Source organism: Perognathus longimembris, chromosome 2 (genome assembly GCF_023159225.1).
Source record: "Perognathus longimembris pacificus isolate PPM17 chromosome 2, ASM2315922v1, whole genome shotgun sequence".
Classification (NCBI taxonomy): Eukaryota; Metazoa; Chordata; class Mammalia; order Rodentia; family Heteromyidae; genus Perognathus; species Perognathus longimembris.
The window spans coordinates 40,781,472-40,925,650 of NC_063162.1; the positions used below are offsets into that span (position 1 = coordinate 40,781,472).

At 40.2% G+C, this 144,179-nt stretch overlaps 1 protein-coding gene and 1 long non-coding RNA gene across 2 annotated transcripts; one reads left to right on the top strand and one right to left on the bottom strand.

Moving 5' to 3' along the window:
* Positions 1 to 4,379: 4,379 nt before the first annotated feature.
* On the bottom strand, positions 4,380 to 16,115 carry LOC125346370. Its single transcript, XR_007209917.1, has 3 exons — positions 15,859 to 16,115; positions 4,655 to 5,023; positions 4,380 to 4,428 (listed from the first exon to the last, which is right to left on the bottom strand). It is a non-coding gene; the product is annotated as an uncharacterized LOC125346370 (long non-coding RNA).
* A 31-nt stretch (positions 16,116 to 16,146) lies between these two features.
* Reep3 (receptor accessory protein 3) lies at positions 16,147 to 88,647 on the top strand. Its single transcript, XM_048338864.1, has 8 exons — positions 16,147 to 16,389; positions 49,617 to 49,689; positions 63,973 to 64,049; positions 67,317 to 67,437; positions 67,639 to 67,752; positions 76,617 to 76,764; positions 85,973 to 86,118; positions 86,847 to 88,647. Exons 1-8 carry the CDS (start codon positions 16,358 to 16,360, stop codon positions 86,901 to 86,903), a joined length of 768 nt encoding a protein of 255 aa, XP_048194821.1. The 5' UTR covers positions 16,147 to 16,357; the 3' UTR covers positions 86,904 to 88,647.
* The last annotated feature ends 55,532 nt before the right edge of the window (positions 88,648 to 144,179 follow it).

Here is a 144,179-nt window from a genome sequence, read left to right on the forward strand (position 1 = left end):
ATTCCACTTTCACATATTTAACCAAGTAAAATTAGAACCCATAATCACACAGAAACCTATACTCAAATATGTATTATAGCTCTGTTTATAATTTCTAAAAGCTGGAGAAAGCAAAAAATGTCTTTCGGCTAGAGAATAAAAATGTTACAGAGGACTGGGAATGTGGCTTAGTGGTAAATGCTTTGCCTAGCATGCATGGAGCCCTGGGTTTGATTCCTCCAGTACCACATAAACAGAAAAGGCCAGAAATGGCACTATGGTTCAAATGGTAGAGTGCTAGTCTGGAGCAAAAAGAAGCCAGGGACAGTATTCAGGCCCTGAGTTCAAGCCCCAGGACTGGCCAAAAAAAAAATTATGGAACACTACTCAACAATAACAAAGAATTGACTATTAAATATGGTTAAGCAAAGCAGTTCAAACTCATAAAGCCATCTTGAGGTCTAATGACTCACTAGAAGGACATATAAAACTCAAGAGTATTGCATTCACACTCAAAGTCACAGTTTATTACACCAAAACGATACAAATCAAAATCAGCAAATACAAAGGGGCATAGGAGAGAGAGCAGGAAACATCAGGCACAAGCTTCTAGTTGACCTCTTCCCATAAAATTAAGCAGAATGCTTAGCTCTTCAGCAACAAGTGACAACAAACTAGGAGTAATGGCATCCAAAATGAAGCTTAGAATATTTTGGAATTCTGAATACAGATAGGATTATGCGCATGGCTTACTCATAATCTTTAGCCCCTACAGAGGTCAATACCCCCAACATAAATATAACATTGACAAAACAGACTCCAAGGTCCCAAAGCAAATAAACACTAATCAAGCAAGATAATCTAAGGGCTTACAGGTTACCTCCCAAAGTGGAGCAAGTTTTAAGTTTAAATGTGCCTTAGTGGTAGAGTGCTTGCCTAGCATGTATGAAGCCCTGAGTTCAATTCTTCAACACCACATAAACAGAAAAGGCCGGAAGTGGCACTCTGGCTCAAGTGGTAGTGGTAGAGTGCTAGCCTTGAGCAAAAGGAAGACAGTGCTCAGGCCCTGAGTCCAAGCCTCATGACTGGCAAAAAAAAAAAAAAAAAAAAGTTCTTCTGGGGGCTTGGAAAATGACCTACTGGTAAAGTGCTCGCCTTGCATACATGAAGCCCTGGGTTGGATTCCTCAACACCACATATACAGAAAAAGCCAGAAATAGCACTGTGGCTCAAGTGGTACAGTACTAGCCTTGAGCAAAAGGACACCAGGGACAGTGCTCAGGCCCTGAGTTTAAGTACCAGAACTAGCAAAAAAAAAAAAGTTCTTCTGTAGCCATGAATAAGGCACACATCTATAACTCCAACACTCAAGAGGCTGAGGCAAGGAGGATGGTGAACTCAATGACAGTCTGGGTTACTTGGTGGGTTCAGAGAAGCTTGGAATACATCCTAACACTCAATTTATCTGTTTGTTAATTCACTAGCTATCAGTCAAGTCAATTCTATCACAAATACCATACTTGTTTTTTTTAAGTTATACTGTATAGTTTTATTATAGTGGTTGTACAGTCTGATAACATTGCTCTAGGGCCAATATTAAAGATTCTGCCCATTTAAGAAATATTTCTATTAAATCAAGAAGCAATTGTCCATCTTTCATAGCAATCTCAGACCCAAAGTGCACCTCCTGAATACACTCAATGGGGGCAGTAATGAACCTTCAAAAATAACCAACACAAATACAAAAACCAAAATAGGTGGTAACTTAAAAGGATCGCCTCGACTGTAGCACCACTTCAAATAGCGGGCACTATGGCTCTTTGCTCTATTCTCAATAACACCAATCAGTAAAAAATGGATGTAAGCTCAGATCTTAGCTACTAGTATATGAAATTATTTTTATGATTAAATAATAGTCTGTATCTTACTTTCATTCTACACCACAAACTATTAATGGGAGATGTTAAGTAGCTTTATTGTCTAGCACATAATTTATATTTACATATTAGGATAAATGCTTAATATAACTACATTGTGGATTCATCTCATGTCTACAAATTTTACAAATGCCATTCTATATACACTACAAAAGTATTCTAAATAGTATCATGTACCAACTCCTCAAATGTTTTGCTGTTACAACTTTTATTTGTTGAGAAATAAACTGTTTTCCTTAAAGTCAGATTATATAAGATTATAAAGCTGAGGCATAACTTACTTTGCATAGAAAATTAGAGGTAGATGGTCTAGCCCAAGTTAATCCTCCTAACCATTACATTATATTGACTGTTAACTAATATCTAAATATTTTAATTAACTACACTTCTCTAAAATAAATTAGTATATAATAAAAAATAAAGTGGAAGGCATACAATTTAGCATATGTTTGCAGCCCTGGAATACATGTACTATACAAGAGGGCAGAGAAGTCAATTGAAAAGAGATTTTCATTGGACAATATAAAAATTAATAAGGGAATAATATACTGAAATATTAAATACTTAAACATATTTTAAAATACTAAAACTCAGTTTTCTCATTTGTAAAGTAGAATAATAGTTTTTATATGAAGAAGCTGCTGTGAAGATAAGTTAATGTATTTTATGTAGTAGAACAGGATTTGTACCAATAAACAAAAAACATTTAAATAATGCCAAGAAAGGTCAGTAACAGCTCATTTGGTATTTTTATGTGTGTATATGCAGGTCTTACGGTTTGAATTCTGAACCTGGGTGCTGTCCTTGAGCTTTAATGCTCAAGGCTTTCATACTATCACTTGCGCCACAGCTCCACTTCTAGCTTTTTTAAAGATGGTCACAGACTTTCCTGCCAGGGCTGGCTTCTAACTTTGATCTTCAGGTCTCAACCTCCTAAGTTGAGCCACTGGTGCCTGGCTCATTTGTTTAATTTTTTAAATCAATTAAATACCTTAAATTTAAATTATTTAAAATAAAATTCTTGACTGGTGCATATGGTTTATGTAATATAATCATTTTGTAATGTCTCAATATTTCTTTTTTTTTTTTTTTTTTTGGCCAGTCCTGGGGCTTGGACTCAGGGCCTGAGCACTGTCCCTGGCTTCCTTTTTGCTCAAGGCTAGCACTCTGCCACATGAGCCACAGCGCCGCTTCTGGCCGTTTTCTGTATATGTGGTGCTGGGGAATCGAACCTAGGGCCTCGTGTATCCGAGGTAGGCACTCTTGCCACTAGGCTATATCCCCAGCCCCGTAATGTCTCAATATTTCTAATCAAAATAATTATCTTCATAAAATTATAAATCAAATTATATATTCAAATGTAAAAACTTTATGTCATCAATTAATATAGCCTTCATGGTGAGTTATCTGATTTTCCTTCTTATTCTTTAAGAAGACAACAAAGTAATTATGGAAGCAATTTATTTGAATTATCTTATGAAATAACAATTTCAAGAGAAAATATTTAAAAAAACAAAAAGATTAAAAAAAACAAAAGATTAAAATAATGCAATCATTTTTTATAAAGTATTCATGCCTGAACCAAAGAAGTTTCAACTTTGGCACTACTGATATTTCGGGACAAGCAGAAGTCTTTGCTCTATTAGGGACTGCGCTCTACATTTCAGGAAATTCAACAGTATCCCTACATCTGCCCACTAGATTCCAGCAGCACCTGACTCTAATCAAGGCAGATTAATCACCAGGACACACACACACACACACACACACACACACACACACACACACTTTGTTTGGTTTTTGACCATTCCTTTGTAAACTTAATAAGAAAAATGGACCACCTTCCCACAATGTACTTCGATATCTTGATTATACTTGCAAGTAAGATTGTAGCCAACACCTAGTTATACTTTATGATTCTCTGTTAGACCAAAGGATGTAACTGCATTGTTTTAAAAGTGTCTTGTGTTTAAAGATTCAAATTTGTAATCACATCTTCTCTTTAAGCAGACACACTATATTGCCAATAATGAATGTAGTCCTTCAACAAGAACATATTAAGCCAAGTGCCAAAAGCTCATGCCTGTAATCCTTGCTACTCAGGGAGGCTGAGATCTGAGGATCAAGGTTCAAAGCCAACGCAAGCATAAAGTCTGTGAAACTCGACTCTCCAATAAACTATTCAGAAAAAGTGCAAGTAGTATTGTGGAGCTCAGTGATAGAGCACTAGCCTTGAGCACAGAAAAGGTCAGGGACAGGGGGCAGGCCCTGATTCCAAGCCCTAGGATTGTCCAACAAAAACAAAGGACATATTAATAATTAATATGTGAGATGTTTTAGGCCTGGGATAAACATGTAACATGAATGATCTCATTTGGTCCTAACAATGATCTTAATCTTACAGTATGTGCCACTACTGGAGCTTGAACTCAGAACCTTGCATTCTAGCTTAGCTTTTTCGTTGATTTAATTTCCCAAAGATCTAAGATCCTAAGAACTATCATTTCAAAAACTCAATGAGGGGCTGGGGATATAGCCTAGTGGCAAGAGTGCTTGCCTCCCATACATAAAACCCTGGGTTCAATTCCCCAGCACCATATATACAGAAAATGGCCCCAAGTGGAACTGTGGCCCAAGTGGCAGAGTGCTAGCCTTGAGCAAAAAGAAACCAAGGAGAGTGCTCAAACCCCAGGAATGGCAAAAAAAAGAGTCCAAACCCCAGGAAGGCAAAAAAAAACCTCAATGAATGACCTCTTACCTTTTGAGATAATACTACTTTGCTCAAGTAATTTTTGAATTTACAACTTTCAGTGTAACTTTTCCTAATAAACAGTAGCAGTGTGTAATCCCCTCTTTCCCCAAAACAATCAAAACACTTATTTGAACTTCCATAGTGACCTTTGTGATAGAACTCAGAGTTGAAGGCTTGATTTTTTTAAAATACAGGGATGAAAATGTAAGAACTTACCAAACAGGGCTGGGAATGTGGCTTAGTGGTAGAGTACTTACTTGCCTTGTATTCATGAAGCCCTGGGTTCAATTCCTTGGCACCACATAAACACAGAAAAAGCCAGAAGTGGTTGTGGCTCAAGTGGTAGAGTGATAGCCTTGAACAAAAAAAGAAACCAAGGACAGTGCTCAGGCCCTGAGTCCCATGCCCCAGGACTGACAAAAAAGAAAAAAAGAACTTACAAACCAATGAATGAGTTTTATATTTTCTTAAATTAAAAAAGCAATAGAAAATAACACCTATGTCATCAATTAAAACATCTAAGATTGATTCTAATGAGACTATATACTCAATTTCTACAGACCTTTAATTCAGAGATAATAAAGACATTTCTGACAAGGGGTGGCTCAGAGAGAAAACAGAAGGGAGGAAATCTCTGAGTTTCCCCAGCCCTACTTCTATAAGGCCAGTGGGACAAGTCAGGCAGGGTTCATGCTGTTCTCCTCTCTCCTCATTCCAAGTATGAATGAGTAAAAGTTTGGCATAATTATCTTATTTTTAAGTCCAGGGGTGCACTAAGAGGACGGTAACACTAGCCTCATGATATAAATGAAAAACTCCAGGTACAACAACCAGAACAGTACCAAGCATGTAGTAATAAGGTAAATGTTACAGGGTTGTTGCTTCTGAAAACTTTTAATTTTTTTTAATAATTTTATTTTCATTGTTTTAATCACAGAAATATCTGTAGCTCTTCCTGAAATACTTTTCTATAATTGTTCTTTCAAATCCCCTAGCTATTAGATTGTCCTCTAACTAAAACCTTTCTTACACTTTCTATTTCTTCTTTGTAAAAGAAAGTCAGGTAAAGAAATCCTCTCCCTCAATACCTTGCTTCCTTTTCTGAGAAGGTTGACAGAAGTAGAATACTGAGGAATGACACTTTATTCCACTTTATTCTAGAAGTAAAATTACCATAATTGACAAATCTACTCAGTTTGCAAGTTAAGAGAATTTGTTTGTTTTAAACTATCACTTTTTTCTTTTACTTTTTTTTTACTAAGTCTTGACTGGGCCAGATGCAAGTTTGATTTAAAAAAAGAAAGGCAAGAGACTTTCCCACAAGGCCTAGCAAACAGCTCCTTCAGTAAAATGCTATATGACTGACATATTTTTCCCAATGAGCCATTAAATATATTCTCATGTTTAACAAATATTTGCCAAGAAGAAAGATCCATAAGGAAATCAGAAAGAAAAGGCCTCTCCTCCCACAAACTTCAGAACACAGTAGGAATATAGACAAGACCTTTACAATTCAGTATTAAGTAATGAGAAATTCAAGTGAATATTAAATTAACAGATGGCAGCACATGGAAGAGATCAATAATCCAGGTTTGGAGTCAGAGGAGTGATCAAGGAATAAGTGATAGGTTTAAGGAAGACTGAAGAAAGAATGCAAGCTGGTCAGTTGGCCACAGAAGGGAGAAAGAGAGGGTAAAGAGTTCTAGGCAAATATGAAAGTTAGAAAGTTTGACATATGTCATATTTGAGAAGGTAAGACAAATTCAGTGCAGTATGACTGAAGCTTGGGACAGTGGAGACAAGGAGCATTTGAGGATAAAGGGAATAAGGGTAGAAAGACAGAATACTTAAAGCTATAGGGTCATGTTGGCAGGGATCAACCAAATGAGCTAGTAAAAAGTACCTTAGAAAGCTTGAATTTTTAGGTTAACGGCAAATGAGAGCATTAAAAGACAAACCAGAAAAAAGCAAAGAAATCAGATTTACAACAGAATGCTAGAACTGTCTGTAACATGGAATATGGATAAAGACAAGAGATGGTTAAAATACATTAATCTCTTCTTGTAATTTCAATTCTATCCTCTTTAACGGCAGTTAAAATGTGTCTCCCATTTAAAAGCAACAAATCCATGTACTCTCCTTACCTGCATATGGCCCTGCAATTACCATTCTACTTAACTTAGTCACAGTTCTTCAAAGACCATTTTCAAACACCTCTGCATGATGCCTTCCTTTTCTTGGCCTGATGCTACAGACAATGCACTACAGCAAATGCATTACATGACTTCGGTTTTGACAGCCATGATAGATAGATTAAAAAAAATGAGGGCTGGGGATATGGCCTAGTGGCAAGAGTGCCTGCCTCATATACATGAGGCCCTAGGTTCGATTCCCCAGCACCACATATACAGAAAATGGCCAGAAGTGGCACTGTGGCTCAAGTGGCAGAGTGCTAGCCTTGAGCAAAAAGAAGCCAGGGACAGTGCTCAGGCCCTGAGTTCATGGCCTAGGACTGGCAAAAAAAAAAAAAAAGAGAGAGAGACTTAAAGGTTAAATTGCTAAAGGTCAGAAAATTTGCTGGGACCATAATTCAAATTCAGGTAAGTTCACAGCTGATACAACAAGGCTTACTGAGGACAAATATAATAGCTTCTATTTTCTTTTCTCTGAAAACAAGGTCCTCTGCTAAGAATATAAGGTTAAAAATATGGGAAATTTGAGAATAAAGTTGGAAATAATACCATGAAAAACAGAAGAGCTAAGAAGAGGTAACTGTCAGGAAAATTAAGGACCTATTAAAATTAAAAATATATGAATTTATAATGACAATGAACTGCGAATTTTTTTTTTCCCATCAGGAACACAGATGAAGGAGCAAAAGGAATTCAGTTAGACTAGCAGTTCTGAATAAAGAGGATAGGGTAGGCAACTCTGTCCCATTAGGACATTTGTTAACATCTGGAGACAGCTTGGGTTGCCAAAAATGGCAACAATGGATAGATGCTGGAATGCTGCTCACCATCCTATGATGTCAAGAACAGCTCCTTCAACAAAGAAGGTTCTGGTTTGTCAGGATGGTGGCACATGCCTGTAATCCTATCTACTCAGGAGATGGGGCAGAAGGATCTCAAGTTCAGCCTAAGCAAAGTCAGCAAGACCCTATATTAAAAACAAAACATGAAATACAAACAAAGGGGCTGAAGGTTTGGTGGATGGCTGCCCAGCATGTGACAGGCCCTGGGTTCAGTCACCAAGTACTACCAAAATATTATCTGGTCCACAATTGTAGTGCTGAGGAAACCCTTGATAAGCCCTGTCAGAATTCAAGATTTCCTAAGCAAATTAAGGAAAGACAAAGGGATGAGTGAGCTAAAGCAAAAGGAATGAAAGGGCTGGAGACACTGATCAAAGTTAAGGTGATAAATAAAGCATGACAGTAGATATTACCAAAAAATCAGTATATGGGGGCCCAAGAGATCCATGGGAAAAGCAAAATGGTTTCTGTTTGAATTGCCATAATCATTGACATCTGCAGGCATTCCCACTGGGTGAGTATAGACTGAAAACACTATTTAAAAAAAAAAAAGAAAACACTATAAAGTTCATCAAGGAGATAGATAACTGGGAAATTTAGAAATACTGTTGGGCCAGAAGCTCATTTAGCTATCTGTAAAATTCTCTTATTAGGCTTTATCTAACATGCTAAGGACATTTTTTTGTTTTATTATTTTATTTGCAATGCTTAAGATAAAACTGAGGAACTTTCTTATTTAAATTTTTTCACAGCATTTAGCACAATTTATAATTATTTACTTCCTAGTTCACAAAAATTGGAAGCTTCTTTAGGGTACAGATTTCTAATATGAATGTTCAATAAACAACTGTTGAATATATGAAGATTTACAGAAGACATTATTAACAGTAGCGATGGTAAAAATAATATTTAATGTGTACTTCTCACTAAGAACTTTAACACTACATCATTTATAGTAATGTATGTAATCTGCACAACTATTTCGCAAATACTATACTATTTACTAACGCTGGGAGTGAGGAAACTTGGACAGTGTGATTTGTCTCCCTAGGCTGGCTTAGAACCTCATTTCTCAGATCTCAGCCTCCTGAGTAGTTAAAATTATAGATAGGTGTGAGCCACCAGCACCTAGCTTATAGTTTTTTTTTGGCCAGTCCTGGGCCTTTGGACTCAGGGCCTGAGCACTGTCCCTGGCTTCTTCCCGCTCAAGGCTAGCACTCTGCCACTTGAGCCACAGCGCCGCTTCTGGCCGTTTTCTGTATATGTGGTGCTGGGGAATCGAACCCAGGGCCTCGTGTATCCGAGGCAGGCACTCTTGCCACTAGGCTATATCCCCAGCCCCTATAGTTTTATTTTTAATGAGGAGTCTGCAACAGTAACTCTTAAATTTGTTCCTCTTCTTGCAAAACAGTCACTATCATAAAGCTGTCAGCTTGATTATTTAGAATAAACAGAAAAAAAAACTTTCCTTCTCTTTCTTCAACTACTACATAAGTGTATATGAATATACTTTCCAAACCTATCTTTTATTTTCTTTTGAAATGACACCCATTTTATTTATTTATTTATTTTCCTTATATGGTGATACAAAATGAATTCAATTCAATATGACTATCTTGTTTTTTTCTTAAAACTTGAGGCTTCTTTTTTAAAACTCAGAGTCTCAAGCTGGCTTCGCTTTCTAGCTTACAGCTGGCTTTTTTAGTGCCACATCTCCAAAGTCCAGCATTTTGCTGGTTAACTGGAGATGGAGTCATGCAAATTCTTGTGCCCTGATAGCTTCAAACCTTTATGTCTATCTGGAAGATCCTGAGTAGTTAAGATTATAGGCATGAGCCACCAACACATAATTTCTTTTCCTGTTTTTCTGAGATAGTAACCCAAGCTGGCCTCAAACTCCCCATCCTCCTGTCTAAGCCTCTTTGATGGTAAAATTTATGGAATGAGTGTATCACCACAGCAGGTGCCTCAAGTTTGTCCTTACTATCCCCTCTTCAATATGTGGGGGGGGGGGGAGATATACACACATATATGTACATATATAATTAGGTAGCATATTGTATAATATATATGACATACTATATATTACACATATATATGCTACTATATATTACACATATATCACATACTATAAAATACATACTATATCATATATTATATGTTCACATTTTTTATCATACTATATACTCATTATGTTTATTTTATGTATTATTTGTACATTTCCATTATATTTACACTATATATTAATTATATTGTTATACTACATAGTATACATATTTTATTATATTACACCATACATTATATACTATATACCCCGTATACATATGAAATTTTTCCTTAGAGTCAAAATTTTAATTTATATGTTTGGTATTGCTTTATTTCACACGATTAACACAGAATCTTCATAGTTGGTCACATACCAGCTCAGAACCAAAATCATCCTTGAGACAAAAAGTTTAAGCTCTTCACTCTTCCCAAACAAGGCAACTTTGAGAGCTTTCTAAGGAGTTAAATCAAATAGCTGTCGTAACACTTCTGGGAAAGTCCAAAAGGAAGTTTTCTTGCCAACTTCAGAAAGAGCTATTTATCATCCCAAAAAGAGAATTCATTCTAAACTGTGAAAGAATGAGCAGAAATTCTCTGTGCTTATAGAGAGACTACATATAGAGTAGCACTTTTTTTTTTTTTTTAAGGCAAGCTGGGTCTCCAAATAAAGGAGTTCCCTCTGGTATGAACTGTTTGGCAAAAATCAATAATGGAAAAAAAATGCTAATCTATATTAAAGATTTAAAAATCATAATGAACTGAGAGAGTGTAAGGAAAGGGGTGACAATGTCCAAAAAGAAATGTACTCATTACCTGATTTATGTAACTGTAACCAGTCCAGGAAAGTCTCCCATGAGACTCTTATCTCCAATAAACAGGCAAAAAGCTGAAAGCACAACAGCTCACGTGGAAAGAACTAACCTTGGGCTAAGAGGCTCAGAGACAACAAACATCCAAGCCCTGAGTTCAAGCCCCAGGACCAGCACCAAAAAATAATTTCGAATGAGATCAAGATCTTATGAATCATTTGGTTCATGTTAATGCAGCTTAAACTTGCATTAGCTTGCCAAAAATGACAAAGTACCAAGATATTCTGGAAGACCCATTGCATCACTTCATCAGGAATTATTACTCTTGCTTATCTGATTTCTATTACCCAAAGAATTAAAGTACTATTGTTACTCAAGTTTGTTTTCTTCTTTGATAATGGAAGAATATGTTTTATTTCAGGTAAAGGTTAGTAAAAGAATACATGATCTTTTTCTTTTTAATCCTGCACATTAATGGAACCCCTGAGAGCTATCCAGGGCTTCCTGATTTGGGGCAACAAGATTTAAGAAGTGAATTAACAATATTATCTACCTTAAGTAAAGTTATGCAATGCAAGGTGTGTTGTATGAGACATATTCAGATGTCAAGAAGCTTAAACTCCACTAGGATGAATGCTGGTTAGTTTACAGGGAGTCCCAAAAGTGAGGAAGGCTTGGGCTCCAGTAGGCACTAGTAGGAGGTGGTGGACTGTGAGGAGGTGGAAATAGAGGAAGGAGGTCACTGCAGTGCATGCCTGTGTAGGATACATATCCTGAGAATCTGGACTTTTCTCTCCTGCTTCTCAGCTACATACTCCCTGACATGATGTTTTGCCTCACTTCACAACCAAAAACAATGGAGCTAAATGACCATGAATTAAAACCCTGAAACTGTGAGCAAAAATAAAACTTTCTTTCTTTGAGATGATTCTTTCATCTACAGTGTCACAGTATCTGATGGAAAGCTAACAGCCATTAAAAACATCCACAAAGCCAATAATCTCAGCTACTCAAAAGGCTGAGATCTCAGCACTGTCATAATGAAGCCAGCCCAAGTAGTAAAGTCTGTGAAAGCCTCCAAATAATCACCAAAAAGCAGGAAGTGGAGGGGTGGCTCAAGTGGTAGAATGTTAGCCGTAAAGCTAAAGGGCGAGCCCAGACTGTGAGTTCAAGACCCAGACCCAGTTCTCTCTCTCATACACACAAACACTCCAAATCCACAATTTATCATCACTTTTTTTTTTTTTTTTTTTTTGCCAGTCTTGGGCCTTGGACTCAGGGCCTGAGCACTGTCCCTGGCTTCTTTTTGCTCAAGGTTAGCACTCTGCCACTTGAGCCTCGGGCCACAGCGCCACTTCTGGCTGTTTTCTATATATGTGGTGCTGGGGAATCGAACCCAGGGCTTCACGTATGCGAGGCAAGCACTCTTGCCACTAGGCCATATTTCCAGCCCTTATCATCACTTTTTATATTTTTGTTAAGATGTCATAAGAATAATTTCTGTTGTGAACATAATACCATAAGCAGACAGAATAAGACAGAAGTAACAGATGAAAATACAGTAGGTTTCTTCTTTTACATCAGTTTTTTTATTAAGACTCATCCTAGTACTACTTTCTAAGTTACTATTAAAGATAAATTGGCCTAGTACAGCGGGCTGGGGATATGGCCTAGTGGCAAGAGTGCTTGCCTTGTATACATGAAGCCCTGGGTTCAATTTCCCCAGCACCACATATACAAAAAATGGCCAGAAGTGGCGCTGTGTCTCAAGAGGTAGAGTACTAGCCTTGAGCAAAAAGAAGCCAGGGACAGTACTCAGGCCCTGAGTACAAGCCCAAGGGCTGGCAAAAAATAAAATTTAAATTTAAAAAAATAAATGAGAAAGTGACCAAGTATTTGGTCTCATTAGCACACTCATTAATTATTACATGATTAGATACTATCTCAGTACTCTAATTCCACTATCCTAACTACACTTCTCACTTTGTTGATTTGCTAATCAATGAACTCTGAACATGCAGCAAGTGAACATTCCACATATCTTGTAGGACAAGTAAGTGAAAAGGTGGAAGAAAGCAATTCTTTTAATTGAGTCTAATTACCCTTAATTCTTAAGGCCTTTTACATTTGATCTACCATTATTATACCACCCATTTAACAGCAAGCATACTGTGACTTGCCAAACATCACATTACCGGTAGCAGGAACTGTCTCCTGAGGAAAACGGTCTCTACCTTAAATATACTGCTTCCCATCATGATTAAATTCAATACACAGGAAAGAAAATGTCTTTGCGGATTTGCAGAACAAAAGGAAGGAAGCACACGGCAGTACAATGCACCAGTACAGTACAAGAATACTAGGGACAATATGTGATAACAAAATAATTATGTTCAGTACATTAAAGAAAATTCTATTTTTTAAATCAAAAGGTCACAAGTATTCTAAAACCACACTAAAAGATCCTTAACAGAAGGTACTGGTTTTCCTTTTCTCCCATTGTCCCAAGAGCCCTTCCTTATACAGTAAAGCACTTATCTAATGGCCACCTATTAGCAGATCAACTATCGCAGGCAGTCCAATAACAGAAACTACAGCCAACATTAACAGGCAGACACTTGTCATACAGGTACTCTTCAGACCAAGTTACTTTTACTCAGTCTAATAATTTCTCAACCATATCAGCTTGAACCTCTCCTATAAAGTATTTTTCCAATTTCTGCTTTACCACCTTGAAATAAAATGAATAGCAATCTTCCTATAGACAATGATTTCAACTCCTAACAAAATATAAGTGAAAAAGAAAAGTTACAATAAGCATGGATATGTATGAATGTCAGGACAAAACAGCTAGTAGCTCTAAATTGAAACAATTTTGCAAAACTGTTCACAATTCTTGGTCACATAGTAACCAACACAAAGCCTTCTTGAACTGACACTACAGTTGTATTATGTAAAGGCAAGAAAATCATGACTTTACATGTATAGTGGGTTTAGGCTCAGATAATTACAAGAATTACATGTCAAGCAAGATAGTCCTAAATCATGAAGGACATGGGAACATTCTTTGTCTAGGACTGTCTCGCATAAAGTTTTTTTTTAAAGGAACATTCCTGGCTAAGTTCATTACAACAACCCCAAAAAAAACCCGCTTCCTAATATCCCCCTAGAGAGCTATCTCCACTGGGAATCGTGGCCTTAGACACAATTCAGCTATTTATCACAGAATGTAAAGAAGCTCAGCAAATGTGGATTAGAGTCTTGTCTGTTACAAATGAGAATGTGTTCCCTGGCCAGTGAGTTCACTTCTCAGAACCTCAGTTTCTATAGTATTAAAGAGAAAAAATACACCTGGCTTTTTGAAATGTCAGAATGACTCAACATTTGGTAGGTGATTTCCAACCCATGGCCTACTGAGATGAGAAGAGGGGGGCTGCTTCAGGTCAACAGAAAACCAGCAAAAGGAAGCATAAATTGGAAAAGACAGAAGCTATAAACATATACAACATATAAAATGAAGCTTAAGACACAGCGTTCCAGGGACTGATGAAAGGGGTCAGCAATGCCTGAAAGCATTAATATATTCACAACTCACCAAAACGATACTCCTGACACCCCTTCCAAAGTAAGAAAGCAAAACCAGATATACATTCCTAAGAGACTTCTCACTGATATCTAAAATAAACATGACTGAAATATTTTAAAGTTTGATACTTAAGAGTATCAGATACTTAATGATACTTTTTTTATTGGGTCTTTACCCTACCATGGCCTACATACTTGGACACATCCCTGTTTATCAAACATCCTATCATCTATCTATCTATTAGCCAGTAAGTGTAAGAAAAATAAAATAGGCATGGAAATTGAAGCAGTAAATCATAAGGGCCTTGAGAAAAATCAAGGACATTTTGAATGCCACAGAGGTTCAGGGATGACTGCAGCAAAAATTAAGGATGTAAAAATAATCTGAAAGACAATGAAATGCACTGAAGTCATATACTGGATAAGAAAATTCCCCCTGAAAACTGATGCCATGTGGCACATGTGAGCTGCAAACAATGCTGAATATTGCAAAAACTAAGAGACTCAGACAAATGTAAATCAGTATCATGATTTGTGAAATAAAAATATATCCTTAATATGAACAAGCAAAAAGAACTGAAGCCAAGAGAAAGCGCTTTTAATTTCATTTCTGTGTCTCTGTGCTTGTGTGTGTGTGCGTGTGTGTGGTATGTAGTGTGGGGAATGAAACCCAGAGCAAAACACATGGTGAGCAAGTGCTATATACTACTAAACCACCCTCAACCCTGATCTCTTTTCTTACATAATCAAAATATTACTTAATTGGTTGACCCTGGGAACTAAATACTCAAGATAATCTTTAGCTAACCCTTGATTTTACTCCAAGCAAGTCAGACCACTTCTTAAACATATTATTTAGCAATGCTTCCTATCATTTCTGAAAGTAAGAGGAAGGGTACAGTATTATTAGCCTCTTTTTATTATGAGGAAACAGGGATAAATAAAAGTAACAATATGTCATGAACCAAGGGATCCCATTTCTCAAGTACTTTAAAGGCTTCAGGCCCATGTTTCATCCTTTCTTCTATTTGAAGAGAGTAGAACAATCGACATTACTGTTTTAACTGAAAACAAAAAGTAAATAAATAAGACAGTAACTTTAAGGTCGTTTTCCCAATCTGGTACTGTCAACAACAACAGGAAGTAACAGAAGTTTTAATCTTCTTTTAAATGGTATTTGCAAGAACTGGAAGGTGTAAGTAGTAATCTAACCTCTGCAAAACAGACACTCGTAATCAAGATCCTAGGTCCAGCTTTTGCTCTCAGTATCCGGCAGGCTCACGGAAATACTGGAAATCCGTGTCTGTAAAACAACCTTTGCACAGGCTCGGATGCAAAGGTGCCCTTAAAGAGGCCCGGAACAGCAATCCCATTACACCCACTACCGCAAACAAGAAATCCAATGCCCTCCCCGGCCCCTCCCAGCACTGCACCAAGAGCCGCGAGGCACACAATCGAGGCCTGTGTAAGAGCTCCCGACATTATTCGGATCCCCTCGAAATGCGGTACCCCGTAAGGATGCCCTTGGTGCCCGGGCCTCGTCCAACGTGTGGGGACCGGATGTAGACAGGCACTTCACAAAATCTTGGCTCCCAGAATTTAAAGCCCGATCCAAACGATTCCACCGGACACGGCTCCAGCTTAACTTCCTTTCTCCCACACACACACATGCAGTAAACGACCCCTACCCCCCAGTCCGGGTCGTCGGCCTCCCACCTCCGCTCACCACCAGACGGGCGTCCCAAGGCCCCGGGGAAGCGGGGAAGGGAGGTCAGAGCGCCAGGGCAGGGACCAGGCCGCGGCTGCGAGGCCGTGAGGCTTCCGCAAGGGTCCCGCCAATCCAGATGCCCCGCACCCGCCGCTTGGCCCTGACCGGGCCCACGCTCCGCCGCCGCCGCCGCCTCCGCCGCCGCCGTCGTCGCCACCGCCGCCGCCTCCGCCGCCACCGCCGCCGCCTATCAGCGGAGCGCAGGGGCGGGGCCGACCGACTCGGCCGCGGTTCGGCTGACGGGCGGGGGCGGGAGGGGACGGGCGGGGGACCGACCGCCTCGTAGGTCGGGCGGCGGCGCGCAGACACCGGGCCCGGCTCCTGAGGGCGCCAGCGCGGCCCCGGGAAGCGCGAGCAGCCGGTGAGCGCGCGGCCTACCGTTGGCGGCCTAGTCCGCCGCGCTCAACACCCACCCGGCCCGAAGTTGAGGCCCTGGTCCCCGGGAAGATGGTGTCCTGGATGATCTCCAGAGCCGTGGTGTAAGTGCTGCTCACGGCGCCCCGCAGCTCGCGCCGAGGTCCCCGGGGGAGGCGCCGCAGCCCAGAGGAAAAGGGAAGGCCCGAGCGGGCCCGGGGGGATGGGGCGGCCCGACCGGGCCTGCTCGGTGGCCCGGAGCTCTCGGCCTTCTCACCCAGGTCCAAGGCGCTGCGAAGCTCCTGGCGGCGGGTGTCGGCCCGGCGACGAAGGCTGCTGCGGCGCGGCGTGCGACTGGACGCCCCTGCTCCCGGCGGCGCTGGGTGAGCAGGCGCGCTGGGCCGGCGGCGCGCGCTCCCCGCTCGCGCTCCCACTCCCTGCGCTGCGCGGCACCGCCCTGCGGGCCCGGGAACGGCGCGTCTCGCGGCGGCGCCCTACGCAAGCTCCGCAGACGCCGAGCGCGGGAGGCTGGCCCCGCGGTCCACCCGCGGACGCGGCGACGGCGGTGAGCCTTTGTATCCCGCGGCTGGTGCGCGGCGGTGTCTCTCTCAGCGGCTGTTTGCCATTCGGTCACGTGTGGTGTGGTAGGAGGAGAGATTTGTCTGAAAAGCCGAGACCACTCTGGGCTCTGCAGCCCGGGAAGGGGTCCCAGTTGTCCCTGGCTTTATGGCGTCTGTTGAAAGGAACTTGTAGGCTTTGAAAGGTGACCCCCTGCCCTGCTCCACCACATCACCGAATTTGGCCCCGCTTTGGTGGAAATATTTGCAAAGTGATTGAGAGCTTGCAGGTGCCTGTTGCCTTTGTTCCAATTATTGGTTTATTTCCTTGTACCCAACATGAGCTACAGGTCAATGGGGCAGGGGGGGGGGAACGGGGGGAGTCGTCATGTTATTTGTTCTATAGATATAGATATTTGTTTAAATATAAACTGATTTTCTCCCATTCCCATCTTTGCCCTGTGTCCCTCTTTAAAAAAAAAAAAAACAACAACAACGGTGACGTGGTACACAGGATTCCCTGACTAGCTCTATAAATTGTGGCTCTTCTCAAATTAATATCACCAGCTTTATCTTTTTTATTTTTTTCCCTTGGAAGGAAGAGCTAAATTTTGAGTCAGGGTCTTACTTTGTTGGGGAGTCTATTGCTTAGTAGCTTTTTCTAATTTGTAATATGTTATTCAAAATTTGTCATCTACTCAAACCTTTCTAATTTGAAAGTCTGAAATTTAGTACTTATCCAAACAGAACTAAAGTCAAGGAATAAATAGAATTATACCACAAAGCACAGATGCCTTTAAATTGTTTGTTTTAGCCCTTTATAGGCTTGACTTAAATCCTCTCTCGTTTGTGTAATTCTGGATATTTTTCTTGACCTAGCTGATATCTTTCATCATTGTGCACGTAGAAAATTAAGTGACCCAATTAATGAATCAGACCTTTAAAATAATAAATACACTCTCTAGGTTCCTTTGACCAGTTCTTACACTGATAGAATTCTCTGTATATGGAACACTTTCACGGAGTACTTTGACTTACTTTACATTGCGAAAATCCAATTTTTGTTTTTAATCAACGTCTGCAAATATGAATGTCTTTTCTAGTGCTACTTATAATAAATACAAAGGTCAGTGACACATAGTTAATAGAACTGACAGTTCAGATACACATTATCTTCAGTACAGGTCAGAATGTCAAGTCTTGTAAGAGTTATACCAAGTATAATACCCAGTGTTAGACACAGAAGGGATTATATCCCTTTGGAGAATCATCAAAGAAGACAAGAGAGATTACATTTGAAATGAGCCCTAAAGACATAACCTAACTGAGGGTCATGCTTGTAATCCTAGCTACTCTGGAGGTTAAGGTCTGAGAATTGAGGTTCAAAGCCAACCCTGGGCTGGAAAGTCCATGAGATTCAAACCTCTAATAAAGCACCAAAACTGCAAGAAATGGAGCTGTGGCTCAAGTGGTAGAGTGGTAGAGAGTCTTGAGGAAATAAAAAGGAAGAAAAAGCTCAGAGACAAGGTCCAGGTCATGAGTTCATACCCCAAGACCTTCTTGAAAATCAACCTACTCTAGACAGCCAAAGATGAATAGAGATCCTGCTACATGGGATCAGGGAGAGCCAGAGCCTGAGTAGAAAGATCCCAGATTAGTTGAGTGGATTTGGGGGTCTAGGGAGAGAGAAGGTGGGAAAGGAAAATTGGGGCCTTCCCTTTAAAGAAGAGGAGATCGATTAAAGGCACTAACAACTTAGTCTTGGAGGATTCTCTGCTGGTGGCAATTGAGAGACCTCTTAGGAGGCACAGAAGTGAAGAGGAGATTGAATTTATAGTGCTAGAACCTACAGAGCATAAGGCTTGAGGCAAAGGAAAGGGAGCGGAAAAATCTGAAGAAAAAAATATAAAGCAACTTTATCTTCTTAAGCGCATTAAAAAGCACACTTGTCACAAAACATGAGCATCTTTTATACTTATTCCTCAGTTTCTCTGAGGAACAAAGTGAAAAGCAATTCCAGCATGTACACAGACATAGATATCTATCTATCTCTCCCACACCAGAAGATAGAATTTACTTACATTCTTTCTACTTTGTTGAAACAGCCAACTCATCATGAACAAGATCAGATAGTTCTCTCGACATGAACCCTTTGGTGGCATAAGCAAGGAACAAAGGAAACTCTATAACCAGAACTCCCATTATGCATGAACATATTCTCTCCAGACCTTGCACTGTAACACTGGGAGCAAGTGTACTGGAAACATACCTAGATCCTACTGGTATGGTCTAGGCAGCATACTAAACCCATCTGAACTATAGTCTCCTCATCATAAAATGACTATAATAAAATCAACTGAACACAGACAAGACAGACAAGTTAGCAGTTTTTCTTGTATGTGCGAAACCAGAGCTTGAACTCGGGGCCTCATGCTCTCAATAGGATTTCTTGTTCATAGTTGTCACTTTACCACTTGAGCCATACCTTCAGTACAGCCTTTTGCTTTCTTGATACCCTGGCAGAGCTCTGGCTTCAAACCAAGATCTTCCAGGTCTCAACTCCTGGGCATCTAGGATGACAGGTATGTGCCACCTGCACCCAGTTCAAGTTAGAATTTTTTTTTTTTTTTTTTTTTTTTTTTTTTTTTTTTTTTTTTGCCAGTCCTGGCCCTTGGACTCGGCCACTTGAGCCATAGCGTCACTTCTGGCAGTTTTCTATATATGTGGTGCTGGGGAATCGAACCCAGGGCTTCATGTATACGAGGCAAGCACTCTTGCCACTAGGCCATATTCCCAGCCCTCAAGTTAGAAATTTTAAAAAGATGATAATCTGAGTTTGTGAAATGATACTGCATTCATATATGATATCCATACTTCTTGAAACATGATCACAAATTAAAGGAAATTCCATTTTCCCATAACTTTTCTTAATTTATTTATATGGTAGAGCATTGTAGTTAAAGTCAGGCCAAAAGCCAGATTACTGGGATTCTAATAGCATCTCTGCCATGTACTAACCATAACTGGGTATCAAACCCAGTACTTCTTACATAATGAACACATACTCTGGCTACTACATTCCCATAATTTCTTAGGGCATGTTAACTATATTCATCTCCATAAATCCTTATAGTGCTTTAACTAAAATAGCTTGCCTAAAAAAAGATGAGGAAAAAAGTATCAGGTAGTAAACCATTTTAGAAGTGACGATCGCAAAAAAAGACAGTGACAGAGACCTTGAGTATCTTGAATAACTAAGGAAGGGAAGGAAATGCTGATAGAACTATAGCTCTAAAAGTAGCATTTCCTAGATGCACTTTTTTTTTTTGGGGGGGGGGCCAGTCCTAGGGTTTGAACTCAGGGTCCAGGCACTGTCCCTGAGCTTCCTTGTTCAAGGCTAGCACTCTATCACTTGAGCCACAGTGCCAATTCTGGCTTTTTCTGTTTATGTGGTACTGAGGAATCAAACCCAGGGCTTCATGCTAGGCAAGCATTCTACCACTAGGCCACATTCCCAGCCCCTAGATGCACTTTTGAATGTGCATGGATGACAGAAATTGTTGAGAAGAGAAAGAGGTCCTTTTGTTCCTTCAAGCACCTGAGTTCCTCTCCCCCATTTCAAAGTAAGTCCTCACTGATGCTTGTTCTCTGTTTTATCCTTTCTTCACCTTTTCTCCTAGTGTTCTGTTTGCTTTAATTTGTTGTACAACTGAGAACAAAATGATGTATGTTTAGAGAAATGATCATTTTAAGAGCTTAGAAGAGTAATCTTTAAACACAAGACAAAGGAAGTTAGAGATACATAGAAGGCCAAAATTAAGGATTCAGGCAGTGGTAAGGAGAGAGAAAAAAGGAAAGATGATGGAATTTAATTTAAATACATCAATAATTGCAATAAATACCAGTATATTATAGTATCTTAGCCAAAAGACAGATGAAGAATCATAAAGAGTTGTAAAACATGATTAAAAGATTAAAAAAAAGTATCTGAATAAATATATAGTCCATGTTAATGGATCAACATTGATTGATAATTCCATTCTTCTCAAATCGATTAATTCAGTGGCAGAAATAACAGAAATTATACTATTTTCATGTTACTTCTGTTATTAGTGTTTCCTTTCTTACTCTATGAGAACAGGAAGATATGAACTTATAACAGCAGGATGTTTTGGCTCATAGTCTTGTAGGTTTCAATATGTGGTTGTATAGCCCTGGTTCAGAACTCTTGTTCACCTCATGGCAACTAGGAAAGGATTCAGGGTTGCAGTGCAAATCCTTTTCTAAGACATACCCCTAATGACTTAACCTCCTTCTGTTAAGCCCTTCTCTTAAAGTTTTCCAACCCTTCATTGGAACACAGGCTGAGAGCCAGTCATCAACACATGGGCCTTTAGGGGACATTGACAATGCAAACTATAACAAACCTAATAGGATAATCATTTGACGTTTATAAGGACAAGTGCATAATCAGGTAACACATCTGTGAAGTACAGAAAATGAAGACTTTCCTGATGATATGTAAAGATCATGATGTGAAGACAGTAGTATTCTTGAAATAATTGATGGTGCTAAAGTTAATGAAACAGTTAAAAAAAATCTAGTAGCTAACCCAGGCTTATATGAGAATCTAATATGAAATAGAATTCAAAATCAGCAGAAAGGCTGGGACCTGACTCGAGCATCTAATAGAGGGCTTACCTGACAAACATGAGGCCCCAAGTTCAAATTCCAGTGAACTTCAGAAACAAATCAGTGGGAAATCCAGATAGACAAAGTGGTACATGCCTATATCCCTAGCTACTTGGGAGGCCGAGAAAAGGAGCACTTGAGCCCAAGTATTCAATTCCAGCTTGGGCAACATAAAATAAAACTAAAACAATAAGAAAATGGGAAAGTATTTAACTAATAGTGTGGTAGCAACTTGGTTATCTCTCAGAGAAAATAGAAGTGAAGTATCTGCCTATGTGTGAAAAGTTAAACATTTAAACTTTCAGAAGAAAAGAGAAAATCATGACATGGCAATGAAGAATTTTTCAGATCCTACAATAAATCATTCAGGAAGTAATTGATAATTTTTAATAGCCTAACATGTGATGCTCATTCTGCATCTGGCTTGTTCTAAATATTTTCAAGTTCCTTTTTGTTCTTCACAATAATGCTAATGACTATATGTATTGTTGTTGTCTCCATTTCACCAGAGAAAGTACCACCTAAGAGATGGGAGATAAGTGGCCCAAGGTAATCCACCACTCATGAGCTACTAAGTAGCACAGCTAAGTGGCAGACTATCTGTACTCTTCAGACCTTAACCAAGATGCCATTCCATCTTTCTGTGTTATTATCACTACTAGTGTGTTTTACAATTTAAATCAGCCTTATTGAAATTGGATTTATATATAGTAGCTTCTAAGGACTTCTTCCAATACGTATACTCATACATCAACTCCCTCCCTGTCAAGATTCCATTTCTACTACATTCCTGAGAATATTTTATCCTCTGCCAATCTATGTGGAAAGCATCCAATTATTTTAAATAACCTTTTTTTTAGTTGTAAAGGGTGATGTACAGAGGGGTTACAGCTGTATACATAAGGAAATAAGTACAATTCTTGTTGAACATTTTTTTAAGGATTTATAATTGTGTGTGTGTGTATGCACAGACACGTGTGCCAATTCTGGTACTTGAACTCTAGGCCTGGGCATACTGTCCCTTAGCTTTTTTGCTCAAGGCTAGCACTCTACCACTTGAGCTATAGTTCCACTTCCAGCTTTTATTTTCTTGTACTTAACTGGAAATAAGAGTCTCACAAACTTTCCTTCCCAAGGCTAGCTTTGAACTGTGATCCTTAGATCTCAGCCTCCTGAATAGCTAGGATTACAGGTGTGAGTCACTGACACCTGGCCAGGATTTATGGTTTTTTGTTTTGTTTTGTTTTTTGGCCAGTCCTAGGCTGTGAACTCAGGGCCTGAGCACTGTCCCTGGCTTCTTTTTTGCTCAAGGCTAGCACTCTGCCACTTGAGCCACAGTGTCACTTCTGGCCATTTTCTGTATATGTGGTGCAGAGGAATCAAACCCAGGGCCTCATGTACACAAGGCAAGCACTCTTGCCACTAGGCCATATTCCCAGCCCGGGATTTATGGTTTTTAAACTCCGTAGAAACTGTTCTTTTCTAACTTAAGGGCAGGGAAGATAGACTGTTATAGAAGCTAGCAATAGAATCGTGGCTTCATTACATTAAGAAAATTGGAGATAGTTTAGTACCTTATAACAATGTATAATGATCAGAAGAATGGCAACTAGACATATAAGAAGACAAAAGTCACTAGTTTTCAAAAAAATCTAAATCAAGAACATACTGAAATCTTGTTTTGTACCTACAAGATTGCAAAAGTTGGGGGCTGGGGATATGGCCTAGTGGCAAGAGTGCTTGCCTCCTATACATGAGGCCCTGGGTTCAATTCCCCAGCACCACATATACAGAAAGCGGCCAGAAGTGGCGCTGTGGCTCAAGTGGCAGAGTGCTAGCCTTGAGTAAAAAGAAGCCAGGGACAGTGCTCAGGCCCTGAGTCCAAGCCCCAGGACTGGCAAAAAAAAAAAAAAAAAAAAGCCAGGGACAGTGCTCAGGCCCTGAGTTCAAGCTCCAGGACTGGCAAAAAAAAAAAAAGATTGCAAAAGTTAAGAAGTCTGAAAATACCAAGTGTTGACAAGGAAGTATAGAGCAACCAGATACTCTTTCTTTATATTGCCAATAAGAATAAGATGCTGGAACTACTTTGAAAAAGACTTTGGCCCTAACTTACAGAGTGAATCATTTACATACCCTGTAACCCAGTGGTTGCATAACTAGCAATGTGCCATAAAAGAAATTTGGCATATGTACCAGGAGATATTTACAAAGGTATTTAAAAGAAAATTCTACCAAAAATACTATTTTATGTGAACAAGAATATTAGACTACAGTAAAACTGAATGCATAACTTACAAGCACCAACATATACAAATGTTAAAAGCAAAGTTAGTGTTTTTTAAAAAGCAAACCAAGGTCCAGACATAGTGACTTATGCCTTTAAACTCAGCTACTGGGGAGTTTGAGATCAGGAGGTTATTACAGTTCAAGGCCAGTCCCAGCAAAAAGTTAGTGAGACTCCCATTTTAATCACTAAAGCCATACGTGTTGGTACTTGTCTGTGATCCTTACTATGAGGGAGGTACAGGTAGCACCTACTTAGCAAGCACAGCCCTGAGTTAAAATCCCAGTACTACCAAAAAAAAAAAAATCCTGATATGATTGCATATGACATGATACCATTTTAAAGGCCTAAGCATAGGCAAAAGTAAACAATATACAGTTAAATCACATATATGTATGTTTGTATATTTGAATGCATAAATGTATAAGGCAAACCTATTTTTCAGAAAGGGGTAATAAATTTTAGGAGCTGTTAGGGGCTAGAAAGGTTTCTGGAGCAATATTAATGAATGATATTTTGCTCATTAGGTGACAGATTTATGCTGTTCAGTTTTTGTCCTTCATGACTTAGAAGAATGCATCATGTATGTGTCAGAATTAGGTTGTTTTCTTTTTTGCCAGTCCTAGGGCTTGAACTCAGGACCTGAACACTGTCCCTGGCTTCTTTTTGCTCAAGACTAGCACTGTACCACTTGAGCCACAGTGCCACTTCCGGCTTTTTCTATATATGTGGTGCTGAGGAATCGAGCCCAGGGCTTCATGCATGCTAGGCAAGCACTCTACCACTAGGCCATATTCCCAGCCCAGGTTGTTTTCTTTATATCAACTATTACAGTAAAAACATGTTTGATACTTGGAATAAGTCAGGACCATGAGATATATTGTCACTAGAAGGACAAGCTAAGGCAAGCAGGAAGCGGATAGCAACAGAAAGGAAGTGCTCATTCTGTCCCAGCCCATATGCTTCTTGCTGGTGGAGTGGCCAGTTTGAGTGCTGGGCCAGGTCACAGATGGAGGCAGCAAAGGGGCTGCACCTGTCACTCTCAGTGTGTGAACAGAAAGCCAGAACCTCTGAAATCACCAAGCAGGTTCTCTCTTGTCTTTTCTTTTTCTCAAAGCTGATATGAGTTCAGTGAAGAATGTCCAACTTCTTATTTATGTAAGAGTTTTTTGAGTTTCTAGAAGCGGAAACATAGCTACTTAAATGTTTTCTTTTTTGTTTTTTTTTGTTGTTGTTGTTGTTGTTGTTTTGGCCAGTCCTGGGCCTTGGACTCAGGGCCTGAGCACTGTCCCTGGCTTCCTTTTGCTCAAGGCTAGCACTCTGCCACTTGAGCCACAGTGCCACTTCTGGCCGTTTTCTATATATGTGGTGCTGGGGAATTGAACCCAGGGCTTTTTATGTATACGAGGCATACTAGGCCATATCCCCATCCCTGTTTTCTTTTTTTATTTCCACTTTTTTCAGGTGAACATTGTCCGCTTGATCCATGTGGAATATTACTATGTGAAGTAATTCAATGTATAAAGGCTGTAAATTAATATGGCTTCACTATAGCACTTTACAGATTGTTGCTTATAAGAGATAGTGTGGACACTGAAGCATAGCATAATATAATTTTACTCAACAACTTTTGCTTTATATTATTAGTGATATTGCTGGTTGGTTTTGATAGTTTAGCTTATCAAAATTGTCACATGTGTTCCTAATGCTTACCCAAGAGTAATTTAACTTGATCTGTAAAATATAGACAAATACAGAAAATAGAACTCAGTGAAAGAGAACTTGCCTAGCATGCACAGAACTCTGGGTTCATAGGCTGAGATGTAGCTCAGTAGCAAAGTGCTTGCCTAGCAAGTACAATGTTCTGGGTTTGATCCCCTGTACCAAAAAAGAAAAGACAAAGAAAAAAAAAAAAAAACTGGGTTCAATCTCTAGTTCCACTAAAAGGGAAAAAAATGTAAGTTAGCGTATCTGTTTTATTTAGAGTAATTAATTCCCCAGGACAGAGGTAACTTTAGCCCTAGAATCTGGACTGGCTTATAACTATCAGTGGGAGATAACAGCTGATTCTAGCACATAAAGACTGATAGGTAGTTGAGATCCTTCAACACACTGAGCATTATTTATACAAAAGAAGAAAACTGGAAAATACTAAATGGAGAGCTAGGATTTTCTATGTGATCAGTCAGCATTGCTATGTAGGGGCATCTGGCTAAGACACTGGTCACCCACTGGTAGCCAGGATTTATTGGACCGTTTAGGCTGCCTCCTTGCTCCCTTGCCTTTCCATGTGCTGTGCTCACTTGGTCAGGAAACAACATGCAGAACCTCACAGCACCTCAGGAATGTTACTGTGAGACATTAGCTGGTCCATGTACAAATCTATCTGTCAAGATTTCTAACTTAATGGAAAGTAAATAACTTGGCTAGGTGTGATTTTTTTCTAACTTTTTGTTTATCTTATTTTTCTTTTTCTTTTTTTTTTTTTTTTGGCCAGTCCTGGGCCTTGGACTCAGGGCCTGAGCACTGTCCCTGGCTTCTTCCCGCTCAAGGCTAGCACTCTGCCACTTGAGCCACAGCACCGCTTCTGGCCGTTTTCTGTATATGTGGTGCTGGGGAATCGAACCTAGAGCCTCGTGTATCCGAGGCAGGCACTCTTGCTACTAGGCTATATCCCCAGCCCCTATCTTATTTTTCATTTATGTGATACTAAGGAATTGAACCTCGGACCTCATGCATGTTAGGCAAGTTTCCATCTAAGACACATTTCCATCCCCTAGATGTGATTTTTTTTTTTTTTTTAATGCCAGTCCTGGGGCTTGAACTCCGGGCCTGAGCAATGTCCCTCGCTTCTTTTTGCTCAGGGCTAGCTAGCACGCTACCACTTGAGCCATAGTGCTACTTCCAGCTTTTTCTGTTTGTGTGTTGCTGAGAAATAGAACCCAGGGTTTAATGCATGCTAGGCAAGCACTCTACCACTCGGCCACATTACCCACCCTAAATGTGATTTTTAAAGTCATCTATATTCCTATACTCCAGCAATTACTCACCAATACATTATCAACATAAATTTTACTTTAAAAATATTAGCATGAGGGCTGGGGATATGGCCTAGTGGCGAGAGAGCTTGCCTCGTATACATGAGGCCCTGGGTTCGATTCCCCAGCACCACATATACAGAAAATGGCCAGAAGTGGCGCTGTGGTTCAAGTGGCAGAGTGCTAGAGCCTTGAGCAAGAAGAAGCCAGGGACAGTGCTCAGGCCCTGAGTCCAAGGCCCAGGACTGGCCAAAAAAAAAAAAAAATATTAGCATGAAGAATGATAACCTACAAATAGGCCCTGAAAATAATGGCCATTTATTTTTACTTCTGGCCAGATTCTTGTTTTGCTCTGGATTCATCAGTTTTTTTTTTCTTGTCAATATTTAATCATTCCAAACAATCCTAAAACCTTCCATAAACAGTCAAGATTTTTCAACCTTATTCACCTTCTAAAAAGGAAATTTGTAAGGTGAGACAATTTAATATTGCAATTTTGAGCCAGAAAAACAGTTCTATCACTTTCCAAATAGGTTAATATGTCATCTAACTTGGAGAATATGGTTGGTAAAATTGTAACTTTAACCCTAATGTTAAAATTGGAGCTGGGAGTATGGCCTAGTGGTATAGTTTGCCTCTTATACATGAAGCCCTGGGTTCGATTCGTCAGCACCACATATATAGAAAAAGCTGCAAGTGGCGCTGTGGCTCAAGTGGTAGAGTGCTAGCTAGCCTTGAGTAAAAAGAAGCCAGGGACAGTGCTCAGGCCCTGAGTTCAAGCCTCAGGACCAGAAAAAAAAAATCTGTGAGCCACCAGGTGATCTCAGAGCCTGGGGAAACTTACTGTCTGAGGGAGGCCTTACCAGGGTGGCTCAGGAAATGACCTCAGGGGATGAGGAAGTGATCTCAGAACCTGGGATCCTTTGCTGACTCACTGTCACCAGATTGACAGCCAGGCAATTGCTGGTTTCAGGCAGTTGAAGAGAAAGAGGGGAGGGGCTGTTCTCCAGAGCAACCCTAACAGTAACCTCTTTATATAACTACTTAATTAATTTTTTAAAAATTTAAGAAGAGGGCTGGGAATATGGCCTAGTGGCAAGAGCACTTGCCTCGTATACATGAAGCCCTGGGTTCGATTCCCCAGCACTACTTATATAGAAAACAGCCAGAAGTGGCGTTGTGGCTCAAGTGGCAGAGTGCTAGCCTTGAGCAAAAAGAAGCCAGGGACAGTGCTCCCGCCCTGAGTCCAAGGCCCAGGACTGGCAAAAAAAAAAAAAAAAAAAAAAAAAAAAAAAAAAATTAAGAAGAATGTAGCTCATAAAATACTACACGCTTTTTAAAACATTCCCAACGGTTCTGATTGATCTGAGGTGGTACCTGAGGGGCAGCCTTGTTTTTAAACACCCCTCAAGTGATTATGCCCAGTCACACTTAAAAAACATTACATCAGAGATAAGATAGAAAACCTTGTGACGGTTTCCTTAGGGAAAAATGTCAGAAGGCCATGACAGACTTGAACTGCCAAATATTGTTAACATTCTAAAAATAACTATAAGGCATCTTTATAATTACACTGAAATTTTTTAGTTTGGTTTTCAGTGATGTGATGATTTTACAGCAAGGAGATTTGAGTACCTGAAAAATACTTGAACCTTAACAAGAGGCAACATTAGTAGTCATGAACAAGTAATCTTTCCAGACAAACTTGATTGGCCTTTTTAGATTGAATTACAGAAGTGTTAGAAGCAAGGAATGTCATAGATGGAATGTCTGGATTTTATGATGACATTCTGTACAGTGCTTTGTGAATTCAACTTGGAAGTGGATTTCATATTCCCAGCCATCATGAGAACAAAGGCTCTCAAACAACAGAATCTCAAGTCTCTGAGATAGCTTATGTGGCACGTTGGCAGCATGCTGTACACAATTGGGCTGCCCTAAAAAGATCACTTGTAAAAGTTCTCAGCGTGGAGCCTTCTAGCTTTTCAAGATCATTTCATGCCTTTGAAAGTATCAACAGGATTAACACTGTAAACTAGAATGTTTTCTATATCTCAGATTTTTTTTTTAGAGTAATAAGAATTTAGAAGATAGGAGAAGTAGGAGGACAGAGGAGATTGTATCCTCCAGAGCACAAAAAACAGAGCAATTTAAGCACCAGCCTTTCATATACCATGTCTTAAAATGAAAGAACTACATGAGACCCTGACATTTCTACAATTTGAATACAATTTTATTTACTCCTTCAGTTTCACTTATCTGTTAAATTTAAGCAAAATTGATTTGCTTTTATTTTAAGTGGATTATACTTTAAGATTCCACTTTTATATCAGTCTTATCTATTAACAAGTTAGACTTAATCAAATGTTATTGTTTGTTTCTGGACAGCAGAACTGGTAGTCAACTTTAAGTTATTCTTTTTTATAATGTTTCCATACTTAATATGAATAATGGCTATTAACATTTATTTTTAAAGACAATGAAACAATATACTTCTTCGTTTATTTTCCCTCAAAATAATATCCTCTTTTTTCTTTTTGAGGTAGGGTCTTGCTATGTATCCTATACTGGCCTCCCAGCTACAGAACAACCTGCTTCATTTTCCCTAATGCTGGGATTATAGGCATGTGCCAAAACATCTGGCAAGTGACTTAATTTCATTCCTTCAATTCTTCATACTAACTGTAACTAAAACTTTAAGTGCTAGTCATTACATGGCTGTGTCTACAAAGCAAACTGAAATATTTAGGCATCCATGTGGCTTCAACTTTATAAAGAGATAAGAAGGTTGTGATGTCTCTTTTCCAGTGTTGTGTACAACTCTGGATATACTGTAGCACACCAGAGTCTGCTTATTAAGTACAATTCACTCTTCTTAAATGATCCAATGAAACAAAGCAATGGAAAACAAATTTGAAAATATATAAGCCAATGATAAAAGTGCTTGCCTAGCATATACAAGGTCCTGGGTTCAACACCCTGCATCTGGAGGAGGAGGTGGAGGAGGAGAGAACAAATCTACGTTTCCATGTATTCTGTATAAGAACAAAAGAGATAGCATTTAAACCAAAGAAGCAGTGTTTACTAGCTAGAAAAGTAACAGTCACCTCCTGATACATAATTTACTTCATAGAAATTGATGAGCTCTTTCCTAGCATATTTATTACATCTAGAGAACCATTTCTTAAAAGGTAATAAACTCTACAGATACACTAGGCAAAAAAATAGGTTCTTAGCTTCTTAAAGTTCAGCCAGTAATGCTTTATAGGGGTTTAAGTTCTTCGTGATTTCATAATAAAGATATCTCAACAGATTATGTACCAGCGGCTCATACCTATAGTCCTAGCCACTCAGAAGGCTGAGATCTGAGTATCACCATTCAAGGCCAGCCTGGACAGGAAAGTTTGTGAGACTCTTATCACCAATTAAGGGCCAAAAAAAAAGCCAGAATTGAAACTGTGCCTCAAGTGTCAAGGGCGCACACACATGCAAACACACAGAGATAGCTCAACAAAAGATACACAATTTTTTCACCACAAGTATTTCTGCCTGAAGCAATAGGATAAAAACAGTGTTCAGTTCTTACAGACAATTTTTAAATTATTTTTGTGAAATTATAATAACTATAGGATTCACATTTTATTTTGTACATAAATCAGTATATTTGTCACATATTTCTACTCCCAAAAATTTAGAAGTCGCTGAAATGCACAGATGCAGTATTCTATGTGAATGTTTTTCATATCCACATGGCCTGGATAGAAAGTATATTATCTGTCATTTACTCTTTCTTTAAAATAGTCAATTTGCATGACAGCATATATTGTGACAATTACATAAAATATATTGTGACAGATATATTGTGACAATTATATAAAATGAACAATAAGAAAAATGGACTTCTGGAAGTTTGTTTATTATTTTGTTCATATCTTAATATCCTGTAGGTGCCAAGTCATGGATTTTAAGTTAAGGTGACTTTAACATTTGACCCTTAATCTAATAGAGTGATAGTCCTAACATAACTCAAGAAAGATCTCAGTTCTTCACTGTATCTGGGCACATTCAGAGTCCAGGGTGCCTCAAACAGAACCAAAGTTGTGATTAAAGCCAGCCCTGAAGTTCTCTAGCTGTTTCTTATGCTGTATTGCTGCCTCTTTCTTGATATTTTACTATGCCTTCCAGTGCCCCTCACCAGCTGTCTCCAGAGAGCACTTATTCAGCCCTGGCTTCTGAGCTGCAAGAGTCTGCCCACTGCCCCCACAGCCACCTGGCACTCCTTGTTCATTTCCGTTATCCTAGTGCCATGTAACAAAGCAACCCAAACTATAGTGGCTTAAACCATTCTGTTATGTCTCACAATTCTGGCCTATACATAAAAAAGACAATTGGCTTTCTCAAATCTTCCTAAGTTTATGATTACCTTGCAAGCATCTGTTGTTGGCATTTGTTTTGTTTGTTTTGCTTTTTGATGCAAGGGATTGAACCCAAGGTGATGGCCAACCACCAAATTACATCCTCAGGCTCTGGAACTGGGTTTTAAAGCTATTTTTTTGCATTTTGGTGTGTTCAGCCTTTCCCCAGTACTTAAGTAGATGTGAAGTCTTGAAATTAGTGATGGTTTAGAAAGATATATAGATATCCTTGGAAAGAATTTAAAACAATAGGTTTTTTCCTTGTTTGCAAATCTTTCATTTTCCCCTGGCTTTCTTCCTCACAAAATGACCCAGGTTCTAAGGATGATTTGACTCAGTTGTTTCTTTTGTTCATAAGAGAGACATAATATTTTGAAGTAAAGTGAATAATATTTTGCCAGTTTTCAGATGATCATGATTCATACTACAAAAGGCAGCTAACTACCTTGTATATAAGGTTGCTTTGATAGTTATGGAATAAATCTCTTTGGAGGAAAAAAAATCAAAAGGTTTAAATGTTTGATGGTAAAAACATAAGTGACAAATAAGGACATGCATAATTTGTTATGGTACTGTGTGTGTGTGTGTGTGTGTGTGTGTGTGTGTGTATGTGCGCGCGCACGTGTTTCCTAAAAGGAATGGTTGGAATGTTCTCAAGTTTTCTTAAATGTCCATTTGTATTTATGTAATTGTATCTTAACCCGTGACCCAGACCATGCCAAAGAATTCATTCCAGTTTGACTACAAATAAAAAGAAAGTTTCTAGAATATAGAACTCTATCTTTATGAATTTAAGATGAGAAAAAATAAATGAAACACACAAAAAATTCATTATAAAGGAAAAGATGGATAATTAATAGGCCAGGCACCAGTGGCTAACACCTGTAATCCTGGCTAATAAGGAGGCTGAGGTCTAAGGATTGGGGTTGGAAGCCAGCCCCAGGCAGAAAAGTCCCCAGGAGACTCTTAGCTCCAATTAACCACTCAAAAATTGTAAGAGGTGCTGTGACCTAAGAGGTAGAGCTCTAGCCTTGAGCACAAACAGGCTCAAGGACAGTGCCCAGGCCCTGAATTCAAGCCCCACAACTGGAGAGTGGGAGGGGGGAATGGATGGATAATAAGTTGTAATTAAAATGAAGTACTTCTTGGTCAAAAGACATCATTGAAGATTGAAAAGAAGCCAGAATGGCAGAAAACATTTGTAGTGTGACAATGGCTCAAAGTCAGAATATATAAAGAAACATGAAGAAGATACTTAACATCAAATGTTCTTGCAAATAGCCAGGAAACAAAAAGAAAAATATTTCTCATTTCTGTTCTAGAGTGTTGACAATAGTGTAGCATAATGCAGAACCACATTTCTAGCCTCTTTCTACTTCTTTGGGAAAATAAGTAGAGCTTTCTAGATCTTTTATATCACTGCAATAGACAGAACTGAAGGGAATTAAGATTGTTCAACCAAGTGTGGCAATGCACTCTGTAATCCCAGTCTTACAGAGATGGAGGAAGAAGGTTAGAGTCCCAGGTCAGCTTGCGCTGCTGCATAGACCTTGTCTCAAAAGAAAAAAAAAAAAAATACGATTTTTCAAATTAAGCCTAAATTTTTAATGGCTATACATTTATATAGAGAGGAAAAATGTTCAACTGAACATAAGATTATTATTTGAAGTAGGCGCACTCCAGTGTGTATAATGAATGTCTTTAGAGTTGTAGGCTTCATCTTTGTTATAACCTATAGTATAGAGGACAAGGGCAGAAAAAAATGGGATCAACAAAACTTACGTTTAATACCTTAAAAAGAAGTACTACTGGGAAATGAGAACTCAGAGACAATTCTGTATACAGAATTACTGTTTCACAATTAGTTTTGACTTTTTTCCCCCTGACTTTTACCTGGTAGGTAGAGGTTTCCCTGAGTATCAATTATTGATTGTCATAGGAAGATAGTTTTCACAAGATAGCACTGGGATCCAAGGTAACCAGCATGTGTCTATCGGAGACTGGAAATGATATGGATAGAAAAGCATCTGTGTTTAGAATGCTCCAGTGAGCAATCACACTCTCCTAAGATGACCCTCTTCTGTTGCTAGGCACTTGTTTCTGTTTCAGGAGTGGGTGGCAACATTATGTAATGCTGAACTACATTTCTATCCTCTGTATGTATCGTTGGAGAAAGAATTAGAGCTTCCTGGGTTATTTTATACTATTAAATCTTTGAGGTTGGATAGAAATGAAGATTCTTCTAATTTGGCCTAAAAGTTGACTGTATATACATTTGAAAGAAAAATATCTTCTTGAGCATAGGATTACCATTTTTAAAAAGCTCTTTCACTATAAGCATAAAAATATTAGTCCCATGTATAAGCAAGAGTTGATGATTCATTTATGTAATTTGCATCAGATAGAGGGAACTCCCATATCTCTCTTTTATTTCTTCCAATCCTAGAATTTCCTGATGAGAAATTGATTGCACTTTCCTTTTCTTTTCTCTTGCCAGTCCTGGGGCCTGAACTCAGGGCCTGGGCACAGTCCCTGAGCTTCTTTTTGCTCAAGACTATAGCACTCTACCACTTGAACCACTGCACCACTTCCGGCTTTTTATGTTTCTGTGGTACTGAGGAATCGAAACCAGGACTTCATGCATGCGAGGCAGTCACTGTACCACTAAGCCACATTCCCAGCCCGATTTCATTTTTCTTATAGATCTTTCTGAGTATCCCTTTTTAGAACAAAGCCTCTAAAAACTTTTTAATGTGAAGAGCAATTTAGAATTTCACCATCCAGGTTGACAGAAACATAAATGTAACTTTGATGAACACCACTAAAATAGGAAAAAAATACTAAATAAAATTTTCTTTTTCTTTTTTGAGATAACAAAGTAGTTTACTTAAGTTTACAATACAAATCCTGTGAGAACACATAAAATTTTTCTTTGATAACATTTTCCAGTACACTAATGATAAGCCTTTCAGATGATGAGTATTCTTTTTTTTTTTTTTTTTTTGCCAGTACTGGGCCTTGAACTCAGGTACTGAGCACTGTCCCTGGCTTCCTTTTGCTCAAGACTAGCACTCTGCCACTTGAGTCATAGCGCCACTTCTGGCCATTTTCTATATATGTGGTGCTGGGGAATCGAACCCAGGGCTTCATGTATATGAGACATGCTCTCTTGCCACTAGGCCATATTCCCAGCTGAGTAGTCTTTTAAATACAAGGAAAACCAATTACCAGCTATTAAACAAAAACTTTAGAATCAATTTTATAAAAATAATTTAATATTTCTGTATATGAGAACTGGAAGTGTTCTAATAGAAAAAATAAGCCTTTTGAATTGTTTTTTGAAATGCATAAGCTGATACAGATATCAGAAATTTTTTAAGTATACAGATTTCTCAGAGGCATATCCCAGCAAGGTTTAAAGAAAGAAAAGAAAAGAAAAAGGCACTGAAGCTAGCTTTCACCTAAGGAATCTCTTGAAACCTAATAGGTTTAAGTTCTTTGTTTACTTGGGGCATCCTGGGCAGGAAACAACACAAAGAACATATGCCAGCAACTAAACAACTTAAGGACAGGAAAAAGAGAAGAGGAAGGACACCTAGCCCAGGACAAGTACATTAGGTTTAAACCTACATATATTATAATTACAATAAATATAAATTCATTTTAACAGCTCTAATTAAGAGAAAAAGATTTTAATCCATACTTAAATCTAATTCCATATTTACAATATAGAATCACTTTACATCCGTAAAATAAAATTACAAAAAAAATGATACTAGAGAATAAGCAGATATCTCATGCATTAGCATTCCAAATAGTTTTTTAAGAAAGTGGAGCATAATTCCCTAGTTCCTAATTTTAGGTGGAACATGGTGATTTCCTTACAAAATGAATTTTATAGAAAAGTGAGAATGGGGTGTTAGTGACTTTACCTGGTATATGTAGTACTTCAGCAAGGTGATCAAGAGTCACATTATCAGTAATCAGTTGATACTGTATTCCCTTTATGTGTGATGAGAATGGCATTCCATCTTCATGGACTTCCTCCCCAGAACCATGTTCTAAACGTAACCAGGAGGAAAACATTAGCTAAATTCTAATGGATGGACTCTCTAAAAAGCTTTATCTCGCATTCCTCAAACCTGTCAATGTTATCAAAAATCAGAAAGGTTTGGGACTGGAAATGTAGTTTTAAGTGGTAGAGGACTAGTCTTGAGCAAAGAAGCTCAGGGATAGTGCCCAGGCCTTGAGTTAAGCCCCATGATAGGAAAATAAAAAACTATTCCAACACTAAAATATTTGTATTCTTTATTCTTATTTTTGCTAGTCCTGGGGCTTGAACTCAGGGCCTAGTCACTGTCTCTGAGCCTCTTTGTGCTCAAGCACTCTACCACCTTAGCACCACTGTCGGCTTTTTCTGACTAGTTTACTAGAGATGAGTCTCACAGACTTTACTGTCTGGTCTGGCTTTGAACCTCGATCCTCAGATCTCGGCCTCCTGAGTAGCTAGTATTACAAGTGTAAGCTACTGGCATCCAGCAAAATATCTTTTTTTAAATAGGTTACAGACATTGTACTCATTCAGTCCTAACTGTTATATCTCCTATACTGAATGTTGGCTCTTACGTAGCCATAGACTAATAACACCTAAGAAATATAGCATTGCTAAAGTATTAATACCTGGAAACTATAATTCATTTCCAGGATGTCCAACTCACTCTAATAGTTCACTGCATTATTGATTTAAATACAAAAATCCAGTCAAAGAACATGTATTTGGTTGCCAATTCTCTTTAGTATCCTTAACACAGAACAGCTCCTCTTGGAAGAATTTCAACACTTCTCAACTGGTAAATGGACTGCCCTTTGTTTAATCACTTACATGTTTCTTTAGGGAAGAAAACAAACTAGCTAGGTAGACTATACCGTTTTCCAGGGAGAGACAGTAGAGTCATCCTAAATTGGCTTTCATAAAACAATGAGCAATGTTGCCTGCAAGGCAGGGGGCTTGGTAGTACCAGCCAGTCAGCCAGCCAACCCACTGGTTTTGTGCTGTTGTTACTGAGGTCAGAATTAAATTAGATAGTGGTATCATTCTTTGGCACACTTGTTTCTCTGTTCTGTTGTCCAAGACAAATATTAAGTTCATACTTCTCTGTTTTTCCTAAACTAAGAAAGTATTTAGATATTCTCTCTGGTGATCATCTCAAGAAAATATGAACATTTATAAAATATTTTACAGCCTTTGTTTATTATGTTCAGGTTATTATTTTGGTAATATAATTTCTCTTACTGTTTGTTTGCCATATAAAGTCAGGATACCCAGCCTTCCAGCCTCATTAATAAAAGTTAGTAACATACAGGGAGCCTGTGGAAAAAAAGAGCTTTCAGTGTGATGAGGGAGATTGTACTAGCTGTAGGAGATGATGTGGGGTCAAAAAATGACTGAATTGGAGGAAGTGGAGATACGGATTGAACAGTGCCCCATAAGGGGATGCAGTATCATCTATGATGGCCATGGCATTGACTGTATGGGATGCATATTTTATGGGAGGCCCTGGCAGAGATTTTAGACCAGAGTTCAACTCAGGGAAGTTCACTTGGTTGTCATAGGGTACTGAAGTACACAGGACAAGGATCCTTGTTTATGACTTTCCCTACTTATCTTCTTATTTTCATAGAAGGATGTATATTAGGAAAGGCAATGTTTTCAAAATCTTCAAAATTGGTTTGTATGTGGTTTTCCATCACCAGCAGCTGTTTTCTTTAAAAAAAAAAAAAAAAACTTTAGTTTCTAACTGAACTCTAAAGTTAGAAGTGGATGGGGCTAATGGTAAGTTTGGGTTTACAAATCCTGTGCTTAAGGGGCTAAATAAAGCAAACAGTTCCTGGGAGTGAAGAATTACTCAGGAGTCAGGAGTTGGCCAAGTTATATGAGTATTTCTTAACCTCTCCCACTGCAGCTACCTAACCAGTTTGATGAGAACTGGAGCATGTGACAAATGTTGACTAAGATTTGGACATTCAAGACTTAGTACCAAATTAAGAAAAAAATGGTCTCAGATCTTGTCTAATATATGACACTAGTATTCTTGCAGGTCATTATTATAATTAGTAACTTCTGAATGTCAACTACTAATTGGGGATCTGTGGTGAGCTATACATTGTATAAAGTGCAAAGTTTTGCATGGATTTTTATGGGGGAGGATTGTTGTTGTTCTTTGTGGGGTATGGCAGTTCTATGAATTCAGGGTCTGATGCTCTTGCTTAGCTTTCTTGTTCAAAGCTGGCACTCTACCACCAATTGAGCCCCACCTCCACTTCTAGCATTTTACTGGTTAATTGCCTAGGCTGGCAAATCCTCAGATCTCAGCCTCCTGAGTAAAGTAGGATAACAAATATGACCCACCAGCACCTGGCTTTTGCTTGGGTTTTAATTTTGATACAGAAGAAAGAGTAAAGGTCTAGAGCAAAATTGTTGTTCAGTTCAAATTGTTCAATGTTTATTGTCTTGGCTTTTGTAGAATTTGAACAATGGCATCTATACCACCTATGAAGTCTTGTAGTAATCATCAGAATAGAAAAATTGGAGCTGGTAAACTGGAATTCTGTAAAGGGCAGGGGTAGGGAGGCCTTCCTTCAGCTGTGTGAGCCATGCTGTGGAACTCTACCCAAAACGAAAGTTGCCAAGTTGCTTAATTGCTTCAAGGTTTCTTCGTTTCTCTAGTGTATTCTGTACCGAGTTCAGCATTCCTTTGGACATTTCTCTTTGGTTGGGTTTTGCCACATAGTAAGCCCTTGTGGTAAGAGTGCTGCAAGGCCAAGGGAGAAAGGGGATGGAGAAGTTGGCTGCAGATTTGCTCTAGCTTTCTTCCCCCCCCCCCCCCGCCCCTAGTTTTATATATATAGCTTTCCTTTTAGAGTTGAAGTTAAAAACTCTGGAATAAAATTCGATGTTTAGTTCTGACAACCTAAAAATCCAAACTAAACAGCTCCACTGACTGTTATTAAAAACATATAATGCCATTGTCTTTTTCTCTCAAAAGCAGATTTAAACTTGAACCCTTGGTTGTAGAACTTCAAAATTTAAGGGTATTTTTCTTGCTACATTTGACCTTTTCTTCCTATATGTTGTTTTCTTAAGGTTCCAGCCACTTCCCCATTGTTTTGCTAAATGGGAACTATACCAACAGAGATTTTTTTAGCAACAAGCCTATTTTTCCTAAAATGCATATAAGACAAAAGTTCCACTTTATTTTGACAGTGACCATGCATGAACTTTTACTAAATGATTGTTTAAGTAATAGCAGAAGGCATCATGTAGGAAGTTTGTGATAGGACTATACATAGGTACAAGATTAATCACTTGACCTTGCACCACTGATAATTATTTGGTCTTGAGCAAGCATAAATTATTTTTCCAAATATTTACTAAATTGACATTTTAATTTACTGGGTACTTCTTTTCTCTTGATTTGGAATAATGTCTTAGGCTTACTTAAATAAGTTTAAAAGAAAGATCCACAAAAGTCAAGATAACCTACAGATAACATTCTCTGTCTTTCTGTCTCTCTCTCTCTCTCTTTGTGGTACTGTGGTTTGAGTTTAGAAAACTATTCCCTTGAGCTTTACTTGAGCCATATCCCCAACTCTTTTTTGCTTTAATTATTTTTCAGCCAGGGACTTGAATTTTTTTTTTTAACCTGAGCCAACTTCAAGTGAGATCTTCTGAATTATGTCTCCCTTATAAATGTGCTTAAAGATATACATCACTATGCTTGCCTTGTTTATTGAGATAGGGGTCTCACTAACCTTTTGCCCAAATTGGCCTTATAGCCTTGACTCTATCTCTGACTCCTGAGTATTAAGGATTACAAGGGTATGTCTGAGCTTTATATTGCTTTGTTGTTGTTGTTTGCTTATTTTTTTTACAATTTACTTATTTTCAAGTAGTTGTACAAAAGTTGTAATTCAGCATGTCCATTTATGAATACAATGCATCTTGATTAGTGTCACCCCTTCCATCATTCTCCACTCCCATCTATCACAACCCACCAAATTCCTTCAAGTTCCCTAGTTCCATTTTCATATATATGTATGTATTTTCATATATATATATGTATATACATATATACATACAGTTAGAGCAAGGGTAAGACCCTTTTTTTATTCCAAGGGCCATTTGGATATTCAGTATCATATGAAAGCCATATACAACTACCAATATAGGCAGACATCCTCCAGCAGCCAATGAGAAACATGCACATCTGTACTGTCACATGCCAAATGTCCACAGACCAGATGTTTCCCACTTGAGTTAGAGGACGGAAATGTTGATTCACACCTGGAATCCCAGCTATTAAGGAAGTGGAGACAGGAGGATCATAGTTGAAGGTATCAGCCCAGGTTATTAAAAAAAAAAAAATGTTGGGCTGGGGATATGGCCTAGTGGCAAGAGTGCTTGCCTCGTATACATGAGGCTCTGGGTTCCATTCCCCAGCATCACATATACAGAAAATGGCCATAAGTGGTGCTGTGGCTCAAGTGGCAGAGTGCTAGCCTTGAGCAAGAAGAAGCCAGGGACAGTGCTCAGGCCCTGAGTCCAAAGCCCAGAACTGGCAAAAAAAAAAAAAAAAGTTTATGAAATCCTGTCTCAGAATACAAGCTGGATACAATGGCTCATGCTTGTAATTCCAGCTTCACAAGAAACATAGGTAAGAGAATCAAAGTCCAAGGCCAGCTAGAGTAAAAAAGGCAAGACCATATCTGAAAAATTATGAAAGCAAAAGAACTGGAAAATGGTAAAGCACTTGCTTAACCAGTGCAAGGCCATGAATTTATTCCCATTACCCACTCCCCTCAAAAAAAAAAAAAGTTTTATTTAGCGCCAGGCATGGTGGAACAGCCTATAACCCGAGCACTGGGAAGGCTGTGGCTAGAGGATCATGATTTTGAAAGCAGTTTGAACTACACAGATAGACTTTTGTCTCAAAAAACCAAACAGGGAGGGAGGGAGGGAGGTGAGAGGGGAATCCAGTTAGATTGAAACCATCTTAGTGAACTGGCAGTGTATTGCTTCATCATGATCAGCTTTTCCAGACCCTAGTTCCAAAGATTTTCTTTCCCAGCAATTCTAGTACACAGACAACATTGAGAAGTCCTGAAGTACTTGCTTTTCAAATGGTTCTTAAGAGCTAGGAATCCTCAGAGGGCTGTACAATCAATAAAATGAAATCTTCTAGGGCATCAGTGAATTGCATTTGTCTTTTCTTTTTGAGATTCTTGAGATTTCCTCTAAGGAGGACGAATACTTTGGAAGAAAGTCAGAAAAGTACTGCCACAAATTAAATTATTTGTAGGAATTTTTTTTTTTTTTTTTTTTTTTTGCCAGTCCTGGGCCTTGGACTCAGGGCCTGAGCACTGTCCCTGGCTTCTTTTTGCTCAAGGCTAGCACTCTGCCACTTGAGCCACAGCACCACTTCTGGCCATTTTCTGTTTATGTGGAGCTGGGGAATTGAACCCAGGGCTTCATGTATACAAGGCAAGCACTTTTGCCACTAGGCCATATTCCCAGCCCCCTTGGTAGGATTTTTTTAAATGAAAAATAGAGTTCTAATTCTGTTTTAAAAATTGGTTTCAGGGCTGGGGATATAGCCTAGTGGCAAGAGTGCTTGCCTCGCATACATGAAGCCCTGGGTTCAATTCCCCAGCACCACATATACTGAAAACAGCCAGAAGTGGCGCTGTGGCTCAAGTGGCAGAGTGCTAGCCTTGAGCAAAAAGAAGCCAGGGACAGTACTCAGGCCCGGAGTCCAAGCCACAGGACATGCCAAAAAAAAAAAAAAAAAATTGATTTCAGTCTACACTGATACTAAAGAACTAATATTCAAACAGTTGGGGTGAGCTGTGGTAAAGAAGAAAGGATTTTGCCCTTTTTTTCCCCTCTTTTTAATCTTTCATGAAGCCATTTTTAACTTGGTAGTCATAATAGACTGCCTTTTGTGATTTCCTTGAAGCCTTTGGAAACCCCCTGCAAGGAGTGTTCCTTCGTCCTGATAGGAATGTATCCTAGTTTCCCCTTGGCTAGAACACCAGAGGAGGCAATGGTGTGCTGGTGATGCTTAACAACAGGGAGAGAGGACTGACTCATCTTTAGCTAATTCCCAGCTCATAAAGCCACACCTACAGTGGCTTGTTTGAGACCACCTTGGGACCTCACTCAGTGGGGAGCTGTGAACAGCTGCACACAGCACACTTTGTATTCATGCACAAACTGACCACACACACACACACACACACACACACACACACACACACACACACACACACACACCTACCTTCAGGAGCTGAGTAAAACATGATCCAATAATTAGAAGAAATTAGGTTTTCTTATATCTCCTGTCATTGTTTTTAATACATTTTGTGTATGAGTTCCTTTCCTAGGAAGAGAGCACCCCCCAAAAAAAAAAAATACTATCTCTATGTTCCTTTATGGGAAAAACAAATGGTTTAACTTTTTTTTTTTACTTTACATCTTCTACTTTGCTCTACTGCTTACATGAATACCTGTGTTAAATTTATCAGCAGCAACTCCAATAGTGTGTAAAGCAGCAGCTCTCCAGGTGTAAGCTGAGAGGCCTGGTAGTTGGTTCCCAATATAGCTATAAACTGAATTCATTTTTCTTGGTCGCCTTCAAGCTGAATTTCATGCTTAATTTCACTGTAGACTACATCATAACTATTTTTAACTGTTATGTTCTTTCAGATGATTTGAGAAATGCTTTTACCAAATGGATATATTAAGATGTAAAGAGAAATAAAACAATCGAAACTAGAAGAAAATAGCAATCAAAGAAAATCAAATTCTGTACTCCTTTCTAAACAACAGTTTGGACATGTAGCTCTTTAAAATTTTCAGACCAGAGCTGGGAATATGGCCTAGTGGTAAAGTGCTCATCTCGTATACATGAAGCCCTGAGTTCGATTCCTCAGCACCACGTATATATAGAAAAAAAAGCCGGAAGTGGCACTGTGGCTCAAGTGGCAGAGTGCTAGCCTAGAGCAAAAAGAAGCCAGGGACAGTGCTCAGACCCTGAGTTCAAGCCCCAAGACAGGCAACAAAAAAAAATTTTTTTCAGACCATCTCGTTTAGTTTTTCTGCTTCTAAAAAATGTCATTAGGAAATAACCACATTGCCAGTATGTTTTGCAAATTGCATGACATTTGGTTACTTGCCTAACTTTGTTAAGCTTCATTTTCTTTTTTTTTTCAAATTTTTATTATCAAACTGATGTACAGAAAAGTTACAGTTTCATACGTTAGGCACTGGATACATTTCTTGTACAGTTTGTTTAAGCTTCATTTTCATCTGTAATTTATGTGTGTGTGCCAGTCCTAAGGTTTGAACTCAGGACCTGGGCACTATCACTCAGCTTTTTTGCTCAAGGCTAGTACTCTACCACTTGAGCCACAGCTCTCCTCAGGCTTTTTAGTAGTTAATTGGTGATTAGAGTCTTGTGGACTTTCCCACCCAGACTGCTTCAGATAACAATCCTCAGCTCTCGGTCTCCTGATTAGTTAGGATTACAAGCATGAACCACCTGCACCCAGCTAAAGTAAGTTTTAAACTACTCCCTATCTCTATGCATTATTCTAAAAAGTTTGTTACCTTCTCAGGCGCATTCAGCTGGCCCTGGATCTTCAGGGCCAGGCTCTGGAACAGGAAGAATGGTAAGAAATCTCACAGGGTCTCCTCCTCAATTCTTTCCCATACCTCCTCTTCCCAGGATCCTATGTACCCTTTATTTGCCTTTACCCCCAAAGATCCAGTCCACAGAGAATGCCACTCTTGAGTCACCCCTCTAGGGCCTTACTACCTACATTAGGAGCTGAGGTCCTGTCTGTCCCTTTCAAGACCTTGCAGGATGTGACCCTTTAGAATCTCTAGGGTCACTTCTTGCTCTACAGGTGGGGACACTGAGGCTCAGAGAGACAAAGATTGCATACTAGACCTCAGAACCAAGCCTTTTCACATTTCTATTTCTGTATATTTTATTTTCAGTATAGGCTATAAAAAAAGAATGACACTGGAATAGTAGTAAGTATGATGGCTCATACCTATAATCCTAGCTATTTAGGAGACTGAGATCTGAGGATCATAGTTCGAAATTAGCCTAGGGGGAAAAAAAAGTCCATGAGACTTTTCTCTCCAGCTAACCACAAAAAGGCAAGAAGTAGAACTGTGATGCAAATGGTAGAGCACCAGCCTTGAATGAAAAAGCAAAAGAAAATACCAAGACCCTAACTAAGTTCAAGCCCAATACCAGCACAAATTTTAATAGTGATAATAATAGATTTTAACAATGAAAATATTTTTAAGCTGGGCGCTGGTGGCTCATGCCTGTAATCTATCTCCTCAAGATGTTGATCTGGGGATCACAGTTCAAAGCCAGCCCAGGAAGAAAAATCCATGAGACTCTTATCACCATTAACTACCAGAAAACCAAAAGAGACACTGTGCCTCAAAGTGGTAGAGCACTAGCCTTGAGCAAAAGAGCTCAGGAACAACTCCCAGGTCCTGAGTTCAAGCCTCACAACCAACACACACATATATATATATATATATATATATATATATATATATATATATACACACACACACACATTTGTGTGTGTGTAAAATTGGTACTGAACAATTTCTTAGTAACCTGTTTTGAACAGGTTGGTTTTTTTTCCATTAAACTATCAATGTGTGTTTTCTCATGTTTTCAAGTGAGGAATGTTGAGAAGGTCTACAAAACAAAAACTACATAATCTGCCTTTCATGGTCATATTAGCATAATTAACTGCCTTATTATTAGTATCTGCCTTTTAGCAATAAGTAGCATTCATTTACATGAGAATCAAACCAAAATAGACTGCACAATGTAATCAAGATCTATGTAGACGCTGCAGTAGACAGTAACACATAAAGGGTGACAGTAGCCCTAGTCACAGTGTCCAGGAACTGGCTGACCCAAATAATAAATGTAAATGTATTAGCTACCCAAGCAACCAAGGTACTTCTTAACTCATGTTTACTCAGCAATTATATTACTAGCTAGCTGCTAGTGACTTCTATATGCTAATACATATTTTTCTGCATCTTCTAACAGTTCCAGGTGCTTTTAAGATCTTTATTTAGCCAGGCACCCATGGCTCACACCTGTAATCTTAGCTACTCAGGAGGCTGAGATCTGAGGATTGCAGTTCAAAGCCAGCCAGTCCAGGCAGGAAATTCCATGAGACGCTTATCTCCAATTAACCACTAGAAAACGAGAAGAGGCTCTGTGGCTCAAAGTGGTAGAGCATTAGCCTTGTGCTGAAGAGCTCAGGAGCAGCACCCAGGCCCAGAGTTCAAGCCCCACAACCAACAAAGAAAAAAAAGAGATCATATTTAGAAAACAAGGTCTTCAGGATCTTCATGGTCCTTTTTAATGAAATGATTACTTTTTTGTTGCTAACAATCAACCTGGCACTGATAACTTTTATGCTCTATTGATACTACCTCTAGAATTCATGCTTGTTTTGTAACTTTTCTATGCAATTAAGTGTACTTGTGAAGAGGTAATAAGTTTAAAAATAAAAACTCACATAAGAAGTCAGGACCAGAAAAAAATTGTTAGAGGAGAATCCTACTTTTTTTCTCTTCCTTTGCATAGGACTAGTCCCCAGGAGTCTCTGTAGTGTTCTTTCCCACGTTCTTTATTAGTACAATAATAAAAAATGTTTCATTGTGCTATTTCCATGCATGAATGTAAAATACTCTGGTACAGTTTTATGGTTTACTTCGTTATTTAGAAGACCCTTACTAGTTGCTTTTAAGACTTGCCTCTGAACATGGCATAATTCTCCAATGTTGATGAATGAGGTGAATTGTGCCAGTTTATCTCTCTAGCAAATAACTATTTTAAGCATTTTCCATATGTGGAATATTATAGAAAGACCATCTCTTACCACTACATTCCTTTATGTGCTATGTGCTTTTTTTTCCCCTCCATTTAAAAAATCAGATAGTTGGCCAGGTGCCACTGGCTCATTCATGCCTGTAATCCTAGCTACTTAGAAGGCTGCGGCGATCTGAGGGTCGTGGTTCAAAGCCAGCCTGGGCAGGAAAGTATGAGATTCTTAACCAATTAACTACCAAGAAAGCTAAAAGTGGAGCTGTAGCTCAAGTAGTAGAGTGCTACCCTTGAACAAAGAAGCTTAGGTCCCGAGTTCAAACTCCAGGACTGGCACCAAAAAAAAAAAAAGAAAGAAAGAAAAAAAAATCCGTAGTTTTTCAACATAGCCAACATTTCAAAAGATAATTTTACTTTAGTGGAACTGAGGGATATTTTGAGTATTTTGGCAAAGTACTCCGTTTAGGTAGAAATAAGATTTTTTTAAATGAGCGACTTTCGTTTTGCCTCTATAACTGGAAAAATATTCAAATTTATGGGCACAGTTTGTCTGGAGCAAGTATTCCCTTTGTAAATGTTGAGTCTCACTTGTAGGTGGCCTTTTAAAATATACTTTATTTTATACACTGTGTTCATACTTTGGCTTTATGCCTGACCACCCAGGTTGCAAACATCAATAGTAGAACCCACTGTTAAAGGAAAATAAACAAAGGAAACCCTAGAAAATATTGTAAGTGTTAGTAATAAATTATTCACTAGTATTCACATTGGAGCAGTAATGACTTATAATATTAATAAGTTTTGTCTTCAAAATTGTCCCACTATTTATTAAGGCATTTAGTGTTTTCCATACTCCACCTGAGATATATTATTGGGTGTTAGAGATAGTCTGCTTATTTGTTTGCTTTATTTAATACAGAGGTTAAAAAATAAGGGCAAATTCCTATAATCACGGTATTAGCTAGCACCACATCCTTATATTTAAGAAAATTACTGATTTTAGAAGCCATTTGTATACAATATGTCAAGCAATCTAAAGCAAAATACTGTACACAGAATGCAAAATAACTAATTTTAACAAAACCTTTCCTCTAAAATTCAAAATAAAAGTGATTTAGGTGGTTTATGCAGGATAGTTTGATTGTAGGGGACAGGATGTATCCTTTATTTAAGCAAAAATAAAACAAGAAGAAAGGATAGGAAGAAAAGAGAATAAAAAAGATAGGGGGAGGGGTTTTCCACACAAGAAGCATACAGTCCAGGATTGAATGAATACGAGAGGCATAATGAGGAAACCCTGTTGGAACAGATGGTCTATATAAGGCAGAGATTTTCAAATTATATTCTGAGGAACCCCCACAGGGACTGGCCGGCAAGGGGGTGAGGCAGCCAGCTATTGAAGTCTTTAAACAAGGCAGCGCTGCAGGTGTATTAAAAAGACTGATCTGACTCCACGCAGAGGAATGTGTTGGGAAATTATCCAGTATGCCAATGAGATGGCAGGAGTCCAAATGTATTGCTCATCACCAGACTGAAAATAAAGCAGGAGGACAGACATGTAGTTTTACCAAAGAAGAAGCAACAGGTCTGGGTTACTGCACCTGGATGAATGCTGTACTGGGAGAAGGAACCATGGAGATCTGTCTAGTAAGAGAAATGAAGAATCTCATGTCACCTTAAAATCTGGTCCTTGCGTGTATGAGAATAAATATGTAATATAATACTTTAGTTTTGTCCACATTCTAAAGAAAAATGGATTAAGTTAATTGTTATTATAAGGGAACCACAACTGTGATGGTTAAACTTAACAAATTACTCTGTGTCTGCTCCTACAGACCTAGGAATCAAGTTTATTACTAGCTCCTATGGTTTTCCTAGAAGTCATTAAATGGGAATTTTTCTGTGTAGGGCTAGGGAATGAACAAGGGGTATGAAGTTACATAGGGAAGTCCTAGGCTCTTCCAAGCTAAAGTTTCCATTACCAGAGACTGAAAGTTGGTGCTTCTGGTAAAGTGTCATTCCCTGGCTGATATGGTTATGTAAGGCAAGGATTGATAATGATGTGGCTTCTTATTGGTAAGAATAAAATCACTAGCAGAAAAAAAGATGTGCTATTTCTCTTACCTGGTGACTTGGTGACAAAAGCCACAATCCAAATGATAAGGAGGTTGCTAGGAATTTACTGTCCTCACCCCTCACCAAAACTAAAAAATAATAATAATAATGCTATAACTGAGATAAACATGGAGAGATGTACATATCTGCTCAGTATAAGAAAGGCTTGGCCAAGCATGAAGTCTGTAATCCAGCATTTCAGGAAGGTTAAAACAAGAGGATTGAGAGTTCAAGACTAGCATATGCTACAAAGACTGACTTGTCTCATAAATATAAACATTGATTTGTTATAAAAGATTCATAAATACCCAGCATCATTATAGTCTGAATTATATACCCCCAAAATTCACAAGTTGAAGTTTTAACCTCCTATATTTGGCTGTCTGGTCTAGAGGGCGGTGATTAAATTAAATGAGGGGTTAAGTGTAGGCCCCAAACATACTTTTGTTGTTTAAGCAACCAGCATGAAGTATTTTTTTAGCAAATTAAAACCATGCATTTTACTTACAAAACCAGGGCTGGGGATATGGCCTAGTGGCAAGAGTGCTTGCCTCCTATACATGAGGCCCTGGGTTCAATTCCCCAGCACCACATATACAGAAAATGGCCAGAAGGGATGCTGTGGCTCAAGTGACAGAGTGCTAGCCTTGAGCGAGAAGCCAGGGACAGTGCTCAGGCCCTGAGTCCAAGCCCCAGGACTGGCCAAAAAAAAAGCTTACTTACAAAACCATTTGGTGTAAACCAACTGTACAACTCATGGGAGGAGAGAGGGTAAAGGGGAGGGGGAAGCGGGGGAGGGGTGAGGGAGGAGGGAACAAGTTGAACAAGAAATGTATTCACTGCCTTACATATGAAACTGTAACCCCTCCATACTGCACTTTGACAATAAAGGGAGGGAAAAAAAGAACAAACAAAAAAAAAACATGCATTTTGGCAAACTCATAAGCAATTATTTTTGTAACAACTTACAAAAATTGCTGATTAGCATGTAGAATAGACAGAGGACCTGGAACCAACGATCTCCCAGTAGTGATACACCTAACAGAGATGCTGCTTTCAGATACCATCCTTAGTAAAATTAATTGGGGGAAAGATTTGAGTCTTTAGGAATAGGACAGGAAATATGCATCTGACATGAGCCTATAGCATCACATAGTACCAGAAAGCAGAGAAGAACTCAAAAAAAAAAGCCTCACAATAATCAGATAAATCAAAGGGGCACCAGAGCCAATTGAAAGATCTTCCAGTGGCCAAAGCTTTCAGCAGCAAAATAAAGCAGCATTTAGTTATGACCCAAAGTATGAAATAAATACCCAAGAGTCCATACTGATATTAATAGACAAGTAGACAAATTCCAATAATTTCTTTAGACACAGCATAACTCCCCCACTCAAGCATGAGCTGTGCTTAATGACTTCCTCCCAAAAGGATATTGTTTGGAAAGTGTGGGGGGAAAATAAACTCTACAAGGCAAAATCTGACAGAATACTACTATATATTTATAGAGGTTTTGTTGTTGTTTTCCTTCACTGGAGATTGGACTCAGGGCCTCATATTTGCTAGTGCTCTTACTACTTGGACTACACCTCTAGTCTTTTTTTGTTTTGTATTTTGTTTTAATGATTTGTTTTGTTTGTATTTTGCCTCTACCTACTGCGTTGCTAGTATTACAGGCATGGCCACCACCTGTCTTGGGGTGGGGGTTGTTTGTTGTTTTGGAGATTTTGTTCTTTGGGAATTTTGTGTGTGTGTGTATGTGTGATACTGGCATTTTAACTGGGGGCCTTTATTGCTTTATCATTTAAGTCATGCCTCCAGCCTTTTTGTTACTAGTTGTTGTTTTTCTTTTCTTTGTTTCTTCCCATACTGGAGCTTTACTCTTGCTCAGCTTTTTGCTCACTGCCTGGCATTCTACCATTTGAGTCATGCCTCTACTTCACTTTCACCTGGCTTTTTGGAAATAAGAGTCTCAAGGAGCCAGTCTGAGCTGCAAGTCTCAATTCTCAAATTTCAGCCACCTAAATAGTGATGATTATAGGCTTGAGCCACAGGCACCTGGCTCTGGTTATTTTGAGATGAGATGATCCTATAACTTTGTCTGGGCTGACATCAAACCGTGATCCTTCTCTCAGCCTCCCAAGAAATTAGGAATATAGGTTTGAGTCTGGCTACTTATACACTGGCCTCTAATCTTGGTGTTCCTACTTACTCCAATTTGTCTTCTCTACCACACTCACTCAGTAATGCTTTTTTTAAAAGATCTAACAAGCATCATTGTATTTAATTAATCTTTTTTTTTTTTAACTTTTAGGCTGGTGTTTGGAATGCTCTATCCTGCATATTATTCATACAAAGCTGTGAAAACAAAAAACGTGAAGGAGTATGTAAGTATATTTGCTTGCTTGTAGTTTATATAGATTTGCTGGTACTGGGGCTTGAACTTCAGGCCTCATACCAGGCTAGAACTGGTGCTCTACCACTTGAGCCACACTGTACAGTGGTTCACATCTGTAATCTTAGCTACTCAGGAAGCTGAGATCTGAGAATCTTGGCTCAAAACCAGCTGAACAGACAAATCCAGAAAACTGTGTAATCTCCAACTAACCAGAAAAGGCTGGAATTTGATTAAGTGCCAGCCTACAGGAAAAAACTCAAGGCAAGGCCCTGAGTTCAGCCTTATTACTGATTTAAAGAGAGAGAGAGATATATCTTGTGGCCTATCAAAGAAATACCATACCATAAATGAAAAGGGGATACAAGTAAGAAATATAATGATGATAAATAAATGTAATACAAGTAAATAAACCTATATATGTAAACAACTGCTATGAGAGAAGGAAAGATATTACTTTGGAATTGGCCAATGAGCTGTTAAGAATATTATTCCATAAAGACTAAAACACAATATTGTGTATTTTATTATCTTAGCATAACATTCAAATTTTCATTACTAGATTATTTTGAAACTTTGAAATTTTTAATACTGAAATTTTAACTCTGCTTTGTAAATTAAAATACTTTATGGAATAAAATTTATGAACATACTCAAATTATTGAGAAAGTTGAAAATGTTGGTACTTTTTTTTAGCTTCCTAGTTACCTTGGACAACAGTTTTTATGTTTTGTGGGTTTTGTTTATTCTGTCTTGCTTTTTAGTGATAATTAGGTTTGAATGCAGGACCTCACACTTCATAAGTTGGTAGTTTATCACTTGAGTCATACCTTAACTCCAATTGCTTTAGTTTATTGAATTCTTATATAATCCTAGAGGTCAGAAATCACAGTCCTAGAGGTCAGAGTCCACAAGGCTGCATTTCTTCAGGATGTTCTAGGGAGAATCTTCCTCCTTGCCTTTCCCAGCTTCTGCAGACCACCCACCTTCTTTGGGTTACTACTCTTTTCCTCCATCTTCAAAGCCTGCAATTTTAGACTGAGACCTTTTTATACTTCCAACCCTCTAGCTCCTCTTATAAGGCCCTTTGTGATTATTTAAACCCACTTAATCCAAGGTAATCTCCTCATCTCAGGATTGTCTGATTAGCAGCTTTAAGCCACCTCCATCTTACTTTCCCCTTATCTTTAACATATTCACAGTTGCCAAGATTAACTCTTGGCCATTTTGAAGAGGAAGCACTGTTCTGCCTGTCTTGGTATTATTCCATCCATCCTTACTGCAATCCTAACAAGTAGGCAAAAAAAAATATTCCAATATTCCAAACTCAAAGAAAAATTAATAGGCTCAGAGTCACCTGAGTCAGTGAAGGTAGTATTGATACCAGATCAGACCTTTGGAGCCACAACCTGGAAAAAATATGGTTATTCTCCTGAAGGACAATGAGGCAGAATTAGGGCCGGATGCACAAGTCTCCAAATCAACTGTATTTTTCAAGTTCTCTAAGGTCTTGACAGTCCTTCTGTTGTGCCAAGTCGCAAAACGACCACCAAGAAGACCACCGAGACTCAGACATTCCGAAATGCAAAAGCAAGGCAAGGCTTTATTTAAGCGAGCTGCAATTTGGGCCTCGTCCTACCCACCAACACAGCAGAGGTTAGGAGGGAGCCCCAAGCTGTGATTACACAGGGCTTATAAAGGCAAAGAACAAGGTTACAACAATCAGGTGTTCAAGCAAGCAAGATTAGGACACAGGTACAAATCTGATTGGCTCAGGGTTCAATTCTAAAATGGGGTTCACGTGGTAAAATGGGGCCTGACTTCAAAGTCTGGCACTTAACTTCAAGTATTTCCAGTCTAATTTCACTGACAGAAATATATATATTTTTTAATTTTATTTATTTATTTATTTTTTTATTTTTTTTTTTTTTGCCAGTCCTGGGCCTTGGACTCAGGGCCTGAACACTGTTCTTGGCTTCTCTTTGCCCAAGGCTAGCACTCTACCACTTGAGCCACAGCGCCACTCTTGGCTGTTTTCTGTATATGTGGTGCTGGGGAATCGAACCCGGGGCTTCATGTATACGAGGCAAGCACTCTTGCCACTAAGCCATATTCCCAGCCCCATAAGCAACCTTTTTTTTTTTTGGCCAGTCCTGGGGCTTGGACTCAGGGCCTGAGCACTGTCCCTGGCTTCTTTTTTTGCTCAAGGCTAGCAATCTGCCACTTGAGCCACAGCGCCACTTCTGGCCATTTTCTGTATATGTGGTGCTGAGGAATCGAACCCAGGGCCTCATGTATATGAGGCAGGCACTCTTGCTACTAGGCCATATCCCCAGCCCCTCACTGACAGAAATATTGGAGATTACTTAAAAGAGGCTGAGTCTCAACGTAGCTATTCAGTTGTCCCTAATTTTCACCGTTTCATTAACTGTCCTCATTAAATTTCCCTATATGTTAATTTCATCCAAATTCACTTTGTTTTGTATAAAGTATAAGGTTCTCTAGAAAGGAAACCTGCCACATCGTTCAAGCAGAGAAGAGTTTATTGGGGGAGAGCAGACTGCCAGCCCACCCAAGATGGAGGTGTGGGGAGACAGGGGAAAGAAGAGAAAAAGAGAGAGGGAGACCTCCTGTTGAGCCAGATTATATAGGGAAAGGCAGGAGGTGGGACCACAGCAGATAAGGAAGTGATCCAGAGCCTGGGGTACCTCTCACTGTCCAATGTAGGCATGACTAGGGCATTTCAGAAAATTTCAGATGAGGAAGTGTCCTCAGAGTCTGGGGTCCTTTGCTGACTCAGTCAGGTGACTGATAGTCAGGGGATTACTGGGTTCAGGCAGGTAAAGGGAGGAGGAGGGCTGTTGTCCCAGGCAGACGTAACATAAAGTACTTTCTCACTAAATTTAACCTTCTTAACATTGCTCTGAGGCAGAACATAGTGATTCAAACCTGTAATTCCAGTTCTAGGGAGACTGAAAAGGAAGATGAAGCATTTGAGACATCTCAAAGCCCACTAACAAAACACAGTACTTCATTATATTTTGAATACTTCTTCATATTCTCTAATTTTGTACTCATTTATATGTGTGTTTCTCTACTAAAATAAGGGAAGTGTTTTTGTGTGTGTGTGTGTCATAATTGTTAAATTCCCATACCTAGAACAGTATATAGTATCAAGTACTTGCTTTGAAAGAATGAATGAATCAATGACTAAATAAATTAATAACTAAGAAAAAAAGAAAAGTTTATTTTCAAATATACGTAGCCTATTAGATTGGGTTAACAAAAGCACATGCATTTCATAAATAGATTATTAGTCTACTCTTTTAGCTTTGATTCCTCTGGATTAGGGCATGTGCAATCCAGACTGAACACTTACTCCAAAGCCCAGTACCTTTGTGCTATTTACTTAGAACTAAATTCTGCTGATAATCTACTTCAAAACTGTTCTCTAAAAGCAAACATTTCAGTTAATTTACTTCTTCCCACCCTAACTACTACCATTTCCCTTAAGCCTACAAATGGTAGATTGCACCTGATACAACAGATGCTGTGTTCTAATCAAAACAAGTGGAAAGGGCTATGTATTTTGGCAACTTTCCTTTCTTCCTTTGCCTATTTTTACAACAGAGCTTTCCTAGGATATAATTTCCTGTGTAGTGTGGCTGATATGGCCTACTTAAAGACTTTCAGTTGCAGTAATTGAAATGTAAACTTACTGAAGAATTAGTACAGTTTTGCAAATTTTTTCAGTTTCATACCATCTTTTGACTTCTAAATAGAGTGTTTACTTCCAAGTCATATGTAATTGCTATAGCTTTTCTAGGAAGCCAGTGTTCTTATTCTGAGAACGTTGGGGAATGCAGCAATGAAAAGATTGGCCAACAACACTTAAAAGTTAAAGTCAGACATGTGTTCCTAAGATTTACTGAGAGCAAGAACAAAGAACAGGAACAACTCCTTTGTGAGATTACTCCTTAAAAGGCTCAGAAATGGACCTTCTAGAAACTACTGAATATTTGAAAATGACCTAATTTTTTTTTTTTTTTTTTTTTTTTTTTTTTTTTTTTTTGCCAGTCCTACGCTGTGAACTCAGGGCCTGAGCACTGTCCCTGGCTTCTTTTTTGCTCAAGGCTAGCACTCTGCCACTTGAGCCACAGTACCACTTCTGGCCATTTTCTGTATATGTGGTGCTGAGGAATTGAACCCAGGGCCTCATGTATACGAGGCAAGCACTCTTGCCACTAGGCCATATTCCCAGCCGCATGACCTAATTTTTGACTGAATATTTAGGTGATAGAAAAATGAACAAATATAACACATGAAACTTCTTCAGTTTTTATTGAGTAATAAAATATGAAGAAGTTTGCCAGTTTTAGGGTGTAGATTTTTTTTAAAAAAACATACTGAAGAACTTTACTCTCAACAAGTATTCTTGCCAGGCACCAATGGTTCCGGCCTTTTATCTAGCTATTTACAATGCTGAGATCTGAGTATTGTGGTTCAAGGCCAGCCCAAGGAAGTCATGAGCCTCTTTATCCAAATAACCAGCTAAAAACAACGGAAGTGCAGCTGTGGCTAAAGTGGTAGAGTACTTACTAGTCATGAGCAGAAAAGGTGAAGTGACAGTGTTTCTTTGTGGTATCTCAAGATTATTACGATAAATCCAAGTTTAGGAAACAAACATTGAGTGTGAGTAAGTTTATATAATAGGTGGGTTGAAAATAAATGCCTAACGTAGGTCCTTCTAAAATCTTAGAATGTGAATGAATATAACCTTTGACCTTTATGAAGTACATTGAAAACATTCCCACAATTTCCACACAGAGATGTAGCTAGCCAAGTGCTGCAGCTTCCAATGGAAAGGTCTTTGGGAAAAATAGACAGAACAAAATTCTCACAGTAATACTAAACCTAAGAGGCTAAGTCAGGCTTTTGCTAATATGTAGGAAGAAATTTACCAACTGTAGTGCCAGTGGAAATGGATTTTAAAACAGACAGAAACAGTTGTTTCCATTAAAGGAAATGTTGCTAAGAACTAAACTGGAATGAAGCCTAGCCACCTCCACCCTAATCCCTAGTGGTGGAACAGATTCAAATCATAAAAAACGACAATCACAAAAAAAAAAAAAACCTTAGCTGCCTCCACCCTCCCTGCAGGGAGAATTGCAATAGAAGGGACCAGTGTTCTGCCTTCCCTTCTTTTACTCAGAAACTATAAACTCACCACTTTATAGAAAACTGAAGTATCTTCCAAAAAAAGAAGAAGTAATAGTTGACCGGGTGATGGAAGTAGGAAGATCTCTCTCCAGGGCTGGTTTTAGAAAAAAAGCCATACACCCCACCTAAAAAATTGAACTGAAGTAAAGTGGTATAAAGGCCCAGCTGAAGTGGTAGTGTGCTTGCCTAGCCAGCAGAAGGCCCTGGGATCAAACCCCCCAAGTACTGCCAAAATAAGGAAAAATGCAGACATACACACACTTGAAAGACCTAAGTTAAGGGGAGATGTAGAAAAGGGACTGACAATTGGTTTAAACAAAAGTGTTTAAGAGCTGGGCGTGGTAATCTCATACCTGTTAATCCCAGCTACTCAGGAGGCTACAATCTGAGGGTCCTGGTTCAAAGCCAGTCCCAGGAAAGTCTGGGAGACTCTTATCTCCAAATAAACAGCAAATGATCAGAGATATATCTCATGGGTGAACACCAGCCAGATACTGAGTTTGAGTCCTGGTCTCAGACAAAAAGAAAAAAAATTTTTAACCACACAAATAACCAGCAAACGGTCAGAAGTGGAATGGAGGCTCAAGTTATAGAGTGCCAACCTTGAGCAAAAAAATAGTAAAGGAGAACTTCCTGGCCACACGTTCAAACTCTAGTACTAGCAAACAAAAAGACATTAAACAGGCAGTGCTAAAGTGAAATAACAAGAGATGTATGAAGTCACCCATAAATTTGGTTACTAAGAAGTGGAATGTTAGCCTTGAGCTAAACAACTCAGGGACAGAGTTCAAGGCCCAGAGTTCAAGGCCCATGACCAACAAAAATTAAAAATTCAAAAAAAATTTTAAAAATCAACAAAGATGTGGAATGTTTTCTTATACTATTAAGTATATCTGACTTTTTTTCAACTAAAAGTTACAGTATTTACACAGAGAAATTTGTTCTTTTCTACAATACCAGTATCTGCTTCTGGAATGCTCAGATATATACATAGTTTTTCCATTACATAATTTTAGAAATACAGTGCTCCACCAACTACAGCTGTAACAATCATGTTGTCAACCAGATTGCCACCACACTGTAAAAGGACCTCCTAAGGATATAAAAGCCAGGGCTATGCCTGGAGGTTTTAACTAAATAAGGGAAATACAATCCTTTCCCCAAACCTCATGGAACTTTAAAAGCCCTTGAGAGCTAGAAATGATGGTACAAGCCTATTATCCCAGCTACTTGTGAGGCAAAGAAAGATAAGAGGATCTGGAGTTCCAGGCTAGTAGCCCCAGCCAAGTTAACAAGACCTTAAAGCAAAAGGGTGGGAGGTGTAACTAAAAAGAGGAGGTAAAGTCTTATAAAATAATTTAGAAACTTAAAAAAAAAAGAAACCAATTACATTTAAAAAGAACACAGTAAAACTGCAAATAAAACGTAAAAAATTTTCCAGATGTCTGAAAAGTCACAGAAAGGCTAATTTGACATTTGTTTTACAAAATTACCGTAACTTCCAAAGGTTTATAGCAGGTCTCTTTTTTTTGGGGGGGGGTGTTGAGGGGTTTTTTCCCCAATGGTTATTGTAAAGATGATATACAGAGGAATTACAGTTACATAACTCAGGTAAAGAGTACATTCCTTTTTTGTTTTTTCCTTTGTCCATTCTGGAGCTTGAACTCAGAGCCTGGGTGCTGCCCCTGAGCCCTTTTGTTCAAGGCTAGCACTTTGAGCCACAGCTCCACTTCCAAGTCTTTAGTGGTTACTTGCAGATAAGAGTCTTAGGGCCTTTAGAGTCTCGGGACCCTTCCTGCCTGTGCTGGCCTAGAACCACAACCTTCAGATCTCAGCCTCCTGAGTAGCAAGGATTACAGGTGTGAGCCATGGCACCCAGCTAGAAATATCTTAGGTAAGTTGATTGACTATCAACTCGGAATCCATTAAAGAAAAACCATGTTTTAACAAAATGTGCCATAGACTACCATTAGGGTAGTAATGATAGGAAGATATGAGTTGGACTTCCTTCCATGTCTTAGGTCTGTCCGTGAAGTTTTCCTTTAGAATCATCTATTCCTCTTTCTGTACCTTTTCCTAGCTCTTTCCTCCAACTCTGTTACCCAGAACCTATACCATACTCAGGAAGCCCTTCCTGACAACCAACCCCCCGACATCCCCCAAATGCCCTGCTCATCCCCACACCATTCACCCAAATGTGATCCTCACTTGCTGTTAAAGAGAAGTAATTTCATAACACAGGTTCCATCTCTCATGGAAATATATTCTATCTACCTCCCGTGGTTTCGTTTCTTTTATCAGTCTTTACTTCCTCTAGAAGCTACTAGCACTAGCGGCTGATTCTTCTCACCAGTTGAATATTTACTTTGTGCTTAAAGAATTCAATGGAGCCTTTAGTATAGAACTACAATGTTTTTATAATACATAAGGAGTGAATTTTACTGTGTTGGCCATAGCCTTGCCAGTCACCATAACCACCCTTTAGTGGCTATGTTTGTTCAAAAGAGGAAAGTAGCAAGATTGAATCAACTATGTGAAGACAGATGAAGCCCTGAAGGCCTAGGTGCTTAGACAGTGGCATCATGCCTTCAGAATAATTAAGAAGCATACTGGGTGAAGACTTTGTAAACTCCAAAGAAAAAAGAAAATAGGGTGACAGCTTAGGATGGAATAGCTGGTAGGATGGCCAGTTAACCCAGCTTGCTCCTCTGTGTCTGCATAGCCTCTTTCCCATACTAAAATCCTGAACATGTTCGTGTGGTATTATTAAAAGGGAACCGTTTCCATTATACATGCATATTATCCCAAATAAATTAAGAGGACTTTAAACAAAAAGAAAAAAAGTCAAGTGTGATTTCTCAGTCAGTTTGGATGGAAAAAGTTATTTTGGGACTGAGAAGTCATTCCTTCCTAAATACTGCTCCTGGGAACAGTTCCCTTAAGCAGTTCTTGCCTTTTTTTTTTTTTTTTTTTTTTTTTGCATCTTCTTTCCAATACTACTTAAATTAATTCTCATCTAATTTTGAAATGTTTCGGCACTTTTCCTTCTCTCAAGTTTCAAGAGGTCAGGGATGAGATATATGGAGCGTCTGTTATTCAGAGGTCCTAGAAAAAGGAGTGTAATTTGTTTCAGTTTACAGTCAGTCCCATTTTAGTTCACTTAACATCCACATAATGTGAGGCTTTCTCCTTCTTTTTTTTTTTTCTTTTGCCAATCCTGGGCCTTGAACTCAGAGCTTGAGCACTGTCCCTGGCTTCTTTTTGCTCAAGGCCACTTGAGCCACAGCACCAGTTCTGGCCATTTTCTATGTATGTGGTGCTGAGGAATCAAACCTAGGGCTTCACGTATGTGAGGCAAGCACTCTTGCCACTAGGCCATATCCCCAGCCCTGAGTCTATCTCCTTCAAAGCAACAGGTTCTTTCTTCTCTGAGGCCTATGGCAATGATAACTAACAACTGCAGGTAGACAGTGTGATTGTTCCACAGCATCCATCTGAGACTAGAGAGCTGTGGAACCTGTGGTTGGAGGTAAAGAGGTACCCGGAAGCTGAAGAAACCCAGATCACTCATAACCTCACATATTCATACCTCATGCCCCCCCTTTTTTTTAAAATAACAACCTTCAGCCATGGTATTTATTCACTTTGGATTGAACTACAGTGCAATTTGCTTATTTCCAACCATGCCTCAAATTTGGCATAGCCCTGGGAAAAAACCCATAACCCAGCCATCTGGGTTGGATAAAAGAGGGAATGATTTCTCACATTTTGTTCCTCTTTGTTTTAAAGGGGAGGATCATTATGAAATAACCAAATTATCGCACAATAATTAATGAACAGGAGAAATGCTTTCAATTCTATACCATTTCTCAGGAATTCTGTATCAGAGGACCTCTGTGTCCTGTCTGAAATGAGTAAAATGGATGTTTTGGGTGAATTGACTTGACTGAGTAATAATAGTTAGAAAATAAAGTTCTCCTTGGGTGGTCTGAAATTCAGAACTGTTTATTTCTTTTAGACTCAGCAAAGTTGTTTCCTCCGCCCCCCCCCCCCCCCCCGCCCAGTGAAGCATATTTTAACATTTTATGCTCTGGATTTACTTAGTATGGTTGTAGTTGAAATCATTAGGTGCTTGTGATTTTATTCATTTTTTCTTAAAAACCAGCATTAATAGCTTTATGCTTTAAAAAATCTATAATTGAGACAAGTTGGAAAGTTTCTAAATATCTGGACTTTGAAAACAATGTTGACAAAAGACTGTTTTGTACTGTGAAGTGCTACTTGCAGTTCATAGTTAACTCATTTGAATCTTGTATCTATAAATCCTTAAGGTGTAAGAAATAGTCGTTTTTAACATTTATTTATTTGTTCGTTTCTTTTATTTATTTTTGTGCCAATCCTGGAGCTTGAACTCACTGTGCACTGTCCCTAAGCTTTTTTTCTCAAGGTTACTGTGGAGCTATAGCTCCACTTCCAGCTTTTTGGAGATGAGAGACCCAGGGACTTTCCTGCACAGACAGGCTTTAAATCACCATCCTCAGGTCTTCACTTCCTGAAGTGAGCTGAAGGGCTACAGGTGTGAGCAGTGGCCAGCTTTAGTTCTTAAGATTAAGAACTAGGCTAGTTCAGTAACCCTCTGCCTTCACTTTACCAGGCATAGGCTGCCAGGCATTGGGAAGGTGAGGATGTACAAATATGAATTAAATCCCTGTTGGTTATTTTAGCTGAAAAGTAGAGGCAGGTATTACATAAAGCAACCCACAGATATGCTACAAATGAAAATTATAATGTATCCAGCATATGACCTTGAGAGTGAGCTGGGTTAGTTAGGAAACGCTTCCAATTAGAAGTGAAGACGTTTCATTTATAGAAAGCAGTGAATGTGTATTACAATATGTAATAGAGTATTGGTAATTATATATGAGATCAAACATTGTGCTATAACTGCCTATTCTCGTTCTGTTATGTGTCTTCTGATATTCAAACCTCCCCCCCATGAAAGTTTCTTGGAGGCAGGAACACCTTGACATGATAGTTTATGACTCATATCCAAGGCTTTGTTCATAATAGTTTATAAGTAATATCTATCAAATTAATTTTCCTTTTCATTAAATACCTATAAATACACAATAGTTATATCATTTAATATGTGGCTGTCATGGCTATTACACTTATCATATCATAATAAGTTATATGGAAAAAGAAGGAAAATACTTTTTGCCAGATACCACTGGCTTATACCTATAATCCTAGCTACTTCGAGAGGTTAACAACAGGAGGATCACAGTTCAAGGCCAACTCAGGCAGAACAGTTCTCAAGACCCTTTCCAACTTCCTTGTCATCCAGGTTCATAGTAGACTGTGAATAGGGAAATTACAGTTCCTGACATACCCAGAGAGAAAAGTCCATAAAGACCGTATCAGTAGAAAAAGCTGGGCATAGTAGAGCATGCCTGGCATCCCAGATATGATAGAAATTGTAAAACAGGAAGATTGTAGTCCAAGCACACTCTGGACTCTCAAAAAAGAGCTGTTGGCTCAGTGGTGCAGTGTCTATCTAGCAATTGTAAGGCTTTGTGCTCTAACACCAGAGGAAAAAACTGTTTTAAGAAGAATGCTTTTGAAGGCTGGATAAGTGAAAAGTGGCTGGTACCAAGGTCAAGTCCTGGTCTCAAACCTAAAAAAAGAGATGAAAAAGTAAAGAAAAATACTTTTTAATTTATGTGCCATACCATTATCACCATTTCTCATGACTATTACAAAAAATGTGTACCAATGTGTTTACCATATATCATAACTAGAAGTGGCATCTCCCTGTGTACTAAGGACTTGTGTATTGCTCTCTGTTTCTGTATACCAATCAAGAGAGTTGTTTTACAATTGAAGCCTACAGTTTATTTGCTTTGTTTATTCTAGTATCTTCACCCCCCCAAAAAAATTAGTCCAAGAATATAAAGTGTGAAAACTTGCTTTCCTTGAAAAAATGTGTAAGCATCATAAAATGAGGTCAACTTTTCCTTTTGGCATCAGACTACATAAATGCACTCTTATTAAGGAGCATGGTCTTCACATAGTAAATGTAGCCTATGGGTTTGTTCATTTTACAGTATTCACTCCAGCTATAAATATCCTCATTCCTTAGGGAGAGTGAAGCTAAGAACTCCATCACATGACTGTCTGGATCTCTGAATTGCTAAGGCTTTATAAAAGCCTTGTGGATTTTGAATAATAATAAAGCCAAGTGCTGGCTTGTTAAGTAGGATAATCTGATCCATGCACTACATTAACTGGAATGTAACTTTTAGATTGTGTGGTTTTTATCACAGATGACTCCATAATCTTCAAAAGACATTGCCTAATTATAAGAGTATATTTCCTTGAAAAATAAAATCTATTTGAAATATGACTGAAGATTCCATTTGTGGACTCTTATTTACAAATATTTATAAATTAATATATGTGTCACATTTCTGCAGTCATGAGAAATTTAATGCATAAAGTGCTCCAAAATTGAACATGACTGCCACTTCAATATGACCACATTCATGACAAGCTTCTTACTAAATGATCAGGAAAGATGGAAATTTACAATCTGGTTTATAAAATTCACTCAGTTCCTTAATTCTTTATTTTTTCCCCCCACAGTGCCTGGGGGCCTGAGTTCAGTGCTCCCGGGCACTGTCCCTGAGCTTCTTTTGCTCAAGGCTAGCACTCTACCACTTGAGCGCCACTTCCAGTTTTTTTCTGTTTATGTGATACTGAGGAATTGAACCCAGGGCTTCATGCGTGCTAGGCAAACACTTTACCACTAAGGCACATTCCCAGCCCTCTTTAATTCTTTTTGTTTGTTTTTTGGTTTGTTTGTTTTTTGGTTTGTTTGTTTTGCCAGTCCTGGGCCTTGGACTCAGGGCCTGAGCACTGTCCCTGGCTTCTTTTTGCTCAAGGCTAGCACCCTGCCACTTGAGCCACAGCACCACTTTTGGCCATTTTCTATATATGTGCAACTGGGGAATCAACCCCTGGGCTTCATGTATACAAGGCAAGTGCTCTTGCCACTAGGCCATATTCCCAGCCCCTTAATTCTTTTAATAAATATTTTGAACCTTTTTTTATGCCAGGTTCTATAGGCATTAGGCACATTTCTAGGGGAAGAAAACCAAGCAAAGCAAGCAGGACTAGCTCAGGGAGCAGCATTGCCATATACTTTTCCTTCTTGGCATATTACTTTTGAACTTTGGAGATCTCATTGGATTCCCACTCAGAGTATATTTGCTTCAAATTTTATGCATGTTCCTAACAAGCTTATTTGTCTGATTGATTGGCTTGTTGAAATTAGGAGGGGATCACTTCTGGAGTCACAGATATTATACTGCCAGCTCAGATAATAGCTAACAAATTCACACAGTCAGGAGCCACACTTCCCAAAGGATCACAATAATAATCTAAAGCAGTATTTCTCTGGCTCTGTCCAGTCTGATGCATGAAAACATCACTCTTCCTTCCCTCCTGCTTCCCACATACTTTTGAGAGTCCCCAAAGGATATCTCAGTAAGAGTTTCTAAAAATAGCCCTCTTCTTCAGTTCCCTATTCTCATGGAGGTCTCACTGGTCACCACCAACCAGGGCGTTAGCGGTGTCCCAGATGACTCCTCCCAGCACTGTGACCAATGCCTGTTGAATTCTAGAGCCATTCTACAATTCTCGAGAAGCCTCACTGTCTTAGTTCCCACAGATATTACAGTGTGACCTTGATTATAGGGAGTAGGAAGGGGCCAAGACACTTTGATCATAATATGCAATAAGAATACTGTAACCAAAGGAATATAGAAATTTAAGACTCGCACATAGCAATAGTCCAGCATGAGGCAAGGAATTCATTTCAGCAAAAAATCTCCCTCTTGCAACTATTGAAGAACTCAGGCAGTGGCCACCTTCAACACAGCTTTCTCCAAGACTGTTCTGCTCCCTGCCAGGCAAGCTATCAGGAAGAGGGGGAGACAATGTGGGGGAGGCACACTCACTGCTCACAGCTGCAGCTCCTATTGTTAGTGAAAAGGAGACATATAGCCCCACCCCTCTGCAAAGAGGACCTGACTGGTCTACTTCCCAGCACTCTCTGCCCTGTGTCTCTTTTAGGAAAACAGATTGTCATACCCATGTGTCTGTGTCATACACATTGTCATACACATGTGTCTGTGTCCTAGACCTCTTCAACCCTTGCTCTGACACCTAGTGCAGCCAAGGGTGTCACTACTCACCAAGTCTCGGGCTCTGCTCCCTTCCTCATCCATTAAAAACAACTTTTCTGAATGTTCTCTTGTCTTCTCAAATCCACTCCCTTTCCCACCGTGCCTAGCCAGAACAGAATGGCAGCCATTCTGCAGAGTAGAGGCAAGATCCTCCACTGCCTGGGAGGCTCCACCTCCAACTAGTCCACAGGAGCCATGGCTCAAACAAGAGAGTGGTAGCATGCCAGGCATGAGCAAGAAAGCTGAATAGGTGCCAGATCCCTAAGTTCAAACTCCACCAGTCCATTAAAAAAAAAAAAATGGGTCTGGGAATATGGCCTAGTGGCAAGAGTGCTTGCCTCATATACATGAAGCCCTGGGTTCAATTCCCCAGCACCACATATACAGAAAATGGCCAGAAGTGGTGCTGTGGCTCAAGTGGCAGAGTGCTAGCCTTGAGCAAAAAGAAGCCAGGGACAGTGCTCAGGCCCTGAGTCCAAGGCCCAGGACTGGCAAAAAAACTAAATAAATAAATGAAGATCTTTGTTCTAGTTAAGAAAAGCTTCCTATTTTTTCCATTTTTTAAAATTTAGATTCATTTTATAATCAGGCCTGAGAGATATGTTAGGCTTTGACTCTTGTATACCAGGTCTCTTGATGTAGTGATACAAGGAACTCAAACATACAACACAGTGAAAACCAAACCATCATTTTCCACATTTCATCCAACATACTGTATATCTAGAAACATACATATTTATATGGAAGTATTTAGAGATGTCAGTAATTCTAGTCAATTGTTTCATGAGTATTGTTATGATTTCCAGGTTCGCTGGATGATGTACTGGATTGTTTTTGCCATCTACACTGTGATTGAAACAGTAGCTGATCAAACAGTCGCTTGGTAAGTTTTACTGTTGAAAAGGGGCCAGACTACAGATTTCATGATCAGGTGTCCTAAGCTCTTATCCTGATCTGGCTATTAACTAAGTGATCTAGTTGGCTAGCATCTGGGTGTCTTTCTCTGCTTTCTCCACAAGACCATTACTTTTCTGTAGCTCCCCTCAATTGAAGGCAGCTTACTCCCCACATGTCACTCCCTTCAAACATCCTACTCTCCTCCCCAGCATCTTGGAATAGAGGAAGTTGGTTATCATAATCCAATTTCTACATTGATGACTTCACTTCCTGAATGACTCCTCTTCTTGAGCTATGGCATCTGGTTTTAGCACTTCCTCCCCATCCTTAAAACTCATCTATGAACCTTTAGACTGCACGTCATTATCCATGTGAGCACCCACTCAACACCAGCTTCTCGGCTCCTCTGTTCCAAATAGCATGAGGTGACATGAAAGCAGATTTGTCTCCACATGGCTTTCACATTTTACTGAGGAACAGTACTTAACAGAAGAACTTGAATCTTCTCAGGCCATATTTTTGTACTGCCTCTATCTAAATTCTGCCAACAACTTGGAGAAATCCCTTTTTTAAAATGTTCAAATTGCTAGGTGTTGGTAGCTACTCCTATAATCCTATAGCTGCTCAGGAGGCTGAGATCTGGGACCTCAGTTCAAAGCCATCCTAGTCATACAAATCCATGAGACTCTTCTTCCAGTTAGCCAGAAAAAGCTGCAACTGAAGCAGGGGCGGAATGCAGAGTTCACAAACGCATTGCAGTTTGGGAATCCACATATAGATCCCAAGTTCTGTTTGTATATAACCTTATTCTTCGACTTTTTGAAAGGTTAATTTTTGTTTCTATATTTAGAGCCCTTGTATTATTAGTCAATGATTCATGTTCAGCATTATTGGAACCATTTGCCATTACAGAAAGAGAAATACTTATTTGTGTTTTAATAAAACTGGTGTAGGAAAGTAAAAAAAAAAAAAAAAGCGGCAACTGAGGCATAGCTCAAGTTGTAGAGTGTCCACCTGAAGCATAAAAAAAAGCAAGTGTGAAGCCTTGAGTTAAAGACCCAGTACCAATCCCTACCCCCTACCCCAAAAATAGCATTGTATTTTCAACTTTCATGCCTCATATACTTCAACCTTCATTAACTGTGTAATAGCTCTTCTTTGCATCTTTATCTGGGATATTAAGTGCTGCCCTCCCCCCCCCCAAAAAAATCCCACAGAGTTCATAGTCACCAGCATGAACCTTACCATTGCTTGTACCTACTTTGAGGGCCAGCCACTCCTTCAATTCCTTCCCCTGTCCATTTCATACCCTTGTAGTTCATCTTTAAAATATCTTTCCTGCCAGGCACTGATGGCCCATGCCTATAATCCTGGCTATTCAGGAGGCTGTGATCTAAGAATCATGGTTCAAAGCCAGCCCAGGCAGGAAAGTCTGTGAGACCCTTATCTCCAATTAACCACCTGAAAACTGGAAGTGGAGCGGTAGCTCAAAGTGCTAGAGCACTAGCCTTGAGTGAAAAAAAACTCAGGGACACCACCCAGGACTGGAATCCAAGCCCCATGACCAACTATAATATATATATATATCATATACAATAATATATTATATAATATATATCATATGTGTTATATATGATATATAAATATGGGGAGAGAGAGAGAATATCTTTCCCTATGGAATTGTAACCACTTGTACAACTACCTAATAAAAGCTAATTATCTTTCCCATAACCCTCATAGTCTTATAGCACGTTATGTCAGATTGAATTTGCTAGAAAAAGAAAAAAAAGATGTCATCAGTCTTAAACATTTCTTTTTATTATTTATTTATTTATTGCCAGACCTGGAGGTTGAACTCAGGGTCTGAGCACTGTCCCTGAGCTTTTTTTTTTTTGCTCAAGGTTAGCACTCTACCTCTTGAGCCACAGCACACTTCTGCCTTTTTCTTTTTATGTGGTACTGAGGAATAGAACCCAGGTAAGCACTCTACCACTAAGCCTTCCCAGCCCTAGTCTTAAACATTTCTAAGAGTCTGCCTTTATTTATGAATTTCTCTATGTCTGCATCTATGTTTGTGTGGGAGGTTGAACCCAACACCACCTCCATGAGGCTACACTCTCCAAATCCCCATCTTTCTCTTTTGATTTGAATTACATTTTCCTCCCTCTATCACCAAGCTATTCATGTTCTTGTTTTTGAAGTGGAGATCTGGGAGAATTTTTTGTTTGTTTTTAACTAGAAGAATATTCCAAATCATGCTAGGTATCTTAAGTGTTCAAGTTCTTTTTCCTTAAGTTTCTCATTTCTTCTGACTTCAAATGTAGCCTGTATAAACTATTAAAACGTGGGAACTGTTGAACACAAATGCTATAAGTCCACAAAGCACATATGCTTTGTTGATGGCACCCATAGTCACCTCTCACCACCTGCTACCTGTCCGCCTTACCCCCACCCTTGCACAGAATATCCTGTATCTTGGTGTCTTAGTGGGCTACGGGATGCTGATCTACCCAAAGTACATGCATTAATGTTTAGTATGACAACAAAATAGACCTGAAGCACAGTAGTTTAAAACAACAAACATGTATTTCTTGCTCAAACAGCCTGCAGATAAATGGTTAGCTACAGCTTTGCTGGGCTTGGCTCAGCATTAAGTCTACTGCTTTCAGGACCTAAGCTGAGGAAGCAGCTGTTCCCATGACAGAAGGCAAAAGCTTAAAGCAAGAGGTTGAGAGAAATGGGGTGAGAGAGTCAAAGGCCATCCCTGGCTTCCATTTGCGTGTGACATATGTCACATTCACATTCTGTTAGCAAAGCAAATCATGTGGCTACACCCAGCTGGTTGGGCAATGTCCTCAGCCTGCAGGACAGCACTGCAAAGTCACATGGAAAGGGGCATAGCTGTCTCTGCCACACTTGTGGTTCCCTTCACCCCTTCACTTGCAAATAGAATTTGTAATTCCAGCCAAGTGAAAGTGGAATTTTCCCAGCAATTGTGAGAAAGGAAAGGAGCTGAGCATGTGGGGATGCTACACAGGTTATATGCTGCTTTATGGAGGTATTCTCATGAACTTCTATAGTAGTTTGGTTCTGTAGAGTTTGTCAATTCCGTTTTGGTTGTTTCTCTGATCACTAACTTTTCCATGTGCAAACTTAACCTAGTGACTGAACTTTCTGAAATGTTTATGAGTTCTACATTGCTTGTGATTTCATTTTTTACCAGCAGATTTTCTCCTATTTTTTTTCTTGCTAGGTTTCCCTTATACTATGAGTTGAAGATTGCCTTTGTCATATGGCTACTTTCTCCCTATACCAAAGGAGCAAGTTTAATATATAGAAAATTCCTTCATCCACTTCTTTCTTCAAAGGAAAGGGTAAATATATAACTCATGTCCACACATCACTCTTTTAGAAATGCATGTCAGCGTGTCTTTTTTAATGCTATAACAGTAGTAAAATTACTATACTATGAAGAGAAAGCCCTATTATTTGTTTTTTGCAGGGGGGAGGGGAAGTTCATAACACTACTTGTAAATAAAATTGACATCTACCATCATTTGCTTTTGCTTTCCCAGGAAATTGATGATTACATTGTGCAGGCAAAGGAGCGAGGCTATGAGACCATGGTGAACTTTGGACGACAAGGTTTAAACTTGGCAGCTACTGCTGCCGTCACTGCCGCTGTGAAGGTAAATTCTTCATCTGCCTTTTTTTTCCAGTGTCACATTGTCAACAGATAAAGAAAGGTGACTTTTTTATTTTTCTGAAGATCTTTATAAAATTGTGGCCAAATTTCCATTTATGTTTAGTCTAATCCTAGAAAGATCAAGTAGAGAATTTTAAAGATAACCTTAACATTTTGTTTTCTATAGCTATTTTTGAAACTCTTAATTGATTAAAATATGCAAGGTAGTTAATAAACATGACATCTGAAAATGTCATTTCATGCCAAATTTGTTAATTTTGAGACTGTTTGACTAAATCACCTTAAGATGACCATTCTTCTTTCTCTGCCTTTGGTGTTCTGTCTCTCTGTCTCCATGCAATATCTTGGTAGGATTTCTGGCTTACTTCTGCATCTCTACTTCAATCAATTTGAGGTAACTTATTATTCAAAATAAGGCATGAAAAAAATCTTAAAACTTGGAATTTTAGTTAGTAAATTACTAATGTCATTTGGTGTGCTTGCAAGCCAAGCTATGAAATGAATGTCTTCTGTGAAAATTTGCATTATGGCTTTTAGATTTCTTTGCATGCAGTAATTGGTGTGTTTTATTTTAAATACCATAGCCTACCATAGCATAACTGATTTTAGTGTGTGGGATATGGAAAGAAAACAGGTTTCATATTCAGAAAGGGCTGACTGTGACTTTCTAAGTAGCTGTAGACAGTTTACTTTCTGAGTTTCTTAGTTGGTTCATGTATAAAGTAGGGTAATATGCCTGTCTGTGAGAGTATATATAAAAACACGATACTTGTCTCTGTATAGCAGGAAACCAGTAAACTTTGGTGTCATGCATCTATTTAACTTTAAGTAAAAAAATAAATGAGTTTACTCTTAAGGACAGTGAGTAGTATTCTGCTTTCAAATCAGGTTCTTTTAGTTGTCCCAAACTAAATTACAGTGCTAAAAAGCAGTGATTCCATATAACTGAAATAGTGAAGGAATTAAAATGAGGGTACTTTGACTTTTCAGAGAGACCATTGGCTCAGTTACCAAAATTAATATAATCCACAGGATTAAAATTCAAATTTCATACCTGCCAAGTTATAGTGAAGACTAAATGGAAGTATATGAGCCACACAGTACTATATATTATATATGTGTGATAATCTTATTATTAATGTTTACTTAGAGCATATTAATATAATGCAGTATACTATAGTTTTCTTGTTAACTTTCTTTTAACAGGTTTTCTTTTATTAAGATAGACTAGTAAATGATCACTGAAACAGCAACATTTTCAACTTACAGGATTATTTTCACCTTAGAATCCATTTGCATGTTATATCTTGTTTAATGGAAATGTAGTCCTGATTTCTATATTGCTAAAATAGATCATCCAGGAGATCCAGCATTCAATAAGCAGAATTTCTAATAGGACAGAACTGATATAATTATCAAATAAAAAGAAATTATGTAAATAATATAGAATTGAAGGACTTGAATCTTCAGTACAGGATCCACAAAGTACTCAGCACAGTGAATGAAGAGAGTGATCAATGTAAGCAATGTCATTGGGTATCCAAAACACCAAAGATAAGAAATAAATTCTTAATGATAACCAAAAGCATATGACATTCAAATAATCTAAAATCAGGTTGGTAAATAAATTCTAGATAGTGACATAGGAATCTTGAAGACAGTGTAGTGCCATCCATAATGTCATCATGATATTCACATTTGGTTTCTATAATGGTGAGATCTGAGTTTAGGGTATATATTTTTTAATTCTATACATACAGAATTTACCTAAGATATATCCTTTGTCAAGCATATCTGTTCTGAAAAGGCTAGAATATAAACCACAAAACAAGGTAAGCCCCACAATCTGGGAAACAGATGATCCAACACAGAAGGAAGATGATAGAATTCCGAGAAAGGATACTGTGCAGTGAGTCCAGAGTGCAAATTGCTCTGGACAAGTATGCAGCTGAGAGAATATAATAGGATTAATAAAGCACAGGGACAATTAACCCAGTTAGAGCACAGGCTGTGACCAGACAATCCAGACAGCTAGTACCTATACCAGATTCACCTCAGCCCAACCACCATGAAAGATGTATTGGATGCTATATAAAAAGAGTGGATAACTAAACAAGTTAAAAATTAAAAAGCCATGACCATTAACTCTGGGGGAGAAGAAAGAAAAGATTTATAATAAAGGAAATAATGAAGCCTGACTCAGCCCAGCAGTGAACAACATTTGCATTGTAATAATTAGAATACAGACTACGGATTTATTAACAACTGTGATTTTGCTATATCAGAGCATAGGAGAAAGGGAAGTGGAAGGGAACTGAAATCCTTGTCTGTCAGAAAGAGAAAATGGGTTAAACTGGCTCCATTTGCAGTGGAGTTAGTCTAGAGAAAGAAACAAAGGGTTTACACCTTTTCATGTTATAAAATTTATTGTTGCCAGGCACCAGTGACTCATTCCTGTAATCTTAGCTACTCAGGAGGGTGAGATCTTAGGATTGTGGTTTGAAACTATCCCAGAGCTGGGTGCCAGTGGCTCATGCCTACAACCCTGGCTACTCAGCAGGCTGGGATATGAGGATTGAGGTTCAAAGCCAGCCCAGGCTGGAAAGTCTCTGAAATTTTTATCTCCAACTAACTAACAAAAGAAAATAGCCAGAGTGTCACTGTAGCTCAAGTAGTAAAGTGCCAGCCTTGAACAAAAAAGCCCAGGAACAGAGCCCAAGCCCTGATTTCAAGCCCCAGGACTGGTACCAAAAACAACAACAAGTGTGTGTGTGTGTGTGTGTGTGTGTGTGTGTGTGTGTATAATTTGACTTTACAAATCAAATAAGTGTGTTTATTTACTCCCCAATTAGAATGTTTTAATTTGTCCTTTAGTGAAAGTGCTGGAGGGCAGCCATGAAGGAGAGATGGTTGCCTGCTTGCTGGCATTGGATGGCTGTCACTAATGTTTGTATTCACTAGCATAGAAACACGTACTCCATAACTGAAATTTCTTTTACAACACTCCCCACTTGTTTGTGATGTTGTGATTATTTTTCAACAAATTCTCTGGATATGAAGCAACTTCACCATTCTCATGATCTCTTCAGGAATGTTGGTCATTCCACCTTGGAATCTATTTTATTCATTAGAAATGCTCATTAAATATTCTCAACGCTGCATAACATTAACAGCATTTGCCTCTCAAGTTATATAGCACTTATTTTTAAAAAGCCAAAATTAGCTTCATCTCTGGAGATGTCAAAAACAGGTATTGTCATAGAAGTATCACTGAAATAGACACTGCATGAGTTGAAACTCAAACAGGAAGTAGGTCAGCTTTAAGGAAAAACTGCAAGAAAGCCAATAATAAAACTTATTTGAAAGTCTTACCATATGTAAGAATATCTTAAAGTCTAAAAAAAAAACGTAAAACTCTTAGTATGACCTTTAGAGAACAATAATACCTCTGACTATATTTCCCAGGTTGAACCACCTGAGCATATTAAAGATGAAAACAGGAATGTAATCAGAACATTTATTACACTGTAAAGCAATTTTCTGAAAATATTGCTCAGTTCCATGACCTCATTACCAGGCATCTGTTCGCAAAGTCAGTGTACAAGTTTATTTTGGCTGAGCAAAGCATAAATAAGTGAAGGACCTTCAAGGATTTTGCTGAGAATGTTCAACGTCCATGGCTTTTCACAGAGAAATGCACATGACTTCTGTAGATGAGCAGCATCACTACCAGTAAAAGATAGGTGAACACATTTCTGAATTTTCTCTAGCAGCCTTTCCTTAGTGAATTCTTTTGTGGATGAAAAAAGGGAAGCACACAGAAATTAGAGCTTCACCCATAAAGTTACTGAATCTAATTGACTGTAAATGATTATCATTATGTTGAGAATCCTGACATCTTTCTGTCTGTTTGAATGACTTTCTGTTTGTGAAAGGATTTGAGAATATTCCACTACTAAATATCATCCTCTAGAAATAGACAGCATTCATCTAGACAACAGAAAAGAAAGGTCATACTATTTTCCCTACAATCAAGGGGAACAGATTGATATAATGAACATTGGATTCTAGGGCATTGAATTAATCTACAATTTTTTTTGTTTAGATTTTGTCACTAATTAGCCATAAGATTTTTGGAAAATCATCCACATTGATCTAAGTACTAATTTTACCATTTATAAAATGAAAGAATGAGCCCTAACTTCCGAAACCCGTTGGTGTGAATACTTGTGTGTGCACAGTGAAGGAGCATGCATCTCAGTACTGACACTTGCATGCACAGCCTTCTCTCACTCAGCCTTCTTACCCAAAACTGATACTCTATACCACTTGACCTACATCTCCAGTGCAGCTTTTCTACTGATTAATTAGAGAATAGTCTTTCAAACTTTGCCATTCTGGCTAGCTTCGAACTGTGTTCTTCAGTAGCATCCTGAGTAGCTAGAATTATGTGCCTGAGCCACCTGTGCCCAGTTCTTTATCTCTGGCACAGTGTTTCTCAACTGGAGTGATTTTTGTGCCCCACTACTCAGGGACATTTTGGGTTGTCACTGATATCTACTGAGTAGAGGCCCAGAGGTAGCTTGATATTCTACAAAGCAAAGGACAACTCCCACTACAAAACAACTATTCCACCCAAAGAAGCAATGCCTTAAGGTTGAGAGAGCCTGCATCAATAATGTAATGAGACATAAAAACCCAAAGGGGCATATACATAAGTATATATAAGCAGTTTAGGGGAGTGATTGTAAATAATTCTTATATTCTTTTTAAAACTTGTCTTCACCAGGCACCAGTGGCTCATGCCTGTAAGAACTCAGGACAATGCCCAAGGCCCTGAGTTCAAACCCCAGGATCAGCACACACACACACACACACACACATACACACACAAAGAAGGAAAAAAGTTTCTGTATCAATGCATGTATTGCATCTATCTTAATAATATTAAAATGTGAGCTGGGCACAGGTGGCTTATGCCTGTAATCCTAACTACTCAGGAGGCTGAGATCTGATAATCATAGTTCAGAGCAAGCCTGGACAGAAAAGACTGTGAGACTCTTATCTACAATTAACCACCAAAAATCCAGAATTGGAGCTATCGCTCAAATGATAGAGAACTAGCCTTGAACACAAAAGCTTGGGAACAGTACCCAGGCCCAGGCTCAAGCCCAAGACCAAAACCAATAAAAAGGAGAAGGGGGGGGAGGGGGAGGGGGAGGAGATCATTTCCATTGCAAATGTAGTCAGTACTATTCTGAGCTTGATCAGATTAACTGTTGAATGTCAAGAGGAAAACCATATTTCTGTAAACACTGAGAAGTAACTTTATCTGCAGTTATAAAGTAACATACCAAGGATTAACAAGAAATAAGAGTTGAATAGCTATGCATTATTGAATGGGATAGTGCAAGTTATGTAAAACAACATATATAAAGATAATAGGTTGACAGCTTTATATAAAGGTGCTAATAAGCACAATAAATTCTCTTTGTCTAATAAAAATATTGTTTCAATGTGCTATTTAGCCAGATAGTATTTAGACAAAGACAGATACTTGAATATAAATAAGTTAGAAAGAACCAGGTGCCAGTGATTCCCACCTGTAATTCTACTGGGCTGAGATCTGAGGATTGGGGTTAGAAGCCAGCCTGTGCAGGAAAGTCCATGAGACTATCTCCAGTTAACCACCAAAAAGACAGAAGTGGAGATGTGGCTTAAGTGGTAGAGTACCAGGATTGAGCAAAAAGCTAAGTGAGAGCATGAGTTTAAACCCCAAGACTAATGCGCACGCGCGCACACACGAAGTTATCACAGGTACTGGAGTTAGGCCTTTCTAACCCTGAAGTAATCACTTGTGGATGGAGTCTGGTACCCACATCAGGGCCATCCAATGTGCCTGCAGTTAGCTACTGAGCCTCTGCATATAAACTCCAATGTTCACATTAAACATGTCAGCCAAATGGAGAAGTCTTCAGCAACAAGAGTAATAGAAAATAAAGGGCATAATATGATTAGGAGCCCGTGTGGTAATTTACATCTTTAATGCCATCTACTCAGAAGGTAGAGAAAAGATGAACACAGTTCAAGGCTAGCCCCAAAACAAAAGAGGTGGGGAGGCCCTGAGTTCAAGCTCCAGTAGCAAGGGGAAGGGAGGGCATTTAACTTACTTATTGTGTGCTTACTATCAGAACTATACCATATACAATAGGAGAATAGAAGAAACATAAGATTTGTCTATCTCCTCTAGTCTCTTGCCTGGAGGCAAATATACAGAGCTCCACAATAGAAGTTAACAATAGCTGAGAATTTATTGTGAGATAAGCCCTAAGATATTTGTTGATTATGCTTATTAAAATTACTAAAGTTAGGCTGAGAATGTGGCTTCGCGGTAGAGTGCTTGCCTACCATGCATCGGACCCTGGGTCCGATTCCTCAGAACCACATAAATAGAAAAGGCCAGAAGTGGCACTGTGACTCAAGTGGTAGAGCCTTGAGCAAAAGAAGCTCAGGAACAGTGCCCAAGCACTGAGTTCAAGCCACAGGACTGGCAAAAAGAAAAGAAAAAAAAAAAAACTAGCTAAAGTTCATAGATGATTTACGGTAGATTGACTCAAAGACATTTGACTCATTATAGCCTGCCTTAGAAATTATACCTGAATCAGGTAGAGCATATCATATATAGCATGTTAGTAAGCTTTCCATTACTATACCCAAAATGGCTATAATTATCTTATAGAGAGGGTAAAGGTTTATTTTGTCTTTAAGTTTTAGAAGTTTTAATTCATTGTTAGTTGGCCTTTGCTGCTTGGACCATTGGCAGGGCAGCATGTATGGTAACATTAGCTGCTCATTTCATGGCACCAGGAAGCAAAGATAGGAAAAGAAAGGTCTGGAGTCCAGATAGTCCCTTCAAGGGCACACCCCCAGTGACCTAACTTCCTTCTATTAGTCTCTACCCTCTCAAGTTTCTACCACTTCCCAGTTCCATGTGCTGTGGACCAATTCTATATAACATGGACACTTGTTTGACATGGATATTCATGTCATTTGTTGTGGGAGTCAGGGGACAGCAGGTTAAAAAAACACCAAGAATTGCTGAGAGAAATATAGAGCAGGATGAAGAAAATGGCAGTTTTGAGAAAACAAGGCATCTGATCAGATAGACACTGGTCACTTCCTTGTAATATGTCTCTGAAATGTCCTGTCAGCCATCTGTTTAATAAGTAAATGGTATATAATAAAGAGGAAGCAAATATACTGAACTAAGCCATGCCAAGAATATTTTTAAAGGTGTGAAATCCAATTATTTTTATGGAGAAATAAGCACTTTAATCATTCTTAACACAATTCAAAAAATAAGGTAGAAATGGAAAGCCCAAGTAGGGTATAAAAATATTTTGGTTTTGGAAATGGTGCTGTGGCTCAGCTGGTAGAGTGCTAGCCTTGAGCTGAAGAGCTCAGGGATAGCACCCAGGCCCAGACTTCAAGCCCCATGACCAAAATAAAGAAATTAATAATAATATTTGGTTTTGACATAACATGGTACCAATAACCCAGGATACTGAATCAAGGCTATGAATCAAGTCCTTTTCCTTCAAGGGAAAAATACAAGTTAGCAGTAATGTCTAAATGTTTGTACCACCTTTGACTTGGAAATTTAGACATGAACTATCATGGATGAATTTCTATAGTAACATTAAAACTAAAGGCAAGCACAAATTCATATATGTAAAAAAAATAAGTGTAGAGAGCCTTCAGAAGGATATTTTTAATCTAGCTATAAATAAGAAATGAGTCATACAAGCTATGCAAATTTAAGGTAAGTAAATTTAGAAAAAATATTTGTACAACGCTTTATAGTTTTTTGAGAGGTAGGGGAATATAGGTACATCTGAAGAGTTAAAAAAAAATGTTTCTCTCAAAGCTGAGCAGTAACGAACATCACTGAACCTAAAGATCTATCTGTGCTCAGTGTCTACCACATTGTTAGGACAAAATAACTTAAAGTCACATTGTATAGTAATAAATATGCCTTACCAGATAATGAATTCATGTGCTGAATATCATTTCATATCTAAAATCTTTTGGCTTTTAATTTTTCCAGCTTGTTCTAAGTAGAGCTAGTACTATTGGCTTCTCCTAGCTTTAAAACAGTACCTTTACATGGAAAAGTTCCTCTGGCAAGGTGCTGGTGGTTCACACCTGTAATCCTAGCTAATCAGGAGGCTGAGATCTGAGGATCATGGTTGAAAGCCAGCCAGAGCAGGAAAGTCTGTGAGATTCTTATCTCAAATTACCCAGAAAGATGATAGAGTGCTAACCTTGAGCACAAAAGCTCAGGAACAACACCTAGGACCAGCAAAAAAAAAGGAAGGGAGGGAGGGAGGGAAAGAACAAACGAAGGATCCTTTAGATCATAACTTTGATCCCCAAAGTGCTAATTTGGGTATCATTAATACAGAATTTTGAATCAAGACTCAATTGTGGATGCTGGGTTGTTTTTTTTCTGAGAGTAATAATATCAAACACATTATGCTGTATATAATGCTTAAATGTTTGGGGTAAGATGTATTACTTTGAAATTGATAAAAGTACAAAATGGATTAATGGATGGCTAGAGTATAGATAGCCAATAAACCAAATATAGCTAAATATAAACAATGTATGATGTTCAGTGTACAAGTCTTTCAACTTTTCTAGAAGTTATATAATAAAAATGTTTAGGGATATTATTAATATGACTTCATTTATTTTATAGTGAAATGCTTTAACACTTAAAATGTTGACTGCAAAAGTAGTACATCTTGTATTTTTTCTTGGGTATGTCATTTCTCTATTAAATAGAGCCAAGGAGCAATAACAGAGCGTTTGCGCAGTTTCAGTATGCATGACTTGACAGCTATCCAAGGTGATGAGCCTGTGGGACAAAGACCATATCAGCCTTTACCAGAAGCTAAAAGGAAAAGCAAAGCAGCCCCCAGCGAATCAGCAGGTGTGCTTATTTGTTTATATATGGTACTTTAATAATTGGGCTTGAGGGTACCAAAATAATACATGGTAACTGAATTTGGAGAGCCAAAATGTGTTTGTAAGCTTATATGGTTTAGTTTTATATTTTTCTATAGCCTTTTATTCTCTGAATTGTCAAGGGCATAAGATATAAATGGATTTTAATATTTTCTTTCATGGTTCATGTCTATAATCCTCGTTACACAGGAGACAGATCAGAAGGATTGTAGTTTGAGACCAGCCAGTACAGGAAGTTAGGAAGAACCTGCCATCTCAACAAATAAGCCAGGAGTGCTGATTGCACATCTGTAGTCCCAGCTCTGTAGAGCATAGGTAGGAAGACAGTGGCCTGAGCCTGGCCTCAGAGCACACTTCAGGATTCCCATCACAGCTGAAATGACAAGTGTGCATCACCTTGCCTGGCTCCTTTTCATTGAGGCAGAGTTCTGAGGACTGTTGTGCCCATACTGGTCTGGAACCATGATCCTCCTAACCTCAGTGTCTCCCAGGCATGTGCCAGTGTGCCCAGCTATGAATTGAGAGCAGCCTCAAGCTGCAATCCTCCTGTTCTCAGCCTTCCAAGGAAGTAGGATTACAGGCACGAGACTCCAAACCCTGGCTTCAGAATAAAATGAGCAGCTTGCTGGTACTCTGCCACTCAGGCCATGTCTAAGTAGCTAGGGTACTGGCATGAGCCACCAGCACCCAGCTCAAGGTAAATTCTAAAAAAAAATTATAATGTTGGGACTGGGAATATGGCCTAGTAGCAAGAGTGCTTGCCTCATATACATGAAGCCCTAGGTTCGATTCCTCAGGACCACATATATAGAAAAAGCCAGAAGTGGCACTATGGCCCAGGTTGGCAGAGTGCTAGCCTTGAGCCAAAAGAAGCCAGGGACAGTGCTCAGGCCCTGAGTTCAAGCTCCGGGACTGGCCAAAACAAACAAACAAAAAAATTATAATGTAATGTAAGAAAGTAAGCCTCATAGCAAGAAATTCCAGCCAGGCACCATGGACCTACACCTATAATCCTAGCTACTCAGGGACTGAAATCTGAGCATCTACTTGAAGGCAACCTAGAGAGACAAATCTAAGAGACTTGTATCCCTAATAAACTCAAAAAGCCAGAACTGGAGGTATGTCCGAAGTGGTAGAGCCCCAGTTATGAGCGGAAAGAGCACAAGGCTCTGAGTTCAGCCTCAGAATCAGCACACATACAAAAAAAAAAATTATGTGTATTTTTATAATCTTAGGATAGATCATTCTTTGTAAGCCCCAACATTCAACTCAGAAAACTTAGCAAAAAAGAAGAAAATGAGATATTTCTACTGAAGACAAAAATATGAGAGTCCAAATGACCAATAACTACATGAGAAAAGATTTTGAGCTTCAAAGAAATAGTGACTCAAAATAACAATAATGCATGTTTTGCTCAGGTTGGCAAAAAAAAAAAACAAATTTAATTCACTGCCCTTGTATTGATGACTGTTCCAATTATCTTGTTGCTGTGTAACAAAACACCTACAGCAGTTGCTTCAAACAATCACAATCACTTATTTTGCTCCCATATGGGGAGGGAGCCAGTGATGGGACCTAGCAAAGCACTTCTTGTTCAGCATCTCCTGCAGCTGTGGTCAAGCAGCAGCTGGGGCTGAAGTCATGCATAATCTAAGAAGAGCTCACACATGTCTGAGCTGGACAGAGTCCAACAGCAGGTGGGTTGAATGGCTGGGGCCTCACAGACATATCTCTGTGTGGTCTGTTGGTCTCTGAGCATAGCTAGACACTTACCTGGCAGCTGAAGGCTCCAGACCCAGTGTCCCCAGAGACACTGGCAGACGACCCACTATATGACTTTGCAGGAACATTTTTGGTAGTGATTTATTGCAGCAGTACAAAGGCCTGTGAGATTTAAAAGAAAGGAAGACAAGAGTCAGATAATTCATGAAGATATTTTTAAACCAACATAGGAAACATGTCAAGACACAAATGAAATGATCCTTTTGGATGACAAGCTGGCAGTAATCATTTATTTCCTTTAACTTAGCAAGAAACTTCTAGGAATATGTCATGAAGAAATATAATCATACAAGTGTGCAAAGATGTATGTAAAAGAATATTCTCCCTTATTTATGAATATTGGAACAAATCAAATGCCTACGTGAAATTATTCAGCAAAAAGATGAAAACAAATTCAGATTGTGGAGAAAACAATAATAAAACAATATTACTGGGGCTGGGGATATGGCCTAGTGGCAAGAGTGCTTGCCTCCTATACATGAGGCCCTGGGTTCAATTCCCCAGCACCACATATACAGAAAACGGCCAGAAGTGGCGCTGTGGCTCAAGTGACAGAGTGCTAGCCTTGAGCAAAAAGAAGCCTGGGACAGTGCTCAGGCCCTGAGTCCAAGCCCCAGGACTAGCCAAAAAAACCCAAAACAAAACATTATTACTGGTATGGTAGCATACACCCATAATTTCAGTACTTTGGAAGCTGTTTGAGGCTACATAGCAATTCCATTGCCCGCCTAGACTACATAGCCAGACCCCATATCAAAACCCTCTTCCCCCCCCTAAAAAAATAACCAGTGTATGTGCCTTTTTACTTATACTGGAAGAAAAGTAGATGATGAAACGGAAGAATGTATACAAAGTTACTTTTAAATATATATAAACAGAGGAAAAATCTGTACCACTATCACTGAACTGTTAATTGACATTGATTAAATTATGGCATTTTTATGATCCTTAAATTTTTTTTAATTTATTACTCCAAAAATCTGAAATAAGGTGATGCTTTTATTTTTAGGAAATAATTAAGGTATTTTGGGGGGGATGGGGAGTAATAGGCCTTGAACTCAGGGCTTAGGCACTATATTCCTAAGCTTTTTTTGCTCAAGGCTACCTCTTTTTTTTTTTTTTTTTTTTTTTTTTTTTGGCCAGTCCTGGGCCTTGGACTCAGGGCCTGAGCACTGTCCCTGGCTTCTTCTTGCTCAAGGCTAGCACTCTGCCACTTGAGCCACAGCGCCACTTCTGGCCATTTTCAGTATATGTGGTGCTGGGGAATTGAACCTAGGACCTAATGTATACGAGGCGAGCACCCTTGCCACTAGGCCATATCCCCAGCCCCGCTACCTCATTTTTTTAATGAGTTTTATTTTGTTTTGTTTAGAGCCACTCCTAGAGCTTGAACTCAGAGACAGGCTACTATCCCTGAGCAGTTTTACTCAGGGCTGAGCTCTGCCACATGAGCCATAGCTCCACTTTGGGCTTTTGGGTAGTTAATTGGAGATAAGAATCTCACAGGGCTGGAAATAAGGCCTAGTGGTAGAGTGCTTGTCTCATATACATGAAGCCCTGGGTTCAATTCCTCAGTACCACATATATACAAAAAGCCAGAAGTGGTGCTGTGGCTCAAGTGGTAAAGTGCTAACCTTGAGCAAAAAGGAGCCAGGGACAGTGTTTAGGCCCTTGAGTTCAAGCCCCAGGACTGGACAAAAACAAAAATCTCACAGGGCTGGGGATATGGCCTAGTGGCAAGAGTGCTTGCCTCGTATACATGAAGCCCTGGGTTCGATTCCTCAGCACCACACATACAGAAAATGGCCAGAAGTGGCGCTGTGGCTCAAGTGGCAGAGTGCTAGCCTTGAGCAAAAAAGAAGCCAGGGACAGTGCTCAGGCCCTGAGTTCACGGCCTAGGACTGGCCAAAAAAAAAAAAAAGTTTCACAGATTTTAGTGTCCCAACTGGCTTTGAACCATGAGCCTCAGATCTCAGCTTTTTTTTGTTTTGTTTTGTTTTTTCCTGGGCCTTGGACTCAGGGCCTGAGCACCATCCCTGGCTTCTTTTTGCTCAAGGCTAGCACTCTGCCACTTGAGCCACAGCACCACTTCTGGCCGTTTTCTATATATGTGGTGCTGGGGAATCAAACCCAGGTCTTCATGTATACAAGTCAAGCACTCTTGCCACTAGGCCATATTCCCAGCCCAGATCTCAGCTTCTTTTTTTTTTTTTTTTTTTTTGCCAGTCCTAGGCTGTGAACTCAGGGCCTGAGCACTGTCCCTGCCTTCTTTTTTGCTCAAGGCTAGCACTCTGCCACTTGAGCCACAGCGCCACTTCTGGCCATTTTCTGTATGTGTGGTGCTGGGGAATTGAACCCAGGGCCTCATGTATAGGAGGCAAGCACTCTTGCCACTAGGCCATATCCCCAGCCCCAGATCTCAGCTTCTTTTTTTTTTTTTTTTCTCAAATTTTTATTATCAAACTGACGTACAGAGAAGTTACAGTATCATACATTGGGCACTGGATACATTTCTTGTACTGTTTGTTGCCTTGTCCCTCATGCCCCCCTCCCTCCCATAGATCTCAGCTTCTTGAGTAGCTATTTGCACAAATATTTTTCTCTGTTTGATGTTGGTTTTAGATTGCTAGATTAGTTTCAACTCATAGTAAATTCCACATTTCACTGCTTTTTCTGGATTTTGTCTGGATTCTTTGTTTCTTTATTTCTTTCCCTTTTTTCACTAGTACTTGGATTTTGAACTCAGAGCCTCATATTTGCTGAATGTGCTCAGTTTATACTCTGCCCCTTGAGCCGTACCATCAGCCCTACTTTTTGCTAGTTATTTTAGAGATAGAACCTCAAGGACTTTCCAACTTGGCCTGGCTTCAAACCTCAATTTTCTGAATCTCACCCTCCTAAGTATCTGGGATTATAAGCATGAGCCACCAGCACCTGGCAGACTTTGACATTCTTAATTTGCCCAATAAAGTTCCCTTCTTTCAATATCATCCATTTCTATTTGATTCTCTAAAGTACAGGAAGAATGTTTTTACAAACCCAAATCTAATCATATTAATTTTCAACTTAAAATACACTTCAATACCTTGACCCCTACAGTTTCTCTCTGATCAAGTCCAAACTCATCACAGTGTATATTAGCTCCCTAACCTTGTTCTCCAACTCCAGCAATCATGAGCCTTGGAGGACTTAGCTTAGCCAATCTTGTATGGGGTTTTCTCTCCAGTGCCACACCAGACCCACTTCACTTTGTCCTTAACTTCTTTTACAGCTTCCATTATAGTATTGCTGTGACCACTGCACTCTATTTCCCATTAGGCTGAAAGTTTCTAGAAGGCATAAAAACACAGCTATGTCCTTTTTTTTTTTAATCATTGTAACCTAATAATTTAGTAAATATATACATATATACTAGACTTTTAAAATGGTTGTAGAATATCATCTCCATCACTTTTATGAGATTAAATTTAGAAAGCTCATGTTTTTTTGTTTTGTTTTTTGGGGTTTTTTTTTGGCCAGTCCTGGGCCTTGGACTCAGGGCCTGAGCACTGTCCCTGGCTTCTTCCCGCTCAAGGCTAGCACTCTGCCACCTGAAGCTCATGTTATTTTTCTAACTGAATATAAAAAGGAGAGAAAGACTAGGTTGTTTGATCAACTTATTGTTCTTGTTTGTGTCTTACAGAAGGGAGGATTTCATTGTTGAATGAAATTTCATGAACCCAAACCCTTGTACTTGACAAGCAGACAAATGCTCTTCAATTTGATCTATACCTTTAGTGTGTTTTGCTTTCATTATTTTTCACATAGTCTTGCTCCATTTCCCTCTCCCACCCTCACAGGCCCAGACTATGATCCTCCTATTTATTAGCTTCTTCTATAGCTCGCATGACAGACATATATCACCATGCCTAGATTATAGGATAAAATGGGGGTGTCCTGGACTTTTTGCCTCCAACCTGTGAGTCATCTGTTCTCAGCCTACAACTAGCTAGAATTACAGATGTGATTCAGAAACCAGATTGAAATTCTAATTCTTTAAAGTTCTAATTCCTTGAATCTCCATTCTATTTACCATTCTGGGTTCAGGGATATTATATAAGCAACAGCAGTAGAAAATTACAAGGCTCTGGGCTCAGTTGTATGCACTACATAGAATGTTTGGTTGGAAGATAGATACATAGAACATCTAAAAATAGCCACTTAGCTGGGGATATAGCCTAGTGGCAAGAGTGCTTGCCTCATATACATATAGCCCCGGGTTCAATTCCCCAGCACCACATATACAGAAAATGGCCAGAAGTGGCGCTGTGGCTCAAGTGGCAGAGTGCTAGCCTTGAACACAAAGAAGCCAGGGACAGTGCTCAGGCCCTGAGTCCAGTCCCCAGGACTAGCAATAAATAAATAAATACATAAAATAAAAATAGCAACTTAAAAACAAATTTTTATTGTTTACTTTCCTTAGTTACAAAAGGATTGTAATTTTAAGTAAAATTTGGCAAATGAAGAAAGGAAAATGAAGCAATTTAAAACTGTCCAAACTGGGTGCTAATGGAGAACATCTGTAATCCTAGCTACTCAGGAGGCTAAGATCTGAGGATCACTGTTCATAGCCAGCCGGGGCAGAATAGTCCATGTGATACTCATCTCCAATTAACCACTCAAAAACCAGAAGTGGAGCTATGTCTCTTAAGTAATAGAGCACAAGCCTTGAGCAAAAGTACCCATGAGCCTAGGCCCTGAGTTCAAGCCCCACAACCAACTAAAATAAAATAAAATTCCTAACACCCTTTCTTATGAGTCATAATGGGTTCATTTTCATGGTTTTTATTCTTTTTCTTGGTTTGCTTTTTTCTTTTTTTTTTTGTGGGGGGGGAGAGGGTCTTTTCTTTTTTGGTATTGAGGATGGCAAGCACTTTGCCACTGAGCTACGTCTTAGTTTGCTTCTACGTGCATATGAGCTTGCTTGCCACCCAACACACACACACACAAACACACTCTCTCTCTCTCTCTCTCTCTCTCTCTCTCTCTCTCTCTCTCTCTCTCTCTCTCTCTCTCTCTCTCTAATATCAGGAGCATTTCCTAAACACTGTGAGCCGGACTGCTCCTGGCCACACTGACCTACTTCATTTCTTCCAAGCAGTCTTGGTTCTGTGCTGCCCCAGCACTGCCTGCACTGTCTTCTCCCTGGAACTTGCTGTTTTTAACTGCTGCAGGGAAACAAATGATTTTGATCTAAATAATGACTGATTATGCTTCCACATCCTTCCTACTTTCTAACCCTGAAGTATGGCAGCATGAAATTGTACTTGCCTAATATATAATTAAAGTTGTTATTATGAGGGTAAGACGCTTATTAACAACTGTTCGTAGTTTGTATAGTGAGTCTCAAATTAGCCATATCCTGGGTAATCATTCGTTCAGTGTGTTTTTCTTCACTTGTAAGGAGTGCATCTTTAGCCTGCGCCTTAGCCTAGAAGCCCTTCTATGTTTCCCTCACAAGATTTAAGTGTTTATGCTCCTTATCTTTATGAGAGGAGATTGTGAGACTTCATGGGGCCTTGTATCCTCAATCTGTCTGGATAGCCTGCCCTGTTCTGTGTTCTGGCTGCTGTAGGTTAGCTCACACTGGGAGCCTCAGGCTGTGGTTTTCAAACTGGGGCTTCATTAGCATAAAGCATCACCTGGAGACTTGTTAAAGATTAAAGTCCAAGCTCCACCCCAGGCCTGCTGAATCATTAACTCTGGAAGTGGAGTCTAGCAATCTGTTGATGAATTGTCCTGGTAATTATGACGCTGAAGTTCCCCAACCTCTTCTTCAGAGCTGGAGTGCTCCTGCCCCTGAGTTCCAGCCTCTTGATGCTCTCGTACTTCCTTAAAATAACCAACCTACCTGCATGTTTTCATATTGGCCAATAGTAAGCCTTTATTGCTACACATAGCAATGAAGTAAGTCTTTTTTGCTTGCACTTTGTTAGCCATGCAGGATCTCTCACTGACCTTCTTGATATTGGCTGTTTCCTCTGACCTACATCTGTCATCATAGCCTGTGGTGTTTCTAATTACCGTAGCTTACTTGGCTGGGTTTTATCTGAACAGCTGCAACAAAGTCTTAACATCTGCATGCTGCCTCCAGCAAACTTATCTCATCCAGAGTTGTAGCCCCTTTGGGTCTTCCTTGGTTCATCTCAGCACTCACAGCATACAAAGTGGGTGTGGGGCAGTACTCAAATTCTAATTAAAGCCAAAGCCCAAATGACAAGCAAAAGAAAAAAAAAAAAAACCAGAAATGGTTTTGGTGGGGCTGGGAATATGGCCTACTGGCAAGAGTGCTTGCCTCGTATACATGAACTCCTGGGTTCGATTCCTCAGCACCATGTATATAGAAAAGGCCAGAAGTGGCGCTTTGGCTCAAGTGGCAGCATGCTAGCCTTGAGCAAAAAGAAGCCAGGGACAGTACCTGAATTCAGGCCCCAAGACTGGCAAAAAAAAAAAAAAAAAGAAAAGAAAAGAAGTGGTTTGGTGGTTTAAGATTCATGAAAAGGAGAGAGAATAAGAGATTTCACAGTATATCCAGCTATATTCTCTAATTTAAAAAGAGAGAGATGAGACTGGGAATGTGGCTCAGTGGTACAGTGCTTTCCTAGCATGCATGAAGCCCTGGGTTCAATTCCTTAGTACCACATAAACAGTAAAAGCCAGAAGTGGTGTTGTGGCTCAAGTGGTAGAGCACTAGCCTTGAGCACAAACAGGCTCAGGAACAGTCCCCAGGCCCTGTGCTCAAGCCCCAGGACTGACAAAAATATATAAGTATTCAAAAGCCAGACACCTGTGGCTCTTGCCTATAATCCTAGCTACTTAGGAGTCTGAGATCTGAGGATTGAGGTTCATTTTCATTTTCAGGTCAAAGTCCAGGACTCCACCTCAGTACCTGCCACTTTCATTCTTTAGCTAGCCCCGTACTCCCGGGACTGAGGTTCAAAGGCTCAAAGCCAGCTGGGCTGCAGAGTCCATGGATAAGTCCATGGGCTTATCTCCAATTAAGTACCGAAAATCAGGAAGCTGTGGCACAAGTGGTAGAGCACTAGCCTTGAGCAAAAAAGCACCCAGGGCCTGAGTTCAAGCCCCAAAACAGACACCAAAAAAAGAAAAAAATATTCAAATTAAGAATGGTCAAGGTGAACTTCCTGTAAGAAGTGAGTTGTGATCTATCTAGAATAGAGCAGAAGGCAAAGATTAATGACCAGGGACAAAGAATACATTCCAGATAAAAAAAAGAGTAAAGAACCCAGCAAATGCCAGAGATGCAAAGAACTGGAGACAGATGTGGAGGGAAAAGCCTGTCTCACTGGTGTCCTCTTACTAAATCATGGTGTTTTTGACAACTTGTTTAGCTTATGGAATTCCATTGAAAGATCGAGGTGAAAAAACTGATGAAGAAGCCGAAGGTCCATATTCGGATGATGAGATGTTAACACACAAAGGGCTGAGAAGATCCCAAAGCATGAAATCAGTGAAAACTGTCAAAGGCCGCAAGGAGGTCAGTCAAGTGTAGCATTCTTTTTATTTTTAATTTTTTTTTTTTTCTGGTGGTTGTGGGGCTTGAACTCTAGGCCTGGGCACTGTCCCTGAGCTCCTCAGCTCAAAGCTAGCACTCTACCACTTGAGCCACTGTACCACTTCCAAGTGTAGCATTCTTTTTCCTAATTAGTATTCCCAGGATTTCCCTGCTGCATTATCATTAGGGGTGGAATGGGAGAGCAGTAACAGTTATATTTATGGTTCTTAGTTTAGATCCAATGTATCAGGATGTCTGGCAATGTTTTTTCTCTGGGATTTGAAAATGACAACTCCTACGTAGGCATTATCATGAATACCCAGTGAAAATACAAGGAAAGCTGCTGGAAAAAGTATATGGTTTGGCCTCCAACCATTTCTGTTTGATGATTGTTAGAAGTTTTACCCAAAATGATATATTATCTTTACACCTAGAAAGCAGTGTTCATTGTTACTATACTAAGCAAAACAAATCATAAGATAATGCTTTGTTATCAGTGATAATAATCTACATATATCCAGTATCAGTGTACTGGCCACATTTTTATGGGAATATGAAAGTAGTGCTGTTTTATATATACTTACAATGAAATATAGATAACTGATCATCTGTGTTTGGAAAGTTAAACACTTAATATGGTTATATACTGTTAAGTCCTATCTAAGCTTAAAAAGTAATCAGTATGTTTAATAACACATTTCTCTCTTCAGGTGCGGTATGGTTCCCTAAAGTACAAAGTGAAGAAGAGACCACAAGTGTATTTTTAGTCTGCACTTCGAATATCCCAAGATAAATAATGTTAATAAGTCAGTTTGGGCTGGGAGGTGGAGCTCATTTTCTATCATGATAAACTTAGGTTTTGCGCATTAATTGTTTGGATTGTGGCGGTGATAGTATTTACTTTGGTAAACTTATATAGGTTTTGCTTAACAATTTCAGAATACTGACTACTAAAGGTCGTTATGCAAGGTTTATTAATGTATGTATCAGATTACGGAAAATCATGTTAGCTGTTTTCAAATGCAATATTGAGTGCCTGGAACACAAGATGACACAAAAACCCAGAGTATACTTGAAGAGTCTTTTTATCATTGTTGTGTTACATTGTGTTCACCTCCATCTGTGTTATTTCTATCACATGAAGATTGTAATGAAATAGGCTTCTGGTAGGGCTGTGATAGATAAAGGACATAATGTAAAATCATAAAGAACCTTCTATATATATTCTTTAAGTTTTTATCTTTTAATACCTAACATTAACTGAAAGTTCTTAAAACAAATATTTGAAAATCAGGTATCTATATAGCACTTTCCTGACTAGTTTTGCACACTTGAGAATTGTTTACTTATCTGACAACTGTACATTGAGTTAAATTTTATTGACAGTTTATCATTGTCATACTCTGACATGTCAAATTCATGCCTTGAAATATATCATCTCTTTTTTCTGTGGGTTTCATTTTTTTTATTTGTGGGATTCATTAATATAAAAATTTGCCTAGTTGTTCAATTTTTATCTCTATATGAGAAGTCATTTTAAACACTAGCCAGTTTTTCATATTTAGCTATGAAATATAGTTGAATTAAGCATGTTTTTGTCAGCATCAGTTACATTTTCAGCTTCTAAAAGTGGTTGCTTTCGTGAAATACAGTTAGAGACCAGTACAGCACATAGATATCTCCTAGCCCATAAACTTATTCAGTAGTCATTTTGGCACCAGTGACTCACACTTATAATCCTAGCTACTCAGGGGGCTGAGATCTAAGGATGGAAGTTCAAAGCCTGCCTGGGCAGAAAAGTCCTTAAGACTGTATTTCCAAGTAACCAGCAAAAAGCCAGAACTGGAGGAAGTAAAGATATAGCTGAGGTGTTATGGTGCTATTTGTGAATGGAAAAAGCCAAGCAAGGCCAAAAGTTCAAGCCAGAGTCTGTTTCAGCACTATATATACACCTCCAGTAGTCAATTCATTCACAGACTCACAGTATATACAGGTTGCCGGTTTATAAATCTGGTAGACTAAAATCATTTGAATGTTTTTTTTGGCCAAGATAATTTCCTGAAGATGCGCGCCAGTATACAGTGAACAGACATCATTAATCCCACACATCACAGGCTATTCAGAAAGTTAGCATTTTTTTAATCTAAGCAATTTGGAGATATTTTTGAGGTTGCACTAACAGCTATGAACCTTAAATCAGCGTATCTTTGGCAATGGTTTTGATGTTCAGTAATCAAATCTGTATTTATTACACTTACTCATTGTACTTGGTTACCCTAAAGAAACACAAAAGAGATTTGTGAGATCTTCAACCTTCCTACCTTTCAATAAGCAAAGCCAGCTGGCAATGTATATGCAGGGCCTCGTGTTCTGACTGGCTACAGAATGTTTATTCAGGAGTACGTAGGGATCATTCATCCATTGTCTCTTAATACTGCTCTTGGGATTTTCTACATGATCTCAAAGTCTTGATGCATAGCACCAAGTGAAAATTCATTCCGTTTTTTTTTTCTTACAAAATTTAAATCTATCAATACCTCCATCTACTACAGATAATTCTTAGCCTCTTCATTTCTAGAAGGACTCTTTGGAACTTAATTAGAAGCTCTTAAAGATAATGTTATTTACTTTGCTTAGTACTGGACTTGTCAATATAAGTGCTAGATCATACTTATTTTTACTACACAGAGGCAATGTCATCTCAGATTGCCTGATAAGGTCATATAATTGACTTTATAGTGAGAATATTCTTTGTGGGGACTGATTGGTACCATTTTTTTTTCAACTCTAATCTCAGTGTTATTAGGTCTGGGGATGAGCTAAGGTGATGGAGAACATGGTTAGCATGCACCAACCTTGCACCCTGTCCTGTAATAACTCATATTCACATACTATTTTTAAATTTGGAACATTATTTAACTTCTAGAAGCAACTCATTCATCAAAGACAGTTAAAAGTCTCAGAAAAGTGGTGCAGGTCCTTCTGTGGCATTGTGCTCCTTCACATTCACATTCCTTCCTCTGCTAAGTTTCAGCTATTAACACCTTACACACGGTTGCTACCATTTTCTTACTCTCATTTTACATTTTGAAATTTTGGGTTGGCCCCTTTGGGGTATTTTAGCATACCTTTATTTTGAAAGTAAGTAAATATGTAATAAGCTTATATGCTTTTGTTTCTTTTATGTTTTAAAAGAAACAGATTTTTTTTGTTATTTGTTTCTCTGCTTTTAAAGTCTACTGATTTTTAAGAGATGTAAATTTATTCATAAATGACAGTGCCTTGCTTCTCTCCCTGCACCCCTACTGCTACTTGGGGAATGGGCATTAGGTAGAAAAGCCCATTTATGGCACTGTTTTTTATAGCTGTTGGAATTGATCCAGAAATTATAACCCACTAGTATTTTACTGTACATTCATTCAACTTGTTTGCTAATACTTAACCATCTCATTTTCTTTAGGCATAAGAATTGATCTTTTCTTTTAAATATCTTTTTCTGGTATAAAAAAGATCCAGAAATAAACCTGTTGCTAAGTAACTATGTAAACCTACCTAGATTGTACCTAAGATTCCCTCCTCACACGTCACTGTATCTGTATTTGGCTACAAATGATACTGCCACCATTACTAATTATAAGTACTTGACTACACTGGTTGAAAATTATTGAAGTATTTCAGGGATGATCTTATTCCATGTCACCACCAAAGATTTCTACAGTGTTATAAAGTATGTAAATATTCCAAGTTTCTATAAATGTGTTTTCGTTCTTTACTTTTTGGAATAACAGTATATACTTTTGGGAGAATGCTTGAACTTTTGTGTTGTTAAAATACATAATACTGCCAGGCACTGCTGGCTCATGCCTGTAATCCTAACTACTCAGTAGGCTGAGATCTGAGGATCGCAGTTCAGAGTCAGCCCAATCAGGCTCCAATTAACTACCAGAAAACCAAAAGTGGTTCTGTGGCTCAAAGTGGTAGAGCACTAGCCTTGAGCAAAAAAAGCTCAGGGACAGAGCCCAAGCTCCAAGTTCAAGCCCACGAAAAAAAAACCAAAAACACCAGACAACATAATACTATCTTACATTAAATATAAATAATTTTTATTTTTAATTGGAATTAGGTAAAATTTTATTTACTGTCTTTAATAAGGAAAATTAAGGAGTTAATATATATTTAAAATGAATTTCCTATGTTTTCTCTTTTGTAGACTGGCTTATTTGTTAAGTGATTAGATAAATTTTGAAATCACTGTTATATGATACGTGGCATGTACTTTTAAGTAAACATCATATAAGATTAAAACTTTCTGAAAAGAAAGTATATCTTTTTTTCCCTAAATATCTTTCAGACTTAAGCTTTGAGAAACCTTCTGCAGATTAAATATGTACTAACTCTTTTTAAACATTTACCATGACTTTACCTTTTTATCCTCTAACATGTAAGTTTGTATACTTTCATAGCCAAGAGAAAATAATGTTACAAAATTTTTATCTCTTTGTAAAGGCTAACTTTAAGCTCAGCTTGTGGTGATTTTGCAAGTGTATTTTTTGAATTTTTAAAAAATAAAATAAACTCATTTTATTACCAGCAATTTGTATTTCTTTTTTTAATATCAAATAAGTCAAATTTCATAAATTGATGTTATTGACTATGCCGTGATTATGTAATGAACATTATAAACGTATACTTAAGATTACAAATCACACAACAGATTCTAAAATTCATATACACTCGATAATACTCATCTACAGGACTACAAAAGGAACGATGAGTTGTTAAGTTTGCATGCATGTTAGAAAGAAATGACTGGCAGGCACTGGTGGCTCACACCTGAAATCCTAGCTACTCAGAAGGCTAAGATCTGAGGATCTCCTCAAAGCCATCCCCAGGCAAAAAAGTCCCTGTGAAACTCTTATCTCCAATTAACCACTCAAAAACCACTAAAAAGCCCCACAACCAAAAAAAAAAAAAAAGAAAGAGAAGACAGAGAAAGCTAACTTTCAATTGGTTGGTTAGCTGTCTGTCTTAGGCATGAAATATAACAGAAAATTCAGATTTATGTGTCCTGGAAATGTTTTGGGGCTCCATCTGCTTGAAAGTCAGGCGTCTGTCTGTGTCACATTTCAGCCTTAGAGAGAAATCCTATGCTTAAAAAAGTTAACTTATGTTCATTCATTATGCTATGTAATGTATGTTAAGGCATTTCCAGATAGCTTTCAAAATAAAGTTTTTATCATTTCATTTGTATTATGGAGTATATAGCCTTATACTGGTCCAAAGAGATTACATTTTTAAAGAAAAATTCAAAACGGTGCAAATATGAAGTCCTTTTTTTCTCTTTCAGTGTTTTATTTTCTGTTGAAGTGTGGCCTCATGAATACGTGGCAAGCTCTCTTGCCACTAGGCCATATCCCCAGCCCCTTTTGGCAATATTTTTAATTTGCTTCTTAAAAGATAATTCTTTGAATTGAATTTTTAAAGCACAAGAATGATACTTGTCACACACACACACACACACACACAAAAACTGGAAGGTCTCAAGTAGTAGAGTGCTAGTTAGCCTTGAGCACAAAGACGCTCAAGGACAATAGCCAGGCCCTGAGTTCAAGCCCAGAATGAGCCTAAAATAAACAACTGTAGATCACTAAGGGACTATGTTCAACAAAATCAAGAAAATTAACCATGTTCATTGTTTGCTTGCTTGATATTCCCATTAGAAGAAAGGGAAGGTAGGCACTTTGGCTCCTAGCTACTCGGGAGACTGAAATCAGGAGGATTGTGGATTGAGGCCAGCCTGGGGAAAAAAGTTCTTAAGGGGGAGGGGGAAATGAGGGACGAGGTAACAAACAGTACCAGAAATGTATCCAATGCCTAATGTATGAAACTGTAACCTCTCTAATTCAGTTTGATAATAAAAATATATATATATACATATTTAAAAAGTTCTTAACATACGGTTTCTCAACCTAATAGCAAAGGGGCAACCCATCTGTCATCTCAGCTATATGGTAGGCTGACTAGGAGGATCACAACCCCAAAAAGTTGGTAAGATCTCATCTCAACAGTAGTAGTGACAACTGATGCTCATCATTCCAGCTATATGGGAAGTACAAATGGATGATTTTAGCCCAGGCCATTCCAGGCTAAGAAGCAAAACCCTGGGGCTGGGGATATGGCCTAGTGGCAAGAGTGCTTGCCTCGTATACATGAGGCCCTGGGTTCAATTCCCCAGCACCACATATACAGAAAATGGCCAGAAGCGGCGCTGTGGCTCAAGTGGCAGAATGCTAGCCTTGAGCAAGAAGAAGCCAGGGACAGTGCTCAGGCCCTGAGTCCAAGCCCCAGGACTGGCCAAAAAAAAAAAAAAAAGAAGCAAAACCCTATCTCAAAAATGACTAAGTCATAAAAGGCTGGTAGCATGGCTCAAGTATTAGAGCACCTGCTTAGGAAGCATGGGACCCCGAGCTTAATTCATGGTGTCATCAAAAAGAAAAATAAGGGGCTGGGAATATGGCCTAGTGGCAAGAGTGCTTGCCTCATATACATGAAACCCTGAGTTCGATTCCCCAGCACCACGTATATAGAAAATGGCCAAAAGTGGCACTGTGGCTCAAGTGGCAGAGTGCTTGCCTTGAGCAAAAAGAAGCCAGGGACAGTGCTCAGGCCCTGAGTCCAAGCCCAGGACTGGCAGAAAAAAAGGGATGGTATTTTGTAATCGCTTGAGAATAAATTGAGCATCACTTTCTTACATTCAATAATACACTGATGAACTGCTTTTGTAATATAGCACTGTTCTGCTTCTGTACCATGTCTGTAACAAGATACCATAACAAGTTAGGAGAATTAATTCTTGTTCTATTAGAATAATCTGTTATCACCAGGTGCTGACCAGGCAGTACAGGCTCACGCCTGTAATCCTAGCTACGCAGGAGGCCAAAATCTGAGGCTCATGGTTCAAAGCTAGCCCAGGCAGGAAAGTTCATGAGACTCTTACCTCCAGTTAACCACTAGAAAACCAAAAGTGGTAGAGCACTAACCTTGAGCAGAAAAGCTCAAGAATAGTGCCTAGGCCCTGAGATCAAGACCCACAACTGACAAGGGGAAAAAAATCTTTTGCCAGTTTAATGTTGGCTTATTTGAGTATGATGTATATGTATCCTCAAATTTGTATACATTTATTCTCCTGAAACATTTTTTTTCTTAATCCCTGGTCCCTTTCTTTCATCTCTTAACATGGAATAGGTTAATAAGTCCTAGCTCTCTACAAAATACTTCCTGCATCTGGCCTGCCATCTCCTTCAATTTCTACAGCTCAAGTCACTCACCTGAAGTACTCTGGGCATAGCTTTTATTTGGGGCAAGGGTTTTTGAAACACTACTACATTTGGAGTAGCCTTGTGCATTTTTCAATGTGCCACTTAGCAATGAGTCCCAGAGGACCAAAGCAGTTTATGTTTTCAACTGCTACCTTTGGGGAACACTAACAAAAAGGGAATCTGTGAAAAGAGAAGGGAGGTGAAGATGAGGAGCAGATGCTTGGCCATACCATTTCTCAAAGAGGTTTTTTTGGGTTTTTTTCTTCCAACTGTGAGATTCTGAAAAGATGAGCAAGGAGAAGGGTTGATGAAGCTCATTTAGTTATCTGGCTGAATTCTATTCTGTTTTGACATGATGCTATCTCACAGTATTGGGATACAGACTGTTATATATGGAGATTTCTTCCTCATCAATTTTAAGTTACTCTAAATTTGAGAGCTATAACTGATCATGGTGTGCTTGGAGGTATCTGGATCAGTTATGCTTCTTTGGTAAAACAGTACCAGTAATGCCAAAGAGATTCAATTTTAAAGAATAGTCTTGTGATTTTGGAGGCTGGGACATCCAAAATCCCTATGGATTGTGGTAGTTTGGGAGACTGGAGACCCAAGAAGTTGTGTCTTGAGTTCAAAAGCATTCTACAAAAAGAATTCCCTGAACAACCCCCCTTCTTCCGCGTGTGTGTTGGAGGCGGGGGGGGGGGATTTGTGTTATTATACTCAAAGTCTTCTTATTTAAACATCTTTAAAAACAAAACTAAGCTTCACAGCAACATCTAGACTAGTAACTGACCAAATTCCAGTACCATTACCTAGCCATCATGGTATCATTGTGTTCCATTATAATAACTAACACTTGAATAAAAGTTTGTTTTCACCCTTTGGGAAGAGATGTCATCCCTAATTTATAAGCGGAGAAACACCAATTAGATAATGACTTCAAACTGTTGTTAATTCTGTTATGCTACATTATCCCATAGATCACCCAACAGTTAAAAAGCTAACATGGAATAGCTTCAGTAAGGAGAGCAGGTTTGCTTTTAAATGGAAGAAAAATAAAGACCAATCCTTTCTCATCAATTATTGGCTAAGACAAACAGGAAGAGTTTGACCAGAGGATGTAGCCAAAATCAGGAGGAACATCCTCTCAGGAAGTGCTCTTCTTCCTTCCTTCCTTGCCTTTCCAGTGTTTTTGTTCCAGACCTTCCTCTCCTCAAACCACACCTTGTAAACCCTTTTATGTGCACTGTTCACAACATGGAGAATTCTGTGTGCTGTTCCATACTGGGTTTCAACTAATAAAACACACATGCACAAAAGATCCAGTGCCTTTTTACACAGAGGATTAACTTTATTCAGTCGTTAAGTTGAAAGCAAGTACAGTTAGGATATATAGCAGGCGACAGTTCCCATATGCTATGTTCTAGCAAAGTGGAACTGTAGTATTTAGAGTTTACAACATGCTGTATAAAATTAAAGCTAGCAAGGAGGCTCCCAGGGAGGTTAATTAGACAAAAGGAAGACCAAGAACCCCATTATGCCATATTCTGGACAGATGCCCTTAAATATACACCTTTTTAAATAGTATTTAACATTAGTCAATATGCAGAAGCATTTGTGATCTTCCCAATAATTTAAGACTAAGGGAGGGGAAAAACAATAAGAAAAGAAAAGGGTTTCAGAAGAGCAGAGCTAAATAATTGACATTAAAAGTGCAGAGTAAGGTTACATGAGATCAAGTTGATCTCTTTGACCCAATAGTCTCAGAGCATCTAAGACTGGGACAAGTAATAATTGCTTCCTCATTTAGATTAGACAATGAATTCTCTCTGCAAGCCGGTCTCCTCTAAATAGATCCTACTGAGTAATTGAAACAAGTTATCTTTGGGAAGTGCAATGACCGATTCCTCCAAGTGTGAGAGCAGAGAGCTATGGTAACCTCTTCAGCCTGGCCTTCCTCCTGTTCCTATTTAGGGAACCCGCGGGGCAGCCAGTGTTGAGAGCAGCCTGCGGGTTAGCCGGCTTTATTGTTTAGACTTGAAGGGAAGGTCACAAGCCCTCTTTGACAGAGAGGTTTATGGGCTCTCTCTAATTAGCAGCACCCTCCACCAGACAGGCTGTTGGCCCCCTTCCAAGAACTGGGGTTTGGTAGCGGCCACTGATGAAGGAGAAAACAAGGTTATTTACCCGGTGACTGTAATTCTTGGCACAAGTTCTCCCTTCACACTCACACACGTTTTCCTTTTGTTCCAACTTGCCTTTGGAATTCTGAGTAGGGCGTTGGGGGAAAAGCGGCTGTATATTTAGTGCTGTAAGCAAGCCATATGTTGGTCTCAGAGAAGTTTTCACTATTCTGAGGCCCCGCTTTTTTTAAAAAGAGGCGGGGAGGGAAGAAGAAAAGGATAACATAGTCAGAACACTACTTGCGAACATAAGTTGCATAAGCACATGCCCACACACAAACTCTGAAAAGGAAGTTCAATTTGCAACATCTATAAAATAACGACGTTGTACGTTGGGACACTTAGAAATCCCAGAGGTAAAAACGTGATTGGGTCTAGCTATTATTGAAGTGTTAAAAAGAGTGCCGGGAACATATTTGGCTTGTCCTGTTGGGTCGGTTCTGCAGGCGGGAGGATGGTGGATTAAGCCGATAGAAATGCCTCTAGGTTGATTTAAACCAGATGCTCTGACTATTTTTGTCCGGGTTTGCCGGCGAGGCCGTACTCCATAAAGCAATGCTGCCCCCCTCGGCGGTCCGCCCATGTAGTCTCACCAGATACCCCAGCCATAAAAACCTTTCAAGTCCCCTTTATTATTCCAAGCACATTCCAAGGGGATTGAGTCACAGGGTTCACTAGGCTGTTCTCCTGCCTCCAACTGCCTGTGCCGGGTGGAATACAACCCCAGCTCCAAATAGGGAACCCATAACTGGTCAAAAAGCGCATTAGGTCCAGCCGCAGATGCAACCCTGACCGCAACTTCTCCCTTCCACCTCCAGATCTGGGACTTGCAGGCTGCTCAGCGGGAGTCCCCACATCAGCCCTGCGGTGGTCTGGTGAAAATATGGCAATTATCTTTGAAGAATCCTGCAACGCTGCCCTACTTTGTTGCTGTTTTGAGCAGCTGCTCCGTGGTGGGGCACAGGCTGAGGTGAGGCAGTGCGTTTAGAAGTAGGAGGCGCGAGCCTGGAACCCCGGGGGCTCGAGGGTCCTCTTGCTTTTAAGTCAGCTTGACAGCAAAACTCCCAGACCCTCCCAGACTCACGGGCCGCTGGGCCCTGGTGGGAAACCAGCACATCTGGCCTCCCAGGAGCCACATCTGGAGTGCTAACCCTCCCAACCAGATGTTCACGGGTCCCGGGGAGTGAAAGAACACCAGGGGCGGGGCTTCCCGGGCACAGTTGGGGGTCCACATACTCAGGGCCCACCGCCCCACGAGACGCTGCCAGGCGGCGGTGGGGGGAGGGGCTCGGGAGGTGTGGGGGCGGGATGGGACTGAGCCCGCCCTGGGAAGCACAGAGAATGGGGGTGGGCACTAGGGTAATTTAGGGTGGTAGGACCCGGCCAGTCGGCGGATGGGCCTCGCCCTGCCCTGTCACCGCGGGATTTTTCTTTTTTTGTCTGGTTTTGTTTTTTTGCCAGTCCTGGGGCTTGGACTCAGGGCCTGAGCACTGTCCCTGGCTTCTTTTTGCTCAAGGCTAGCACTCTGCCACTTGAGTCACGGCACCACTTCTGGCTTTTTCTATATATGTGGTGCTGAGGAATCGAACCCAGGGCTTCATGTATACAAGGCGAGTACTTTACCACTAGGCTATATTCCCAGCCCCACCGCGGGATTTTTCAAGCGTGTCCCCAGGAAGTAGTGGCAGAAGGGGCCAGCTGGGATTTGGGGGGAAAGGGAGCTGGACACGCTGCTTAAGGACGGGACAGCACTGGGGCACTCCCCAACCCTCAGCCTGCAGCCCCAAGACTGAACCCTCCTAGGATGGCGATGGGGGATCCAAGCTGGTATTCCGACCCTACGTCCCTTCGCCATCCCCACTCCCCTTTCCTGGCCTGAGTGGGAGGAATCGAAGCCCAGGGGAGGTGTCGGCGCAGCCTGCGGCGCCCCTGGCGCGTTTGTTTGCGCGCTGGAGTTTTGACATCTCCCTAAGCAACGGTGTTTGCCAAGGAGTCGGGCTGTGCCTAAGAGCCCGCCTGCGTCTATGGGATGCTCCAATCTGAACAAATCGTTTCCATTCGATTTGTTTAACCAAGGCCAAGACAGATTGTGTTCTTACTTAGAAACTGCCCTTCAGCCAAGTTGTCCTCAGATTTTTATCTCCCAGTGTCATAATACCCTAGGTCATTGCGCAAAAACCCGAGAAAGGGAAGAGGATCCTAAAAGGAAACAACAACAAAAAACACCCTATAATCTAAAGGAAAAGGGTTTTAAAAGATAATGATCCGTTTTCATCTAACCATCCTCAGTCTTATGGGCACATCACTACATACAATACACACACACACACACACACACACACACACACACACACTCCCACCCCCATCTGCTAAGGGCAAAGGGCAAGAGTGGACTTTCTAAACTCACCTTAGTGACAGGCCTGAAGTTGCACTGGTTCTAGTGTTTTCTCTCTGAAAGCCTTTGGATCTTCTGAATAATGAACCAAAACCAGTGTTAAGTGCTGAGAATAAGTTCAAATATTGCCTTGCCAATGCTTAACTCTGGGTCCTGTGGCCGATTGCTCTCAGTCTTGAGGCTTGTGACTCCAGGTCAACGTTTCTAAAATAAGATTGTATCATTGAGCATGCGGTAGTGTAAAAATTCATAAGAACGAGCAAATCATGTGCTTAACCCAAAGCTGCAATGGTTCCTAGTAGTTTTCATGTGAGTAAGCTCTTAATCACCAAAACAAAAGTTGCCTGTAGGGGTGGTTGGAAAAAGAAGCCTTCGGAGATCTTTAGGAATTTTATCAAATTTGTGGGAAGAACTAAAATTTACAAACCTGGTACATCTCCAGTAGATGAAATCACAAGCTTTCTTAATAATGTAGCTTCTTCATTTGCATTTGGTTTGTTTCTTTGAGACAAGATCTCACTATGTAGTCCCACTGGCCTGGAACTCAAAAGCATGCTTCAACCTCCCAAAGTCTATAGATGTGGGCCATGGCCCCTGACAAAAATGTAACTTTTTTAAGTAGAGATGTGGCTCAGGTAATAGAGCACCAATCTAGCAGAAAAAAAAGGGTCAGCACCTAAACCTAGAGTTCAACCACCAGTAAACACCCTCCACCCCACCCCCAATATCCCCACACAAAGTGGCATTTTAGGACTTGAATTTGATTTCTGTGTTTCTTCTTTCTAAAGATCACTCTTCTTTAAGAAAAATTTCACTGAGAAGTTGCTAGTGGATTGAAAGAAGTACGTTGAAGACACTCTTCCTTTGTCTGCTTAGCTCCTCACTTTGCTAATATAGAACTAGTACAAATATCATCTTAATTTAAAATATGTTAGATGCACATAAAACATAATTCTGAAAATTTCAAGTCTATTATGTACAGAAGGCTGCTGCTGGAACTTATGAGAGGTCTTTTAAATTCTCTAAGCTCAGTTTCCTTAGCTTTAAAGTAAAAGAAGGTTTAGATTAGTTGCTCCTTTCTGAACCTAGATCCTTTGATTTCAGAGGTTGCTGTGTTCAGGTTGAAAGCATAGGTCCGGGCCATCCCAGAGGACCATGAGGAGATAATCACAGGCAGGAGAAGAAGGTTCATAAGGAGGTTTATTAGTGGGGCCATAGTTCCCACAGGAGAGGGAGCTACATGGGGTCTGCACCTTATCCAGGTGGCAGCTTCTCTCTTTGGGGGTAAAAGGGAAGTAGTTAGGTAGTGAGTAGGAGTGGCTCATTAGGTATGGGTGGATCTGGGGGCTATGGGAGGAGCTGAGGACCTGAGGCTAGGGAAATGCTAACACAGGAGATATTTTCTGTCAGCTCAGACAAGGAGGGGAAGACTTTGACATTGAGCTTAAGAAAACATCATGGAGAGATGAGGGATGCTAATAAAGACAGACCAGTGCTTAATTACAAAGCAGAGTACCTATAACCAAATAAATACTGACATATTCCAATGCATGTAATAGATAAATCACTATCATATACACTGTCATATACAAAATAGAAAAGGTACATATATATACACTTTGAGTTGATCTACACACAAAAATTTATATACACACAAAAATTTCTGTTACTAAGTTTTCCAAATACCGACAAAGAAGGTAATTCTTTTCTCCCACTTGACTGTGGTCTGAGGTGTGAATTTGCAGTAGAGGAAGGGACTGTAATAAAAACTATCCATGATCCTGGCCAGAAGAGAGAACTTGCCTCCTATAGGCCTCCTGACATATCACCAACAAGATTTTTTAGTAATTTTTATTAAATCTTCATTCATTCATCCAAGGCATAATTATTTTCTCATTTTCTTTAGGAAATATTTCCCAAATAATAGCACAGCCCACTCATCTCCCTAAATTCCTTTCCTTCATATTCTACATCTAATCTACTAGTCCCTCCTGTCATCTCTAATTTATAAATACAGATATGGACACAAATTGTAATGCCCAGATTTTAAGGCCCCCAAAGACAACCATCAGAGTCCAGAGTCAAAGCCAAACCGCAAGGGTCGTTTTATTGCGAGTTCGAACCCGGTCCTCCCTGCGCACTCATTGTCAGTGACGCTGAGAGGCCCCAAGCACAATTCCAGCACAGCTTTTATAGACAAGTACAGGGTGTTAGGTTTTTAAAGTAGGTAGCGGGTAAAGGAGAACACCATGTGGTATTCAGGCAGGAGAGAAAGTTTATTACCGAACTGCTGGCCTGTGGCTAAGATGATACATGGCCAGAGAGAAGGTAGAGAGAGACCCCCACCCAGCCCTGCCTTATATCTAGGGCAGGGCCAAGGGGTGTGGCCAGGTGGATTAGGATGTGACCTCAGGGAAAGGGGAGGTAACTGCCTCCATGTCTGCTGGTTACCCAGGTAACTGGGTGGAGACTTAATGAGGTGGGGGCATCTACATGGAGCTCTCAGGGAGAGGACCTAACACAGGGAAGATGAGGAAGACTCCTGGTTACAAGTACACAATTGGTTGACATTTGCCCTACTTTACAGGTTGTCTCAGGATTGGCCTGGGTCTTCCTGCCAAAGCTTGGGTCAGATGGCCTTAACCCTGGGGGTGGGCCTCCAGGAGTTGTCAAGTAGCCACATTCCTGGAGCCAGGCGATTCTTATCTCCTTTGTCCAGGTCCGGGCTGGGGTCTGAGAGCTGACACTTAGTTATGTCCAACCTTGAGTGGGCTCTGGGCGCGGACAATTAATCACGTCCCATCGCCAGTTAATGCCCAGAGTCAGGTAGTACAGAGTTCACACAAGGTGGGGGGGGGGGGGAGGCATGTGATTACAGAGTAGCTATCCACTTCCCCATGGGTTAGCAAGCAAAGGTACAGAAGCAAAATAGCTGTTAGGGGCATAATGGTCACAATTTTATTCTCTACGCTGTTCAAAATGTATTCCAACCCCCACCTATTATTGCCTTCTACACTGGGGATGGATCCTAACCATCACTATTTTTGCCCAATCTGTTGCAATTTTCCCAGTTCCCACTCCTTCACTGTACATATCATTCTCCACAAAGTAGCAAAGCAGTCCTTTTCAAATGTAAATCAAATGGATTCACTCTCTTCTTTAATATCTTCCTATTGCATTTGGAATGAAATCCATACTCCTAATTGCAGTTCAGCCCTTGGGATTTCACTGTTGCCTAATTCTCTCACCTCACCTTCTGTTCATGTGGGAATTCTAGGGCCCTATGGGTTGTGTGACTGGCTGCAGGACATTTGACCAGTGTGCTTGAGGTTTGAATGATATCAATGGAAAACTGGTTGTATGGTTCTTTATTCTACATCTCAGTAAAAACATGGGATTGTGAGTGTCTGACCTTCTGCAATAATCTTACCAAAGATAGGATGTACTTATGTTTGTACTTATCACAATAATTCTTCATATCCTGGAAATGTTACCAAAACTGCTTACCTTAGGACTTCTTATTATCTACCTTTTGGAATGTACCTTTTTGTTTATTTTCCCATAACTCCTGTAAGCTAGTCCTGAGACATTCTGAAACTATCCAAGCAGAAGGTTGAGTAGAGCGCTGGTGGCTCACACCTGTAATCCTAGCTACTCCGGAGGCTGAGATCTGAGGATTGCAGTTCAAGGCTAGCCCAGACAGAAAAGTCCGTGAGACTCTTATCTCTAATAAACTACTCAGAAAAAGCTAAAGTGGTGCTGTGGCTCAAGTGGTGGATTGCTGGCCTTGAGCACAAAAAGGCTCAGGGACAGTTCCCAAGCCCTGAGTTTAAGCCCCAGGACCAGCAAAGAAAAAAAAAAGAAGAAAAGGAAGGTTAAGGGAAACATCTTCTGTTTTAACCAAGTCTGTCAGTTAACCTATGACTCGCCCCCATGGTGTTATTAAAAGATTTTAAGGCTGGGAACTAGCTAGTGGCTATAAACCTCAGGAGACTGAGATTTAAGGACTGTAGTTTGAAGCCAATTAACCACCAGAAACCCAGAAATGGAGCTGTGGCTCAACGTGATAGAGCACTAGCATTGAGCAAAAAGAGCTCAGAGACCTAAACTCAAGGCCCATGATAACACACACACACACACACACACACACACACACACACACACAGGTAATACTGTAACACTGCATGGATATATTCATTATCCATCCCCTGGAATTTACTGGGCAAAGTCCTTTTCTTTCTTTTGCTGTTTTGTGTTTGTTGCCAGTCCTGGGCCTTGGACTCAGGGCCTGAGCACTGTCCCTGGCTTCTTTTTGCTCAAGGCTAGCACTCTACCTCTTGAGCCACAGTGCCACTTCCGGCTTTTTTCTATATATGTGGTGCTGAGGAGTCGAACCCAGGGCTTCATGTATACAAGGCGAGCACTTTACCACTAGGCCATAATCCCAGCCCCCTCCTTTTCTTTCTTATTTCCTTGTAGTCAGTCATACAGACCTTCTCAAAAACATCAAACAGGAGGCTAGGTGTGAGTGGCTTATGCCCCTGTAATCCAAGTTACTCAGGAGTCTGAGCTTCAATGCTACCTTGAGCAGGAAAGTGTATGAGAATCTTAAACTCCAAGTAACCAGCAAAAAGCCAGAAGTGGAGCTGGTCAAGTGGTTAGAGTGCCAGCCTTGAATGAAAAAGCTAAGGGACATTACCCGGGCTCTGAATCCACCTCTAGTACCTGCACGCACACACACACATAAGCAGAGCTACTTTAGGGTCTTTGTCTTTGCTATTTCCTTTCCTCAGGTCCCACATCCCCACTGGCTTCCTTCTTTACCTCATTCAGATCCCTGCTCAATGTCACCTGAGAAAGTACTGTCCAGATGACTCTACCTTACATAGATGTAACATAGCCATAGATATTCTCTAACCAATTACCCTTTTTTTGCTTCCCTTCAGATCTTTTATTAAAACTCGTATTTACCTGTTACTTAATTACTGTTTTATCACTAGAATGTATGTGTTCTATGAGGGTAGCACCTTGGCTAATTTGTCCAACAAAGCAACTCCAATCTAAAACTGTACTTGTCACATGAAAAGCACTAAAGAAATCCTTGTTGAATAAACGAATGGTGAAAACCTCATACCAGGAACAGGAATGTGAAATAAGCTCTTCCTCAGTTCCTCTGAGCGCAAGAAATTTTCATTCTTCACCAGGCTTATGAGCTTACTTTTAATTGACTACTGCTCCAAGATAGACCCTGACTATTAGATTGGAGTTTAATGCTATGTGCATATAAACTGTGAATCAAATTACATTCATTTACTGGCAGAAAAAGAGAGAGAAGGGAAAGAAAATAAGGTAAATAGTGTGGGTAATTCTGCTTTCTGTAATCAGCATGGGATGGGAGGTGTGGATCCATTTTCTCATTTCCTCTGTTCCTCTGTAGTCTTCATTGCTGATCAATGGGCCACACTTGATGCTTTATTTCAGTTGTTTTATTGAAATGGAATCTTGCTTTGTAACCTAGACTAAACTTGAACATGCTATCTTCCTGCCTCAACCTCCCAGGTGCTGGGATTACAGGCCTATACTACTATACCCAGCTTGTATTTAATGCTTTAAAATGTTTATTATCTGAACAACATGGCCCTGAAATGCAAAGCAATTAAGTAATGAGTGTGAATCTTATATCTATTCATCCATAGACCATGGATGAGTATCATTTTAAGAAAACATGTTTGATTGTACTTTTCCCTTTCTTTTTTTTTTTTTTTGGCCAGTCCTGGGCCTTGGACTCAGGGCCTGAGCACTGTCCCTGGCTTCTTCCCGCTCAAGGCTAGCACTCTGCCACTTGAGCCACAGCGCCGCTTCTGGCCGTTTTCTGTATATGTGGTGCTGGGGAATCGAACCTAGGGCCTCGTGTATCCGAGGCAGGCACTCTTGCCACTAGGCTATATCCCCAGCCCACTTTTCCCTTTCTTGACTTTATACCTTGAATACCATGTAAGACATTGCTCTATAGTAAATGGAGTTTCTATTGCTTTTAGATTCATAATTTTACATTTATCATCAAATATGATAAGTATTTTATAGCCTTTTCTAGCTTAGCATTTATGTTTTATCCATAACTTCCATCTAGGTAAAAATGTTTCTAGCTTTGTAAGAAAGAAACTGTACCTTCAGGGGGTTTACCAGCCTATTACAGATGAACAAAAGTTGACTCTTACTTTTTAGTTCTGTAAGCTTTCCTTGGCCAGCTTTTCTTTTCTTTTTTCCCCTTTGGCCAGCTTTTTTCTATAACATAATATTATTATTTGATAATTGAGTGTCAGTCAGTTCTATAGAAAGTTAAATACCAGTGCTTTTCCTAAACTTAAGTGCCAACTTGTCCCTGAACTAGGGATGTTGGGCCAGATAATTTCTGGATGGCTCTTTAGTGCTGTTTTTCTGTGGTTTACATAAAAACAGGTAAGAAATGAGAAGTTCAGGATTGATAACTGTTCTTGGTTATTCTGTGAATCATGAACAGCTGAAATGAGTTAAACTCTACTATGTTATTTGAAACTGCTAGTTCCGTTTAAGATTCAGTAAGAATAAGATGATAGGCTCACGCCTGTAATCCTAGTGAAGCTGAGATCTGAGGATAGTGGTTTGAGGCCAACTTGAGCAGAAAAGTCCCTGAAACTCTTATTCCCAATTAACCATGAAAAAGCTAGAAGTGAAACTATGGTTCATGTGAGTGCAAATGCCAAGCAAGACTATAAGGTCCTAAGTTCAAGCCCCAGTACTCACCCAGCCCTCCAAACCACAAGAATATAAAGTATGTGAATTCTGCCAACTTTTTACCATCCTCCCAAAGCTTCATGACTTATTTACACATATGTACATTGACGCCTTTCACAAACTAAGTGCAAACACCAGTGTTTGTTACCTACTGGTGTTTGTTAAAATTTCCCTGGAGTTATTCTACATGTGATATATTAATAAATTCTTTCTGCAGTCTTCACCTTAGTTGTGGTACCATTATTCGTAAGGTTATAAATTGACTCAATAAATATTAGCTGAGGATTTGAATATGGACTCAGAATTGTGCCACTGTTAACAACTGAATTGTCCAAGTTAGAACTCAGAGTTGTATTTAATTCACCCCTCTCCTTTACTCCTTATATAGTTCTCAGTCACCAAATTGGTGCTAATGTTAACTGCTATATATCCTTTAAGTCCTTATTAACTTCCTTGCTCACTTTCTGTGTAACCATGTTAACAGAGCATGAGGCACTTTACCAAGAAGGCACAAAACCCAGTGTTTATAGATGGGGAATGAAGCAAGGGAGCAGGGGAAAGGGGACAGGGGAAGATGCATGGTGTTACCACACTGATTGTTGTCTTGCAACAAATCACTCAGGGAGCATGTGACTTTTCTGTAACAATTATAAGGAGTTGCTGCTTCACAGACTAGTTCACAAGGGAACAGAGGATGAGTGTTATCTGCTTGCCTGTCTCTTGGATCTATTTAGATTGGGGAAGATTTAACCCACAGACAACAAAATATCCTTGGACTTCCTTGTGCCTTGTTTATGGCTCTCAAAAGAGGAAGATCTTTTGCCCAAGGTATAATCCAGCTTTAAAAGTAAAACAACAGGGGCTGGGAATGTGGCTTAGTTGTAGAGTGCTTGCCTAGCATGCATGAAGCCTTGGATTTGATTCCTCAGTACCACATAAACAGAAAAAGCTGCAACTGGAGCTATGGCTCAAATGGTAGAGTGCTACCCTTGAGCAAAAAGAAGCCAGGGACAGTGCTTAGGCCCTGAGTTCAAGCTCCAGGACCGGAAAAAAAAAAAGTCGAACAACATAGCATAAATAAATCTGTGACCTAGAAAGAGAAGGAAGTAGTCAGGGGTTCTGAAAAGACCTATGATACTTATTTCTCAACATGAAAAAAACAACAACCCTGTATAATCATAATTTTTCCTTCAAATCTTGGTAGCCTCCTAAAAGGATATTGTGTCACTCACTCCCTTCTAATTATTCTTTTTTTTTTTTTTTGGTTAGGGGAGGGGCTTGAAATCTGGGCCTGGGCACAGTCCCTGCTCTCTTTTGCTCAGGATAGTACTCTACCTCAGCCACAGTGCCACTCCGGTTTTCTGGTGGTTATTAGAGATAAGAATCTCACAGACTTTCCTGTCCAGACTAGCTTTGAATCATGATCCTCAGATCTCGGCCTCCTGTGTAGCTAGGATTACAGACATGAGCCACCATTGCCTGGCTACTAATCTATTCTTCACACTGTGCCTAGAGTGATTGTTGCCAAATTCAAAATCTTCCTCTAGTTCTCTCAAAAGACTGAGATGAGATCCCAGCCTTTTACCATGGCATGCAAGATGGCTTGCCTGCTTCTCAAGCCTCTTATAAAAGAGAAGTTTTACCAATAGAATCTGAGTATGGATTAATATTTATTAACATTTACAATTTATTTTGTTCCCTCTTTCTTCTTTCTTTTTCACAATACTTGGGGGTTTGAACTCAGGGCCTGGTGCTTGCTAGATAGATAATTTATCAGTTAAGCCATACCTCTAGTTCTGATTTTTTATTTTTTGTAGAGGGGTAATGGGGGTTGAGCTCAGGACCTGGGCACTGTCCCTTAGCCCTTTTGCTCAAGGCTAGCACTCTCCCATTTGAGGAAAAGCTTCACTTCCAGCTTTTTGGTAGTTAATTGGAGATAAGAGTCTCTGGTCCCTACTAGCTTTGAATGGTGGTCCTTAGATCTCAGCCTCTGGAGTAGTTGAGACACCAGCTCTAAGAAAGAATTCTTTGTTAAAGTAAAACATTGTTTAATTACTACCATAGGCAGTAATTATTATCTTCTAGCTTAGAACCTTCCAACCCCTCTCCCAGGCTGGCACCGCCTTGGGCTTTAATGCTTTGGTGGCCTTGCAAATTCCTCCTCCATCTTCCTAGCCCCAGGTTTCCACAGCCCCTGCTGGAAGGAGAGACCATGCTTGAGATTCTGCAGTGTTGGTTAGACACCAGCCAAATGCAGCGCAGGAAGAACCAGAATCATGTTTCTAGTCTCCTTTTCTGCCAAGTCTCTGTCATTCTTTCTAGCAATACGGGGTGATGGAGTTTGTCCTAATGTCTGTCTGTCTATTCCCAGAGGATGAAGCCCTGTGACCAGAAAGCCTAGGACAGGTTCACTTGTATATTCAGTCCTTGCATCCAGAATTCAGGCTAGATGCAAACCACAGGGAAACTGACAGGAAAGCTTATTTAGGAGCTGGAGAGACTTTCAATAGACTGAAAGTGAACCATCTCAAGGGTAAGAATGGCAATGATTTTTAGCTTGGCACAGATTTTTTTGTGTTTTGTTTTGTTTTGTTTTTTGCCAGTCCTGGGGCTTGAACTCAGGGCCTGAGCACTGTCCGTGGCCTCTTTTTGCTCAAGGCTAGCACTCTACCACTTGAGCCACAGCGCCACTTCCGGCTTTTTCTATTTTTGTGAATTGAACCCAGGGCTTCATGTATGCTAGGTGAGCACATTACCACTAGGCCATATTCCCAGCCCATCTTGGCACAGATTTTTTATTGAAGTGTAAGGGCTGGAAGTCCAGGCCAAGCTCAAAGGTACTATCCATTCAAAGGTCTGAAGAAAATTTACTGAATTACATTCACCTCTAGGCCTCACTTTACTGGTCTAGGTAGGTAAGCTAAAGTTCATTTGTTTCAGGAACTAGGATGCTGACCTGCCTTCAGCTGGAATGAAGCCTATCATTAATGGGTGGGTGGGTGGGTGGAATGAATTCTCAAAACCCATCTTGTGACATTCTTTCAGCTAGGTATACCAGGTAGGCTGGTTGGAAAATTTAATTACAATGTTCTCTCTTGGAGGCCTTGTGGTCATCTTAATTGGAGGGAAAGGGTAGACACCAGCATTTGATTTCTTTTCCCTCTTCCTTCTCTTCTACCTTCCCACCCTCCCATGCTTGCTTGAACTCTGTCCTGGAGCTTTTTTTTTTTTTTTTTTTTTCCTTAGGACTAGTAGTACTCTACAACTTGACAGCTCCATTTCTGGCTTTTTTGGGTGATTAATTGTTGATAAGCATCTCACAGACTTTCCTGCACAGGCTGGTTTTGAATTTCTCTCCTCAGATAGCCTCCAGTGTCACTAATATTGTAGGTGTGAGCACCCCACACCCAGTTCTCCAATTCTTGCTTTTATTTTATTTTTTGCCAGTTCTCCAATTCTTATTTTATTTCTTGCCAGCCCTGGGCCTTGGACTCAGGGCCTGAGCACTGTCCCTGGCCTCTTTTTGCTCAAGACGAGCACTGTACCTCTTGAGCCACAGCGCCACTTCTGGCCGTTTTCTATATATGTGGTGCTGGGGAATCGAACCCAGGGTTTCATGTATACCAGGCAAGCACTCTTGCCACTAGGCCATATTCCCAGCCCCAGTTCTGCAATTCTTAAACCAAACCTTTTTCCTACATCTTGTTTAGACTAGGATGTTTCTACATCTGTGGAAGGTGGAATTTCTCTTTCCTGAAACTGTAATGGAGGTAGAGGATCAAAACTGGTGAAAGGCATAAAGGAGAACTAACCAAAAAGTCATTATTTTCTAGATGATACTCATTGTACTATGGTTAAAGGGTATCCAGTGTTGCCCATAACTAGTTTCCAAAGCATTTTTCATCAGTTATCTCATTATCATCATGTTACAACACTGATAGGTAGATTCTGAGAACAGACCTTCAAATGCAAATTTGTATGCAAGAAATTTCTGGAGGTGGAGACTTCAGGAACAGCATTTGCAAGGAAAGTAAGGAAACAAGACTCAACAAAGAGTGTGGCAAGGCCCTGATACAGCTCCACCACAGGGCTCAAGTGAGATTGGGCTTTCTAGCTGTCCTAATTTAGGACAAGAGGGTCTGTGCTTCATAACCCTGCATTGACATTTATTGTCCTTGGTAAGGGGATCTGGCCTTGGATACGCTGCAAACAATTCTATAGAGGAACTAAGCTGATAACTGTCAGGTGACAAAGCCCAGGCACTGAGAAGGGGTGCTTCAGTCCTGAAGTGGGGTCTAGGAGATGCTTCACAACATCCATCATATCTCACCAAGGTAAAGTTTTGGTCTTTTAAGCCTTGGAACTGAGAGCTTAAGAAGATTAACTTAACTTGATCAAGGTCCAAAAGCAAATAAAGGATTTCTATATTTCATTGCATTTCATTTTCAAAGTGATTCTGTCCATTATACCTGATTAAAGTTGTTGTTTTTTGTTGTTGTTGTTGGTTGTGTGGCTTGAACTCTGGGCCTGGGCACTGTCCCTGAGCTCTTCAGGTCAAAGCTAGCGCTCAACCACTTGAGTCACCTCGCCACTTCCCATTTTCTGGTGGTTAATTGGAGTTAAGAATCTCATGGACTTTCCTGCTCTGGCTGGCTTTGAACTGCAATACTCAGATCTCAGCCTCCTGTGTAGCTAGGATTACAAGCATGAACCACCTACACCTGGCAAGTTGTTGCTTTTAAAGACCAGGCTAACTAAGCAGATCACTTGTTGGTGGGTCACATCACTAATGCTAGCTATGAGACTTTTACATCCAATTATCCATCAGAAAGCTGGAAGTAAAATTGTGGCTCAAATGGTAGAGTGCCGGCCCTGAGTGGAAAAAGCCAAGAGCTTAAGTTACTGAGTTCAAGCCCCTATATAACCATACATAACACGTATTCAGACTACTGGAATTCAGAAAGTATCAATGATTTTTCTAATGTATTTAAGGCTAAATCCAGGTGTCACTTCTAGACTGTTTTTTCTGAATTTCACATACTAATTGCATCTGGACCCTTAAAATAAAAACATTTTAAGACAATAAGAGCCTTAATAAAACAATCCTCTCCTCTTCCAGAGAGGTATAGTAACTTGGCAAATTGCTCAAGGAAATGAGACTGATTAATTTCTCAGAACCTGAGCTTCCTCCTATGCCCACGGGGAGGGGAGTCCGTTTCTGGCCCCTGTCCCTCCCCCCAGGAGCAGCCCATCTTGTAATGGATGCAAACTAAGTCTCAGCCTCCTGAGTAGCTAGACATGAGCCTGTAACACCTGGCAGAATATGAATTTATAACTTAAATTGAATTAGTTTAAATTACTGTAAAAATTGAGGAGGTTTTCGAGGGAAAGATTTCCTCTAGTTTTCTTTCTGTCAGGTTTTGCTTAGAAGTTAGATCCTAAGAGGCTTTTGCTATAATTCTGATATTGAGAATTCATAATCACATAACTTCCTATTCCCAGATTTTAAATAAAACAGCACAGCTCAGCCTGCTTTGGTGTAAAGGAAACACCAAAGTTCCTTCCTCTAGACTTTGGAACTGTTTGTGACAAAGAAACAAAAGATCCCAAACTTTTTGTGTTTTCCTTTGTTGTGCAGGCTGATACCTTAAAATGCCCTAAATTAACACAGTTAAATTACTCACCTTCTTTATCTAAAATTACAACTTCCATTTTGTTGTGTACCAAGCTTGAGATGAAAGAGCCATTGGATTACTTGGTTAGATATTTATCTTCTGGAAAACTGAAAAGTAAGTTTCTTCCCAATGTGTTTGATATCAAAAAACAGAAAATTCTAGTAATAAAGTTTGTTTACAATAACACTTTTTTTCTGCCAAAATTTATTTAGATATCTATAACATCATTCTAGAACTATATAAAATTATCAATGTAGGAAGATGACATAGGAAAGCTTAAGTGTCTTTTCTATAGTGCACCAAATGATAGGGTGGCAGGTGGAGGTAGCGGGGGATAGGTGGATGAAGAGGTGAAGATTCCAGATTCTTGGCTTTTCCAATAGAGAATTGAATGAACTTACACACACACACACACACACACACACACACACACACACACACACAATGTAAAGTGACACAACAAGGAGTTCAGTAGAGAGAGAACCCTGCCAAGGGAAACAAGAGGCTCAAGCTAGATGGCTCAAGACAAATCACATGGTTACAGGGGGTTGGGGGTTTCTAGGATTTGGAGGGTGTGAGATGAGTTTATTTTACTATGACAAGGTTAAAGTAAAAAGAAACATTTCTTACTCCTGCAGGAAATAGGACTTAAAGGCTCAAAATGGCAGCTGTTACTTTTTGCCTTTTTTCTTTCTGAACTGGAAGAATACATGTGGCCAGGACATTTAGCAACCTTGAACCCTTAGGCAAAGGTTCTGGCTATATATATGGGAGCAACTTAGTATTCTAAAATATAGAGATGTCTTTGCTTATGGCTTATTGTATAAAATATAGGGTTGGTTTGCCCTTTGTTTAGTTTTGGTGCCCGTCCTGGGGCACCTAGGTGCTGTACCTGAGGTGTATTTTTGTTTGTTTTTTTTTGCTCAAGGCTAGCACTCTGCCACTTGAGGCACAGCTCCACTTCTGGCTTTTTCTAGTGATTTCACTAGAGATGAGATTTCTCCTGCCCAAGCTGGCTTCGAACTGCCACCTGCCAGTCTCAGCCTCCCTGAGTAGCTGCGATTACAGGTGTGAGCTGCTGAGCCTGGCACAGTGTTAACTTACCCCCACGTATGGAGGAGGCACATTCACTTCTGCTACCTGGGCTCAGCGAGGCCCAGAAAAGCAAACAGCCAGGAACTGCCCACGTGTGGGATAGCCTGTCACCTGGGAGTCCCCAGTCCCCCATGCTCTCTTGATGGCTGGAGTAAGGATGGATTTGAAGCACCAAGGAAAAATGTTGTCAATGCTATTTGTGAAACCTTTGCTCTTTCTTGGAGACCAGTGGATTTTTAATTTTTTCCTATTTTTGCTTCTATTTCCAACTGAGCCCTAGAGCTAGCCGGTAATAGTTGATCACCCAGAGACTAGGATGACGATGTAGCCATACCAGGAGAATCCTCAAGATGAATGCTAGATGATGAGCAATGTAAAATACTCCACTCCCCCCACCCCAATTTTTTTGTTTGGTTTTGCTTTATTGGACATTGTATTTTAAAAATCTGCATGTTTTCTTCATTTTTAAAAATTTATTTATTTATTAAACAAAAATTTTTTTGACAAGGTGTTGTGCAAAAGGGGTACAGTTACATAGTAGGGCAGTATGTACATTTCTTGTGTTATCTTACACCGTGTTTTTCTTTCCCTTCCCTAGGTCAGGTAGACATATATACAATATACAATGTACCAAGAACATATACAGTAGCCACGTGGCCTATGCTAAAGAAAATTCGTCTAGGTCTTTTAATGTAATGTCTACAATAGACAGTATGTCGACAATAGTCTTATATGAACGTACATACATAGCTTTTGAGCTATTGTGATCCACTGAGAGGTCAATTTTTGACCTTTATATGTTGAGTAGTTGTTTGGTTTAGTTACATAATGTAGGGCCACTGACCCAATCCTGTGGGAAATGCCATTTGACAAGAGGCTTTTGGTTTCACAGACCTGGTCTCTACTGTCTCCCTGTCACCCCATCTTAACAGTCATATATCAGGGAGATCATGTCCCTTTGTTTTCTGTGTTCTAGGCTTGTCTGGCTCAACATTATTTGTTCAAGTTCTGACCATTTCCCTGTGAATAACAATATTTCACCATTCCTAATCGCTATGTAGTATTCCATTGTGTATAGTTACCATATTTTTTGGATCCATTCATCTGTGGAGGGGCATCTGGGTTGTTTCCATATTTTGGCTATTGTGAATTGTGCAGCGATAAACATGGAGGTGCAAATGTCTTTTTTTATTTAATTTATTTATTAATTGAACACAATTTTTTTGACAAGGTGTTGCGCAAAAAGGGTACAGTTACATAGTAGGGCAGTGTGGACATTTCTTGTGATATATTACACCCTGTTTTTCTTTCCCTTCCCTAGGTCAGGTAGACATATATACAATACACAATGTATCAAGAACATATACAGTATCCACGTGGCCAAGCCCAAGAAAATTCACCTAGGGCTTTAAATGTAATGTCGATATTAGACAATATGACGACAGTAGTCTTATATGAACTTACATCCATAGCTTTTGAGCTATTGTATTCCACTGAGATGTCAATTTTTTACCTTTATATGTTGAGTAGTTGTTTGGTTTTAGTTACATAGTTGGGTCGCTGCCCCAATCCTGTGGGAAATACCATTTGACAAGAGGCTTTTGGTTTCACAGACCTGGCCTCTACTGTCTCTCCGTCACCCTTTCTTAATAGTCATATATCAGGGAGATCATGCCCTTTTGTTTTCTGTGTTCTAGGCTTGTCTCGCTCAACATTATTTCATCTGTGGAGGGGCATCTGGGTTGTTTCCATATTTTGGCTATTGTGAATCGTGCAGCGATAAACATGGAAGTGCAAATATCTTTTTGATATCTTGGGGCCTGCTGTTCCGGGTAGATGCCTAGGAGTGGAATGGCTGGGGCATAGGGTAGGTCTATATTGAGCTTTTTGAGAAACCTCCATATTGATCTCCAAAGTGGTTGTACTAATTTGCACTCCCACCAACAATGGAGAAGGGTTCCTCTTTCCCCGCACCCCCTCCAGCATTTGTTGTTGCTTGAGTTCAGAGTATAGGCCATTCTAACTGGAGTGAGGTGGTATCTCAGGGTTGTTTTTATTTGCATTTCCTTTACTATCAGGGATGTTGAACATTTCCTCATATGTTTCTTTGCCACTTTTATCTCTTCTCTTGTGAAGTCTCTCTTTAGCTCCTTTGCCCATTTCCTAATTGGTTTACTGGGCTTGGAGGGGCTTAGTTTTTTGAGTTCTCTGTAGATGACAGATATTAGGCCTTTGTCTGTTGCTGTGCTGGTAAAGATCCTTTCCCATATGGTTGGCTGTCTTTCTAGTTTGGTGGCTATGTCCTTAGCTGTGCAGAAGCTTTTTATTTTGTAGTAGTCCCATTTGTCGAGTCTCTCCCCTATTTGTTGTGCCCCTGGGACTATATTCAGGAAGTTCCTTCCTGTGCCTGTAAATTCTAGCATCTTTCCTACTCTTCAGTAGTTTCAAGGATTCAGGTCTGATATTGAGGTCCTTGATCCATTTTGAGTTGATCTTGGTGCATGGTGATAGGCTTGGGTCTACATTGAGTTTTCTGCATATGGCTGCCAGTTCTCCCAGCACCAATAGTTGAAGAGGCTATGTTTATTCCATTGTATGTCTTTAGCTCCTTTGTCGAATATCAGCTGACTGTAAGCGTGCAGTTTTATTTCTGGATCTTCAATTCTAATCCATTGGTCTTCCGGTCTGTTTTTATACCAATACCAGGCTGTTTTTGTTATGATGGCACTATACTAGAGCTTGCAGTCTGGTATTGTGATACCTCCTGCACTGCTTTTTTTGCCTAGAATTGCCTTGGCTATTCCAGGTCTTTTGCTGTTCCATATGAATTTATGAATTGCTTTCTCTATTTCAATGAAGAATGTAACTGGGATTTTGATAGGTATTGCATTGAATTTGTAGAACAATTTGGGCAATATGGCCATTTTCACTATATTGATTCTGCCTACCCATGAGCATGGGAGGTCTTTCCATCCCCTTGTGTCTTCTTTGATTTCCCTTATTAGATTTTTTTTGGCCAGTCCCGGGCCTTGGACTCAGGGCCTGAGCACTGACCCTGGCTTCCTTTTGCTCAAGGCTAGCACTCTGCCACTTGAGCCACAGCGCCACTTCTGGCCGTTTTCTGTATATGTGGTGCTGGGGAATCGAACCCAGGGCCTCATGTATACGAGGCAAGCTCTCTTGCCACTAGGCCATATCCCCAGCCCCCTTATTAGATTTTTATAGTTCTTATTAAATAGGTCCGTCACGTCCTTGGTTAAGTTGATCCCTAGGTACTTTATTCTTTTTTTGGCTACTGTAAATGGAATTGTTTCCATAATTTCCTTTTCTGTTTGTATATTGCTGGTGTACAGCTGCTGACTTTTGTGGATTGATTTTGTATCCTGCTACTTTGCCAAAATGGTTTATTAGGTGTAGGAGTTTGGGGACTGAGTTTTTTGGGTCCTTCAGATATAAGATCATGTCGTCTGTGAATAGGGATAACTTGATTTCTTCCTTGCCGATGTGGATCCCTTTGATGTCCTCCTCTTGCCTTATTGTTATTGCTAGGGATTTCAGCACTATGTTGAAAAGAAGTGGGGAGAGTGGGCATCCTTGTCTTGTTCCTGAGTTTAGGGGGAATGATTTAAGTTTCTCCATTTAATATGATGTTAGCAGTTGGTCTGTAATATATGGCTTTTATTGTTTTGAGGAATGTTCCATCTATTCCTGTTCTCTCCAGAGCTTTTAATAAGTATGGATGTTGTATTTTGTCAAAGGCTTTTTGGGCATCGACTGAAATAACAATGTGATTCTTGATTTTAGTTCTGTTTATGTGGTGAATTACATTGATTGATTTACGGATGTTGAACCATCCTTGTGACTGTGGGATGAAGCCTACTTGGTCATGATGTATAATTTTCTTGATCAGTTTCTGGATCCTGTTAGCTAATATTTTATTGAGGAGCTTTGCGTCTGTGTTTATTAGTGATACTGGTCTGTAGTTCCCTTTTTTTGTTGGGTCTTTGCCTGGTTTGGGAATGAGTATGATATTAGCTTCATAGAATGAGTTTGGGATTTCTCCCTCTGTTTCTATTTCGCGAAAGAGTTTGAGGAGTATTGGTATTAGCTCCTCACTAAAGGTTTTATAGAATTCGTTGGTGAATCCATCTGGGCCTGGGCTTTTCTTTGTTGGGAGGTTCTTGATTACCCCTTGTATCTCGCTGTAAGTTATTGGTTTATTTAGTTGATTTATTTCTTCTTGGTTCAGTTTGGGCAGTTTATATTTCTCTAAGAGTTGATCCATTTCTGTAAAATTATTGTTTCTTAGTGAGTAGAGGTTCTGGAAATAGTTCTTTATGATTGTTTGAATATTGTGTATACTTGTTGTTATTTTTCCGGTGGAGTCCCTGATTTTACGTATATGAGTCTCTTCTCTTCTTTTTTTTGTAAGTCTTGAGAGGGGTCTGTCAATTTTATTTTATTTTTATTTATTTATTTATTTATTTTTGGCCAGTCCTGGGCCTTGGACTCAGGGGCTGAGCACTGTCCCTGGCTTCCTTTTGCTCAAGGCTAGCACTCTGCCACTTGAGCCACAGCGCCACTTCTGGCCATTTTCTGTATATGTGGTGCTGGGGAATCGAACCCAGGGCTTCATGTATATGAGGCAAGCACTCTTGCCACTAGGCCATATCCCCAGCCCCTGTCAATTTTATTTATTTTCTCAAAGAACCAGCTTAGAGTCATTTCTTTGTTGAATGGTCTTTCTATTTTCAATCAGATTTATCTCTTCTTTAATCTTTGTGATCTCTCTCCTCCTAGTCATTTTAGATTCGATCATTTCTTGTTTCTCCAGTTGTTTTAGTTTCATCGTGAGGTTATTCACCTGCTCTGCTTCCATTCTTTTAATGTGATTGCTGAGGGCGATGATCTTGCCCCTCAGTACTGCCTTAGCTGTGTCCCATAGGTTTCTTTGTGATGTATTTTCATTGTCATTGTGACTTATGAATTTGGTAATTTTATCTTTAATTTGGTCTGTGGCCCAAGTGTTGGATAACAGTGTGGGGTTTAGCCTCCAAGAATGTGTATAGCTTCTGTGGTAACCATTGTAATTGAGGGTTACCTTTAATCCACTGTGGTCAGATATAATACATGGGATGACGTCAATACTTTTGTATTTGCTGAGGTTCTTTGTGTGTGCTATGACATGGTCTATTTTGGAGTATGATCCATGGGCTCCTGAGAAGAAGGTGAATTGGGTCTCTGTAGGGTGGAAGATTGTGTATAGATCTGTCAGATCCATTTGGGATATGGTGTTACTTAGGTCCTCAGCTCCCCTGCTAATCCTCTGGGTATTGGATCTATCTCTTGGAGAGAGTGGGGTATTAAAGTCACCCACTATGATTGTGTTTGGATCTATCTTGTTCTGTAGTTCTGTGAGAATTTGCTTGACGTATGTAGGGCCTCTTTTGTTCAGTGAGTATACATTTATCACCGTGATGTCTTGATTCTGGATGTTTCCTTGTATTAAAATGTAGTGACCTTCTTTGTCTTTTTGAGTTGATTTTAATGAGAAGTCCAGCTTGTCTGAAATCAGGATGGCTACTCCTGCCGTTTTGGTAGGTGCATTTGCTTGGAAGATCTTGCTCTATCCTTTCATTTGGAGCCTGTTTTTATCCCTTGCTGTAAGGTGAGTCTCTTGTAGACAACAGATGGCAACTTTTTGTTTGCGGATCCATTCTGCCAGTCTGCTCCTCTTTATTGGAGAGTTTATACCGTTTATATTCAAAGAGATCAAGAATAAGAGTGTTTTTTCTCCTTCCATTTTCTTGTTGGGCTGTTTTTCCTGTTTTTTTTTTTTTTCCTTGTCTTTAGTGAGCTGCTCTTTCTGTTGGGCTCTGGCTATTGTAGTTTCTTTCTGTTTCTGTCTGTGCATCCTGTACAGTTTCTCTTAGGTGGGAGTCCCCTCTTAGAATTCACTGTAGGGCTGGTTTTTTATTCACATACTCCTTTAGATCCTCTTTGCTATGGAAAGATCTGGTTTTCCCCACGAATATGAACGCCAGCTTTGCTGGATATCTTATTTTGGGTTGGCAATTGTTGGTTTGTAGGACCTGGATGTCGTTCTTCCATTCTCTTCGCACGTGGTAGGTTTGTGTGGAGAGGTCTGCTGTTATTCGGATCCTCTTCCCACTGTAATAAATTTCTTTCTTCACTTTGGCTGCATTCAGAATTTGCTCTTTATTCTTGAGATTTGATGTCTTGAATATTATGTGCCTTTACGTGGCTTTTCTAGGATCTGGTCTGCCAGGTGTCCTATAGGCTTCGGTTACCTGGATGGGGTCCCTTGTGAGAGGGGAAGTTTTCTGCAATCACTTTATTGAGAATATTTTGAAGCCCTCTGTCCTGGTATTCAACTCCTTCTTCTATTCCAATTATGCGCAGATTATATCTCTTGTCTTTGTCCACTAGCTCCTGGATTAGTCTGCCCTGGTGCTTTACCGTTTCTTGGAGTGTGGTAATTTTCTGGTTCTTATCGGCTGCATCATCTTTCAAGAGAGAAATTCTGGCTTCCATATGGTCAATTCTTTGTGCTGTGGATTCAATTGCGGAGTTTATGGATGTCAGAGAGCTACTTATGGTTGCCAGATCAGCTCTGATCGTGGAAATTTCTTCCTTTAAAGAGTTGTATTTTAAATCTATTTTTTCATGCATTTCACTTCTCAGGATGTTAAGGTCTTCTTTGACAGAGGTTTGCACTGTATTCATTTTTGCTTCCATTTCTTTCTTGGCTTCCTGGATGTCCTTCAAGACTGCCACTCTAAACTCCTGGAATTGTTTTCTGATTTCATTTCTGAGGTTTTTCCATCATTTCTGTTAGCATAGCCTCAGTTGTTTTTTTATTCTCCATCTCCTCTTCAGTCATGCTGCTTTTTGGAGCTGGCGAGTTGGCTTGCCCTTTGATGAAATTTGTTATATTTCTTTGTGATTTGCACATCTGGAGATCTGAGGGTAGCTTCCCTGGTTTGGCTTTGTGCTGGTTCCCGCTGGTCCATCAGTGGTAGACTTGTTTGTGTCCTGGCTCTGGATTTGAGTTTGGCTGTTGAATCTTACTGCCCAGTGGGTGAGCGTGCCTGTCTCGGTTGTTGCCGAGGTGGTCACTGCACTTGGGAGTGGGTAGGTTCTGTGTCTTTCTCTGCAGGATAGTGTCCTGCCGCTGTGTTGTGCTGACCCTAGCGTGTCCCTGGTGGGGGTTTGCTGGTCACTGATTCAGCAAGGCGTGGACGTTTTTCTCTTCTTTGGTTCTTTTTTCCACTGGGTACCTTGGTCAGAGGAGCTCACCTCTCAGATTGAGAATTGCCGCTGAGAGGCCGCTTGCCCCCCTGTGCAGAGTGCGCCTACCGCGGGCGCTGCCGCTGGGGGGCCCTGCCCACCTGTGTGGCGGGTGTTGCAGCTTGCCTGCTTGTGTGCTCCCACAGGGGGTTGGGCAGACAATCCTCCTGCTGGAGGACTAGCACGCTGGCCCATGCTGGCCCTCCGGGGGGCATGTGCATGTGCACTCTAGTGCTTCCTTTGGGGGCGTGTTGACCCGAGTTGTTGGAGAGTGCTTGTGCCCTCTTGCGAGTTTGCTGTGTGGGGCGGTATGGGTGGGCCCCGGTAGGATCAAGTGTCCAGGCACGGGTTGGTGCCCACAGACTGCGCCTTCGCTGTGAGGGGGGGCGTGTGATCGGACCCAGATGTCCCTGCTGGGCTGATATTGTACACCCACGAGTCTGTGGTTGTTGTTCAAAAAGACCGCGAGGACCAGGCGCCTCAGGTGGGGCTTCCAATGCCTACCAGACCCAGGGCCCCTGCTGGGGAGGTGGTGGGGCCAATGCCGCCAGGTTCTGGCTCCTCTGTTGGGGGTTTGGGGGGGATGCCTTGGTGCATCTCCTTTGTTCCCTCAGGGTAGGGAGGGAGCTCTAGCTTCTTTGTAGGTTTTGGGTCTCTGCTAGGGCTGGTCTCCTGTTGGTGGGGGGGGGGGGGGCAATGGGGAACTTACTGGTCCTGGATTGTGTGTGTGTTCCGCGTTGCTGTGGGCTTTTCGGGGCTGGGTGCCAGGGTGTGGCAATCAGTCCTTTGGTGGTGGCGGTCCCAGCACTTCCCGTCTGCGCCGCCCGTTCCCGGCTGCTGGGTCCCGCGCCGCTGCCCAGCCACTCGGTCCCGCACCACCGTCTGTCTCAGTCGGTCTGCACTTCGTGGAACTTCGTGACTTTTCAGCTTCTCTGGTGGCTGAAGGTCTGTGGCCCCGCTTGCCGGCGCTGGGTCCCCTTTTCCAGCCTGGCCTTGTTCGGGCCAGGGTCGGCTGGTGGGGGGAGGGTACCCCGGAGATTTTCTGGCTCCATGTAGGTTATAGGCTCTTCTTTTTTTTTGTTTTTGTTTTTGTTTTTGTTTTTGTTTCCTGTTTTTCTCTGTTGCTTCTGGTTGTTGGGTTTGCTGGGTTCTTGATGGGGTGTTGGGTGCTGGAGTTCCCAGCTTGCTTTTTAGTTGGAGCAAGTTGGGGTACCTCCTTACTGTGGTGGCGCCATCTTCCCTCTCTGTTTTCTTCATTTTTAACCAATAAAGGATAAATTGTCAAAAAATAAAATATAGAGATGTCTTTGAGCCAAAATACAGGACCTGTAGGTGAGCTCCAGGGCTTCTTTTCTCAGATAATCTCTTTTTATTTTTTTCTTTTGCCAGTCCTGAGGCTTGAACTCAAGGGCCAGAGGCCCCACCCCAGAGCCTCTCTGTGCTCAAGGCTAGCACTCTACCATTTGAGCCACAGCACCACTTCTGGCTTTTTCTGTTTATGTGGAGCAGAGAAATAGAACCTAGGGCTTCATGCATGCTAGGCAAGCACTCTACCACTAACCACATTCCCAGCCTTCAGATAACTTTCTTATCTTACTCTCTCTACCCACTCACCAGAAATGCCAGTTTTTTTTTTTTGTTTTTTTTTTTTGCCAGTCCAAAGGAGAGGGCTAGTCTAGATTGCTAGCTCACCTCTAGGATTCCCAGTCCTTGTAACAATATTTTAAAAGAGGGAAGATTTGGGTTTTTTTTTTGGTCTGTGCTGGTGCTTGAACGCAGGGCCTGGGCACTGTCCCTGAGCTCTTTTGCTCAAGGCTAGTTCTTTACCACTTTGAGCCACAGCACCTATTCTGGTTTTCTGGGTGTCAACTAGAGATAAGAGTCTTAAGGGCTTTCCTGCCTGGGCTGGTTTTGAACCCTGATACTCAAATTTCAGCCTCCTGAGTAGCTAGGATTACAGGTATGAGATACCAGTGTCTGGCTAGGAGAGAAGTTTTGTTAGTTGCTTCTTTTTTTTTTTTTTTTTGGCCAGTCCTGGGCCTTGGACTCCGGGCCTGAGCACTGTCCCTGGCTTCTTCCCGCTCAAGGCTAGCACTCCGCCACTTGAGCCACAGCGCCGCTTCTGGCCGTTTTCTGTATATGTGGTGCTGGGGAATCGAACCTAGGGCCTTGTGTATCCGAGGCAGGCACTCTTGCCACTAGGCTATATCCCCAGCCCCTGTTAGTTGCTTCTTGATTTCAACTTCTGAGTCTAACCCTTTTACATTTATTAAAATGAATATAATTTCCTTGTCTCTGCAACTCTCTCTCCTGCTAGGTTACTCCCTTCTATACAGCTTTGGTCACTTTTAATTTTAGAAGTGGATGCAGAGAGCTGGGTGCTGATGGGTCACATCTGTAATCCTAGCTACTCAGGAGGCTGAGATCTGAGGATGGCTGTTTGAAGCCAGCCAGGGCAAGAAAGTCTGTGAGACTTTTCTGTCCAACAACAGCAAAAAGCCAAAGGTGGATCTGTGGCTCAAGTGGTAGGGCTCCATCCTTGAGCACAAAAGCTCAGGGACAGCAACCAGGCACTGAGTTCAAGCCCCAGTGCCAGCCCCCCAAAATGGGGTTGAAGTGCCAGACTTTGAAGTCAGGCCCCACTTTACCACATGAACCCCATTTTACCACGTGAACCCCGTTTTAGAATCGAACCTTGAGCCAATCAGATTTGTACCTGTGTCCTAATCTTGCTTGCTTGAACAGCTGGTTGTTGTAACCTTGTTCTTTGCCTTTATAAGCCCTGTGTAATCACAGCTCGGGGCTTCCTCCTAACCTCCGCTGTGTCGGTGGGTAGGACGAGGCCCGAGTTGCAGATCGCTTAAATAAAGCCTTGCCTTGCTTTTGCATTTCGGAAATGTCTGAGTCTCGGTGGTCTTCTTGGTGGTGGTCTTGCGACTTGGCACAACAGGGGTGTGGGGGAGAGTTGCTTGTAATGAGAGAAGAAAGAACTCCTGTGTGTCTCCTCAGACGTGTGACTAGGAGAGAGGTTTTGGTTCAGCATTCTTTCTCTATAGCTAACCTATCTCAATATGGTGGTGGCCTACATGTACTCCTCTTGGGCTTTAAAAGATGTGTAACAAATCATTGAAAACTTAATGGCAATGGTGATTGTTACCTTTTGCAATTTCCATATGAGAAATTGAGAAATTCTGAAGTATTTTTTTTTATGGGTTTTGGGGCCAGGAGCTCTCTCTCAAGAGGTTGTAGTCAGACATCAGCTGAAGTCTTCTGAAGACTTGACTAAAGTTGAATAAGCCACTTCTCAGACAGGATACACAGAAGATAACAGAGGGAAATTATATTGTTTTCAACAAACAGCCAAAAGGTCCCACTCAGAAGTTAAAAACTAGGAAGCAACTGGAAAAGATTAATTTCCCCTCCCACCACATTTATTTTTAGGTGTTAAATTAGGAAGCAGGAGGGACTCCCTAAATCTGTCTTCTTCTTGGAAATGGCTAAAAGCTGAGAACTCTTCATAAATGAATAGGGACAGAATGAATGAAAGGCATGTCTGGCAAAAAGCATTCCTGAAGATTATCTGGGTTTGAAGGTTCACCTCACTCAACTTACTCATCTGGGGAAGCAGAAAATGTCTTTTTTCCTATCCCTCTCTCTCTCTGTCTCTCTCTCTCTGTCTCTGTCTCTCTCTGTCTCTCTCCACCTCCCCCCCCCCCCAGGTCCCCCATCCTGGGGCTTCACTCAGGGCCTGGGCACTGTCCCTAAGCTTCTTTTGCTCAAGGCTTGCATTCACAGCTCCACTTTCAGCTTTTTCTGTTTAAGTGGTACTGAGGAATCGAACCCAGGGCTTCATTCATGTTAGGCAAGCACTCTACCACTAAGTCACATTCCCAGCCCATACTTTAGTTTTTCTTTTTGCACTAAAATAACCTGAACCTGCTTGTGACCTGGGACTGTTTTAACTATTCATACCTTTCTCACTCCTGCCCCTACTTCTTATTTACAACCATGTCTGTTGTAACCACAAACATGATTGAAGATATACTGAGGTGCTGCCATGTAATCTATCTTTTTCTCTGACCTTTACCATGTCTCCTTATTGGACATGTAGGGGTAAGTGCCACACCTGACTGAGAAACTCCTGCAGGTAGAATTCATACTTGTAATCCTAGCTACTCAGGAGATTGAGATCTGAGGATCACAGTTCAAAGCCAACCTAGGCAGCAAAGTCTGATAAAACTTTTGCCTGTGGAACTCTTCCCCCACCTTTTTCATTTTCATTTTTATTGTAAAGGTGATGTACAGAGGGGTTGTAGTTACATAAGTCAGGTAATGTTACATTTTTTTTAACAGTGTCACCCCCTGTCGTCGTCGTCGTCTTCTTCTTCTTCTTCTTCTTCTTCTTCTTCTTCTTCTTCTTCTTCTTCTTCTTCTTCTTCTTCTTCTTTTTAACACAGGGGGAAATGCTTCCTATAATTGGCTCTCAGGGATGTGTGATACTGAGTGGAATTGAGAAGTGGAGGGAAGCCTTCATCCATCATCTGATGATACTTCCAAGGCGGTCATCCACAAGGCTGGCAAAGTGGCAGCCTTATTTCCTTTCCATCTGACCTATGCAACATTTGGGATTTTGCTCAGAATATGGCAGAGCAATTTAAGGCAACAAGGTTGAAGCTATACTGGGCCATTATGACCTAACTTTTGAACTCACCCTTCTTTGCCAATAGGCAAAAAAGTACATAGGCAGTACATAACTCCATTGATAATTTTCAGCAACTCTCAGCCCTGATTTAATGTGGGAGATTATAAGAGATGAGGCTCATTGGGGACCATCTTGCAGAAGGAGGAGTAGGCTGATGTGTGAATTTTAGTCATTTAAATAGTCATGAAGCAAATATGTACAGCGTTACAAGTCTAACAGCCTTCCCTGCCTTCTTCCAGAGGAAGAGAAATGCCATGACAGCTAAGAGAGATTCAATATGGAAAATCCAAATCCTCTAAGGACATTTACATACCACCCAAGCCTCCATCAGAGAGGATGAGTGGACTATCTGGGCGCCTCCCTAAACCTTGAAGCTGGGCTGAGCAACCCTTAGAATTCCACCTGCAGGAGTTTCTCAGTCAGGTGTGGCACTCACCCCTACATGTCGAATAAGGAGACATGGTAAAGGTCAGAGAAAAAGATAGATTACATGGCAGCACTTCAGTACATCTTCAATCACGTTTGTGGTTACAACAGACATGGTTGTAAATAAGAAGTAGGGGCAGGAGTGAGAAAGGTATGAGTAGTTACAATAGTCCAAGGTCACAAGCAGGTTCAGATTTAGTCAGAGGTGGCCATACTGTGGTCTGGTAGTTCGTTGTCTCAGGACTGGTCAGGTGCTGCCTTGTTAGAATCATTGATACCTGACAAATGGTTTGGCTCTTCTTGGATTCTAAGATGGCTTCAAGGTGACTACAGGAGGAAATGACTCAGATTGAAGAGCACAGATGCAAGGTGAGGAGGGGTGGGGGCACAGCTTTTGTCCTGCTTCTAGTTCATTCATAGGCACAGCAAAAATCATCTTTAAGTTGCCTTTTATAGCCCTTGCATTTATAAGAAAATACTTTCAGACAGGCACAGGTGGTTCATGCCAGTTATCCTAGATGCTCAGGAGGCTGAGAACTGACGATCTTGGTCCAAAGTCAGTTAGGAAAAATCTAACTCAGTTGCTTGTGGCTCATACTTGTAATCCTAGTTACTCAGGAGATTGAGATCTGAGGATCATAGTTAAAAGCCAGCCTAGGGCTGGGGATATGGCCTAGTGGCAAGAGTGCCTGCCTCGGATACACGAGGCCCTAGGTTCAATTCCCCAGCACCACATATACAGAAAACCGCCAGAGGCGGTGCTGTGGCTCAAGCGGCAGAGTGCTAGCTAGCCTTGAGCGAGAAGAAGCCAGGGACAGTGCTCAGGCCCTGAGTCCAAGGCCCAGGAATGGCAAAAAAAAAAAAAAAAAAAAAAAAAAAAGCCAGCCTAGGCAGCCAAGTTTGTGAGACTCTTATTTCCAATTAATCACCAAAAAAGCTGGAGATAAGAGTGGTGGCTCAAGTGATAGAGCTCCAGCATTGAGCAAAAATAAAAAATTTAAAAATTTAAAAAAATAGCTCAGCAACAAAGCCTTGGCTCTAAATTCAAGCCCTAGGACTGTCACACAAAAATAAAATAAAAAATCAAATTCATTAGTACATTTAATCTATTCTACTCCAAACTCTATCTCACACTCTCCTACCACTATCATCATTAACACTATCATCCTAATCTAAGTTACTGTCACATTTAACAGAATGATGCAAGTGTCTTCCAGTGGGGATTCATTTCTGCTCTTGCATTCGATTTAACAGGCAGTATGGTGTTCCAGGAAAGTCTCTGAACACTGAGGTATGAGAATCAGAGAGCATCTGCCTGCTTCAGCTCTTACCTAAGTGCCACTAATATCTACACAATTGCGTGTGTGTGTGTGTGTGTGTGTGTGTGTGCGTGCTTGTACTGGAGCATGAACTCGGGGACTTGCAGTTTCATTTGGTCTTTAGCGTAAGGCTGGCACTCTACCACTTGTGTGATACCTCCACTTCCAGCTTTTTTGCTGGTTATTTGGAGGTAAGAATCTCATAGACTTTTCTGTCAGATGGGCTTCAAATTGTGATCCTCAGATCTCAGCCTCCTAAGTAGTTAGAATTACAAATATGAGCCACCAGTGTTTGGCTTTTCAGATTTTTATTTCGTTATTTAGAAGAGATATTAATGACTAAATCTGTAAGTATTACATACACAGTTAGAGATCACATTTTTCATATGGCTAGAGATATGAAGAATGTTCTTTATAAACAGAAAAGATCTGAAGCTAGGACCAGCTTTTATGCTTTATTAATATGAAATTTCCCTTGGGTAGAATAAATTTAAAATAAATTCACACTAAATGATTCATAGGATTACTTTCATGCTTTCCCCTCTTTTGAATTTCTCACCTTGAGTGTCAAGGAAAGTCATTAAAGTTGTTACCAAAGACTGATCCAAATCAGGGAATGTTTCAGGGACACTGAAAAAAAAATTCCCATTTGTGGTCGCCTATATTTATTCAGTGACCTAGATAGAAATGTTTACTGTAGTTTACTTTTAAAATAGCCTTTTAATATTTAATGTAAAATCTGCTATAACATAATGAGAAAGTGATTTATCATAAGCCAATAATGATGCCATGTTTCAATTATGCTAGTCCTCAAAGCTGAGCTGAGATCATAGAGGATTTGTTATTCTAGTTTCAAAACTCTGTGACAGTGTCTAGAACTACTTCCAGGTAGGTTATGAAATCATAAAACAAACTAATTATAAAATGAAACTCCTAATTAATTTGATTTAACCTTAATCTTAGAATCTTTAATATACTCTTGGAGGGAAGAACAGTCTTTAACTCAGATAATCATATTCCTGTTAACCTTTATAGTTTGGGGCATCACAAGACCCGTGGATTTAAGGGTAGAACTCTTATTTACTGTTTGTTTTTTTTTAATCTTAGTCGATATTGTTGTGAAATTTAAAAGAAGTCCCCTCCTCCCTGCCCTCCACCCCAAAAAAAGAATCAAAGCATTAGCTTCTGGCCAACATTAGTTTTGTAACATTTTCATTGGGTGAGCTATATATACAGTACAAGTCATTGACTATCTCTGAGTTTCATTTTGTTGCCTTCAAAATGCAAAGGTTCAATGACCTCTCAATGTGACGTAAGACTTAAGTAAAATCGTGGATGTGAAAGTACTATGTAAGAGATTATTAAAACTTTCATAAGAGGATGTCTATTTGGGGATAGGTGCTATTTATAAAATATCTTATGAAAAATACATAATTTACAATATATCTTCAGTCCTTAAAATTTAAGTTAAGCATTAATAGATGAACTTCTTTTACATAGAATTATAGAAAGAGGGCTGGGAAAATGGCCTAGTAGCAAAGTGCTCGCCTCATATACATGAAGCCCTGGTTCAATTCCTCAGCACCACATATATATAGAAAAAAGCCAGAAGGGGCGCTGTGGCTCAAGTGGTAGAGTGCTAGCCTTGAACAAAAAGAAGCCAGGGACAGTGCTCAGGCCCTGAGTTCAATCCCCAGGACTGGCAAAAAAAAAAAAAAAAAAAAGAATTATAGAAAGAAAACAAGATCCAAAAATTCAAAGAAAAGTGATATTTGGCTAGGAGACAGTGGCTCATTCCTGTAACACTAGCTACTCAGGAGGCTGAGATCTGAGGATTATGTTTGAAGTCAAGCTTAGGTAGGAAAGTCCCTGAGACTCTTATCTCCAATCACCCCAAAGCCAGAAGTGGAGCTGTTGTGGCTCAAGTTGTAGAGCACTTCCTTGGGTGAAAAATCTGAAGAACAGTTCCCAGTCCTCGAGTTCAAGTTTCAATATCAGCATTGGGCATGGGGGAAGCAACATATGGGAACAGCTTAATTAATTATGGAATGATGTGAAAATTATATAATAGAATCAATGGTTTTTATTTTTGTTCCTTGTTGTCCAGGTTGACTACAAATCAGTATCCTCAAATCTCACCCTCCTGAGTAACTAGGATTACAGTTATAAGCTACAGGAACTTGGCAGAAAGAATAAATTTCTTTCTTTTTCTTCTTTGTCAGTCATGGGGCTTGAACTCAGGACCTCAACACTATCCCTGAACTTTTTCACTCAAGGATAGTGCAATACCACTTTGAGCCACAGCAGCACTTCCATTTTTCTGGTAGTTAATTGGAGATAAGAATCCCAAGGACTTTCCTGCCTGGACTGTCTTTGAACCCTGATCTTCAGATCTCAGCTTCCTGAGTAGCTAGGATTACAGGTGTGAGCCACTGACGCTGGAATAAGCTTTCCTTTTTAGCTGGAATGTCTGTTTTGTCAGCTGCAACCTTGACATGACTAAAAGTATGCTGCAATGTAGTTTCTTCTATTAAGCAAATGACATCATTTTAGAGCAATCTTTTTTTCCCTTTTTATTCTTTAACAGTGCTATGAATCAAGCACAAGGCCTGTGAATTGAGCTTGGTGTCATCTTGTCCTTTGCTGCCATGCTTATTGGAAGGCTCCCCTTAGCCTATGATCACATCCATCTGGCAGAAAGTCAACTTATTTGATGGCTAAGGACATCAGTGTAATTTTTCCCTCCCTCCCTCCCTCCCTCCCTCCCTCCCTCCCTCCCTCCCTCCCTCCCTCCCTCTCTCCCCCCTCCCTCCCTTCTTCCCTGCCTTCCCTTTCCTTCCTTCTTTCCTTCCTTCCTTCCCTTCCTCTAAATTTGAATCTCCTTCAGAAATACAATATAAACAGAACCTGGAGATACAATTTCTCTCACTTTTCTAAGTACTACCCTAGCTCATGTCTGAGGAACAGAGTCAGTGATATGTGGAAGGTTACATCAAATTTGACATCAATAGGATGATCAGCTGCTTACTTTACTTGGCTGGAAGAGCTCATTTGTCTTCCCTTCCTCTTCAGTAAGTTACAGGTTTTCTGAGGGTAAGGATATTATCTTCTTCCTTCACAATTTTGTTCATGAAACTGTTTTGTTCACAAAATTACTGATTGTCTGGTAGATTTGTAATATTAGTAATTATTCCCTTTGAAGTGATTCAAACTTTTCAGAAGAACATTTCTCATAATACAGACACAATTTTATTATGCAAACACAATTTACTTACTCTCCCCAAACCCCAAAACTTCCATCTGCTTCATGAAGCTACAATAAAACTTAGTAGCTGTCATCAACATGGTATCTCTGAGTATGTGCTCTATGGCAGGTATTTCTCTAAATGACTCATATGTACCAACTCATTTAATATACTACTACAGCATGACAACCACATCACTATATACAAAAGTATCAAAGTATTGTAAAGAGCTTTATTGTTTATTTATTAACATGTCTAACAGAGAAGTCTGGACTCTTAGGGTTGGAAATAATTCCATTTGAGCAGGAGAGTATTTGCTTGAAGCCATTTTCTTTTTTTCATGCTCTAGTAATCTCTAATAATATCCTTATTTAATAAAGAACTTGAGGTTCAGAAAGGTTAAGAACTCATGGGCAATAAATCATAGTTAGGGTATGGTTTATCTAATTCTAGCTTGGTTTATCTAATCTAATTCTAATGTGGTTTATATACTACTAATGTTTGTTAAATTTTTTGATAATTTTATTATTTCCAGGCAATAACTTTTACTGAAAAAAAGAAAATCAAGGTTAATATCTGATTTTGTTTTGTTTTTGCCAGTCCTGGGGCTTGAACACAGGGCCTGGGCACTGTCCCTGAGCTTCTTTTGCTCAAGGCTAGCACTCCACCACTTGTACCACAGTGGCACTTCTGGCTTTTTCTGTGGATGTGGTAAGGAATCAAATCCAGGGCTTCATGTATGCTAGGCAAGCACTCTACCACTAAGCCACATTCCCAGCCCCCAAGGTTAATATTTGAAAGGACATTAAGATGAATGTCTGGGAACATGGATGAGGTCCAACCAGTTCCTATCATAAATGAGACAAACCTTGGAAATTATTTAGCATCTTTCCTCAATGAGGTAAGCAGATCAAAAATTATGATTTCATTCTGAGACTTCTACAAATAACTTTACAGAGAAACTTAGAAGTCATCTGTGGCTTATCTCTACCTCATTTCTTCACATACCTACTTTTTTTTTTTACTTATTATAACTATAATTATATACTTGCTATTTTATGCTTGCTTAATAATTTAATTTTCCTAAAGTACCATGAACAGAGTAATAGTAATTCAGAATAAATTATCATAAAATATTTTACAAGTACGCCTGTCACCCTTTATTATTTGTATCACTTATAAATAAGAATTCACTGTGATAAGAAAAAAAAGCTAGACAAATAGGTCAGGAGTGCTATGGTCTGAGTATTTGTGTGTCTCTAAAATTTATGTCAAAACACTAATCCTCACAGTCATGGTGTCCAGAAGAAAAGACCTTGGTAGGTGATTGGGTGATAAGACTCCCATGGGAGAATAGGTGCTCTGCTGAAGATCTCAGAGAGCTTCCCTGCCCATTTGACCATATGAAGACCCAGGAAAAGCAACTTGTGAAACAAGCAGCCAGCCTTCAACAAGTTCAGAATCTATTCTCTCCTTAGTTTTAGGTGTCCATATTCTAGACTGAGAAAAGCTTTTTTCCCCCTTGTCAGTCACCTAGTTTATAGCAGCCTTACAGACGAAGATAGTTTTTTATCTGACTACACATTAGAAGAACCTAGATGGAGATGATGGAATGGGAATAGTTTTGAAAAAAGTGGGGCAACATAGGAATAAATATGCTCTTAGAGCATTGGGCTTTCATAGATAAGTTTTGTCAGAATCTCTGGACAGAGACCTGCTTCTGTCTCCAATGATTGAAATATAACTGGAATTTAAACTGCTGATCAAGACTAGATTACAGATTATTGAACTAAGATCTTGGATCATTGCTTCCTTAAGTGCCAATTTATTCAGTAATACAGGAGTCTAATGCACTATCAATGCTGACCCCTCCAAATATTTCCTTATTATAGTTGCATTATTTGGGTTCATAACATTTTTTTTTGTTTATTAGCAATTCCAGATTAGTCATTATAGCTTGCTCAATAACTATACTATATTCATCTTTGGGTTTTTTTTTTTTGTGGGGGGAGAGGAGGTGGTGGTGGGGTTGGGGGTAGGTGTCCTAGGACTTGAACTAAGTAAGGCCTGGGCACTAGCACTGGATTTTTATTTTTATTCATTTATTTTTTTTGCTTGGGGCTCATGTTCTACCACTTGAATCACACCTTCAGTCTGGCATTTTGATGGTTAATTAGAAGTAAGAATTTCACAAAAAGCTGGGTGCTGGTGGCTCAATGTATGTAATCTTAGATCCTAAGAAAGCTGAGATCTGAGGATCAAGGCTTGAAATCTCCAGAAGTAGAGCTGTACTCAAGTGGTAAAATACTAGCTTTGAGCAACAAAACTCAGAGACAGTGCCCAGGCCCTGAGTTTAAGCCCAGAACCAACCCAAAGAGAGAGGGGGGGGGGGGGGAGAGAGACAGAGACAGAGACTGACAGACAGACAGACAGACACAGACGAAAGAAAGAAAGAAAGAAAGAAAGAAAGAAAGAAAGAAAGAAAGAAAGAAAGAAGAAAGGGAAGAAAGAAAAGAAAGAAAGGAAAGAGAGAGGGGGAGGGAGGAAAGGAAGGAAGGGAGGAAGGAAGGAAGGAAGGAAGGAAGGAAGGAAGGAAGGAAGGAAGGAAGGAAGGGAGGGAGGGAGGGAGGGAGGGAGGGAGGGAGGGAAGGGAAGGGAGGGAGGGAGGGAGAGAGAGAGAAAGGAAGGAAGGAAGGAAGGAAGGAAGGAAGAAAGAAAGAAAGAAAGAAAGAAAGAAAGAAAGAAAGAAAGAAAGAAAGAAAGAAAGAAAGAAAGAAAGAGGGAGGACTGGGGATATGGCCTAGTGGCAAGAGTGCTTGCCTTGTATACATGAAGCCCTGGGTTCGATTCCTCAGCACCACATATATAGAAAAGGCCAGAAGTGGCGCTGTGGTTCAAACAGCAGAGTGCTAGCCTTGAGCAAAAAAGCCAGGGACAGTGCTCAGGCCCTGGGTCCAAGCCCCAGGACTGGCCAAAAAAAAAAAAAAAAGAAAGAAAGAAAGAGAGAGAGAGAAAGAGAGAAAGAAAGCAAGCAAGCAAGCAAGCAAGAAAGAAAGAAAGAAAGAAAGAATTTCTGCCTGGGCTAGCTTTGAACTTTAATCTTCAGACCTCAGTCGTTTAAGTAACTAGGATTATAGGTGTGAGACACTAGCACAGTTGATATTTTTCTTTTTTTGGCCAGTCCTGGGCCTTGGACTCAGGGCCTGAGCACTGTCCCTGGCTTCTTTTTGCTCAAGGCTAGCACTCTGCCACTTGAGCCACAGCACCACTTCTGGCCATTTTCTGTATATGTGGTGCTGGGGAATCAAACCCAGGGCCTCATGTATATGAGGCAGGCACTCTTGCCACTAGGCCAGATCCCCAGCCCCGATATTTTTCTTAATGTGAAAGGAAAATGAAGAGCATCTTGCAAACTGGAAATTATTCAAGTTCCCATTTGAAGTCTAATAAGCTGGTTTATTATCTCTAGTTTAAAACCAAAGCAACAATATAACTTCATACATTTTGCTCAAATCCTCCAGCAATCCTTAAGTGACTTTGGTGACTTCCACAGTAAAATAAGGCCCAGAGGTGTTCATGAATTCATGCCCAGAAAATTCAGTAATAAAACTTAAATTTATATTCACCAGTACTGAAAATCTCATATCCCCAAAGGACTCTGAAAGTCAGTGAAAGATTTCTACTTCTAGGTCAGGACACCAAGGAGACTCAAGTCTTTGCATGGTTGATTAAAGAAATTATGTCAAATTTTACAGTCATAACATTGGAACAGACCTGGATATAACTTATTTATTTACTTCACCATCTGGTGTCAGGCACCAGAGGAAAGAAGGTTATTATATAATTTACAAATGAGCCTGCAGCTTACTGCAGTAATATTTAAAAGGCTTATTTACACTCATCCTGATTCTGGAGAACCAGTCATTGGACCGGGGCCAGGGCCACTGAGGTAGATAGGGAATAAGATAGAAGTCAAATATTTCCTCTCACCTTTCTCCAGGTATGAGCTACTTTCCAGAATCAACATCTTACGAGAGCCATAGTAAACTTGGACAATATCATTATGTCAACTGTATCTAACTCAAAACTGGGACCGAGTGTTAGGAAAAGTCAGATGTACCCACTAATGATTAGGGACTTCCTGTTAGTTTTTTTTTTTGTTGTTGTTGTTGCCGCCATCTTCAATATATTATTTGTGGGCTGGGGATATAGCCTAGTGGCAAGAGTGCCTGCCTCGGATACACGAGGCCCTAGGTTCGATTCCCCAGCACCACATATACAGAAAACGGCCAGAAGCGGCGCTGTGGCTCAAGTGGCAGAGTGCTAGCCTTGAGCAAAAAGAAGCCAGGAACAGTGCTCAGGCCCTGAGTCTAAGGCCCAGGACTGGCCAAAAAAAAAAAAAAAATTATTTGTAAGCTTACAGTGAATAATAGATTAAATGTTGATGGAAATTATCTCTCTTTAAGAAAAAGTAGTGCTAGAAGCTTGTTGTGAATCATGTCTGTCATCCTAGCTACTCTAGATGGCTGAGATCTGAGGATCCTGGTTTGAAGTCAGCCAGGATAGGAAAGTCCTTGAGGCTCTTATCTCCAGTAAACACCAAAAGGCTGGAAGTGGAGCTATGGCTTTTAAGTGGTACGGAGCTAACCTTGAGCACCAAAAAAAAAAGCTCTTTGATAGTATTCATCTTCCCTCATTTTCTCCCCTCTCTCCCTTGAGCCATCAAGTATTCCTACATTAAGTTTGATATTTTAATGAATAAGAGTTTTCTTCCATATTTCTAATCAAAACACTTCTAAATGTATAGATTCACAATTGGTTTTGTTTCATGAATTAGACTGATACTTTTCTTTGTGTTTTACAACCATACATCTAGAACTGAAGGCCTTGTACTCTTGCTTGTTTTATTTTTTGTGTTTTGGGGATTTTTTTTGCTCAAGGCTGGTTCTACCACTAGGGCCCACCTCAATATCTAGCTTTTTACTGGCCAATTAGAGATAACAGTTTCTTGGAATTGTTTGTCTGGACTGTGATCATCAAATCTTGGCCTCTCGAGGAGCTAAGGTTACAAGCATGAGCCACTGGTGCGCAGCTGCATATATACAATTTTTACTTCTCTGTCTTGATTCAGAAATAAATGAAATGGTAAAGTAAATGGAAGCAAGTGGCTCCAACTCCATGCACATAGTTAAATACAACTTTTAGGCCAAATAGGTTGAAAGTCATCTTAGAAGTCTCAGTTCCTTACGTTACAAACAGAGATCACTCTGCACACATATAGTGGTCTGTGTTTTATACTAATCCTCTCTTATGCATTTAGACAGACATGCTTTCTCAACTACAAATACATGTGACTCTAATTTTCTCTCTTATTCTTGTATGTTATTGTGCTCATGATATGTGTATTCACCTGTTTCATAGTTAGACAGATTTCCTTAGCATAAACATTAAGATGTTGCCATGGCTACTGAAAATTTTTAAAAGAGAAGTTTATGTTGGGTAATTACAGAAAAGATCTGGTAAATTGTTAATAGGAGGAAGAACAGAAAAGGAAAGGAATGAAAGTGAAATATTCTTCCCAGAAAGTTTTTTTTTTATCCCAGAAAGTTTTAAAGCATCTACAATTCATAAAAATTAATGGTACACCTTTAATTGAAATTCCTTGTTCTAGAATATTGAGGGGAAATGCTAATATCCAAACAAAATTTATACTATGTGTTAGCATTTCCCTAGCTTCAGGTCCGCAGCTCCTCCCATTAGCCCAGATCCACCCATACCTAATGAGCCACTCCTACTCACTATTAAGACCTACCTACTTCTCCTTTACCCCAGATAGAAGCTGCCACCTGGATAAGGTACAGACGCCACGTAGCTCTCTCCCCCATGGGAACTATGGCCCCACTAATAAACCTCCTTATGAACCTTCTCCTGTCCGTGATTATCTCCGCATGGTCCCCTGGGATGGCCAGGACAGATCCTTTCACTATGAGTCTTGGTTGATAACCACATGAGGAAAGCATATTGATTATACACATACGTATGTTTGTGTGACACATACCTATAGACACATATGGGGAGGGTAATTCAGAAATATCCTAAACTAGCAGATCTTCTGCTGAGTTTACCATAAGTTGCAGAGAGACCTAGTATTAGAATGGAATCTTGATGTGGTGCTACAAGCTCAACAGGCACTGGGCAATTCTCCATCCTCACCACTTTCAATCTGTTGGCTACCCATCTAAAAACTTGGATCAATCAGTCCTTCCCAAACCAGTTCAGCAAGATCTCAATATCAGCCTAGTTCCCATGCTTCTAAATCTTCCTCATCAAGCATTGCCCCCATGTAGTCTAAATGCGTAGTCTTAATCTTACCAACTGCCTCTGGCAGTAGGACAAGCTACTGGGTGATGGGAGCTGACGCAAGTATTATTCTAGGGTTGAAATCCATGCTAGATTTTATACCTGGATACTGGAAGAGTCTAAAATAGAGAATTCCAAAGTTTAAAGACAGTGTCTGGGAATATGGCCTAGTGGTAAAGTGCTCGCCTTGTATACATGAAGCCCTGGGTTCAATTCCTCAGCACCACATATATAGAAAAAAGCCAGAAGTGGAGCTGTGGCTCAAGAGGTAGCATACTGGGGCTGGGAATATGGCCTAGTGGCAAGAGTGCTTGCCTCCTACACATGAAGCTCTCGGTTCGATTCCCCAGCACCACATATATGGAAAACGGCCAGAAGGGAAGGGGCGCTGTGGCTCAGGTGGCAGAGTGCTAGCCTTGAGCGGGAAGAAGCCAGGGAAGGTGCTCAGGCCCTGAGTCCAAGGCCCAGGACTGGCCAAAAAAAAAAAAAAAAGAGGTAGCATACTACTAGCCTTGAGCAAAAAGAAGCCAGGGACAGTGCTCAGGCCCTGAGTCCACGCCCCAGGACTGGCAACAAAAACAAAACAAAACAAAGTTTAAAGACATGAGGATCCATAAGAAGATATTAGTTAAAAAGCAACTTCCTAGACTTTCAGAGATTCAGCTCCATAACATCTTAGGTGGAGCCTATGCACCTATATTCTTGTGAAGCCCACGGATTATATCTGCTTCTGATGATGCAAGGACAATACTTGAAGGAATGCAGATACAGGTGTGACCAGTTATCAAATGGCATATTTAAGATACCCCAAGGAAAATGTCACCTTGTTTGAAAGTAAAGATCTATAAAATACCTTCATGGAAGGCTGACCTGTCTCAAAGACACTCCCTGGGTTTTGTTGCTTGCTTCTTTCTTTATTTACAGCATTCAGAAACTGCTTCCTCATTCCTGGCCTTGAATGGCGTGAGACCTCTGAGTCATCAGTTTTTCTTTTTCTCTTTCTTTCCTTCTTTTTCTTTCTTTCTTTCTTTCTTTCTTTCTTTCTTTCTTTCTTTCTTTCTTTCTTTTCTTTCTTTCTTTCTTTCTTTCTCTTCTTTCTTTCTTTCTTTCTTTCTTCTTTCCCTTCCTTCCTTCCTTCCTTCCTTCCTTCCTTCCTTCCTTCCTTCCTTCCTTCCTTCCTTCCCTTAGTTTTACTCTGGATGTCTGTTTCTGTCCTTACATTGTGTTAAGAAAGCATTCAAAGTTCCAGGTCACTGAGGGGCATGGTACACATTACTCCAAGACCCACTTTCTTTCCCCTTCCAGGCACGTGACTCAACTCTTTTACATCCCCTGTGGTTGGCTGGAACCACAGGATTAACCTTGGCTAATGAAATAGGAGAAGTGGCCTGTGTGGGATCCCTCAGTGTTGCTCTCTCCCTCCATGGCCTCTCCCTGATCTTGTGCTCCAGATGGTGAAGCCTTGACCTTGTAGGGCTTTATCAATCCAAATCCTAACTCCACCCAATGCTTGGGTCGAGTAATTTTTCTGATTCACATGGAACACTTGGTATGAATAAGGAAGAAATTATATTGGATTATCTGCTGATGCTTGGAGGTAGCTTTTCTTTTTATCACAGAAAACTGGACTATCCTTATTAATATAAAGTGGTATTGTAGTGTGTGTGTGTGTGTGTGTGTGTGTGTGTGTGTGTGTGTGTCTGTATGTATGCATGTGCTGGTGCTGGTGCTTGAACTTATAGCCTAGGTGCTTGTTGTCCTTTAGCTATTTGGCTCAAGGCTGGCACTCTACCACTTGGAGTCATACCTGCACTTTCAGCTTTTTGGTGATTAATTGAAAACAAGAGTCTCTCATAGACTTCCTTGCCTGGGCTGTTTTTGAACCACAAATCTTAGATCCCAGCCTCCTGAATAGATAGGATTATAGGCATGAGCCATCTGTGCCTGGTTAGTGGCAATTTTTTTTTTTTTATCATAGAGAACGTGAATCTATCCTGATTAGCATAAAGTTGTATTATATTTTTGTTAGGTTTTTTAAAGTAGGTAGCCGTTAAAGGAGAACACCACATGGTATTCAGGCAGGAGAGAAAGTTTATTACCGAACTGCTGGCCTGTGGCCGAGATGATGCATGGCTGGAGAGAAGGTAGAGAGAGAGGAGAGAAGGGAGAGCAGGGAAAGCAGGGAGAGAAGGGAGGGGGAGAGAGAGAGAGAGAGAGAGAGAGAGAGAGAGAGAGAGAGAGAGAGAGAGAGAGAGAGAGAGAGAGAAGAGAGAAGAGAGAAGAGAGAAGAGAGAAGAGAGAAGAGAGAAGAGAGAAGAGAGAAAGAAGAGAGAAGAGAGAAGAGAGAGAAGAGAGAAGAGAGAAGAGAGAAGAGAAGAGAGAGAGAGAGAGAAGAGAGAAGAGAGAAGAGAGAAGAGAGAAGAGAGGGTGACCCCCACCTAGCCCTGCTTTATTTAGGGCAGGGGCAGGGGGTGTGGCCAGGTGGATTAGGATGTGACCTCAGGGAAAGGGGAGGTAACTGCCTCCAGGTCTGCTGGTTACCCAGGTAACTGGGTGGAGACTTAATGAGGTGGGGGCATCTACGTGGAGCCCTCAGGGAGAAGACCTTACATTCCAGCCTTTTAATAGTTATGAAAAAGGGCGAAAACTCTCTCTGGCTGCTTCCTGCTGGCAAGGGGCATTGGCATTAGGGGTAAAAGGCAGAAATGTGGCCCCTCCTGGCGAAGGCAAGCAGCAGGGTCCCTTGGTGGTAGATGCCAGTCCTTGAATGAAGCCTGGAAGAAGTCTCATGAGGCAGGGGCTGGGCAAAAAAAAAATATTAAGGCAAAAGGAAGGGCTTAGGGCACAAAATTAAAAATTGGGTGACTTGGCTAGTTCTTATACTCAGGTATGGACATTAGATGGACAAGCTACTATCTCTTGATCCCCCAGCTCTGATTAATTTCGAAAGGGTGAGACAGAGTGACTCCATTTTGGATGTGATCATTTTCCTCTTACTCCACTCCATGATACTTGTTCCCAGAACTGGCTGAGTCCCAGTGGTCTAGGTGCTTGTTGCTGGGATGGCTTGCTCCCGTTGGCATTCACAGGATTTGAACTCAGGGCCTGGGCACTGTCCCTGAGCACTTCTGCTCGAGGCTAGTACTCTACCACTTGAGCCACAGCTCCACTTCCAGCATTTGGCTCGTTAGAGATCAGTCTCTTCAGCCATGCTTCCAGCCTGGCTCTTTGCTGGTTAGTTGGGAGATGGAGTGTGACAGAGATTTTCTGCCCGGGCTGGCTTCGAACTGCAATCCAAGGTGTCTTTGCCACAAAAGCCCTTTTTGATTTCCAATTAAAACAACAAGGAGACCAAGGGGACTAGAGCTTACCTGTACCTTGTCAAGAACTGACCAAATACTTGCCAGAATTCTGCAATGACAAAACTCAGTAGATGTGATGAGTTTTAGCACAGATATATAGCTAGATGGACATACTAACAAATGACGTTTACACATACATACACACATGGAACACACATACACACTGTGCACATAGGTTTTACAGCATGCAAAAATGAATTTCAGCAGTAGACTCTTTTGGAATTCCAATAGTAAATGACATTTTTTTTTTTTGTCCAGTATTTTAGAACCACATGGTCGGTTAGAAAAACAATTTTGCTAGCAAACAACAGTTTTCAGATTATAAAATAGAGAAACCATATTTTGATAAAATCCAGTGGGATGCCATGTTGAGGGGGGTGGCAGGGGGACACAAACACACTAATAGAGAACACGTGGCATGGCATAATGGCACCTCAGCTGATGCCTGTTAAACCAATATCCACCACGTGGTCAATGCTAGAGAAAAGAACTTTTAGATATCTTTGCTGACAAAGCACATTGGTGGTCAAGCCTCAGTTTCAGAGGTCTGTGAAAAGAGGCAGCTTTGTGAGCAAGGCACACAGGATGGTACGACTTGGGAATTTTATACAGTAAGCAAGTAAGCAGGAAGATGAGAGGGAGAGGGATAAAAAGGAAGAAAGAGAGGAAAAGAGAAAGAAAGAGAGAGCCTGAATATAAGTGATTTCTAACCATTTACCATTGCAGTGGCAAAAACTTTATCTGTGCGAGTATTTCGAGCAGGCCTCATTGCACTGTCAAGAGGCGTGCTAGCAGTGTCCCGGTTCGGGTGTGACTGTGATGCAAAACCCAAAAAGCACGGGAGGGAGGTGCCTGGTGAGTGGATGAGAGCTTACTGGGCAGAAGCGGCAGACAGAGCGTCAGAGAACCGGAGCTGCAGCAGTTTCACTCACCAGGGTAGACAAGTGGTGTGGAGGTGAATGTGGAGGCCAGCAAAGTGCCGCGTGGCGACTCGCAGCAGTTCGGTTCGTGGAAAAAGGGCCGTCAGGACTGGGGATACTCCCAGAAAAAGGAGAAAAATAGAGGGGAATTCCGCCTGTCCTGACTCTTAAGCCCTATCCGAGTCATGGGACCATATATGTTAGGTTTTTTAAAGTAGGTAGCCGGTAAAGGAGAACGCCACGTGGTATTCAGGCAGGAGAGAAAGTTTATTACCGAACTGCTGGACTGTGGCCGAGATGATGCATGGCCGGAGGGAAGGGAGAGAGAGAGAGAAGGGAGAGAAGGGAGAGCAGGGAGAGCAGTGAGAGAAGGGAGAGAGAGGAGAGAGGAGAGAGAAGAGAGGGTGACCCCCACCTAGCCCTGCTTTATTTAGGGCAGGGGCAAGGGGTGTGGCCTGGTGGATTAGGATGTGACCTCAGGGAAAGGGGAGGTAACTGCCTCCAGGTCTGCTGGTTACCCAGGTAACTGGGTGGAGACTTAATGAGGTGGGGGCATCTACATGGAGCCCTCAGGGAGAGGATCTTACAATTTTAATGGAGTCTCCCCAAAGTCACTTGGATCCTAGCTGATTTAGGCTGCTGATTTAGAGCATTCAGTACACAGTGATGTAGGCAATGTACTTGCCTTTATTGTTCTCTTTAGTATTGATGTTTCAAGTGAATCTCCAGCTCAATTAGATTGTGAGCTCTTTGACTCTTGACTCTGACAAGCACAGAGATGATAAATTCTTTATTATTAATATTATGTTTTGGTGCTGTACTGGGGCAGAGTACTGATTTTATGACCTTCTAATCAATCTCAAATGTCAAGATTTAAGATCCATAAGCATTATTGGCACTGACAGTAATTTGGATTGAATTTTCTTCATTTCTTCTGGGTGTTTGCTATTGTGTAGATGCAGAGTTTTCCTGTATTTTGTAAGAAAATAGTATAATCTACATTAAAATGAGAGTCACATTTTTTTTTCAATTTAACTCTACTAGAGGTAGCATGGAAGTTAGGGACAGTAGTAGTTTTGAAGAGGCTCCATTCATTCATTCATTCATTCATTTTCTGACCAGTCCTGGGGCTTGAACTCAGGGCCTGAGTACTGTCCCTGGCTTCCTTTTGCTCAAGGCTAGCACTCTACCATTTGAGCCACAGCTTCATTTCTGGCTTTTTCTGCTTATGTGCTTCTGAGGAATCGAACGAAGGGCTTCATGCATGCTAGGCAAGCACTCTACCACTAGGCCACATTCCCAGTCCTATTTACTTATTAATTAATTAATTTACTTCTTTACTTTTGTGTCAGTATGGGGGCTTGAACTCAGGGCCTGGGCACTGTCCCAATACTTTTTCACTCGAGGCTGACACTCTACCACTTGATCCACAGTTCTACTTCTGTCTTTTTGATGGGTAATTAGAGATTAGTCCTTGTGGACTTTCCTGCTCAGGCTGGCTTCCAGCTATGAATCTTAGATGTCCACTTCTGGAATAGCTAGGATTGCCAAGTGGTAGCCACCAATGCCCAGCCCTGCAGAAACTTTTAAGTTTGACTGTGGTTGGCTTGTATTCTGCATAAAATCTGATTATCATACAAGGCAAATAAGGGTGTCTAGATTGTCCTTGTTTTACCTCTGCAAATGCATGCTATGAATTGTAGAGCTAGGAAAATGATCTCTGAGCAGATTTTTCTTGGGGGTGGTGGTGGTGGTGGTGAAGATTGGCAATTTACTTTCATGCTGTGAACATTTTCCCCCCTAAATCCTTAGTTGCTTTGGAAAGTTTTTGTTGTTGTTTTTGGCTCCCCATCCCCCATCCTATACACTTCTAGTCTGGCTGACTTTCTGGGCTCTGATCCAGCTGAGTTTAACATTGTTTGCTTGCTGCTTTCCAGAGTCTTCTTGGGAGATTGGTGTTTTAATTAAAAACATATTGATTTTTGGGTACTAGAAAATGTCATCTGACCCAAAATATCTCTCCATTTTAAACCTTCTGCACAGACTTCCTACTGAACCCTTTAATCACTCCTTCAAAAGGATGGTAATCTATTTGGAGCATATTTACACTTTTGAAGGTAGCCTTTGTTTTTTTTATTGTTCCTTTTAAGATGCAAATCTCATTATATTGCCTAGGCTGGGCAAAAACTCCTTGGCTCAAGTGATTCTCCTTCCTCAGTCTCCCAGGTGTCTGGGACTATAGGAGATGACACCAAGCCCAACACTTAAATATAGATAGCTCTTCCTAAAGCATTCAATCAACACATTTAGACACTTAGGCAAAATTGTCCTCCACACTACAGTTTGCTACTTTTCTTCCCCTTTCCTAACATGTTAGTTTATTTATACTTCTGTTGCCAGGAGTTGAACACTGGAGAGGTCTCTAGAGACCAGACTGAGACTTCTAGCCAGGTTTCTGTCACCATGAAAGAAAGTATTTAGAGATGAGGCAAAGTAAGGAGTGAGAGGAAATTCATGACACAGCAAAACTACACACTCACAGGGTGAGTATGGGCTCAAAAGTTATATCATTGTAATTTTGGACAGTCTTTTGAACAAACTTCAATGGAGGGCAGGATTTTTCATGAGGTGGAGAAAACATGAAGAATGCCAGGAATTAAGGGGTTGAGATTTTCTCAGAATAAGAGTCACTCCCCTCTTTGTCCATCTATGTGTCCCATCAGATGCATGATGGGGACAGCCTCTTCTGCAAGGCTAATAGTATGGAGATACCACGTAATGAAGCAAAGAACATGTAGCAGTTGTTTCAGTCGGCCATATTGGTGCTTTGGGGTCTTGGGTGGCCTTTTATTTTACACTTTGAATGGTCATATGTGTAAGGTCCTCTCTCTGAGGGCTCAATGTAGATGCCCCCACCTCATTAAGTCTCCACCCAGTTACCTGGGTAACCTGCAGACCTGGAGGCAGTTACCTCCCCTTTCCCAGAGGTTACATCCTGGCCACACCTCCTCATCCCTGCCCTATATAAGGCATCTCGCCCCCCCACCCCCCCCCCCCGGGGTGGTTCGCTCTCTTGCCTACCTCGCGCACCTTAAACTTGGGAGCAGGTCAGTAGAATAAACTTTTCTCTCCTGCCTGAATACCGCGTGGTGTTCTCCTTTGCCAGCTACTTTAAAAACCTATATGTCCTGCTGTAACACAGTTCTGAGGTTGCATCTGCCTTTAATCACCATGAGTGGTCTTTTTCCTCTGCCTATCTAGCTTGTTTACTTCCAAGAACTTATAAGCCTACTGCCTCTGTAACTGAAATTACAGTGTGAACCATCACAGTTGGCCTGTTTATTGAAATGAGGTCTCACTATCTTTTTGCCCAGGCTGGTCTTGAACCGTGAGGAAGAATGAAAGGTTCTGAACTCGTGTACTGGTACTAGCACACACAAAATGTTTTTTTTTTTAATTGAAATTTGTTTTTTAAGTGAAAACACAGTTATAGATTATGAGGTAATTGTAGAAAGGTTATTTTGGATGAAGTAAACGTTACATTAAAAATGTCTGTTTTAAGCTGGGTGCTGGTGGCTCATGCCTGTAATCTTAGCTACTGAAGAGGCTGAAATCTGAGGATTGCAATTTGAACTAGTCCAGGCAGGAGAGTCTGTGAGGCTCTTATCTCCAATTAACCATCAGAAAACCAGAAGTGGTATGGTGGCTCAAAGTGTTAGAGTGCTAGCCTTGAGTGCAAAAGCTCAGGGACAGCTCCCAGGCCTGGTGTTCAAGCCTCACAACAACAACAACAAAAAGTCAGTTGTAAACAGTTGTAAAAACTTGAGGGGATGGGTGGGGTTGGGAGAGATGGGGAAATAAATGGAAGGGGTGACATTGATCAAGATTGTACTTATAGGGGCTGGGGATATAGCCTAGTGGCAAGAGTGCCTGCCTCGGATACACGAGGCCCTAGGTTCGATTCCCCAGCACCACATATACAGAAAACGGCCAGAAGTGGCGCTGTGGCTCAGGTGGCAGAGTGCTAGCCTTGAGCGGGAAGAAGCCAGGGACAGTGCTCAGGCCCTGAGTCTAAGGCCCAGGACTGGCCAAAAAAAAAAAAAAAAAAAAGATTGTACTTATAAATGGATATGTTGAATTGAAGCTCCTTTGTACAACTAATTAAAGATAATTTTTAGAAACAATTAAAAAGAATGTCAGTTATATAAAATAAATATAGAAAAACCAGGTACTTATGTTTCAAGCACTCAGGTAGCTGAGATCTGGAGAATAGTGTTCCAAGGCCAACACACCTCAGAGACTTCATCTCCAAAGAACCAGGTAGGAGGCCTGAAGTTGTAGACAGTCATCCAAGCAAGCAAGCCACACCAGGACAAGGCCTTGAGTTCAAACTCTTGTACTGGCCAAAAACGAAAGTAGAATAGTAATTTACCTGTGAAAATCATACTTATAAACTGAAAATATGCCATTTTAGGGGAAGTTTTCATTGTTGTTGCTAAATTTAAAAAAATCACCTGATTTCTTTCTAGAAAAGTGTCAGGAAGCACTCTTTTCTCTATACAAAAATATGGGTCAACGTACTTTTATCCTGAGTAAAGGTATAACTCATGTGAGTTTGTAACTTGGCAGAAAATCATATGTGGCAGAATCCAAAATTAGAAGTAGATTGCATTTGAAAGGTCCTTGTGTATGTCCTGAAGCTGGAACATGGAATAGCAACTGAGAACATGTTTTCTCATAAGAGAATGATAAAACATTTTATGACTCCTTGGGGCTTAAAATCATCGTTATATGCGTTATCTAGAATTTTTTTATGTAACAATAATTTTTGAGGGTCATTATGTTCATGCTAGCTCTGTTTCATAGAAGAAGTCTCTGGGGCCTAGGAAGTTTCAGATAATTTGCTCTATTTAGCTACCAAAGTTATAGCTAAAAAAGAATACTGGGGCTTGAAATC

Excerpts from the sequence above, each read along its gene's own strand:
- Reep3 (XM_048338864.1), top strand. The coding sequence starts at position 16,358 with ATGGTGTCCTGGATGATCTCCAGAGCCGTGGT. Across the intron at positions 16,390-49,616 it reads ATGATCTCCAGAGCCGTGGT|GCTGGTGTTTGGAATGCTCT; the intron begins GTAAGTGCTGCT and ends TTTAACTTTTAG. Across the intron at positions 49,690-63,972 it reads CAAAAAACGTGAAGGAGTAT|GTTCGCTGGATGATGTACTG; the intron begins GTAAGTATATTT and ends TATGATTTCCAG.